This window comes from Rutidosis leptorrhynchoides, chromosome 1 (genome assembly GCF_046630445.1).
Source record: "Rutidosis leptorrhynchoides isolate AG116_Rl617_1_P2 chromosome 1, CSIRO_AGI_Rlap_v1, whole genome shotgun sequence".
Taxonomy (NCBI): Eukaryota; Viridiplantae; Streptophyta; class Magnoliopsida; order Asterales; family Asteraceae; genus Rutidosis; species Rutidosis leptorrhynchoides.
In genome coordinates, this window is record NC_092333.1 from 79278756 (window position 1) to 79422934 (window position 144179).

A 144179-nucleotide genomic window follows, 5' to 3' on the forward strand; every position below is an offset into this window, starting at 1 on the left:
TCTCCGGACCCGTAATCTGTCTATCCCCCACTTCACTCCAACAAATCGGAGACCTGCACTTTCTACCATAAAGTGCTTCAAACGGTGCCATCTCAATGCTTGAATGCTAGCTGTTGTTGTAGGAAAATTCTGCTAACGGTAGATGTCGATCCCAACTGTTTCCGAAATCAATAACAGATGCTCGTAGCATGTCTTCAAGCGTTTGTATCATCCTTTTGCTCTGCCCATCAGTTTGTGGATGATAGGCAGTACTCATGTCTAGACGAGTTCCTAATGCTTGCTGTAATGTCTGCTAGAATCTTGAAATAAATCTGCCATCCCTATCAGAGATAATAGAGATTGGTATTCCATGTCTGGAGACGACTTCCTTCAAATACAGTCATGCTAACTTCTCCATCTTGTCATCTTTTCTTATTGGCAGGAAGTGTGCTGATTTGGTGAGACGATCAACTATTACCCAAATAGTATCAAAACCACTTGCAGTCCTTGGCAATTTAGTGATGAAATCCATGGTAATGTTTTCCCATTTCCATTCTGGGATTTCAGGTTGTTGAAGTAGACCTGATGGTTTCTGATGCTCAGCTTTGACCTTAGAACACGTCAAACATTCTCCTACGTATTTAGCAACATCGGCTTTCATACCCGGCCACCAAAAATGTTTCTTGAGATCCTTGTACATCTTCCCCGTTCCAGGATGTATTGAGTATCTGGTTTTATGAGCTTCTCTAAGTACCATTTCTCTCATATCTCCAAATTTTGGTACCCAAATCCTTTCAGCCCTATACCGGGTTCCGTCTTCCCGAATATTAAGATGCTTCTCCGATCCTTTGGGTATTTCATCCTTTAAATTTCCCTCTTTTAAAACTCCTTGTTGCGCCTCCTTTATTTGAGTAGTAAGGTTATTATGAATCATTATATTCATAGATTTTACTCGAATGGGTTCTCTGTCCTTCCTGCTCAAGGCATCGGCTACCACATTTGCCTTCCCCGGGTGGTAACGAATCTCAAAGTCGTAATCATTCAATAATTCAATCCACCTACGCTGCCTCATATTCAGTTGTTTCTGATTAAATATGTGTTGAAGACTTTTGTGGTCGGTATATATTATACTTTTGACCCCATATAAGTAGTGCCTCCAAGTCTTTAATGCAAAAACAACCGCGCCTAATTCCAAATCATGCGTCGTATAATTTTGTTCGTGAATCTTCAATTGTCTAGACGCATAAGCAATCACCTTCGTTCGTTGCATTAATACATAACCGAGACCTTGCTTTGATGCGTCACAATAAATCACAAAATCATCATTCCCTTCAGACAATGACAATATAGGTGCCGTAGTTAGCTTTTTCTTCAATAACTGAAACGCTTTCTCTTGTTCATTATTCCATTCAAATTTCTTCCCTTTATGCGTTAATGCAGTTAAGGGTTTTGCTATTCTGGAAAAGTCTTGGATGAACCTTCTGTAGTAACCGGCTAGTCCTAAAAACTGGCGTATGTGTTTCGGAGTTTTCGGGGTTTCCCACTTTTCAACAGTTTCTATCTTTGCCGGATCCACCTTAATACCTTCTTTGTTCACTATGTGACCGAGGAATTGAACTTCTTCCAACCAAAATGCACACTTTGAAAACTTAGCGTACAATTCTTCCTTCCTCAATACTTCTAACACCTTTCTCAAATGTTCACCGTGTTCTTGGTCATTCTTTGAGTAAATAAGTATGTCATCAATGAAAACAATGACAAACTTGTCAAGGTATGGTCCACACACTCGGTTCATAAGGTCCATGAACACAGCTGGTGCATTAGATAAACCAAACGGCATGACCATAAACTCATAATGACCGTAACGTGTTCTGAAAGCAGTCTTTGGAATATCATCTTCTTTCACCCGCATTTGATGATACCCGGAACGTAAGTCAATCTTTGAATAAACAGACGAGCCTTGTAGTTGATCAAATAAGTCGTCGATTCTCGGTAGTGGGTAGCGGTTCTTGATGGTAAGTTTGTTCAACTCTCGGTAGTCGATACACAACCTGAATGTACCATCTTTCTTCTTGACAAACAAAACAGGAGCTCCCCACGGTGATGTGCTTGGTCGAATGAAACCACGCTCTAAAAGTTCTTGTAATTGGCTTTGCAGTTCTTTCATCTCGCTGGGTGCGAGTCTGTAAGGAGCACGAGCTATTGGTGCAGCTCCTGGTACAAGATCTATTTGAAATTCAACGGATCGATGTGGGGGTAATCCCGGTAATTCTTTCGGAAATACATCGGGAAATTCTTTTGCAATGGGAACATCATTGATGCTCTTTTCTTCAGTTTGTACTTTCTCGACGTGTGCTAGAATAGCATAGCAACCTTTTCTTATTAGTTTTTGTGCCTTCAAATTACTAATAAGATGTAGCTTCGTGTTGCCCTTTTCTCCGTACACCATTAAGGGTTTTCCTTTTTCTCGTATAATGCGAATTGCATTTTTGTAACAAACGATCTCTGCTTTCACTTCTTTCAACCAGTCCATACCGATTATCACATCAAAACTCCCTAACTCTACTGGTATCAAATCAATCTTAAATGTTTCGCTAACCAGTTTAATTTCTCGATTCCGACATATATTATCTGCTGAAATTAATTTACCATTTGCTAATTCGAGTAAAAATTTACTATCCAAAGGCGTCAATGGACAACTTAATTTAGCACAAAAATCTCTACTCATATAGCTTCTATCCGCACCCGAATCAAATAAAACGTAAGCAGATTTATTGTCAATAAGAAACGTACCCGTAACAAGCTCCGGGTCTTCCTGTGCCTCTGCCCCATTAATATTGAAAACTCTTCTGCGGCCTTGTCCATTCGTGTTGTCCTGGTTCGGGCAATTTCTAATGATGTGGCCCGGTTTTCCACATTTATAACAACTACATTGGCATAACTTGCTCCGACACTACTTGCTCCGCCATTACTCGTTCTGACACCATTTGTTCCTTTCGTTCTATTAACCCCTGGTCCGTAGACCTCACACTTCGCTGCGCTATGACCATTTCTTTTACACTTGTTGCAAAATTTGGTGCAGAACCCCGAGTGATACTTTTCACACCTTTGGCATAGCTGCTTCTGATTGTTGTTGTTGTTGCGGTTATTATTATTGTTGGGATGATTGTTGTAGTTGCTGCTGTTGTTGTTGTTGTTGTTGTTGTTGTTGGGCCGTTTGTTGTAGTTGCGATTGATGTTGCGATTGCTGGGATAATTGTTGCGATTATTGTTGTAATTGCTATTGTTGTTGTATTGGTGATTCTTATCACCGTTTTCCTCCCACTTTCTTTTGACTTGCTTCACATTGGTCTCTTCAGCAGTCTGTTCTTTAATTCTTTCCTCAATCTGGTTCACTAGTTTGTGAGCCATTCTACATGTCTGTTGTATGGAGGCGGGCTCGTGTGAACTTATATCTTCTTGGATTCTTTCCGGTAATCCTTTCACAAACGCGTCGATCTTCTCTTCCTCATCTTCGAATGCTCCCGGACACAATAGGCACAATTCTGTGAATCGTCTTTCGTACGTGGTAATATCAAATCCTTGGGTTCGTAACCCTCTAAGTTCTGTCTTGAGCTTATTGACCTCGGTTCTGGGACGGTACTTCTCGTTCATCAAGTGCTTGAATACTGACCACGGTAGTGCGTACGCATCGTCTTGTCCTACTTGCTCTAGATAGGTATTCCACCATGTTAACGCAGAACCTGTGAAGGTATGCGTAGCGTACTTCACTTTGTCCTCTTTAGTACACTTACTTATGGCAAACACCGATTCGACCTTCTCGGTCCACCGTTTCAATCCGATCGGTCCTTCGGTTCCATCAAATTCCAAAGGTTTGCAGGTAGTGAATTCTTTGTAGGTGCATCCTACACGATTTCCTGTACTGCTAGACCCAAGGTTATTGTTGGTATGTAGCGCAGCCTATACTGCGGCTATATTTGAAGCTATAAAAGTACGAAATTCCTCTTCATTCATATTCACGGTGTGTCGAGTAGTCGGTGCCATTTCCTTCAAAATAGTCAAATGGAACAAGTTAATCATACAGAATATTAAGAGTAGTTAATAGTATTTCGTAGCATAATATGAACTCATTTATAAAAGCTTTTTCTTCATATTAGCGTTTTATAAGTTTAAATTCGGGTAGTACCTACCCGTTAAGTTCATACTTATTAGCTAATATACAATTCAACTACTACAATTCTATATGAAAAACTGATTATAATAATATTTCGCGTTCAAACTTTTACACAATATTTTACAAACTTACAATACCGCTTATTTTACATATAGCATGAAATATAGCACACAATAAATTTGATACAAGATGGTTGTGAAGATAATTCTAGCTAGTACACAAGTCGTTCAGCAAAGGCAATAAAGACACGTAATTCATACGTCCAGAAACAAGTCATGCATTCTGGTTTTACTAGGATTACTTCCCATCCTTGGTCTTGTGGAACATAACCGTTATGGCCGTTGATAAGACAGCGTGTTGTAACATCGTCAAAGGGACGAGGGTTACGTAATGTCCAACAGTCCCGTAACAATCTAAAAACCTCATTTCTTACCCCAATTACCGACTCCGTCACTTGTGGGAACGTTTTGTTTAATAGTTGTAGCCCGATGTTCTTGTTCTCACTTTGGTGAGAAGCGAACATTACTAATCCGTAAGCATAACATGCTTCTTTATGTTGCATGTTAGCCGCTTTTTCTAAATCACGAAGTCCAATATTCGGATATATTGAGTCAAAATAATTTCTTAACCCATTGCGTAAAATAGCATTTGGGTTCCCCGCAATATATGCGTCAAAGTAAACACATCGTAACTTATGGATTTCCCAATGTGATATCCCCCATCTTTCGAACGAAAGCCTTTTATAAACCAAGGCATTCTTGGAACGTTCTTCGAATGTCTTACAAACTGATCTCGCCTTAAATAGTTGTGCCGAAGAATTCTGACCGACTCTAGACAAGATTTCATCAATCATGTCTCCGGGTAGGTCTCTTAAAATATTGGGTTGTCTATCCATTTTGTGTTTTTATACTGTAAAATAGACAAGAGTTAGATTCATAAAAAAAATACTTATTAATACAAGCAATTTTTACATATATCATAAAGCATAAGCACACTATATTACATATATTACACCACACGAATACAACTATCTTATTCCGACTCGCTTGTTTCTTCTTCTTCGGTTTTGGTTCGTTTTGCCAAGTTTCTAGGGATATATGATGTTCCCCTAATACGAGCCGTCGTTATCCACATTGGTTTAGAAAAACCTGGTGGTTTAGAGGTTCCCGGGTCATTGTTACAACTTAAGGACTTCGGGGGTTGACGATACATATAAAGTTCATCGGGGTTGGAATTAGATTTCTCTATTTTTATGCCCTTTCCCTTATTATTTTCTTTTGCCTTTTTAAATTCAGTTGGGGTAATTTCTATAACATCATCGGAATTCTCGTCGGAATCCGATTCATCGGAGAATTGGTAATCCTCCCAATATTTTGCTTCCTTGGCGGAAACACCATTGACCATAATTAACCTTGGTCGGTTGGTTGAGGATTTTCTTTTATATAACCGTTTTATTATTTCCCCCACCGGTTCTATTTCTTCATCCTGTTCCGATTCTTCTTCCGGTTCCGATTCTTCTTCCGGTTCCGACTCTTCTACCGGTTCCTCTTCGGGAACTTGTGAATTAGTCCACGAATCATTCCAATTTACATTTGACTCTTCATTATTATTAGGTGAGTCAATGGGACTTGTTCTAGAGGTAGACATCTATCACATAATATCAAACGCGTTAAGAGATTAATATATCACATAATATTCACATGTTAAAAATATATAGTTTCCAACAAAATTTGTTAAGCAATCATTTTTCAAGTAAACACGGTCGAAGTCCAGACTCACTAATGCATCCTAACAAACTCGATAAGACACACTAATGCAAAATTCTGGTTCTCTAAGACCAACGCTCGGATACCAACTGAAATATCCCGTTCTTATTGATTAAAAACGTTCCATATTAATTGATTTCGTTGCGAGGTTTTGACCTCTATATGAGACGTTTTTCAAAGACTGCATTCATTTTAAAACAAACCATAACCTTTATTTCATCAATAAAGGTTTAAAAAGCTTTACGTAGATTATCAAATAATGATAATCTAAAATATCCTGTTTACACACGACCATTACATAATGGTTTACAATACAAATATGTTACAACAAAATAAGTTTATTGAATGCAGTTTTTACACAATATCATACAAGCATGGACTCCAAATCTCGTCCTTATTTAAGTATGCGACAGCGGAAGCTCTTAATAATCACCTGAGAATAAACATGCTTAAAACGTCAACAAAAATGTTGGTGAGTTATAGGTTTAACCTATATATATATATCAAATCGTAACAATAGACCACAAGATTTCATATTTCAATACACATCCCATACATAGAGATAAAAATCATTCATATGGTGAACACCTGGTAACCGACATTAACAAGATGCATATATAAGAATATCCCCATCATTCCGGGACACCCTTCGGATATGATATAAATTTCGAAGTACTAAAGCATCCGGTACTTTGGATGGGGTTTGTTAGGCCCAATAGATCTATTTTTAGGATTCGCGTCAATTAGGGTGTCTGTTCCCTAATTCTTAGATTACCAGACTTAATAAAAAGGGGCATATTCGATTTCGATAATTCAACCATAGAATGTAGTTTCACGTACTTGTGTCTATTTTGTAAATCATTTATAAAACCTGCATGTATTCTCATCCCAAAAATATTAGATTTTAAAAGTGGGACTATAACTCACTTTCACAGATTTTTACTTCGTCGGGAAGTAAGACTTGGCCACTGGTTGATTCACGAACCTATAACAATATATACATATATATCAAAGTATGTTCAAAATATATTTACAACACTTTTAATATATTTTGATGTTTTAAGTTTATTAAGTCAGCTGTCCTCGTTAGTAACCTACAACTAGTTGTCCACAGTTAGATATACAGAAATAAATCGATAAATATTATCTTGAATCAATCCACGAACCAGTGTATACGTATCTCAGTATTGATCACAACTCAAACTATACATATTTTGGAATCAACCTCAACCCTGTATAGCTAACTCCAACATTCACATATAGAGTGTCTATGGTTGTTCCGAAATATATATAGATGTGTCGACATGATAGGTCGAAACATTGTATACGTGTCTATGGTATCTCAAGATTACATAATATACAATACAAGTTGATTAAGTTATGGTTGGAATAGATTTGTTACCAATTTTCACGTAGCTAAAATGAGAAAAATTATCCAATCTTGTTTTACCCATAACTTCTTCATTTTAAATCCGTTTTGAGTGAATCAAATTGCTATGATTTTATATTGAACTCTATTTTATGAATCTAAACAGAAAAAGTATAGGTTTATTGTCGGAAAAATAAGTTACAAGTCGTTTTTGTAAAGGTAGTCATTTCAGTCGAAAGAACAACGTCTAGATGACCATTTTAGAAAACATACTTCCACTTTGAGTTTAACCATAATTTTTGGATATAGTTTCATGTTCATAATAAAAATAATTTTCTCAGAATAACAACTTTTAAATCAAAGTTTATCATAGTTTTTAATTAACTAACCCAAAAACAGCCCGCGGTGTTACTACGACGGCGTAAATCCGGTTTTACGGTGTTTTTCGTGTTTCCAGGTTTTAAATCATTAAGTTAGCATATCATATAGATATAGAACATGTGTTTAGTTGATTTTAAAAGTCAAGTTAGAAGGATTAACTTTTGTTTGCGAACAAGTTTAGAATTAACTAAACTATGTTCTAGTGATTACAAGTTTAAACCTTCGAATAAGATAGCTTTATATGTATGAATTGAATGATGTTATGAACATCATTACTACCTTAAGTTCCTTGGATAAACCTACTGGAAAAGTGAAAAATGGATCTAGCTTCAACGGATCCTTGGATGGCTCGAAGTTCTTGAAGCAGAATCATGACACGAAAACAAGTTCAAGTAAGATCATCACTTGAAATAAGATTGTTATAGTTATAGAAATTGAACCAAAGTTTGAATATGATTATTACCTTGTATTAGAATGATAACCTACTGTAAGAAACAAAGATTTCTTGAGGTTGGATGATCACCTTACAAGATTGGAAGTGAGCTAGCAAACTTGAAAGTATTCTTGATTTTATGTAACTAGAACTTGTAGAATATATGAAGAACACTTAGAACTTGAAGATAGAACTTGAGAGAGATTAATTAGATGAAGAAAATTGAAGAATGAAAGTGTTTGTAGGTATTTTTGGTCGTTGGTCTATGGATTAGATATAAAGGATATGTAATTTTGTTTTCATGTAAATAAGTCATGAATGATTACTCATATTTTTGTAATTTTATGAGATATTTCATGCTAGTTGCCAAATAATGGTTCCCAAATGTGTTAGGTGACTCACATAGGCTGCTAAGAGCTGATCATTGGAGTGTATATACCAATAGTACATACATCTAAAAGCTGTGTATTGTACGAGTACGAATACGGGTGCATACGAGTAGAATTGTTGATGAAACTGAACGAGGATGTAATTGTAAGCATTTTTGTTAAGTAGAAGTATTTTGATAAGTGTATTGAAGTCTTTCAAAAGTGTATAAATACATATTAAAAAACTACATGTATATACATTTTAACTGAGTCGTTAAGTCATCGTTAGTCGTTACATGTAAGTGTTGTTTTGAAACCTTTAGGTTAACGATCTTGTTAAATGTTGTTAACCCAATGTTTATAATATCAAATGAGATTTTAAATTATTATATTATCATGTATGAATATCTCTTAATATGATATATATACATTAAATGTCTTTACAACGATAATCGTTACATATATGTCTCGTTTAAAAATCATTAAGTTAGTAGTCTTGTTTTTACATATGTAGTTCATTGTTAATATACTTAATGATATGTTTACTTATCATATTATCATGTTAACTATATATATATCCATATATATGTCATCATATAGTTTTTACAAGTTTTAACGTTCGTGAATCACCGGTCAACTTGGGTGGTCAATTGTCTATATGAAACATATTTCAATTAATCAAGTCTTAACAAGTTTGATTGCTTAACATGTTGGAAACATTTAATCATGTAAATATCAATCTCAATTAATATATATAAACATGGAAAAGTTCGGGTCACTACATACGCTACCCAAATCCTAATAGAATACAAAAGCAAGATCTTCTAAGCAACCTAGCCAAGATCTCTAATCCCCAAGCTTACCCGAGCTGCCAAGCATGCAAACCTATAAAAATGTAAACAACGAGAGGGTAAGCTAACGCTTAGTGAGTGATAATATACTACATACATATATATGCATAAAATGGACACGCCACAATAATAATCAAATAGCGCATACCGGAGCATCCAAATATAAGGCAAGCTAAACCTAGCATACCGTACGTTCACTAAGCACAAGCCAACAATATCAACAATAGATGAGTTCACAAGCAACGATGTGAACAAAACCAATAAGCTACACCCAGAAGGTTAGCTACATCACGACAAGTACAACATTATACGTATTCAATACATATATATATATATATAACAACGCATAAAACACCCAAGGTTAACCAATCGTACAAGGGAAACGGTAGTCGTAAAAGACCGTCGGAGTTCATAACATCCATTAGTGTTACTTAATCACCGCGTAATCACTAATCCCCTGGGTGATGTCTTAAACACCGCGACTAACTCACCCCCATGACAATGTGGTGTCTTGAACACCGCGACAATTCCACACGTCAATCAAACCAATGAGTGGTGTCTTGAACACCGTGACAATTCCACTCCCATGACAGTGTGGCGTCTTGAACAACGCGACGAATCCACATGCCAATAAGAACAATGAGTGGTGCCTTGAACACCGCAGCATCCACTCCCATGACAATGTGGTGTCTTAACCACCGCGACAATACCACATGTCAATCAAACAATGAGTAGTGTCTTAAACACCGCGACAATACTACTCGTTACTTAGAATGTGGTGTCTTAAACAACGCGACTACCCCACATTCCACCACTACACAAATAAATACATTATATATGCACACGCATAATTATTCCACTCACAATATTAATCCTTCGCCATTGGTGGTTATATAAGTCCACATCCCAATATTAAACCTTCGTCTTCGGGGTTATATAATCCACATCACACGCCCATGTGATAACGTACACACAAAGTGTGCACCTCGTCAAAAGGTGGTCAACCAAAACGCACAACCGTTCCAATTGGACCTATACACAACTCCATCAAATCCACCTATATGTGAAGTGAGCTCTATAACCGAGAACCGCTTCACCCGACCCGCACCCATCCTACACATACATATGCATATAGGATATTAACACTCAACTTATCGCCTTGATGAATGCTTCCAAATAATCCGCAACTCATCAATGGAAAGTACCTATTCCATTATCATAAATGCAACAACACACTTAGAGTGGATTTACAAACCAACCCAAAACAACGCTTAGTGCAATTTCGACCCAAATGCACTTCCAAGCACAAACCATGCCCAAACTAACCAATAATCACTAACACAAGTGAGAATGGTCCTAATATGCCAATTAAACCCAGTCACAAGTGTTAAACACTTATCGTTCTTAAAATCGCCCATAAACCCTAATTTTGACCCATAAAGTCAAAATCTCACCATATACAAGTTTTGACACCAAAACATATTTAACTCGGTTTTATACTTCAACTTAATCCATTTTAAGTTTATAAACATCATCGAATCGACATTCGGGTCATAATCATCAACAAACCCTAATTTTGACTCTAGTCAAAATTAGTCAACCACAAGAACCCTAAAGGTCTCCAAAACATCAATAATCACTAATACTAGTGATTATACACCATTATCAAGTCTTAAACATGGTTAAATCATTAACTAACCCAAAACCCGCCTTTAACACTTATAAACCCGAATCTTGGTGTTAATCTTCAATTAATAACTAAATGGGTTCCATCTATGAATCATACAATCAAAAGCCCCAAATTTGAATGATGAACACAAAAAATGAAATTCGGAGTTAGAGCTTACCACTAGTATCACCGTGTAGCTAAGAACGAGGAGAACAAACTTGTCAACTACGCCAAATATCAAAATCCGCTTCTTCCTTTACAAAATCCCACTTGAATCACTTGAGGAATTTATGTTTTGAGAGGAAAATAGGAAAGAAAAGGAAAAATAAAATAAGGAAATGAAATGAATGGACCAGATTTGAGGCTATAATCTGCCTCACATGTGAAATGACCAAAATGCCCTTATTATCCTTTTAAAATTACAAAAATTCGGAATCAGTTTGCCAGCATGGTCGCGCCGCGAGGATCAACGTGATCTGGTGCCTATTTTTCCAAGCTTTCTGATCCTGATTCCAGTGTGTTGCCGCGCCGCGGCCTTTTATGTCGCGCCGCGGCACAAAGCGTGACCTGACTAAATTTCTCGCACCCATGACTTTAACCCTTGAACATGCCCCGAACCCTTCATACGCCTATCGTATGTACACAATACACCTATAAATCATGTACAGGGAGAAACGGGATGTTACATTTTCAAAAGTAATGAATTATAGTTCCGGTGGTTTGATATGGTGATTCATCACAAAGTACGAATGAGTATAAAATATGGTTCAAGTGTATAGTGATCTTTAGGGAGATAACACATGCTAAAGCTTTACTTGGATTATGATATGTCAAGTTCAGAATATGTAATCGAGTTGTTATGAAATTGGTTGTCCTGATTTTTATGAAAGAATGTATATCGCTGTGAAAGTAGTGAGTATAGTTAATGATTATTGAATCAAAATTGAAGAATGTACAGTGTAACATATTAATGTGAACTTAAGTATTCCTCGGATATTACCTACCCGTTAAAATAAAATTTCACATGTAATAGTTTGTACACATGAATTTTTATTACAATCTTTATGAAAATATATGTATATATATATTTTTCAGATGTAAAATGAATTTAATGAGTTAATATTATATTAAACTCATTTAGATTATGGTTGGAACTAGAAGTGAATAATCCCCAAAACTTTAGAGATTACATAATCACCGCAGAATATTTCTCCAACGTAAATGAAGTTATGAATCAACACTTCATTACTCATTTTTATTGGGATTCCTCGGTGTTTATGGTGCGTGTGATGTTGATGCTTATGGTAAAGATTATGATGTTGCTGATGATGTTGTTGTTGATGGTACCATTGCTGCTGGTGCTACTGGTGCTATTGATGTTGATAGTGGTGCTAGTGCCGATGGTGGTAGTACTAGTGCCGATGGTGGTGGTGCTAATGTAATAGACGTAAGTCTATCCTCCAAATTACGTAACATGCCCTCCAAGGTATCCATTCCCCTCTCCAGACGAGTAATGAGTTCCCTGACTTCTTCCACTAATCCTACTTGATTAGTAATCAGAAGTAGAGGTTGAATTACCAACATAATTTTATGTATACGTTATTCGAGGCGGAATATCCTAGCAAAGAGTGTGAAAACGGTACTGTGAACAGGTTGACTGGTGAGTGCGTCAAGTTCTCCTATGTTAGGAGGCAGATTTGGTTCGTTGTAGGGTTCACTCTTTTCGTTCCTCCATCGAGTGCGAATGTCTCGAACCCACCCCCATCTCCTCCAGAAGGAAATGTAGTCAACCAGTTGGGGCACTTTGGTCACACTGCCTTCAGAGTCTTCAGAATCGCCCTCGGAACTATAGGAACTCGAACTATGTGTAGGATCCATCTTATACAATCAGATATAGGATTTTGATAGGAAATGAGTGTTGGATACAGGATAATATCCTCGTCACATAGGACATATATTTATAGTAAAAATATTTCCATATATTACGGAGGAATTTACGGAAGATGTCAGACAAAGTCTACTGTGACGCGCTGATACCACACGTGACGACCCGCCAAAATCGTTATTGACGCAGTACATTATCTTCGGTTTCATTGCGAGGTATTGACCCCTATATGATACGTTTTACAAACATTGCATTTATTTTTAAAAACAAACTTTCATTACAACGATAGTTTACAATTATGTATACCATTTCAAAATATTTATACATTTCATACAAATGATATTATCATGTTTCCCAAAATATAAATGACTAATTTGTCATTTATTTAATAACAATCTTTTTGAACTCAAATGATTTGAATGCAACGTCTTTGAAAATATGCCATGAACGACTCCATGTAATATCTTTAAAATAAGCAAATGCACAGCGGAAAATTTCTTTAATACCTGAGAATAAACATGCTTAAAAGTGTCAACCAAAAGGTTGGTGAGTTAATAGGTTTATCATAAACAATCATTTTCAATAATTTTAATAGACCACAAGATTTCAGGTTCATAAATATTCATACACTCGCAAGTGTATAAAAGTATTCTATAAGTTGTTGAGCGCTTTGGTAACCATACTTAACAATTAATGTAGCATATTCCCTTTATTATGAAATCTCTCTACATTGTACCAAGTGTAGTAAAAACAAAGTACTATGCAACCGTTTACGATACTAGAGCGACTAGCCCGGTTGGGGTTGTCAAACCCAATAGATCTATCAATAGGATTCGCGCTTACATGGTCTTACAACATGTAAATATTAGTTACCATGCTATTAGGAAAAAATATGCAAAGTGGTACAACTCAATGTAGAATATATTTTAAGTACTTGTGTCCATTTCGTAAAACATTTATAAAAACAGCGCATGTATTCTCAGCTCAAAAATATGTATTGCAACAGCAATTAAAAAGGGAGCTATGAAAACTCACGATAGTAAAAGTATTATTTTTAACAAGTTTTCAACTTATTAAAAAAAATATGGCCGTCGTCCTTGGATTCACGAACCTATAACAATAATAATGTTTCAGAAAATAATACCACATATGATTAAAATAATAATTCAAGTTCATAGAATACTTATTTAATAATTTTTTTTTATCATTTTTATGTTAGTAGTCTTTTGTTAGTAGTCCAAAATAGTCTGAAATGTCCAACAGTCCAATAATCGGTATAGACATATATATAATCTTAGAATTACCCCACGACGTATTGTATATCTATTGTTTTGCATCAATCCAGAGACGTGTTGTATACGTATTCTCTTAGAATTAACCAAAATATATTGTGTACGTATTGTCTTAGGATTTATCAAAACGTATTGTATACGTGTTGTCATAGAACGTACCAAGATTATAATATTATGTATATACAACCTCGGAATCAACCAAGATTATAATATTTTGTTATACTAATGATAACATGTCCAAATATATATAGGATATAGGAAAAGTTAGCAAAGATATGGTTAATATAGTTTTTATAACATGAATTTCGTCCATACAACGTTAATCCTAGCAGATTTTGTTTTGCTTGCCAAATATTCATTACAACTCCGTTTAAAGCGAATCAAATTGATATGGTTTCGTATTGAACTATATTTTACAAAAATAAATGTAAAAGTATATGTTTATAGTCGAAGTTACAGTTTAGATGTCAAATTAAAAGAGGGTGGTCATATACGTCGTAAGAACATCTTGATGACCCTTTTGATAAACATACCTCCACTTTAACTATGGATTTTGGATATGTTATTATATCCATATGAAATAACATTTTTACAGAATATAAACTTTCAATTCAAAGTTTAAGATAGATTTTCAAAATTAAACCTAAAACAGCCCCCGATTTCTCTATGACGGTATATGTTCAGTTTTAAGGTGTTTTTCGTATTTACAAGTTATATATCCTTATGTTAGCATATCATATAGATATATTACATATTTTTAAGTGTTTTAAGAGTCAAGTTAGAAGGATTAACTTTGTTTGCAAACAAGTTTAAAATTAACTAGACTATGTTCTAGTTGTTATAAGTTATAAACTCTTATATAGATAGCTATAAACATATAAATTGAATAAGACTTTGAGCAGTGGCGGAATCAGAATTTTTTTTCACCGGAGGCGAATTTTTTTTTTTAAAAAAACGTAGCAAATTTTGTTGTCAAAATATGTACGCTTTAGGGCAAAATATGAAGATTTTTGGGCAAAATCTGAAGGCTTTTGGGCAAAATCTGAAAGTTTTGGGGACAAAATATGAAGATTTTTGGGCAAAAAAAAATCACCGGGGGCAAAATGAAAAAACCCAAAATTTTTACACTAAAAAATAAAAATCCACCGGGTGCGGCTGCCCCCCCTCTGCGCGTACATATTTTCGCGTATGACTTTGAGTAAGATTAATACCTTGATTTAAGAAAGAAATGGTACTGAGGTTAAAGAGGATTTCTAAAGCTTGAAAGACTTCTTGGATATGTGCTTAAAGAAAACCTAACATGGAAGCAAAACTTGAATCAAAGTATGTGTTTTTGATGGCCCTTATATGATGTTTATGGATTGTTTTTTAGGCTAAAACATGAGGAAAATGCTTGGGGATGATCTAGTATGAAAATGAGAGTATTTTGAGATAGAATTTGGAGAGTATGAATGAGAAAATGAAATGAAAAAATGGGTGTATGCATAAAAACGTTTTTAAGGTGTATATATACAACTTGTATTTTGTTATTTAGTGTAATAATTCTAACTAGTGGCCAAGTTGATTAATCATGCATACTAGAGTACAAAAGTAGGGTTGTAAAGGAGTTGAGTGTATATACTAATAGTAAATACGTGTAGAAGCTGCGTATAATATGTGTATAATTATCGTATAAATACGAGTAGAATTCTTGAGAAAAATGAATGGGAATGCGAGTATAGCTATCCTTTATATGTATTTGTATATTATAATATGTATTCAATACTTTTAATGATGTATTTATACTCATAATACATTATATATAAATACATTTTAACATAAGTTAATTACGTCGTTTAAATAGTAACTATATATATTGTTCGAAAACTCTTATGTTAGTATTATCGAAATGTATATATAATACTTTGTTAAAGTACATAATAAGATATTTAATTATCATATTTTCAAGTTAATATATATATATATATATATATATATATATATATATATATATATATATATATACACACACACACAAATTTATAATTAATACAAGTTATGACGTTCGTGAATCGTCGAACAAAATGGGTGGTCAATTGTTTGTATAAAACCAGGGGCGATTCTAAGGCATGAGGGGTGGGGTCCTATGACCCCACTAGTGTGAAAATTTTTTATACAATGTATGCTTTAAATTGTATAGAACACCACTAAATTTTAGTACGGGACCCCATATATTTTCAAATTTTATAATTTTTTGAAGGTAAATGACCACTAAAGTACCACTAAAGTACACTTCAAATATAATTAGCTTCAAAAAAAATTTTGGGACCCCATAAGGTTTTCATCCTGGAATCGCCACTGTATAAAACTCATTTCAAAAGTTTTAAAAACTTGTCAAAATTCATTGCTTATCATGTCAGAATTATTAAATCATATAGAGAATTTAATTAAAAATAAGTCGAAATTTTTCGGGTCGTGACAATAATTGTCAAAAAAATCCGTGAACCTATATGTTGGTATAGTAATGTAGTGATTTGAAAATTTAGACTTAATTACGTCCTTGGTCCATAAAGTTTTATCTTTTTTTCATCCTAACCCTTAAAGTTATGATATGGTTTCATTTAGGTCCCCAGTTAACGGATTGAGTTAACGACAGTTAACCCTGGGGACCTAAATGAAACCATATCATTTCTTTAAGGGTTAGGATGAAACAAGAATACTTTAAGGACAAGGATGAAACAAGAATACTTAGGGACAAGGATTAAACAAAAATACTTTAGGGACCTAGGGCGTAATTAAATCAAGTGGAAACGATATTTTAGGGAAATAAATAACAATTTACTCCGTACTTACTTATATACGGGGATGTCAACCGTAATGGTGCATGATTGGTATTTGGTCTGTTATGGGTGGTTGGCTCTTTGCTTGCACAACAACTCCCACTTTGCCTGCCTTTTGAGTTCTTTTTGTCAATGTCTTTCGACTCCATTATTTGAGGCAACAGCAATCGTCGATTTATTGGCGACTTGATTGCCGCTTAGAGCTTAGATTGAATCCTAGACAGGCTTAAAAACCCATGAAAATTTGATTCTACCATTTCCATGGCGTCTTGTTTTTGTTTTTATTTTTATTTTATCTTATTTTATTTATTTATTTATATTTATTTTATTGTTTTATTATCATTTTTGACGGAGGTCCTCACGGAAGCAATCTCTATATCCTGAAGTAGAGAGATTGCTTCTGTTAGGACCTCCGGCCAAAAAATAATAAAACAAAATAAATATAAATAAATAAATAAAATAAGATAATATAAATAAAAATAAAAACAAGACGTCATAGAAATGGTAGATTCCATGGGTTTTTGAGCATTACTGAGATTCAATCTAGGCTCTAAGTGGCAGTTAAGTCGACAATAAATTGACGTTTGTTGTTGCCTCAAATAATAGACCGAAAGACATTGACAAAAAGAACTCAAAAGGCATGTCAGGTGGAAGTTGTTGAGCAAGCAAATAGCCAATCACTTGTAACAGATCAAACATCACTCATGCACCTTTACGGTTGACATCCCCGTCTATAAGTACGTACGGAGTAATTGCTATTTATTTCCCTAAAATGTCGTTCCCGCTTGACTTAATTACGCCGTTAGTCTTTAAAGATTTACCTTTTTTCATCGTTGTTCATAAAGTATTTTTGTTTCATCCTTGTCCCTAAAGTATTTTTATTTCATCCTTGTCCCTAAAGTATTTTTATTTCATCCTTGTCCCTAAAGTATTTTTGTTTCATCCTAACCCTTAAAGTAATGATATGGTTTCATTTAGGTCCCCATGGTTAACTGCCGTTAACTCAATCCGTTAACTGAGGACCTAAATGAAACCATATCATAACTTTAAGGGTTAGGATGAATCAAAAATATTTTAGACACATGGATGAAAAAAAGATAAAACTTTAGAAACTAAGGGCATAATTAAGTCGACATTTTATTATATTCCTAATACCATTAGTTAATGGTTTACCGAAGAGTCTCTTAATTAATTTAAGCATTTACTTGATTTCTTTTATCGATATCATCCTTCATGCATTTATAATAAATTAATAATTTCTTTATAATGTAAAAATCACTACGTGTTCCTATTAATTTTCATAGAATTTGAAAGTTTCTACGACTTTCTTAGTTCTAAAACGTAAGTTCCCTGATCGATCTATACATTACAACAGTTTAAACCAACTATGTGTTACTTTGAATTTTTATTTTTTTAGCAAACAAAAGTAAAATTAACTTATGTATTTCCCATTTTATTGTATTGTGATCATAGACATGTGATTTGTAATGTTTTTTATGTCACTTTAAGTAATGTAATGATAATATTTATTTTGTATAAATATTTCACGAACAAGATCCGTGAGAAAATTCGCGACCTGCGAATATCCGTGGGCACGGGTATGGATCTAAAAACAAACCGCCACTAAAGATCCGCGGGCGAATGAGTTGACAAAAAATCCGTGAATATGGATGATGGATCTAGTGGATCCGCGCCCACAATCCGCAGGTGCCATTCCTAAATGGGTAACGTGTTTAATATCGAGACAAGAGGTGGAACTTTTTTCCTTTACATATTTATTATTTATATATTCAAACTATTTATATATGTATTTTTATATTTTAGACTATATATTAGGAATAGATATCAATGAAAAATAAACAAATAAATTAAAAATCTTATTATATAATGTAGTGACATGTGACACTTTTAAAAGTGAAGGAGACATGTGGAAATACTTAATGTGGAGTGACATATCCCAAGCGATTTATATATATACTAGCTTTATGAGCCCGTTAGTTGAACGAAAATTGTAAATATTAGTTTTTTAAAATCGTTATTAGTGATGACAATTACATATGTTATCGATCAAATGTAAATTATAATTAGAAACATGAAAACGTAAATAAAATAGAATTGTTACATGATAATCATCTATGAAAGAGCCCGTGTTTTGCCTGATATTTTAATACTAAATAAAAAATAATTATTAAATCTTATCTTAAATATAATAAGCATGCGGATTTTAAGACTTCAATTCAAAATTGAAATACAATGAACTAATTAAAATTTAATATTTTCTAATTAAGTATATTATTATTATTATTATTATTATTTATTTAAGTAATTTAAAATATAAAATTATTACGTCATTAGATATAGAATAAAAATAATGATAATGATAGGTTTTTTAAGCCCGTAATCATAAGATTATTAGGATGAATATTATATGAATTTTTCTATTTGTAGCCTTAGGGGGTATGCTTAAAGAAAATTTTTATGCATAAACATTTGTATATTTGGGTAGTTATTTGCAAGGAGTGAGTGGTTATAATCAAGGTACAAACATTTTTTGCATGCTAGAATGTCTTAAAGATAGCCCTTAGGACTATCTTTAGATAAATTCATATTATATTAATAATTTAGTAAAAAAATGCTAAATTATATATTTACATACTCCGTAACAATTTTTTTCAAATATATTTTGTGTTGTATAATAATAATTATTTGATACTCCTTATATATTAATCACTAATTCACCATCACAATTTGATTTACTTTACAAATTAAATTCTTAAAATTTTATTCCTAGAAAACTTATACTCCCTCCGTCTCAATTTAATAGGCCAAGTTTCCTTAAATATAGTGTAGAGGATAATTATTATATTTAATTAATAATAAATAAATGTATGGATAAGTTTTGATTGATTTGGAATCTCCTTAAATATAGTGTATATGATAATTAATACCGGGTATAAATTATAAGTTAACCACGAGCCGCCTCATAAGCAAATTTAACCAGAATTAATAACAGACTGACACGTAGGATTATTGGCACACACTTTATAATAATGTATAGAAGATTACAATGAAAAAAACTCTTTATAACTGATAATATCTGTATCGAGACTATTGGTATTGAATAATAACGCATAGATTATGAGCTCGTCCATTTGAACCATTTTAAAACAAATAGTCGATAAAACACCGTGAGCCTGTAACAACTGCAAGATTTTTAATAGATAAAAAATAGGAGATATAATATTATATTATGTCATGTCATATCATAATATTATATTATATTAAATTTATTATTTTGAATTTTATTATTATCTTAAACTAAAAACTACACACCTTTTATTTATGGAGTTATTTTAGAAAGTTATTTTTATTTAATTCAGTTTAATAAAGACAGTTATTTTAGGAAGTTTTATTGTTATTTAATTCAGATTACTTAAGAAAATGACACATATGATTATTTACTTTAAATAAATTAAAAATTAACATGTAGGATTATTATCACACGTTTTATATTCAAGACCCGGATGGTTTTGCTAATAGACTCTGCAACATACGCATAGATGATGTGCCTATCAAAGCTTTCAAGGCCATAAAAGAAAAAGGGCAAAATCCCTACAATTCAGGACACACTAATGTTAGAACTCATTCGGGTTATGGAAAGGCACAAGCTCAAAACACCAGAAATTTTGCAGAAACAAGAAGGGGCTGGCATGATTCGTTCAGAGATGGAAGGGAGTTTAACGTGGTTGTTGGAAGTGCTGTGAAAAAAAACACAACTTTTCCTGCAACAAAAGAAAACCTTAAGGCTACGGAAAAGGGTCATTCTGATGCAAAATTCTTTTATGTACAAAACAACAACTTAAATACTTTACAACTGAAGAACGGTCTAATTGGTGAAACGAAAGACATCGGCATTCTCCATCGACTACAGGAATTATTAGAGGAGGGTGGCCTCAACAACTTCTTCATTAAATATCTGGGTAGTTTAGAAATTATGCTTATGTTTGATTGCAGAAGTCCTGTTGAAAATATCCTAAATGATGATGGTCATTGGTTACGAAGATGGCTCACAAATCTTCGTGAATGGAAGCCCTCATATCAATCTCCGGGTAGACTCACATGGATAAATGTCTATGGGGTGCTGGTATCCTGCTGGAATTCTACCACCTTTAAGCAAATTGCCTATTGGTGGGGACCCATTTTTGACACAAGAAACTGTGAAATCGTAAACCAACACCAAAATCTGATTGCTGGTAGTGTCCTCATCAAAAAAAGAGTCTCAAACTTTATCAATCAGAATATCATGCCGAAAGTGGACACTACAATAATCTATGCACATGTCATAGAGGAAGGAGGAGATGTATTGGAACTTGATTTTTACAATGACGGTAGCAACAGTGATTGGGAATCGTTCTACAAATCTGATTCTGAAATCCCCTCAGATGACGAAGCTCTACCGGAATTTGTAATTCCGACCAATCTCCGGCCAGTGGGTGCTGAAGATGAAGCCTCAAGATGCATGGAACCCTGCAAAAATTTGAAAAAGAATAATCATGACAGCACGAATTCCAAAAGTGACTGTAACGGATGTCAGAAAAGAAATCGGTGCAATAACTCTCCAGGCAACAAAGGTGGACCCCATCACACTGACAAGGTAAACCCTAACCTTAATGTTTCATCCGATAATACATTTGGGCCCAAGAAAACAACAAGCCCAATCCCAACCAATATCTCACATCTAGACAATAGCACTACCCCATCCAAAAATACACCCCCAAAAAATGCTAGGCCCATTTCAATTACTAGCCCAGCTTCCAACCCTAATTCGACTCACCCCAAATCTACACCTTCCAGCCCACTAAATGATCTAAATTTGAACCTGCAACCATCCACTTGTCACATTGGCTGCAAAAATTCAACCCCCAATACCCTTAACCAAAATCATGGTCACTCTCATAGCCCCTCTTATCATCATTCTTTTCCTTCCACCCCCGACAACTCGGTGAATAAACTTGACCCAAATATAAATTCGCCCAACCCTTTTCTCAATTGCTCCCCTAAGATCAACTCCATCTCCAAATCCGACCACATCCACTCTTCCTGCCCACCTTCAAAGAACCATCATTTTCGCACTCAAAACTACCACATCGACTCCTCACCTCGATCCCCCATTTCGATCACTTCTACTCAACACCCTCCCGAAGCCTTCCACGACCAACACTTAGGTAGTTCATCTTCATCTCCTAGCCCTATTCGTGCGTTTAAACTACCAAATTCACCTGCCCAATCGGTCAACCCCCGTTCACAACCTATTGACATCCTGTTTCCTACTCAAACTACCATGGAGCCCTCCACAACTGGATTATCATGTCCTGAAAATCATCATAAACCACATTCCTCTGAACACTTCTCCGTAAATTCCCAACGTTTTTCTAAAGCCTCAGCTACGCCTGTCAATATCCCTAACCCTCCGTACCCCTTTGCACCTTCATCTTCCGTGCCTGTCGACCATACTCTACCTAACCAACCGAGCCTGAAAACCCCTCATGATCATACATCGAAAACTTCCTGCTCTAATTCGCATCAGACTCGTTCCAAGGTAAATCGTGATTACAACCAGAAAGATTATACGTGGAATAACATAATGAGTTGGAAAGCCTCTTCACGAATACTCCATGCTAAACAGAAAGCTCGAATCCCAAAAAAACACTGGAGCAAAAGCAACCATTTGCCAAAGCCAAACAGAAATCTAAGTCCAATTCATTGATATCCGGGGCCAATCCAAAATCCAAATCCTTACTCTCGGGCAAGCAAACTGCCACCTCCAGCAACTATTCAGAAAACAGTGTGGGTCTGAAAGAATTTGGCGAAAAGCTAGGGGTTCGCTGGGCTTCAAAAGCTCAGTAAATCACTCTTTCCTCTTTCGTATGTTTCTTTCTTCAATGAAGATTTTATCATGGAATATACGGAGCTTTGGTGGCGATGAGTCTGCTGCCAGTAGGGTTAATATTTTCAGGAAATTGCGTGTGTCTGAACAGCCGGGTATAGTAGTAATTCAAGAATCCAAATGTGATACTGTTTCAAGCAGGTTCATTGAAATAATTTGAGGGGATTCTAACTTCGACTTTGTGCAAAAACCAAAGGTAGGCAAGTCGGGAGGACTCCTAACCATTTGGGATCCAGGTGTTTTTAAGGTAAATGAATCGGTAATCAATGAGTTTTTCCTGGCCATAAAAGGCCACTGGACAGGTAGGGATATGGAAACGGTTATTGTTAACGTTTATGGACCACACAACGACTCAGATAAGAAGAAAATGTGGGACAGCCTGGAAAAATTAATGAGCTATCGTGATGTGTCATGGGTCGTTTGTGGGGATTTCAACGAAGTTCGGGACATCTCGGAAAGAAAAAATTGTGAAATTAACAGCAGAAGGGCAAAAATGTTCAATGATTTCATCGAAAATATGGAACTCATCGAAATCCCCCTTATTGGTAAAAACTTTACAAGAATAAGTGATGACGGCTCGAAGCTTAGCAAATTAGATCGTTTTCTTGTCTCAGATTCGTTTCTCAATTTATGGGGGGACATTTCTACAATCGCCTTAGATCGAAATACATCCGACCACTGCCCCATTATTCTTAGTGATAAGAATGAAGATTACGGGCCCAAACCATTCAAATTGTTCAACCGGTGGTTCGAAGAAAAAGAGGTAGAGAAACTCATCACCGATGCATGGCAACTTCCTGTATCATCCACGAAAAGGGACTGTATTTTCAGGGACAAATTAAAGAATGTAAAAAACACACTACGCACCTGGAGTAAACAGAGATATGGATCCCTGGATTTAGATATCGAAGCGGCTCATAAATATGTGATGGAATGGGAAAAAATTGCCGATGATCGAACACTCAATTCTTGAGCGTGTTACCTGGATGAAAGCCCGAAAGGACTGGCTAAAGTTGGACCAAACGAAAGCTAAAATGTTAAAAGAAAAGAACAAGTTAAAGTGGGCTGCTGAAGGTGATGATAACACTCGTTTTTTCCACTCTTCCATTCGTCGAAATCTTAACAAAACCAGAATCAGGGGGTTGTACATCGATGGTGTCTGTCAGGAGGATCCTTGTAGAGTAAAAGATGAAATTTTCAACTTCTACAAATCTCTGTTTAGCAACCAATCCAGCGAAATCCCGATTATGGATGGGCTACGTGACCTAAATTTCAACAAGATAAGCCCAACAGAATCCATTAATCTCGAGTGTACCTTCTCCGAAAGTGAAGTATGGAACGCAATTAATGAGTGTGGCGATTCGAAAGCTCCTGGGCCCGACCTAAAATTCTACAAGTTATTTTGGTGGCTCATAAAAGATGATCTCATGGCGGCGATTGATTGGCTCTGGGAAAAAAGTCTATATCGAAGGGTTGCAACGCTTCTTTCCTCACGCTAATCCCAAAAAAAAGTAGTCCAATGGGGTTGGGAGACTATCGCCCAATTAGTTTAATCGGTAGTTTTTATAAGATCATTGCCAAAGTCCTTGCAAATCGGTTGAAAAAGGTGATGCCTAAACTTGTGGGAAGCGAGCAAAGTGCGTTTTCTAAAGGTCGAATTATTTTGGATAGCATCCTTATTGCGAACGAAGTAATTGACAATCTAAAGGCTCGCAAACACAAAAGTTTAGTTTTTAAGGCGGACTTCGAAAAGGCATTTGATAGTGTTAACCGCATTTACCTTCTAGGAATTCTGAGATTGATGGGATTCGGGGAAAGATGGATTGCGTGGATTGATACTTGTATTAGTTCGGCCTCGGTCTCTATTCTTGTCAACGGATCCCCTACCAACGAATTCATGTTAAGCCGAGGGGTTCGTCAAGGTGACCCATTATCTCCATATCTTTTCATTCTAGCCACCGAAGGTCTTAGTCTTCTTCTCAAAAGTGCGATCGAAAAAAATTTGTTCAAAGGGGTTAAGGTTGGGGGTGATGATGTGGTGGTATCTCATCTCCAATACGCGGATGACACCATATTATTTGGGGATTGGAGTCGAAGGAACCTTCTAAATCTTATGAAAATTCTACAATGTTTCGAAAAAATCTCCGGGTTGAAAGTTAATTTTGGAAAAAGTTGCTTATTCGGGGTCGGGGTAGCCTTAACTTCCATCCAAGATCTTGCCTCCCAGGTCGGGTGTAGTGCAGGTACCTTTCCATTAACTTATCTCGGGCTCCCTATTGGTCAACGAATGAAAAAATTAAAAGAATGGGAACCATACTTAAACAAATGTCGGGTAAGATTATTGGATTGGAAAGCGAGGTCAATGTCTTTTGGTGGTTGTCTTACTCTCATAAAATCGGTACTTAATAGTCTCCCGTTGTACGCTTTCTCCCTATTCCGTGCTCCGGCGGGTGTCATCAACATGTTGGAAGGTTTACGCCGTAAGTTTTTTTTTGGGCGGGTCGGATGAAAATTCCAAATTATTGTGGGTCAAATGGGAAACCATTCTCTCATCCTATGAGAAGGGCGGGTTTAATATCGGGTCTCTTAAAGCTAAAAATTTGGCTTTATTGGGAAAATGGTGGTGGCGCTTTCGTGTGGAAGAAAACGCTTTTTGGGTAAAAGTTATCAAAAGCATATATGGGCGGGATGGCGGGTTGGGTTTCACCTCTTCTCGTGTAGATGCAGGAAACAATTCGGTTTGGGGTGCAATAATAGATGTGGAAAAACACTTCACGAAGCTCAATATCAACTTTGCGGCTTCGTTTGTCAGAATCATTGAAAACGGGCAGGGGACTTACTTTTGGAAGGATAGATGGCATGGGTCTGAATTGCTATGCGAAAAATACCCCAGATTATTTCGACTCGATACAAACCAGGATGCAACAGTTGCCGATCGATTATGGCTGGCGGGGTCCGAAAGGAAGCTAATCGAGTCTTGGTCCAGGGAACCCACATGAAGAACAAGCGATGAACTTGCTCTACTTTCTTCTGATTTGAGCAGTTTCAACGGCTTGACCAACGCTCCGGACTCATGGTCGTGGTTGTCTCACAGCAGCGGCATCTTCACAGTTAAAGCCTGTACGGATATCTTAAACAATGTTATTCTGCTCCAACATGTTTCGCCTACTGTCACAATGAGAAATAACCACTTACCTCAAAAATTGAAAATCTTCATATTGAGACTAAAACGAGGTAGATTGCCGGTTCGATTGGAATTGGACAAAAGGGGTATTGACCTCGACTCGGTATTATGTCCCATATGCAAGCACGAACCGGAATCGATTGAACATATGATCCTAAATTGCTCCAAGGTAAGGGATATGTGGTCTAGGATTTTTAGATGGTGTAATTTGGGCAACCTTATGTATTTAAACTTGAACGACATGTTCAACGGAAACGGGTCGAATTCGAATCACATCACCTCTAAAATTTGGCAAGCAATCGAATGGGTGACGGGATACACAATTTGGAAAAAGAGGAACTCGAGAATATTTGAAAACAAGGATTGGAACGTCCCGCTGGTGGCAAACGAGGTTCAAATTTTAAGTTTCTTATGGATATCCTCGAGATGCAAAAGTCTAAATCTGGATAGGAACCAATGGATTGTCAACCCACTAGTTCTCGATGATCATGGCTAATCTTCGTTGGTCGTATTATTACTCTGATTAAAGCTAATCTTCGTTGTCAACCCTCTAGTTTTCGTGATAGTTTTGTTTCCAGTTTTTGATGTTAGCTGTATTTGACTTGTATAGCCTTTATACAAGGTAGGCTCCTGTATTCCTATTTTCTAATGAAATCTTATTTTGCATTTAAAATAAAAAATAATAATGTATATAGATAGATAGATATAGATATAGATTTAAGTACAACCCTTTTAATAAGGGTTGCATCAACATATGCTAATACACACGAAATCCATTTGGGGTTACAATTATTAATAGACGATGGTTGTGACACGTTTTAAATTTTGTTCTTAAAAAATTATGTATAATTTTATACTATATTTAATTAATAATAAATAAATGTATGGATAAGTTTTAATTGATTTGGAATCTCTTTAAATATATTGTATAGAATAATTACTATAAATTATAAGTTAATCACAAGCCGATACATAAACAAATTTAACAAGAATTAATAACAGACTGACACGTAGGATTATTGGCACGCGCTTTATAATATAATATATATATATATATATATATATATATATATATATATATATATATATATATATATATATATATATATATATATATATATATATAGTGAAAGGATCAAGAAAGAACTTGAGTAGGGAGAGAACTCATAGTACTATATTATTTTCATTATAATTGATGGGAGATAATCCTGTCACACTAGGTTTTGATTCATCCACACTAAAATCATGTAAATTGTCCATTTTACCCTTATTTATAAATGAGAAATTGACTTAAGTAATTTAAGGATAAAATAGGATGTTTTTATTTATTTGGCGTGGATGATCAAAATGTAGTGGGAAAGGATCATCTTCCATAATTGATACCTCCATCAGTGCGACCAATTTTTGACTGAAAGGGTATACTCGTCATATCGCATCATATCATAATTCCTACACACAAATTATGGATCATGGATAAAATCATTTTTTTCTTAGATCGCAAACACAAATCAGGGATTGGGGATAAACTAATTCCAGATTTCTTTATAACTATTTTGATCAAAACTGAATATTCATTGGACCATAAGCTCGTTTGTGTTACTAGCGCCGTCTCTTTCCTTAGCATCGCAATTGTTAAACAACTCTTAATCAGAGGTTATTCAGTTCGTATCATCGAAGATAATCAAGGTAAACAAAAATTAATCTGTTAATTACTTTTATACTGTATTTAATTTAATTTTGTGATCTAATACTTGTGTTAATCGATTAAATAGTTGTGGAAGTAATTAATTGTGAAATTGCAGATATATGCACATATTAAGCGAGATTGAAGAAACATTAAGTAACAATTTGTTAGGAATAGTTGTGGCCAAGTTTAACGAACCGCGGAGTTTAATGGAAGCGTTCGATGGATGTTGTACAGTGTTTCTTACAGCTGCTTTTATCGATTCAAGTGGATTTTCAGGTTACTCGGTCAGCTTGCTAGTTGGTTAGTCATACACTCTTATTTTATAAATTGCGTATAATGTGTTCTTCAACAACCTGGCTAGGGCTGTAGGCTACTAATGACTGATGTTATGTTATGATAAATGCGTGATTTATGAATGTTAATTTACTAGATGAAGGTGCATTAACTAGATGAACGTTTAAGTGAATTTACTGGTGAAAATGAATGTGAATTCACTAGATGGACATTTAGATCGACATTTGAATCTGGGGATGGCATCGAGCCGGGTTTGGGTCGGGTTTAGGTAATCCCATACCCGAACCCGCTTAAGAAATGTTGTCCCAAACCCGAACCCATACTCGGAGGGTCTCCATTTACCTTACTTACTGTCGGGTATCGGGTTTTCCCACATGTAATCGGGGACCCCCGTTTACTTACTAAATGATGGATTAACAAGTTTCGTCACGGGTATCAAATATCTTTAAATACTTATTACTGATCCTTAGTCATTTATACTGACCTGTATACATGATTTGGCAGCTGAAAGTATATTATCTGCTCAAATGTTTGGGAAGCCAACTTATTATGGTTAATAAAGTTAGTTCTTTGCTCAGTGATCTGTTAGAAAGACGCAATAAGTCTCATCAACCGTTATCAAAGATAGAAGTTCATATACTTTGTCTTCTACTTGAGGTAATATACTGTAAAATGCTACCTTATTATGCAATACAACTTTCATGTTTTTGTTGAACTAACTATTTTACACTTATATCTTATTAGTGCTGTACGAAGGTTACTTCTGCAGCTGCTTTGATGCAGATTAAGGTTTGCTTTTTTTTTTTTACCCCTTAATCTTTGTGCTTAAGACATTTTTTCTCTTTTTATTTTACTGTGGTCAATTATGTCACGTCTGGATTAATAATCCACCTTTTTTATTTTATTGGGTGGTTTGGGTAAACGGGTAATCCTGTTACAAGTTTGGTTGACCTGAAATATCTACTTTGATGTACTTTTTTTTTTTTTGCAAATGGGGTTGGTTTGGGTGAACGGTAATACTGTTATGCGACGGATTGAATGGAAGTGTACATTTATTTATGTATTTTAACTTTTGCATTATGGGGGTGGTTTGGGTAATTGGGTGAATGGGTAATCCTGTTACATGATGGGTTGACCCATTTTTTTTTCTCGAGTTGAATCCAAATTGGTATTGCTAGTTATTTGGATTCTTGATGAACTTAGTGAATTAAATACACATTTACTTCAAGTGAATTATTTAATGTGTAATATGGGTCAAATTAGATGATTTATCTGCACTGGAATAGACCAAATGGGTTGAACGAGAAGAACGTCGACACAAACCAAAAATTAAATAATTAAAAAATCCATGCTTTACAACCGCCTAAAACATTTTATTTAGAGATATAAATCATTGTTTATAATACACTGTTTTATAATTCCAATTAGAGGGTTACAAGGTGTTACTGCTTCGACCAAACCCACTTTGACCCGTACTTGTAACTAGCATTCTTCAGCTTAATCTGATATGAATCATTAACCAGCCCGCCCATCTTGCCACTTCAAGTTGCAATGACATTCACGACCAGATTAAACAGTAGCTTATGTTTGTAACGGTATACAACATTCTCATCAGATTACATGTTTTTTTTTTTTTTGTTGTAGAGGAAGGACCTTATAGAGGAAGGACTGAGACAATATTGGTACAGATTGACATTTAATTTGCATACAGACTGACCTTCAATCTGCATACAGTTTGAATTTCAATCTGCATACAGATTGACCTTCAATCTTGGTACAGATTGACATTCAATCTGCATACAGACTGACCTTCAATCTGCATACAGATTGACCTTCAATCTGGATAGATACTGACCTTCAGTCTGCGTACAGATTGACCTTCAATCTGGGTACAGATTGATCTTCAATCTGGGTACAGATTGACCTTCAAACTGGGTACATATTGACCTTTAATCTGTACCGGTGAACATTGGTAGTGATGAAATGGTAAGCATGAATGAAATGGCTGAAATTGTGCTCAGTTTTGAGGATAAAAAGCTCCCGATTCACCACATTCCGGGACCCGAAGGTGTACGTGGTAGAAACTCGGACAACACTTTGATCAAAGAGAAGCTTGGGTGGGCCTCTACCATGTGGTTAAAGGTAGTATTTCTTTCTTTTACCTTTGATGCACGGATACTTGTAACATGTACATAAGTACATGATATACATTTAAAACACAGCTCATATAATTCAATAGTTTTTTTACGGAAGATGTATTATCTTAGTTAGAGGTGGAGCATTTACTCAGTTACTTAGATATGGGTCAGTTTTGTTTATGTTTAACGAGTCAATTTGGTTAAAAAAGAAACGTGTCAAATGGGTTGAATAAGATAAAAAGGTAGACCAAGGTGTATTACAGTGCATAAAACCTCTTAATTTTCTAATATTCTATGAACTCTGTATTCACATCTTACACACTAATAATTTATTTACAATCAAATTAATAAAATCGAACAAAAAGGTTTTGGGTCATATACAGCCAACACAACCAACCCTACCTGATTTGTTTCAACTAACAGACAGATCACCATTTGACCTGTTACCTAAATATGCTGATTGACCCACCACTTCAACAACCTCTATTCTCGGCCGTTAGCTCTTACACCATGCTTATGTTTACTATATATGTGTTATTATTATATGTCTTATATGCATGTGAATATCTTTGTCTCCATATTACTATATATGTTTTTTGATTCAGCATCTTGTTAGACCACAATAAGACCACAACCTGTTACATTTGTTACATAGATTTATGATTGATATAGGATGTTTTTGTAGACTTCTGCATGGTTAGAACTGTAAAATTATTGTTTTGACTTTTTACCAAGTCGAATCTCTGTATATATGTGTAAGTTCATTACATCCTCTCATTCACATTCACTGTTAATGAATAATGAATACAGGATGGACTAAGGATCACTTATTTTTGGATCAAGGAACAAATTGAGAAAGAAGCAATGGTTTTGATCTTTCTGTCTACGGGTCGTCTAAGGTTGTTGGGACTCAAGCACCGGTCTAACTATGATCTAAAGGGCCGCTGATGGCAAAGAGTAAAACGTTTAACGTTTCGTGTTCTCTGATGTCTTAATCCGTGACCCTTCATATCTTTTTGTTTATGCATCTATATTTATCTTGATGTGTATGTAATCTTTCTTTCTTTCCGTTACAGACCTCTGCTACTTTTCTGTATTGGTTACTATTATGACCTCTCTTATAGATGAGGTGTTTCTCATGTGATCATTATTATTATGAAAATGAAGAATCTTCAGTGATGATGAATTGTTATAACATACTCATAATTTGATGGTTAAACCGGCTGGATCTAGCAAGATTACGATTCACCGTCATGCTGATTTATATTTTTAAACTATGTTCATGGGTACATTTTTATGATTTTAATGAATATAACTGACTAAATGGTCAGTAAAATCATTTTCTTAAAGCAAACAAGAAGTTGATGGTAAACATATATTATAATAGGTCAGCCAGTCAGGTGATTTTGTAGCAAAACTGATCAAAGTAAGGTAAATATGCAAACTTTTAGTGTAATAAGAGATACTTAAAACTAGTATTATACTGTAACAACTTATTGGGCTTGATAAGATAAATCCATAACTCTTATTAAGTGTTTGTTAGCCCAAATGTACGAGCCCTTCTTCTATTGTGACACATATTACTAGTAATATATTTAGTATTGATTAAACAAAATATCACAACACAAAATGTGTTGACTGACCTTCAATTTACATACAGACTGAGGTACAGATTGACCTTCAATCTGGGTACAGACTGACCTTCAATATAGGGTACAGTCTGAATTCAATCTTGGGTACAGATTGACCTTCAATCTGCACTTTCAGTCTGGGTACAGATTGATCTTCAATCTGGGTCAGATTGACCTTCAATCTGCATACAGAATAGAATGACCTTCATAATAAATTATCCATAAAATACCAAACAAGAATATTATAAATCACTTAAACATGAACACATGATAGATTTATTAAAAAGTAGGGAAACAAACTTCGGTTCAAGTAATAACACAAAAAAAATATAACAGTAAATCATTAAGTACCACACTGACAGTTTATTTTTGTTTTGAAATCTCCACCATGTTGATAGTGATAATCGCGAGACCTCCCAGGAAAGAAGTCAGATCTTCCATGACGTATTCCAGCTTTTGCTGGTGGAGAAATATACACCCGCTCCTGCTGCAGCGGCGGCTGTTTAGGACCCACTCTAGCTGAACCGAGGGTCATGTTTGTAAATTTTATATATCATGTTCAAAACGAGGGAAGCTCGAGCCTAACTAGATCGATTACGAGTGAGAGGTCAAGCTTTCTATCATACTAGGCTCAAACCGAGCCAACCTAAAATTTAATCAAAATCGAATTGGCTCGTTTACACCCATTGTTTAGGGTGAACCAACAAACAAATCTTATTCAACAAAAAGTCAAATATCCAAAATTACACAAATGAACTGATAACCCCTAACTCATTCATTCATTCATTTATTCATAGTAACTTCAAGTCTGATAACAGTATCGGTTCATTTCTTCTTGGTTGCAGGCCTGCAGCCTTGGTGATCTTAGCACCAGTTGGGTCCTTTTTATAAACACTCTTGATCACACCAACAGCAACAGTTTGTCTCATATCCCTAACCGCAAAACGTCCCAACGGACGATACTCAGAAAACGTCTCAACCACCATCGGTTTAGTCGGAACCATCTTAACAATCCCAGCATCACCATTTTTAAGGAACTTAGATTCCTTCTCAATTTCCTTACCAGACCTTCGATCAATCTTGGTCTGCAACTCAGCAAACTTAACAGCAATATGAGAAGTGTGACAATCCAACACTGGTGCATACCCATTTCCAACCTGACCCGGGTGGTTCATGATAATGACTTGTGAAGTAAAGCTAGCTGCACCCTTTGCTGGATCATCTTTCGAGTTTGAAGCAACATAACCACGTTTACGATCCTTCACAGCAACGTTTTTAAAGTTGAACCCAACGTTGTCGCCAGGTCAAGCCTCTTGAAGTGCTTCGTGATGCATTCCGACTGATTTGACTTCTGTGATTAGAGCAGATGGGCCAAAAGTGACAACCATACCAGGTTTGATAACACCGGTTTCAACACGACCGACTGGAACGGTTCCAATTCCACCAATCTTGTAAACGTCTTGTGTGATGACCCGAAAATTTTTGACTTATTTAAACCAATTCTCTATACGATTTATTATTTTAACACGCTAAACAAAGTCTGTTAGATTGAGTCTCAAAATTTTAGAACTGTTTCATATATACAATTACCTTTGATTACTATCGACGATTCATGAACAATTATATGTATGTATATATATATGTACAAGTAAAAACGACTTTCTTACAGTAAAACCCTATTTGCTACAGTAAAAATTACGTCGCTACAGTAAAACACCATTTTCTACAGTGAAACCGTATTTTGCTACAGTGCTACAGTGAAAACACTATTTGCTACAGTAAACACTATTTGCTACAGTGAAATACTATTTGCTACAGTAACCACTATTTGCTACAGTAAACACTATTTGCTACAGTACACTATTTGATGTCGACGAACTAGCAAACAAAAACAGAAAAGGCGGCCATGCGATCGCATGGCAAAAACACTGAAAACTCATGCGATCGCATGAGCTACAGTAAATCGAAAAGTACTATAAAAGGTCAGTTTTGCTCGACGATATTTTTCATAAATATATCTGTAACTTAAGTTTTAATTTATAATTATAATTATAATTTAAGTTTAATAATAATAAAGTATATTCGAGGGTGTTTTAATTCGGTTTTCAAACCGCTTTAAGCTAAGGAAATATTGGGTATTGTTCGGGGTATTGTTCTTAAATCCAAGGCCAACCATACAGTCGTCTACCATCATTACGTCTACGCAATTTGCCAACAATATTGAGTCTCAATATTGAACTGTGAGTTATAGATCCCTTTTTAAATACTTTAAATATTTTTGGGCTGAGAATACATGCAATTTATTTTAAACGCGATAAGACACAAGTACATACTAAATTCTACACCGAGTTAAACCGAAAATCCCTTAGCTTTGGTAACTAGTAGCTGCCAGTACATAGGATATGGACTGGTGGGCGCGAATAATTGTATATGGATCCATAGGGCTTGACATCCCCGTCCGAGCTAGAGCGCTAGCCTTTTAACGGACGTATGTTATTTGAGTTTAAGACACGTTGGTTTGCGTGTATTAAAACGAATGAGGTAATTATCACTATAGCGTTAAGTTTAGTTACCAGGGTGCTTTGTTACGTAGAATCTATTGATAAACTTTTGATGAAATCTTGTGGTCTATCTTTATACATGTTTATGACTCGAGCAATTAAACCTATAACTCACCAACATTCGTGTTGACTTTTTAGCATGTTTTATTCTCAGGTCCTTAGAATGCTTCCGCTGTGATGTGCTTGTTGCCTGCATGGAGTCTCTCATGCTTTGTACAAAGTTTATTGCATTCAAAATAAAACTGCGTTGTGTAATAAATAATTGGACTGTGATGTCCACCTGTAAATTAAAGACTTATGTATTTCGGGGTTTTGCTTATACCTAAGCACTTGCCCACATGTTTATAACTTTCTATGTTTAGAAAGTCACTTATTTTAATGAATGCAATATTTTATCAAAACGTATCATATAGAGGTCAAAACCTTACTGTGGAATCAATGATTAACGTGTCGCGTCAATAGCGATTTTGACGGGTCGTTACAGTTGGTATCAGAGCTTGAGGTCATAGGGAACCAGAAATTACATTAGTGTGTTTAACTGGTAATTGTTAGGATGCATTAGTGAGTCTGGACTATGACCATATTTGTTTTTACTGATTTTTGCTTATCATTTGGTCAAAAATATTATATGTGATATATTTATATGCTAACGTAATTGTTGTTTCAATTATGTGATAGATGACTTCCTCTAATCCTATCATTTTGTAACTCGGAATCGGACACTGAATCTATTCTATCCACAACTGAAAAGGACGTTCCAATACCTATTAAAGAAGAAATTGTGTTAGCCGGGGAATCTCAACTCCCGGTAAACCCAGAGGAGGTTCCAGCTCCACCCAGCTTTAGTTTTCCGGAGCCACAGTATCGTTGGCATGGACCCATGATCCCTGGAGTAAACGAGGATCGTCCATTTCTAAACAAATATGGACATTGGTCCAGATATACCGCCGACGGGCGGGTTGTGCCGATTACGCCTGGCAGATTTCGGTTCATGACCACCGGTACATATTCTTGCAGTTCGTCATCATATTCTCCTACACATGACTCAGACAGTTCATCATCAGACGAGATCAGTAAGGAGGAGGATTTCGCTAATGAAATAAAAGAGATCACTAAGGAGAAATTCCAACTTGCTATAGATAATAAAAACAACCACAATAATAAAATGTCCTTAATTATTAAAAAAGAACAGGACCATTCGATCCGTAACCACCCTTATTATATTAAACCCACTGAGGCAACGGGTACCTCAAAACCCCAACTAAAAATAAAATACACTGCCAGAATGTCTGTCGGACCATGTGCACACAAACAATTGGCAGAGAGAACCAAATGGGAAGAAGTTTCTGATAGTTCTGAATAAACGACCTCGCAACCATAAATCTTCCATGTGCTATTTTATTGCTTATGTGTGCTACTCTATCTTGTTATGTAAAATAAGCATATGTAAAATATCAGTATTGTATGGTATTGTATTATTTTGGTTTATTAATAATAAATGCATGGAATGATTATTTGTATTATTACTACTTCTTATTATTATTACATAATAATGTAGTAACTCGCTATAATTTTTCATAGTGGAATATTATTAGGATATTAGTAGTTAATTCCTTGTACTAGCTATTATGTATGAACTTAACGGGTAGGTAATACCCTAGAAATAATTATAAAACGCTAATAAGAAGAAAAGGCTTTTATAATAATCGGTTCATATTATTAATATGCTACGATTAACTATTGACAACTCATTTTACCTATAATATTCTATATGATTAAATTATATCTGTTGTGTTTATTGAAGAAACATGTCTCAAATGTCGGATGCTGAGTTTGAGCAACTAGTCGAGAAACGTGTGAATGAAAGAATTGCTGCAGCCGAGGCAGTAAAAGCAACAGCCGAAGCAGCAGCCAAAGCAGCAGCCGTAAACACAAACTCACGAAACGGATGCTCATACAAAACTTTTCAAGGATGCAAACCACAGACGTTTAGTGGAACCGAGGGACCAGTCGGTCTAACCCGATGGTTTGAAAAGATGGAGTCCGTTTTCAAAATCAGTAATTGTGCGAACGGAGACAAGTCAAAGTATGCTTCGTGTACGTTGCAAGACAGTGCACTTACTTGGTGGAACAATTATGCTAAAGCAGAAGGAATAGATACGGCATATGATATCTCTTGGGAAGAACTGAAAAAGATGCTAATCGAGGAGTACTGTCCTCGAAACGAGATCAGAAAAATGGAATCTGAGTTACGTAATCTGAAGGTTATCGGCGCGAATCTCAATAACTATGAAAAGCGTTTCACGGAACTAGCCTTGTTGTGTCCCGAATTGGTGCCAAACGAGAAACGAAAGATAGAAATGTATATTGACGGTTTATCGATCAATATCAAAGGAAATGTTACATCGTCCAAACCGAATACGATGCAGGAAGCCATGACAATGGCACACCAACTCATGGACCAGATCACAGAGAGTTCGATTAAGGCACCAATTACCGAAGTCAAGACAACTGAAGGAAAGAGGAAATGGGAAGACTATAAGGGCAAAAGTACTCACCTGAAGAAACAAGAAACTTTTAAAGGTAAACAAGATGGGGCAACTGCAAGTCCAAACTATAAGGGACCCCATCCATTCTGCAAAAGATGTTACACACATCATGCAGGTTATTGTCAAGTGGTCTGTGATAAGTGCAACAAGAAAGGACATGTGGCGAAAGATTGTTATGCCACCGTTTCTGAAGTAAAGACAAAACTGACCGATGTCAAGAAATGTTTTGGATGCGGGAAGTCTGGTCACTTTATAAATCAATGCCCTGATAAGGAGAAGAACAAAGAACCCGCGCGTGGGAGGGCATTTAATGTTAGTGCCAGTAAAGCACGTGAGGATCCTAATCTTGTCACGGGTACGTTTACCGTTAATAATCAACTAGCTTCTATTATGTTTGATACGGGTGCTGATAGAAGTTATATGTGTAAAGACTTTAGTTTTAAACTAAAATGTGCATCATTACCTCTAGACGATAAATATACTATTGAATTAGCTAATGGTAAACTGATAAAAGCCGATAAAATTTGCCATGGTTGCGAAATGAATCTCGCTGGTGAAACCTTCAAAATTGATTTGATACCCGTAGAATTAGGAAGTTTTGATGTAATCGTTGGCATGGACTGGATGTCCAAAACAAGAGCGGAAGTTGTTTGCGCTGAGAAAGCAATCCGCATCCCTCGTAAGGATGAAACGTCATTAATGATTTATGGGGAGAAGAACAACTCAAAACTGAAATTTATCAGCTGTATGAAGGCCCAGAAACTTATAAGAAAAGGTTGTTATGCTATTCTGGCACACGTAAAGAAGATCGATACTGAAGAAAGAAGCATTGATGACATGCCGGTTGTAAGAGAATATCCCGGAGTATTTCCAGAAGAATTACCGGGGCTACCTCCACACAGATGTGTAGAATTCCAGATTGATCTCATACCAGGAGCTGCACCTGTAGTCCGATCTCCATATAGACTTGCACCTTCAGAAATGCAAGAATTACAAAACCAGTTGCAAGAATTATCGGACCGTGGATTTATTCGTCCTAGTTTTTCACCTTGGGGTGCTCCTATTCTGTTCGTCAAGAAGAAGGATGGATCTATGAGAATGTGCATAGATTACCGAGAATTAAATAAATTAACGATCAAGAATCGGTACCCATTACCGAGGATTGATGATTTGTTTGATCAATTGCAAGGATCAAGTGTTTATTCTAAGATTGATCTACGCTCCGGATATCATCAGCTGAGAGTGAAGGAAGAAGATGTTCCTAAAACAGCGTTCAGAACCCGTTACGGTCACTATGAATTTTTAGTCATGCCTTTTGGATTGACTAATGCTCCAGCAGTATTCATGGATCTAATGAATCGCATCTGTAGACCGTATTTAGACAAATTTGTCATTGTTTTTTTCGACGACATATTGATTTACTCGAAGAACAAGGAAGAACATGAGCAACACTTAAGACTGGTACTAGAGATACTCAAGAAAGAAGAATTGTATTCAAAATTTTCGAAGTGTGATTTCTGGTTACAAGAAGTACAATTTTTGGGCCATGTTGTCAGTAAACATGGAATTAAAGTTGACCCCGCCAAGATCGAAGCCATTAGTAAATGGGAAACACCGAAGACTCCAACACAAATCCGCCAATTCTTAGGTCTTGCTGGTTACTACCGAAGATTCATTCAAGATTTCTCTAGAATCGCCAAACCCTTAACTGCATTGACTCAAAAAGAAAAGAAGTATGATTGGTCCACAGAACAGGAATCCTCATTCCAGTTATTAAAGAAGAAGTTAACGTCTGCACCCATTTTGTCATTACCGGAAGGAAATGATGATTTCGTGATCTATTGTGATGCTTCACGCCAAGGTTTAGGATGTGTATTAATGCAGCGCACAAAAGTCATCGCATACGCCTCACGACAACTAAAAATTCATGAAAAGAACTATACGACGCACGATTTGGAACTTGGAGCGGTAGTTTTTGCACTCAAAATATGGAGACACTATCTATATGGCACCAAGTGTACAGTGTACACCGACCATAAGAGTCTTCAGCATATTTTTGATCAAAAACAACTCAATATGAGGCAACGTCGCTGGGTAGAGTTGTTAAACGATTACGATTGTGAAATCCGTTACCACCCTGGAAAGGCTAATGTTGTAGCTGATGCCCTAAGTCGAAAAGAAAGAGTAAAACCTCTTAGGGTCCGAGCTTTGAATATTACAATTCGTACTGATCTCACAAAGCAAATTCAAGCAGCACAGTTAGAGACTTTAAAAGAAGAAAATGAAAAAGGCGAAATGAGCAGAGGGTTAGAAAAACAGCTTGAAGTAAAAGCCGATGGAACCCTGTATTTTGCTGATAGGATATGGGTACCAAAACATGGTAATCTAAGGCAACTAGTACTAGATGAAGCACACAAAACGAGGTACTCAATTCACCCAGGAAACGGGAAAATGTACCACGATCTCAAGAAGTTTTATTGGTGGCCTAATATGAAGACAGAAATTGCTACTTATGTAAGCAAATGTTTGACGTGTGCAAAGGTCAAAGCTGAGCACCAAAAGCCGTCAGGATTACTGCAACAACCAGAAATTCCGCAGTGGAAATGGGAAAGAATAACTATGGATTTCATTACGAAATTGCCAAGGACTGCAAGTAGTCATGATACTATTTGGGTGATAGTTGATCGTTTAACTAAATCAGCTCACTTTCTACCAATAAAGGAGACAGACAGTATGGAGAAATTAGCACGCCTATATTTGAAGGAAGTAGTTTCCAGGCATGGTGTACCCATCTCTATCATATCTGATCGCGACACCCGATTCACATCATGTTTCTGGCAGTCATTACAAAAAGCATTGGGAACTCGATTAGATATGAGCACCGCTTATCACCCACAGACAGATGGTCAAAGTGAAAGAACAATACAAACATTGGAAGACATGTTACGGGCATGCGTAATTGACTTTGGAACCAGTTGGGATCGATGAAATGTCCCGTTCTTATTGATTAAAAACGTTCCATATTAATTGATTTCGTTGCGAGGTTTTGACCTCTATATGAGACGTTTTTCAAAGACTGCATTCATTTTAAAACAAACCATAACCTTTATTTCATCAATAAAGGTTTAAAAAAAAAACTTTACGTAGATTATCAAATAATGATAATCTAAAATATCCTGTTTACACACGACCATTACATAATGGTTTACAATACAAATATGTTACAACAAAATAAGTTTCTTGAATGCAGTTTTTACACAATATCATACAAGTATGGACTCCAAATCTCGTCCTTATTTAAGTATGCGACAACGGAAGCTCTTAATAATCACCTGAGAATAAACATGCTTAAAACGTCAACAAAAATGTTGGTGAGTTATAGGTTTAACCTATATATATCAAATCATAATAATAGACCACAAGATTTCATATTTCAATACACATCCCATACATAGAGATAAAAATCATTCATATGGTGAACACCTGGTAACCGACATTAACAAGATGCATATATAAGAATATCCCCATCATTCCGGGACACCCTTCGGATATGATATAAATTTCGAAGTACTAAAGCATCCGGTACTTTGGATGGGGTTTGTTAGGCCCAATAGATCTATCTTTAGGATTCGCGTCAATTAGGGTGTTTGTTCCCTAATTCTTAGATTACCAGACTTTATAAAAGGGGCATATTCGATTTCGATAATTCAACCATAGAATGTAGTTTCACGTACTTGTGTCTATTTTGTAAATCATTTATAAAACCTGCATGTATTCTCATCCCAAAAATATTAGATTTTAAAAGTGGGACTATAACTCACTTTCACAGATTTTTACTTCGTCGAGAAGTAAGACTTGGCCACTGTTGATTCACGAACCTATAACAATATATACATATATATTAAAGTATGTTCAAAATATATTTACAACACTTTTAATATATTTTGATGTTTTAAGTTTATTAAGTCAGCTGTCCTCGTTAGTAACCTACAACTAGTTGTCCACAGTTAGATGTACAGAAATAAATCAATAAATATTATCTTGAATCAATCCACGACCCAGTGTATACGTATCTCAGTATTGATCACAACTCAAACTATATATATTTTGGAATCAACCTCAACCCTGTATAGCTAACTCCAACATTCACATATAGAGTGTCTATGGTTGTTCCGAAATATATATAGATGTGTCGACATGATAGGTCGAAACATTGTATACGTGTCTATGGTATCTCAAGATTACATAATATACAATACAAGTTGATTAAGTTATGGTTGGAATAGATTTGTTACCAATTTTCACGTAGCTAAAATGAGAAAAATTATCCAATCTTGTTTTACCCATAACTTCTTCATTTTAAATCCGTTTTGAGTGAATCAAATTGCTATGGTTTCATATTGAACCCTATTTTATGAATCTAAACAGAAAAAGTATAGGTTTATAGTCGGAAAAATAAGTTACAAGTCGTTTTTGTAAAGGTAGTCATTTCAGTCGAAAGAACGACGTCTAGATGACCATTTTAGAAAACATACTTCCACTTTGAGTTTAACCATAATTTTTGGATATAGTTTCATGTTCATAATAAAAATCATTTTCTCAGAATAACAACTTTTAAATCAAAGTTTATCATAGTTTTTAATTAACTAACCCAAAACAGCCCGCGGTGTTACTACGACGGCGTAAATCCGGTTTTACGGTGTTTTTCGTGTTTCCAGGTTTTAAATCATTAAGTTAGCATATCATATAGATATAGAACATGTGTTTAGTTTATTTTATAAGTCAAGTTAGAAGGATTAACTTTTGTTTGCGAACAAGTTTAGAATTAACTAAACTATGTTCTAGTGATTACAAGTTTAAACCTTCGAATAAGATAGCTTTATATGTATGAATCGAATGATGTTATGAACATCATTACTACCTTAAGTTCCTTGGATAAACCTACTGGAAAAGAGAAAAATGGATCTAGCTTCAATGGATCCTTGGATGGCTCGAAGTTCTTGAAGCAGAATCATGACACGAAAACAAGTTCAAGTAAGATCATCACTTGAAATAAGATTGTTATAGTTATAGAAATTGAACCAAAGTTTGAATATGATTATTACCTTGTATTAGAATGATAACCTACTGTAAGAAACAAAGATTTCTTGAGGTTGGATGATCACCTTACAAGATTGGAAGTGAGCTAGCAAACTTGAAAGTATTCTTGATTTTATGAAACTAGAACTTTTGGAATTTATGAAGAACACTTAGAACTTGAAGATAGAACTTGAGAGAGATCAATTAGATGAAGAAAATTGAAGAATGAAAGTGTTTGTAGGTGTTTTTGGTCATTGGTGTATGGATTAGATATAAAGGATATGTTATTTTGTTTTCATGTAAATAAGTCATGAATGATTACTCATATTTTTGTAATTTTATGAGATATTTCATGCTAGTTGCCAAATGATGGTTCCCACATGTGTTAGGTGACTCACATGGGCTACTAAGAGCTGATCATTGGAGTGTATATACCAATAGTACATACATCTAAAAGCTGTGTATTGTACGAGTACGAATACGGGTGCATACGAGTAGAATTGTTGATGAAACTGAACGAGGATGTAATTGTAAGCATTTTTGTTAAGTAGAAGTATTTTGATAAGTGTCTTGAAGTCTTTCAAAAGTGTATGAATACATATTAAAACATTACATGTATATACATTTTAACTGAGTCGTTAAGTCATCGTTAGTCGTTACATGTAAATGTTGTTTTGAAACCTTTAGGTTAACGAACTTGTTAAATGTTGTTAACCCAATGTTTATAATATCAAAAGAGATATTAAATTATTATATTATCATGATATTATGATGTACGAATATCTCTTAATATGATATATATACATTAAATGTCGTTACAACGATAATCGTTACATATATGTCTCGTTTCAAAATCATTAAGTTAGTAGTCTTGTTTTTACATATGTAGTTCATTGTTAATATAATTAATGATATGTTTACTTATCATAATATCATGTTAACTATATATATAACCATATATATATGTCATCATATAGTTTTTACAAGTTTTAACGTTCGTGAATCACCGGTCAACTTGAGTGGTCAATTGTCTATATGAAACCTATTTCAATTAATCAAGTCTTAACAAGTTTGATTGCTTAACATGTTGGAAACATTTAATCATGTAAATATCAATCTCAATTAATATATATAAACATGGAAAAGTTCGGGTCACTACAGTACCTACCCGTTAAATAAATTTCGTCCCGAAATTTTAAGCTGTTGAAGGTGTTGACGAATCTTCTGAAAATAGATGCGGGTATTTCTTCTTCATCTGATCTTCACGCTCCCAGGTGAACTCGGGTCCTCTACGAGCATTCCATCGAACCTTAACAATTGGTATCTTGTTTTGCTTAAGTCTTTTAACCTCACGATCCATTATTTCGACGGGTTCTTCGATGAATTGAAGTTTTTCGTTGATTTGGATTTCATCTAACGGAATAGTGAGATCTTCTTTAGCAAAACATTTCTTCAAATTCGAGACGTGGAAAGTGTTATGTACAGCCACGAGTTGTTGAGGTAACTCAAGTCGGTAAGCTACTGGTCCGACACGATCAATAATCTTGAATGGTCCAATATACCTTGGATTTAATTTTCCTCGTTTACCAAATCGAACAACGCCTTTCCAAGGTGCAACTTTAAGCATGACCATCTCTCCAATTTCAAATTCTATATCTTTTCTTTTAATGTCAGCGTAGCTCTTTTGTCGACTTTGGGCGGTTTTCAACCGTTGTTGAATTTGGATGATCTTCTCGGTAGTTTCTTGTATAATCTCCGGACCCGTAATCTGTCTATCCCCCACTTCACTCCAACAAATCGGAGACCTGCACTTTCTACCATAAAGTGCTTCAAACGGCGCCATTTCAATGCTTGAATGGTAGCTGTTGTTGTAGGAAAATTCTGCTAACGGTAGATGTCGATCCCAACTGTTTCCGAAATCAATAACACATGCTCGTAGCATGTCTTCAAGCATTTGTATCGTCCTTTCGCTCTGCCCATCAGTTTGTGGATGATAGGCAGTACTCATGTCTAGACGAGTTCCTAATGCTTGCTGTAATGTCTGCCAGAATCTTGAAATAAATCTGCCATCCCTATCAGAGATAATAGAGATTGGTATTCCATGTCTGGAGATGACTTCCTTCAAGTACAGTCGTGCTAACTTCTCCATCTTGTCATCTTCTCTTATTGGCAGGAAGTGTGCTGATTTGGTGAGACGATCAACTATTACCCAAATAGTATCAAAACCACTTGCAGTCCTTGGCAATTTAGTGATGAAATCCATGGTAATGTTTTCCCATTTCCATTCCGGGATTTCGGGTTGTTGAAGTAGACCTGATGGTTTATGATGCTCAGCTTTGACCTTAGAACACGTCAAACATTCTCCTACGTATTTAGCAACATCGGCTTTCATACCCGGCCACCAAAAATGTTTCTTGAGATCCTTGTACATCTTCCCCGTTCCAGGATGTATTGAGTATCTGGTTTTATGAGCTTCTCTAAGTACCATTTCTCTCATATCTCCAAATTTTGGTACCCAAATCCTTTCAGCCCTATACCGGGTTCCGTCTTCCCGAATATTAAGATGCTTCTCCGATTCTTTGGGTATTTCATCCTTTAAATTTCTCTCTTTTAAAACTCCTTGTTGCGCCTCCTTTATTTGAGTAGTAAGGTTATTATGAATCATTATATTCATAGATTTTACTCGAATGGGTTCTCTGTCCTTCCTGCTCAAGGCATCGGCTACCACATTTGCCTTCCCCGGGTGGTAACGAATCTCAAAGTCGTAATCATTCAATAATTCAATCCACCTACGCTGCCTCATATTCAGTTGTTTCTGATTAAATATGTGTTGAAGACTTTTGTGGTCGGTATATATAATACTTTTAACCCCATATAAGTAGTGCCTCCAAGTCTTTAATGCAAAAACAACTGCGCCTAATTCCAAATCATGCGTCGTATAATTTTGTTCGTGAATCTTCAATTGTCTAGACGCATAAGCAATCACCTTCGTTCGTTGCATTAATACACAACCGAGACCTTGCTTTGATGCATCACAATAAATCACAAAATCATCATTCCCTTCAGGCAATGACAATATAGGTGCCGTAGTTAGCTTTTTCTTCAATAACTGAAACGCTTTCTCTTGTTCATCATTCCATTCAAATTTCTTCCCTTTATGCGTTAATGCAGTCAAGGGTTTTGCTATTCTGGAAAAGTCTTGGATGAATCTTCTGTAGTAACCAGCTAGTCCTAAAAACTGGCGTATGTGTTTCGGAGTTTTCGGGGTTTCCCACTTTTCAACAGTTTCTATCTTTGCCGGATCCACCTTAATACCTTCTTTGTTCACTATGTGACCGAGGAATTGAACTTCTTCCAACCAAAATGCACACTTTGAAAACTTAGCGTACAATTCTTCCTTCCTCAATACTTCTAACACCTTTCTCAAATGTTCACCGTGCTCTTGGTCATTCTTTGAGTAAATAAGTATGTCATCAATGAAAACAATGACAAACTTGTCAAGGTATGGTCCACACACTCGGTTCATAAGGTCCATGAACACAGCTGGTGCATTAGTTAAACCAAATGGCATGACCATAAACTCGTAATGACCGTAACGTGTTCTGAAAGCAGTCTTTGGAATATCATCTTCTTTCACCCGCATTTGATGATACCCGGAACGTAAGTCAATCTTTGAATAAACAGACGAGCCTTGTAGTTGATCAAATAAGTCGTCGATTCTCGGTAGTGGGTAGCGGTTCTTGATGGTAAGTTTGTTCAACTCTCGGTAGTCGATACACAACCTGAATGTACCATCTTTCTTCTTGACAAACAAAACAGGAGCTCCCCACGGTGATGTGCTTGGTCGAATGAAACCACGCTCTAAAAGTTCTTGTAATTGGCTTTGTAGTTCTTTCATCTCGCTGGGTGCGAGTCTGTAAGGAGCACGAGCTATTGGTGCAGCTCCTGGTACAAGATCTATTTGAAATTCAACGGATCGATGTGGGGGTAATCCCGGTAATTCTTTCGGAAATACATCGGGAAATTCTTTTGCAATGGAAACATCATTGATGCTCTTTTCTTCAGTTTGTACTTTCTCGACGTGTGCTAGAACAGCATAGCAACCTTTTCTTATTAGTTTTTGAGCCTTCAAATTACTAATAAGATGTAGCTTCGTGTTGCCCTTTTCTCCGTACACCATTAAGGGTTTTCCTTTTTCTCGTATAATGCGAATTGCATTTTTGTAACAAACGATCTCTGCTTTCACTTCTTTCAACCAGTCCATACCGATTATCACATCAAAACTCCCTAACTCTACTGGTATCAAATCAATCTTAAATGTTTCGCTAACCAGTTTAATTTCTCGATTCCGACATATATTATCTGCTGAAATTAATTTACCATTTGCTAATTCGAGTAAAAATTTACTATCCAAAGGCGTCAATGGACAACTTAATTTAGCACAAAAATCTCTACTCATATAGCTTCTATCCGCACCCGAATCAAATAAAACGTAAGCAGATTTATTGTCAATAAGAAACGTACCCGTAACAAGCTCCGGGTCTTCTTGTGCCTCTGCCGCATTAATATTGAAAACTCTTCCGCGGCCTTGTCCATTCGTGTTCTCCTGGTTCGGGCAATTTCTAATAATGTGGCCCGGTTTTCCACATTTATAACAAACTACATTGGCATAACTTGCTCCGACACTACTTGCTCCGCCATTACTCGTTCCGACACCATTTGTTCCTTTCGTTCTGTTAACCCCTGGTCCGTAGACATCACACTTCGCCGCGCTATGACCATTTCTTTTACACTTGTTGCAAAATTTGGTGCAGAACCCCGAGTGATACTTTTCACACCTTTGGCATAGCGGCTTCTGATTGTTGTTGTTGTTGCGGTTATTATTGTTGTTAAGATGATTGTTGTGGTTGCTGTTGTTGTTGTTGTTGTTGTTGTTGGGCCGTTTGTTGTAGTTGCGATTGATGTTGCGATTGTTAGGATAGTTGTTGCGATTATTGTTATAATTGCTGTTGTTGTTGTATTGGTGATTCTTATCACCGTTTTCCTCCCACTTTCTTTTGACTTGCTTCACATTGGCCTCTTCAGCAGTCTGTTCTTTAATTCTTTCTTCAATCTGGTTCACTAGTTTGTGAGCCATTCTACATGCCTGTTGTATGGAGGCGGGCTCGTGTGAACTTATATCTTCTTGGATTCTTTCCGGTAATCCTTTCACAAACGCGTCGATCTTCTCTTCCTCATCTTCGAATGCTCCCGGACACAATAGGCACAATTCTGTGAATCGTCTTTCGTACGTGGTAATATCAAATCCTTGGGTTCGTAACCCTCTAAGTTCTGTCTTGAGCTTATTGACCTCGGTTCTGGGACGGTACTTCTCGTTCATCAAGTGCTTGAATGCTGACCACGGTAGTTGTAACGACCCGACCAAAACCGTTATCGACGGCGTCGTTAACTTAGGTCCCGTTGCGTGGTCGTAGTCCCTATATGAGACTCGTTTGACCAAAATTATGTCGCGTTCATTTGAAAGGTACAAAGTTTAGTTTAACAAACGGATCGACAATAAGTTTAAGTTTACAAAGTTATAAAGTATGAATGAATAACTTGCGACATAATTAGTTTGAAACCACAGTTGCTATAAATAGCGTAAGTAAGTAGACAAAAGTTTGAATCCAAAAATGCTATCCCTAGCGTATGCATGCATGGTAGACTCCAATCAAGTAATCAAAGAGTGCGGAAGCATGTATCAAATAGCCATGTGAAAACCTGAGAAAACATAGAAGAATCTGTCAACGCAAAAACGTTGGTGAAATCATAGGTTTGAGTAAGTGAGTAAAAGTAAAGTAAGTCGAACCACAAGATTTGCAAAGTTGAAATAATAGTAGTACATTCTAAAAGTTAATATTCACGAGCACCCAATTATCAAAGCTTAACGTTCCGTCCGTTGAATACCCCATCAATTAGTGCTAGAACAACACTGTTCCCGAAAATATATTTCATTCGTAAACGGTAGCGAACCGTTTGAATGAGGGTTTGTCAAACCCATATGGCCATATAACATAAGTTCTCGCTTACACCATCTGATGTAACTAATGATAATCGGATTGAGGATTTTCGTTCTAAACTCGTATGTAGAATGTTTGTTTTCCCGTTCTTGTGTTCACTTAGTTCAAAAGAATCGTTTATGTTTTCTCATCCCAAAAGTAAGTTCAAAAGAGTAAAAAGTGGGACTATGATCTCACCTCGAGTGCACGAGTATAAATGTACTTCAACAAGTAAACGTATGCATGATAGTTGCTTAGCCTTGACCTAAACAAATAAGTTATATCAATTAACCGGTTACGACACAAGGTCGGGTGAAATGTGTTCAATTAGTCCTATGGCTCGTTACGACTCGATTAAGTATAGCATGTGAATCACGTTGTCAAGTTTCATACAAGAAACAAGTATAAAAGCATGTTAGAATGATTGTATAAAAGTTTGGTTAAGTTTGACTAAAAGTCAAACTTGGTCAAAGTCAACGAAAAAGTCAACGCGTTCGGGTTCGGTCCCGAACTATTTTTCTGAGGTTTTTATTCATATATAAGCATATTAGAACAAGTTTCATGTGAATCGGAGGTCGATAGCTAGTCAAACATTTCGCGTGAAATGCGCCAAAGTGAGCAGAATCTGGCCAGGCCAATCCGCGCGCCGCGCGGGGATGGGGCGCGCCGCGCCACTACCTGGCCAGAGAATTCTGGTCAGTTTTCAAAGTATGCACGAACCAAAACACAAACAATCACATTTTATGATCCGCAAACAATTAGAACATGTATTTTATATCATCGGAAAGCTATTTCGACAAGGAATACAACTAACCACATATCATTAATCAGAAACATCATTTACAATAACCGAAAACTCGTCAATTGATCAAGAAATGTTTATTTTCAAAGTTTCAAGTTCGTAAAACGTATTTTATGATTCGGGAATCCAATTTACACATACGATATGCCGTTTCGAAGGTAATTAAGCATACATTACAACTAATCACTAACAATTAACATTCCATGGCATTCAAGCATCAAAAGTTCATGTCAAGAACTATCAAACCCTAGTCAAACATCACAAAATCATTAATCGGGTTTTTGAAGTTTTCTTAATCAACCTACACATCCAAATGTGGCTAATGATACTAGTAACACAATTAAAACATGCACTTTAACAATCTAACAACATTAACTCATCCAAAATCAAGGATTAAGCACACCCATTTCAAGTTCATGCTAGTTACTCCAAAAACAACAAATCGAGCAAACCAAACATATATTCATGTTACACACGAGCCATAGACACTAACTAACACAATTTCAAGTATATAAAACGAATTTAGAGAAATTTAGTGTTTTAGAAATGTTACCCAAAATGGATGAAATTGGTACCAAATCGAAGAGGATGATGAGAGGATCACGAATATGTAATTTGTTTTGAAGTTTGCTTCCCGATCCGAATTTAGATGATGAATTATGTTTGTGTTCTTGAGAGAAAAAAAAAGAAAGAAAGAGAGAGATGGAGGGATGATGGAAATGGTGGAAAAATGGGTTGACTAGTTGACCTAGTCAACTAGTTTGCCCATTTGGCAACTCCGGTCCCTCGAGTTTCAAAGCGGGTGCGGGATTTAACCGATCGAATATTTTTAAAACGCTCGAGTAAACGGGTGATGTCAAAATTAAATAGCGGGAATATAATGAATGTTACTCACGGAAACTATTAATTTAAATACGAAAGATTATGTTTTTAAAAAAAAAGACGGTGTTAAAATTAAATTTAACGGAAAAACACGGGATGTTACATTATCCACACCTCAAAAGAAATTTCGTCCCGAAATTTAGTTGGAAGTAGTAGTTGTTGAATCTTACTCGAGATCTTGCGTTGTAAATTCTACGAATAAGTGAAGGTACGTCCTTGAGTATTTCCACGAATTTTGACGGTCGGGATCATATGTTGTTTTAAGGTTTGGCTTCCATGATTCATGGTTTCAATCGGTCCTCCTAGGAAGTGAGGTTTATCGTCGATAGTGAGTTCATCAAAGGAGATAACAAGTTCTCGTTTCGCAAAACACGTCTTTGAGTTGATACATCGAATGTAGGATAAACGGAGACCCAAAATGAGTCGGAAAAGTCTAAACGGTTAGCGACGGGTCCAAAACACCCCAAGAATTTAAAGGATCAAAATATCGCGGATTTAGCTTCCTACGTTTTCCCGAAACGGATTGCACCTTTCCAAGGTGCGACTCTTAACGTGACGCGGTTTCCCACGTGGAATTTGAAATGTTTACGTCTAACATCGGCGTAGCTCTTGGTGATTACGAGTCGCGTAGGGTTTTTCCTGAATATGAATAAATTTTCTCGGTTGCTCATGAATAACCTCGGCCCCGGTGAATTGATCATCGTTTACTTGGTTCGACAAAAGAGAATGACGTTTCCGGTCACATGTGGTTTCAAAAGGAGTGACGTTAAAACTTGAATGAAAATCATTGTAGTACGAGGGTTCGGTTAAAGGAAAATACTTTTCTCAAGTAAATGTGAAGTTGGTAATACAAACTTGTATTATGGTTTCCAAGGTTTAAATCGCATGTTTGTTCGGTCCGTCGGGTTGTGGATGGTACGCGGTACTCATGTCTAAACGCGGTCCCGAGGCTTTTGTAAGGTACTCCAAAATCTAGAAGTGAAACGAGGATCTCGATCCGAAACGGGGTACATTTCCCTAAGGCATATTGAACAAGTTTGCTAGGAATTGAAAACGTTAGCTAGGACAAATTTCTCAAGAAAATTCGCGTCGCGGAAGATTTAGCGGTTTCCAAAAACGTTCGTCGGGGCAAGTTCTTATCGGGTTCTGAAAGAAAAACGTTTGTCGGAACTATTCACCCTCGAGGTGAATACTAGTATAACGTGGAGAGTCTCTTCCCCCATTGAGAGTTTAGAGTAAAGATTTCCTGAACCGGAAGTACGAGTGTGATGAGAGAGAAGTTTTCGCCTCGGTGCGAGCATAACGAGTAAATCGTAATTAGTCAATAAGACTATGCGAGGACGAGCTAGTATACACGTGTAACATACGGTTGAAGCCGAGAGGAATCGGTAATTCATTCGGAAGCATAAATATAGTTCGACAAAAGTCGAAGGTGTGTCCCCGGTATGGTTGTTATAAATATTCTCGGAGTTTTCGGATGTCCAAACCTGAAAAGATGAAGTCATGTACATGGCACATGGTGGTGTTTAGGTTGATCGAGTCTAACCACCATCACGCGTCACTAGAAATTTGGTATGTCTTACCGTAATATAACCACGTTGATCGAGTGTCGTTATATTACGCTAACTCATACCTCCATTCCCACATCACTCTATAGATTCAAGTTCGTGTCATCGCGAAAATCTAAAATGAACAAAATGTAACGACGTCTCAAACGTGACTCGTATTAAATCGAAATAGTTTCTACAACTCTAAAGAAGCGTTTCCCCACGGGAAATGTATAAACGATTGTTAACGTCAAATCGGTTCGATTCAAACAATATTGTATTTAGGTATGAAAAGAGTAACGAGTCATGATAACGAGTAGTACGCAACCGTAGTGATAAATGTTGATGACGATACTCACCTAGAGTAGTGATGGTAGTAACACCAAAAAGTAGATAGTAAGAAACACCAGTGGGAAACCGATAGTAAGTTGAAACGGTGGCAAATAACAATCCGGGAGACAGAGTTTCCGAACAAGTGTGACTAATGAAGTCGTCGTCATCCATACGTGTATGAATCATGAATTTACGTGTGTTACCAAAAAGTGGCGGAATGCGAGTTCGTATGATGAAAACTTGGTACCATCAAGAAGTTTGCCTAAGAATGATTCAAATATAACGCACAAGTAGTCAAGTAAGTGCTATCTATAGCAAATGTATGTCAGAATGCAATGGCTAACTATCCGGTTGTAGTCTAGACTCACTAATGCGTCCTAACGACTCTGTTAGACACACTAATGCACGTCCTAGTTCCCTACAACCAACGCTCTGATACCACTTGTAACGACCCGACCAAAACCGTTATCGACGGCGTCGTTAACTTAGGTCCCGTTGCGTGGTCGTAGTCCCTATATGAGACTCGTTTGACCAAAATTATGTCGCGTTCATTTGAAAGGTACAAAGTTTAGTTTAACAAACGGATCGACAATAAGTTTAAGTTTACAAAGTTATAAAGTATGAATGAATAACTTGCGACATAATTAGTTTGAAACCACAGTTGCTATAAATAGCGTAAGTAAGTAGACAAAAGTTTGAATCCAAAAATGCTATCCCTAGCGTATGCATGCATGGTAGACTCCAATCAAGTAATCAAAGAGTGCGGAAGCATGTATCAAATAGCCATGTGAAAACCTGAGAAAACATAGAAGAATCTGTCAACGCAAAAACGTTGGTGAAATCATAGGTTTGAGTAAGTGAGTAAAAGTAAAGTAAGTCGAACCACAAGATTTGCAAAGTTGAAATAATAGTAGTACATTCTAAAAGTTAATATTCACGAGCACCCAATTATCAAAGCTTAACGTTCCGTCCGTTGAATACCCCATCAATTAGTGCTAGAACAACACTGTTCCCGAAAATATATTTCATTCGTAAACGGTAGCGAACCGTTTGAATGAGGGTTTGTCAAACCCATATGGCCATATAACATAAGTTCTCGCTTACACCATCTGATGTAACTAATGATAATCGGATTGAGGATTTTCGTTCTAAACTCGTATGTAGAATGTTTGTTTTCCCGTTCTTGTGTTCACTTAGTTCAAAAGAATCGTTTATGTTTTCTCATCCCAAAAGTAAGTTCAAAAGAGTAAAAAGTGGGACTATGATCTCACCTCGAGTGCACGAGTATAAATGTACTTCAACAAGTAAACGTATGCATGATAGTTGCTTAGCCTTGACCTAAACAAATAAGTTATATCAATTAACCGGTTACGACACAAGGTCGGGTGAAATGTGTTCAATTAGTCCTATGGCTCGTTACGACTCGATTAAGTATAGCATGTGAATCACGTTGTCAAGTTTCATACAAGAAACAAGTATAAAAGCATGTTAGAATGATTGTATAAAAGTTTGGTTAAGTTTGACTAAAAGTCAAACTTGGTCAAAGTCAACGAAAAAGTCAACGCGTTCGGGTTCGGTCCCGAACTATTTTTCTGAGGTTTTTATTCATATATAAGCATATTAGAACAAGTTTCATGTGAATCGGAGGTCGATAGCTAGTCAAACATTTCGCGTGAAATGCGCCAAAGTGAGCAGAATCTGGCCAGGCCAATCCGCGCGCCGCGCGGGGATGGGGCGCGCCGCGCCACTACCTGGCCAGAGAATTCTGGTCAGTTTTCAAAGTATGCACGAACCAAAACACAAACAATCACATTTTATGATCCGCAAACAATTAGAACATGTATTTTATATCATCGGAAAGCTATTTCGACAAGGAATACAACTAACCACATATCATTAATCAGAAACATCATTTACAATAACCGAAAACTCGTCAATTGATCAAGAAATGTTTATTTTCAAAGTTTCAAGTTCGTAAAACGTATTTTATGATTCGGGAATCCAATTTACACATACGATATGCCGTTTCGAAGGTAATTAAGCATACATTACAACTAATCACTAACAATTAACATTCCATGGCATTCAAGCATCAAAAGTTCATGTCAAGAACTATCAAACCCTAGTCAAACATCACAAAATCATTAATCGGGTTTTTGAAGTTTTCTTAATCAACCTACACATCCAAATGTGGCTAATGATACTAGTAACACAATTAAAACATGCACTTTAACAATCTAACAACATTAACTCATCCAAAATCAAGGATTAAGCACACCCATTTCAAGTTCATGCTAGTTACTCCAAAAACAACAAATCGAGCAAACCAAACATATATTCATGTTACACACGAGCCATAGACACTAACTAACACAATTTCAAGTATATAAAACGAATTTAGAGAAATTTAGTGTTTTAGAAATGTTACCCAAAATGGATGAAATTGGTACCAAATCGAAGAGGATGATGAGAGGATCACGAATATGTAATTTGTTTTGAAGTTTGCTTCCCGATCCGAATTTAGATGATGAATTATGTTTGTGTTCTTGAGAGAAAAAAAAAGAAAGAAAGAGAGAGATGGAGGGATGATGGAAATGGTGGAAAAATGGGTTGACTAGTTGACCTAGTCAACTAGTTTGCCCATTTGGCAACTCCGGTCCCTCGAGTTTCAAAGCGGGTGCGGGATTTAACCGATCGAATATTTTTAAAACGCTCGAGTAAACGGGTGATGTCAAAATTAAATAGCGGGAATATAATGAACGTTACTCACGGAAACTATTAATTTAAATACGAAAGATTATGTTTTTAAAAAAAAAGACGGTGTTAAAATTAAATTTAACGGAAAAACACGGGATGTTACAGTAGTGCGTACGCATCGTCTTGTCCCACTTGCTCTAGATAGGTATTCCACCATGTTAACGCAGAACCTGTGAAGGTATGCGTAGCGTACTTCACTTTGTCCTCTTCGTACACTTACTTATGGCAAACACCGATTCAACCTTCTCGGTCCACCGTTTCAATCCGATCGGTCCTTCGGTTCCATCAAATTCCAAAGGTTTGCAGGCAGTGAATTCTTTGTAGGTGCATCCTACACGATTTCCTGTACTGCTAGATCCAAGGTTATTGTTGGTATGTAGCGCAGCCTGTACTGCGGCTATGTTTGAAGCTAGAAAAGTACGAAATTCCTCTTCATTCATATTCACGGTGTGTCGAGTAGTCGGTGCCATTTCCTTCAAAATAGTCAAATGAAACAAGTTAATCATACAGAATATTAAGAGTAGTTAATAGTATTTCGTAGCATAATATGAACTCATTTATAAAAGCTTTTTCTTCATATTAGCGTTTTATAAGTTTAAATTCGGGTAGTACCTACCCGTTAAGTTCATACTTAGTAGCTAATATACAATTCAACTACTACAATTCTATATGAAAAACTGATTATAATAATATTTCGCGTTCAAACTTTTATACAATATTTTACAAACTTACAATACCGCTTTTTTTACATAAAGCATGAAATATAGCACACAATAACTTTGATACAAGATAGTTGTGAAGATAATTCTAGCTAGTACACAAGTCGTTCAGCAAAGGCAATAAAGACACGTAATTCATACGTCCAGAAACAAGTCATGCATTCTGGTTTTACTAGGACTACTTCCCATCCTTGGTCTTGTGCAACATAACCGTTATGGCCGTTGATAAGACAGCGTGTTGTAACGTCGTCAAAGGGACGAGGGTTACGTAATGTCCAACAGTCCCGTAACAATCTAAAAACCTCATTTCTTACCCCAATTACCGACTCCGTCACTTGTGGGAACGTTTTGTTTAATAGCTGTAGCCCGATGTTCTTTTTCTCACTTTGGTGAGAAGCGAACATTACTAACCCATAAGCATAGCATGCTTCTTTATGTTGCATGTTAGCCGCTTTTTCTAAATCATGAAGTCCTATATTCGGATACATTGAGTCAAAATAATTTCTTAACCCGTTACGTAAAATAGCATTTGGGTTCCCCGCAATATATGCGTCAAAGTAAACACATCGTAACTTATGGGTTTCCCAATGTGATATCCCCCATCTTTCAAACGAAAGTCTCTTATAAACCAAGACATTCTTGGAACGTTCTTCGAATGTCTTACAAACTGATCTCGCCTTAAATAGTTGTGCCGAGGAATTCTGACCGACTCTAGACAAGATTTCATCAATCATGTCTCCGGGTAGGTCTCTTAAAATATTGGGTTGTCTATCCATTTTGCGTTTTTATACTGTAAAATAGACAAGAGTTAGATTCATAAAAAAAAAATACTTATTAATACAAGCAATTTTTACATATATCATAAAGCATAAGCACACTATATTACATATATTACACCACATGAATACAACTATCTTATTCCGACTCGCTTGTTTCTTCTTCTTCGGTTTTGGTTCGTTTTGCCAAGTTTCTAGGGATATATGATTTTCCCCTAATACGAGCCGTCGTTATCCACATTGGTTTAGAAAAACCTGGTGGTTTAGAGGTTCCCGGGTCATTGTTACAACTTAAGGACTTCGGGGGTTGACGATACATATAAAGTTCATCGGGGTTGGAATTAGATTTCTCTATTTTTATGCCCTTTCCCTTATTATTTTCTTTTGCCTTTTTAAATTCAGTTGGGGTAATTTCTATAACATCATCGGAATTCTCGTCGGAATCCGATTCATCGGAGAATTGGTAATCCTCCCAATATTTTGCTTCCTTGGCGGAAACACCATTGACCATAATTAACCTTGGTCGGTTGGTTGAGGATTTTCTTTTACTTAACCGTTTTATTATTTCCCCCACCGGTTCTATTTCTTTATCCGGTTCCGATTCTTCTTCCGGTTCCGATTCTTCTTCCGGTTCCTCTTCCGGTTCCGACTCTTCTTCCGGTTCTTCTTCGGGAACTTGTGAATCAGTCCACGAATCATTCCAATTTACATTTGACTCTTCATTATTATTAGGTGAGTCAATGGGACTTGTTCTAGAGGTAGACATCTATCACATAATATCAAACGCGTTAAGAGATTAATATATCACATAATATTCACATGTTAAAAATATATAGTTTCCAACAAAATTTGTTAAGCAATCATTTTTCAAGTAAACACGGTCGAAGTCCAGACTCACTAATGCATCCTAACAAACTCGATAAGACACACTAATGCAAAATTCTGGTTCTCTAAGACCAACGCTCTGATACCAACTGAAATGTCCCGTTCTTATTGATTAAAAACGTTCCATATTAATTGATTTCGTTGCGAGGTTTTGACCTCTATATGAGACGTTTTTCAAAGACTGCATTCATTTTAAAACAAACCATAACCTTTATTTCATCAATAAAGGTTTAAAAAAAAACTTTACGTAGATTATCAAATAATGATAATCTAAAATATCCTGTTTACACACGACCATTACATAATGGTTTACAATACAAATATGTTACAACAAAATAAGTTTCTTGAATGCAGTTTTTACACAATATCATACAAGTATGGACTCCAAATCTCGTCCTTATTTAAGTATGCGACAACGGAAGCTCTTAATAATCACCTGAGAATAAACATGCTTAAAACGTCAACAAAAATGTTGGTGAGTTATAGGTTTAACCTATATATATCAAATCATAATAATAGACCACAAGATTTCATATTTCAATACACATCCCATACATAGAGATAAAAATCATTCATATGGTGAACACCTGGTAACCGACATTAACAAGATGCATATATAAGAATATCCCCATCATTCCGGGACACCCTTCGGATATGATATAAATTTCGAAGTACTAAAGCATCCGGTACTTTGGATGGGGTTTGTTAGGCCCAATAGATCTATCTTTAGGATTCGCGTCAATTAGGGTGTCTGTTCCCTAATTCTTAGATTACCAGACTTTATAAAAGGGGCATATTCGATTTCGATAATTCAACCATAGAATGTAGTTTCACGTACTTGTGTCTATTTTGTAAATCATTTATAAAACCTGCATGTATTCTCATCCCAAAAATATTAGATTTTAAAAGTGGGACTATAACTCACTTTCACAGATTTTTACTTCGTCGAGAAGTAAGACTTGGCCACTGTTGATTCACGAACCTATAACAATATATACATATATATTAAAGTATGTTCAAAATATATTTACAACACTTTTAATATATTTTGATGTTTTAAGTTTATTAAGTCAGCTGTCCTCGTTAGTAACCTACAACTAGTTGTCCACAGTTAGATGTACAGAAATAAATCAATAAATATTATCTTGAATCAATTCACGACCCAGTGTATACGTATCTCAGTATTGATCACAACTCAAACTATATATATTTTGGAATCAACCTCAACCCTGTATAGCTAACTCCAACATTCACATATAGAGTGTCTATGGTTGTTCCGAAATATATATAGATGTGTCGACATGATAGGTCGAAACATTGTATACGTGTCTATGGTATCTCAAGATTACATAATATACAATACAAGTTGATTAAGTTATGGTTGGAATAGATTTGTTACCAATTTTCACGTAGCTAAAATGAGAAAAATTATCCAATCTTGTTTTACCCATAACTTCTTCATTTTAAATCCGTTTTGAGTGAATCAAATTGCTATGGTTTCATATTGAACCCTATTTTATGAATCTAAACAGAAAAAGTATAGGTTTATAGTCGGAAAAATAAGTTACAAGTTGTTTTTGTAAAGGTAGTCATTTCAGTCGAAAGAACGACGTCTAGATGACCATTTTAGAAAACATACTTCCACTTTGAGTTTAACCATAATTTTTGGATATAGTTTCATGTTCATAATAAAAATCATTTTCTCAGAATAACAACTTTTAAATCAAAGTTTATCATAGTTTTTAATTAACTAACCCAAAACAGCCCGCGGTGTTACTACGACGGCGTAAATCCGGTTTTACGGTGTTTTTCGTGTTTCCAGGTTTTAAATCATTAAGTTAGCATATCATATAGATATAGAACATGTGTTTAGTTTATTTTAAAAGTCAAGTTAGAAGGATTAACTTTTGTTTGCGAACAAGTTTAGAATTAACTAAACTATGTTCTAGTGATTACAAGTTTAAACCTTCGAATAAGATAGCTTTATATGTATGAATCGAATGATGTTATGAACATCATTACTACCTTAAGTTCCTTGGATAAACCTACTGGAAAAGAGAAAAATGGATCTAGCTTCAATGGATCCTTGGATGGCTCGAAGTTCTTGAAGCAGAATCATGACACGAAAACAAGTTCAAGTAAGATCATCACTTGAAATAAGATTGTTATAGTTATAGAAATTGAACCAAAGTTTGAATATGATTATTACCTTGTATTAGAATGATAACCTACTGTAAGAAACAAAGATTTCTTGAGGTTGGATGATCACCTTACAAGATTGGAAGTGAGCTAGCAAACTTGAAAGTATTCTTGATTTTATGAAACTAGAACTTTTGGAATTTATGAAGAACACTTAGAACTTGAAGATAGAACTTGAGAGAGATCAATTAGATGAAGAAAATTGAAGAATGAAAGTGTTTGTAGGTGTTTTTGGTAGTTGGTGTATGGATTAGATATAAAGGATATGTTATTTTGTTTTCATGTAAATAAGTCATGAATGATTACTCATATTTTTGTAATTTTATGAGATATTTCATGCTAGTTGCCAAATGATGGTTCCCACATGTGTTAGGTGACTCACATGGGCTGCTAAGAGCTGATCATTGGAGTGTATATACCAATAGTACATACATCTAAAAGCTGTGTATTGTACGAGTACGAATACGGGTGCATACGAGTAGAATTGTTGATGAAACTGAACGAGGATGTAATTGTAAGCATTTTTGTTAAGTAGAAGTATTTTGATAATTGTCTTGAAGTCTTTCAAAAGTGTATGAATACATATTAAAACATTACATGTATATACATTTTAACTGAGTCGTTAAGTCATCGTTAGTCGTTACATGTAAATGTTGTTTTGAAACCTTTAGGTTAACGATCTTGTTAAATGTTGTTAACCCAATGTTTATAATATCAAAAGAGATTTTAAATTATTATATTATCATGATATTATGATGTACGAATATCTCTTAATATGATATATATACATTAAATGTCGTTACAACGATAATCGTTACATATATGTCTCGTTTCAAAATCATTAAGTTAGTAGTCTTGTTTTTACATATGTAGTTCATTGTTAATATAATTAATGATATGTTTACTTATCATAATATCATGTTAACTATATATATAACCATATATATGTCATCATATAGTTTTTACAAGTTTTAACGTTCGTGAATCACCGGTCAACTTGAGTGGTCAATTGTCTATATGAAACCTATTTCAATTAATCAAGTCTTAACAAGTTTGATTGCTTAACATGTTGGAAACATTTAATCATGTAAATATCAATCTCAATTAATATATATAAACATGGAAAAGTTCGGGTCACTACAATCGACACTTACCGTTGGCAGAATTTTCATACAATAACAGCTATCATACGAGCATCAACGCAGCGCCATTTGAAGCACTTTACGGTAGAAAGTGCAGATCTCCTATATGTTGGAGTGAAGTAGGAGAAAGACAACTTACTGGACCAGAAATTATTCACGAAACCACCGAAAAGATCATTCAAATACAACAGCGATTGAAAACGGCCATGAGTCGCCAAAAGAGTTATGATGATGTAAGAAGAAAACCGCTAGAATTTCAAGTGGGCGACAAAGTCATGTTGAAAGTGTCACCCTGGAAAGGCGTTGTACGATTCGGTAAACGAGGAAAGCTAAGTCCTAGGTACGTAGGACCCTTTAAAATCACCGAAAGAATTGGAACAGTTGCTTATCGATTAAAGCTACCGCAAGAACTTAGTAGTGTTCACAACACATTTCACGTGTCAAATTTGAAGAAATGTTTAGCTGAAGAGGATGTCGTAATTCCTCTTGATGAAATACGAATCAATGATAAACTCCATTTTATCGAAGAACCTGTTGAAATCATGGACCGTGAGGTCAAACAATTAAAACAAAGCAAAATACCGATAGTTAGGGTTCGTTGGAACGCAAGACGAGGACCCAAGTTTACTTGGGAACGTGAAGATTAGATGAAGCAAAAGTATCCACATTTGTTCACTGATATCGCTCATGAAACAGGTACTACTCAAAATTTCGGGACGAAATTTTCTTTAAGGGGGAGGTACTGTGATGACCCGAAAATTTTGACTTATTTAAACCAATTCTCTATACGATTTATTATTTTAACACGCTAAACAAAGTCTGTTAGATTGAGTCTCAAAATTTTAGAACTGTTTCATATATACAATTACCTTTGATTACTCTCGACGATTCATGAACAATTATATGTATGTATATATATATGTACAAGTAAAAACGACTTTCCTACAGTAAAACTCTATTTGCTACAGTAAAAATTACTTTGCTACAGTAAAACACTATTTGCTACAGTGAAACCGTATTTTACTACAGTGCTACAGTGAAAACACTATTTGCTACAGTGAAACACTATTTGCTACAGTGAAACACTATTTGCTACAGTAACCACTATTTGCTACAGTAAACACTATTTGCTACAGTACACTATTTGATGTCGACGAACTAGCAAACAAAAACAGAAAAGGCGGCCATGCGATCGCATGGCAAAAACACTGAAAACTCATGCGATCGCATGAGCTACAGTAAATCGAAAAGTACTATAAAAGGTCAGTTTTGCTCGACGATATTTTTCATAAATATATCTGTAACTTAAGTTTTAATTTATAATTATAATTATAATTTAAGTTTAATAATAATAAAGTATATTCGAGGGTGTTTTAATTCGGGTTTCAAACCGCTTTAAGCTAAGGAAATATTGGGTATTGTTCGGGGTATTGTTCTTAAATCCAAGGCCAACCATACAGTCGTCTACCATCATTACGTCTACGCAATTTGCCAACAATATTGAGTCTCAATATTGAACTGTGAGTTATAGATCCCTTTTTAAATACTTTAAATATTTTTGGGCTGAGAATACATGCAATTTATTTTAAACGCGATAAGACACAAGTACATACTAAATTCTACACTGAGTTAAACCGAAAATCCCTTAGCTTTGGTAACTAGTAGCTGCCAGTACATAGGATATGGACTGGTGGGCGCGAATAATTGTATATGGATCCATAGGGCTTGACATCCCCGTCCGAGCTAGAGCGCTAGTGTAACGACCCGCACTTTTTCGATCATACTATACTTATAAGATTAATATTTACATAAATTAAACCTTGCCAACATGATAAGCAATCCAAATTGTCGAGATTTATATTTCCGAAAAGAATTTTACACAACGTTTGACCGTCTAGTTTGACCAATGATATCACGAACTATACAATATATGATAATTATACGTTTGTGTATATATATGTATATATACATATTTAACATGATTAATGAATGTTTTAATATCTCATTTTGTATTAATAACAACAAGTTATATGTGTATTTTGAAACTACTAACTTAAGTTTTCAAAACGATAACAATACGTAACGTTATTTGACTTAAATACTTAAGACTATAATGTTTATACATATATTGTATAAGTAATGTATTTAATCACTTTTAAGAACTTAAATACATAAAATCATATAAGTGTATTCCCAAAAGATAGCTATATTTGAATCCTCATTCCATTTTTCACAAAATTTCTATACGTATATTTAGAGTATTTGTACTCGTATCATACCTAGCTCCTATACGTATTTACTAATAGTAAATACACATCAAAATCACCACCTAACCAGCCATTATTCATGCCCTTAGAGCTAGGTAATTACTTTTGGATGATTACTTGACTAATTAACAAAATTACAAACTAAAAATCTTATCATGTATTACATGATACACATTTTTTTTAGGTTATAAGTATCACCATTTCTAGTTCATTTTCTAACCTCATTTTTAGTTAAACACACACTCTTTCACAACCCTTAAAACCCTTAATCAATTCAGCAAAGTTTCCAAGAAGATCTAGCTTCAAAAACCATACTAAAACACCATAAGAAAACCATACAAAAACACTTCAAGAAAACCCTCCAAGAACACCAACTTACTACCAATCTTTCATCCACTTCTATCACCCTTTTGATTCTAGCTTCTTACTTCTCTTTTACAACAAACTTATCCAAGGAACTTGAGGTAGAATCTATGTTCATAACCTTATTCGATTCATATATATATAGCTATCTTATTTTGTGGTACAAAAGTTTAACAACAAGAACATAGTTTGAATGTTTTCAAACTTGTTTGCAAACTAAATAGATCCTTCTAACTTAACTTTTAAAATACTTCAAGACCTGTAATATAACTTATGTATATACTAATTTAACAAGGTAAAACTTGGTTTTTCAAAGTATAAGTATTTTTAGAAAAATGGTCATTAAATGATTTTGTTGTAACAAAAATGTTTAACTTCATATGTTTCACTAATGTTTCACTTATGCCGTATGATTTTGAATACAAACCAAGGTATTTACAGTTCATAGTCTTAAAGAAGAACTCGATCCAAGAAGATGGCAATTTGAATCAACGAAAACGGATTTGTAACGAAGAAACTATGACCGAAACAAAATTGGTTATCCTAGATCATTTCAATTACGGGATCAATTGGAAAAAAATGATATAAATCACATATTTCTAAGATAACATGATATTTTATATATATGTACTTATAATTCAATTTTATATGGTTCAGGATCACCCGTAAACAATACGAGAAGATTAATCATAAGATCCCGTGTTTGTACGCAACACGTCATTTGACAACACCGGTACTTTATGTACGCAACACGTCATTTGACAACACCGGTACCATGGGTCAAGATTAATCTCGACCAATACATATACGATGGGGTTTTATTTATTTCGTTGGGGGTTTTGTTTATTGCGGGTATATTAAACATCTAAAAATGAACCATTAAAAATTGAATTACTAACATCGGAATGCTAACTACGGACTAAGGAAATATTCAAAATATTAAAAGTATAACAAGTATATATATATATAACGTTTGTTTTAAAATGAAAACATATTGATATATTATATATGGATAGGTTCGTGATATCAACCGGAAGACCGAGTCAAATTATTTATATCATCAAGACAAGAGTGAGTATATAGTCCCACTTTTAAACTCTAAATATTTCGGGATGAGAATACATGTATTTTATGTTTTACGATATGGACACAAGTAACTGAAAAATATGTTCTACGTTGAGTTGTACCACTGGCATACTTCCCTGTAGCTTGGTAACTAATATTTACAGCGGTATTGTAAACGCGAATCCTGTTGATAGATCTATCGGGCCTGACAACCCCAACCGGACTGGACGACCAGTATTCAACGGTTGCACAGTACTTCGTTTTGTGACTACACTTGGTACGGTGTAGTAAGATTTCATATTAAAGGGAATATGCGACGTGAAAATGTTAAGTATGGTTACCAAGTGCTCAACCACTTAGAATATTTTTATTGAAATGTTTATATACGAAATCTTGTGGTCTATATATATATATTGCTGCGCACTAAACCTATATCTCACCAACTTTATGTTGACGTTTTTAAACATGTTTATTCTCAGGTGATAATTAAAGCTTCCGCTGCATTATGTTGAATCTAAGCAGGATCATGCGTACTCATATTTGTGTCAAAAATAAAACTGCATATCCGAGGACGTGTGTTGTAAAATATGCTAGAAATCGTGTTGTTATTATCATTTGTAAAGTTTGTAAGTCGAAGATTATCGTTAAACGATAATCATCTTTTTATTGTCTAAAGCTTGTAACAAAAATAATGGTTTGGTTTGTAATGTATAATATATGCAGTTTTCCTTTTTAAAAATGTCGCATATAGAGGTCAATACCTCGCAATGAAATCATACGTTATCTAACACGTTCTTATGGTTAAGGACGGGTTATGACATGTGGTATCAGAGCGGTGGTCTTAGCGAACCAGGTTTGCATTAGTGTGTCTAACTGATAAGTCGTTAGGATACATTAGTAAAGTCTGGACTTTGACCGGGTCTGATTTAAAAAAAAAAAACCATTGCTTATCACTGTTGGTTAAAATTTATATGTAAATATTATATAAGTACTAATGGGTTAGTTGTTGTGTGATAGATGTCGAGCTCAAAAATTGTTATCGCAATCAACGACTCCGAATCAGAATCTTCAGATGGCGTTCCAGTCATTAACCTGTCCGATGACGAAAATGATATCCTTGGGGAAGACTCACAAATTCCGGATGAACCAACTATAAAGAACCCGGAAAGTGAACCCGAGGAGGAAAGTGAACCCGAGGAGGAAAGTGAACCCGAGGAGGAAAGTGAACCCGAGGAGGAAAGTGAACCCGAGGAGGAAAGTGAACCCGAGGAAGAAATACAGGAAATTACAAAAGACGAGTTCGAACTAGGAAAGAAACGAAAGGCTAATGAATTAGAAAATCCAAATCCCGAGTTTAATGAGAATGAAGTGGCACCAATTCCACTCAACACTACCACCCCTATCCCCGCTATTCCTATTCGTTCTGTCCCGGCATCCAGTTCTTCAGTCCCACAGCCAAAATATAGGCAGACAGTTAGGATAAGCGTTAAGCAAATCTTTGTGTCTAAACGTCCTAGAAAATAGATCAAACGATGCGCTGCTGTGTCAAACCATGGAACCGAATAATGTTTTGTATAATATTAATAGTGTGGTTTGCTTAATGTTCGATGTAAGATAAGCATATGTAAAATATTGAAGTATGAAATGCAATAATTTTCCATGGTTAAGTATTATTTAGATTGTAGTAATTGATTCTGTACTAAGCTATTAAGTATGAACATTAACGGGTAGGTACTACCCAAGATATAATTATAAAACGCTAATAAGAAGAAAAGGCTTTTATAATAATACCTAGTTCATATTATTAATAAGCTATAATGTACTATAAATACACACTACATCTATAATAATCCATGTGAATAATTATTTTCTTTCATTAGGAAATGGCGCGATTGAATCGAATGACGGAACAAGAACTCGAGGAACTCATCAACCAGCGAGTGAACGACAGAATGTTATGGGTTGAGGCTGCAAGAGCTGCTGCAGTTAATCCAAATCCTCGTGTAGGATGCTCCTACAAGACGTTCCAAGCTTGCAAGCCATCATCATTCAGTGGAACGGAAGGACCTATCGGTTTAACCCGATGGATAGAAAAGATGGAGACGGTGTTCAAAATCAGCGGTTGTGATGAAAAAGACATGACCAAGTTTGCATCGTGCACTTTACAAGATAGTGCACTCACATGGTGGAAGAATTATGTGAAGGCGGTAGGAGGAGATGTAGCTTATGATACTCCATGGGAAGAATTCAAAGCAATGATAATCACCGAGTATTGTCCAAGGAATGAGGTTATTAAGTTAGAAGATGAGTTACGAAGTTTGAAGGTGGTTGGTACTGAAATCACCAACTACAACCAGCGATTCATGGAATTAGTTTTGCTATGTCCTGAATTGGTTCCAACTGAAGAACGGAAGATTGAAATGTACAAAGCTGGTTTGCCCAAAAAGGTCAAGGCAAATGTTACAGCATCGAAACCTAAGACAATTCATGAAGCTATAACCATGGCGAACGAGCTAATGGATCAGGTCATTTTGGACAAGAAAGCATTCAATACTGAGGTGAAGGTATTGGGAAACAAGAAAAAGTGGAATGGAAGTTATGATCGAGGTAACCAACAACAACCTTATAAGAAACAAGAAACCACAAAAGGTGCGAGTAGTGGTTCAGGTTTTGGTTATAAAGGACAAAGTCCTTTATGCAACCGTTGCCACAAACATCACTTTGGTTACTGTAGTGTGTTATGCACCAAGTGTAATCGACAAGGTCATCTTGCGGAAGATTGTAAGGCTCTCGTTACAAATGGCAACAAGACTCCTGCCACCAACGCAAATAGAACTGCTTTGGCTACCATTACTTGTTTTGGTTGTGGAAAACAAGGTCACTATAAGAGTCAGTGCCCGAATCAGAATGGCGGACCTGCACGTGGAAGAGCGTTTGTTATTAATGCTAGAGAGGCGCGAGAAGACCCGGAGCTTGTTACGGGTACGTTTACCATTAATAACTTATCAGCATCTATTTTATTTGATACTGGCGCCGATAGAAGCTACGTGTGTATAAATTTTTACACTAAATTGAATTGTTCATCATTACCTTTAGATGCTAAGTACTTGATTGAGTTAGCTAATGGTAAACTAATTGAAGCCGATAAAATTTGTCGTGATTGTGAAATAAATTTAGCCGGAGAAACGTTTAAAATCGACTTAATACCCGTAGAATTGGGAGGTTTTGATGTAATAGTCGGCATGGACTGGATGTCCAAAGTAGGAGCGGAAGTTGTTTGTGCCAAGAAGGCAATTCGTATTCCTGGTAAGGATAAAATGCCGGTGATGATTTACGGAGAGAAGGGTGATTCAAAGCTAAAACTCATTAGCTGTTTGAAAGCCAAAAAGTGTTTAGAAAAGGGATGTTACGCTATTTTAGCACATGTTAATAAAGTCGAAAAGGAAGAGAAGTGCATCAATGACGTGCCTGTGGCAAGAGATTTTCCCGAAGTTTTTCCGGAAGAATTGCCGGGATTACCTCCATTTAGATCGGTAGAATTTCAAATAGATTTAGTACCAGGAGCTGCACCAGTGGCTCGTGCGCCATATAGACTTGCACCGTCCGAATTAAAAGAACTTCAAAGTCAGTTAAAAGAATTATTGGACCGTGGATTCATACGACCAAGTACATCACCGTGGGGAGCTCCAATTTTGTTTGTCAAGAAGAAAGACGGATCTTTCCGAATGTGTATAGATTATCGTGAATTAAATAAGTTAACTATCAAGAATCGGTATCCACTACCGAGAATTGATGACTTATTTGATCAATTGCAAGGATCATGTGTTTATTCGAAAATTGACTTAAGATCGGGCTATCATCAACTACGCGTCAAAGAAGAGGACATTCCGAAAACTGCTTTTCGGACACGTTATGGTCATTACGAATTTTTGGTTATGCCGTTTGGATTGACGAATGCGCCAGCTGTATTCATGGACCTCATGAATCGAGTTTGTAGTCCGTATTTAGATAAGTTTGTTATCGTTTTCATTGATGATATTCTTATCTATTCCAAGAGTGAGCAAGAGCATGAAGAGCATTTAAGGTTGATATTAGAATTGTTGAGAAAAGAACAACTATATGCTAAATTTTCTAAGTGTGCTTTCTGGTTGAAAGAAGTACAATTTCTTGGCCACGTTGTTAGTAGCAAAGGAATTCAGGTTGATCCAGCAAAAACTGAAGCTATTGAAAAATGGGAGACTCCTAAGACACCAATGCAGATACGCCAATTTTTGGGTTTAGCCGGTTATTATAGAAGGTTTATTCAAGATTTTTCTCGAATAGCTAAGCCGTTGACAGCATTAACGCAAAAAGGGAAGAAATACGAATGGACCTCGGAGCAGGAGAACGCATTTCAATTATTGAAGAAGAAGTTAACTACGGCGCCTATTTTATCGTTACCAGAAGGGAACGATGATTTTGAAATATATTGTGACGCTTCGCGACAAGGTTTTGGTTGTGTTCTTATGCAACGGAAGAAAGTTATTGCATTCGCATCCCGACAATTGAAGATTCACGAGCGAAATTATACGACGCATGATCTAGAATTGGGAGCAGTCGTGTTTGCATTGAAGATGTGGAGACACTACTTGTATGGGGTTAAATTCACTGTGTTTACTGATCATAAAAGCCTTCAACATATTTTTGATCAGAAACAATTGAACATGAGGCAACGTAGGTGGGTCGAGTTAATAAACGACTATGATTGTGAAATTCGTTATCATCCCGGGAAGGCGAATGTGGTGGCTGATGCTTTAAGCAGAAAAGAACGAGAACCAATTCGAGTTCGAGCAATGAACATAAAAATTCGTATGAATCTCAACTCACAAATCAAAGAAGTTCAACGAGAAGCACTTACTAAAGAAAATATAGGAAATGAAATAATGAAGAAGTATGAGAAGCAACTCGTTGTACGGGAAGATGGAATTCGATATTTTGCGAATCGTATTTGGGTACCGAAGTTGGGTGGATTAAGGAAGTTGATATTGAACGAGGCACATAAGACAAGATATTCGATACATCCTGGAGTTGGAAAGATGTACCAAGATCTTAAGACGCATTATTGGTGGCCTAATTTGAAAACAGACGTTGCAACATATGTTGGGGAGTGTTTAACTTGTTCCAAAGTCAAAGCAGAACACCAGAAGCCGTCAGGGTTACTTCAACAACCAGAAATCCCAGAATGGAAATGGGATGGTATTACCATGGATTTCATCACGAAGTTACCAAAGACTGCCTGGGGATACGACACCATTTGGGTAATTGTTGATCGTCTTACCAAATCTGCACATTTCTTACCTATAAAGGAAACGGATAGAATGGAGAAACTATTACGATTGTATATAAAGGAAGTTGTTTCAAGGCATGGAATACCTATTTCCATTATATCCGATCGTGATAGTAGATTTACCTCAAAATTCTGGCAATCACTACAGGAAGCACTAGGAACTCGGTTGGATATGAGTACCGCATATCATCCACAAACCGATGGACAGAGTGAGAGAACGATTCAGACTCTCGAAGACATGCTCAGGGCATGTGTGATCGATTTTGGAAACGGATGGGATAAATATCTACCGTTAGCAGAATTCTCGTATAATAATAGTTATCATGCGAGCATTGGAGCTGCGCCATTCGAAGCATTGTACGGAAGGAAGTGTAGATCTCCTATCTGTTGGAATGAAGTAGGAGATCGACATTTAACTGGTCCCGAGATCATACACGAAACGACCGAGAAGATAGTACAAATCAAGGAGAGATTGAAAACATCCCGTAGTCGCCAAAAGAGCTACGCCGATGTTCGAAGGAAACCATTAGAGTTTCAGGTCGGGGACATGGTTATGCTAAAGGTGTCACCTTGGAAAGGTGTAATACGTTTCGGCAAAAGGGGTAAACTGAACCCAAGGTACGTAGGTCCGTTCAAGATCATCGAACGCATTGGACCGGTAGCTTATCGACTCGAGTTACCGCAACAACTCGCCGGAGTACATAATACCTTTCACATCTCGAACCTTAAGAAGTGTCTTGCAAAGGAAGACCTCACCATTCCTCTTGAAGAAATCCATGTCGACGAGAAACTACAATTCGTCGAAGAACCAATCGAAATCATGGACCGTGAAGTTAAAAAGCTCAAACAGAGCAATATACCGATTGTTAAGGTTCGTTGGAATGCTAGAAGAGATCCCGAGTTTACTTGGGAACGAGAGGATCAGATGAAACGAAAGTATCCGCATTTGTTTCTCGATGACGCAAAATAGGTACAATTTTAAAATTTCGGGACGAAATTTATTTAACGGGGAGGTAATGTAACGACCCGCACTTTTTCGATCATACTATACTTATAAGATTAATATTTACATAAATTAAACCTTGCCAACATGATAAGCAATCCAAATTGTCGAGATTTATATTTCCGAAAAGAATTTTACACAACGTTTGACCGTCTAGTTTGACCAATGATATCACGAACTATACAATATATGATAATTATACGTTTGTGTATATATATGTATATATACATATTTAACATGATTAATGAATGTTTTAATATCTCATTTTGTATTAATAACAACAAGTTATATGTGTATTTTGAAACTACTAACTTAAGTTTTCAAAACGATAACAATACGTAACGTTATTTGACTTAAATACTTAAGACTATAATGTTTATACATATATTGTATAAGTAATGTATTTAATCACTTTTAAGAACTTAAATACATAAAATCATATAAGTGTATTCCCAAAAGATAGCTATATTTGAATCCTCATTCCATTTTTCACAAAATTTCTATACGTATATTTAGAGTATTTGTACTCGTATCATACCTAGCTCCTATACGTATTTACTAATAGTAAATACACATCAAAATCACCACCTAACCAGCCATTATTCATGCCCTTAGAGCTAGGTAATTACTTTTGGATGATTACTTGACTAATTAACAAAATTACAAACTAAAAATCTTATCATGTATTACATGATACACATTTTTTTTAGGTTATAAGTATCACCATTTCTAGTTCATTTTCTAACCTCATTTTTAGTTAAACACACACTCTTTCACAACCCTTAAAACCCTTAATCAATTCAGCAAAGTTTCCAAGAAGATCTAGCTTCAAAAACCATACTAAAACACCATAAGAAAACCATACAAAAACACTTCAAGAAAACCCTCCAAGAACACCAACTTACTACCAATCTTTCATCCACTTCTATCACCCTTTTGATTCTAGCTTCTTACTTCTCTTTTACAGCAAACTTATCCAAGGAACTTGAGGTAGAATCTATGTTCATAACCTTATTCGATTCATATATATATAGCTATCTTATTTTGTGGTACAAAAGTTTAACAACAAGAACATAGTTTGAATGTTTTCAAACTTGTTTGCAAACTAAATAGATCCTTCTAACTTAACTTTTAAAATACTTCAAGACCTGTAATATAACTTATGTATATACTAATTTAACAAGGTAAAACTTGGTTTTTCAAAGTATAAGTATTTTTAGAAAAATGGTCATTAAATGATTTTGTTGTAACAAAAATGTTTAACTTCATATGTTTCACTAATGTTTCACTTATGCCGTATGATTTTGAATACAAACCAAGGTATTTACAGTTCATAGTCTTAAAGAAGAACTCGATCCAAGAAGATGGCAATTTGAATCAACGAAAACGGATTTGTAACGAAGAAACTATGACCGAAACAAAATTGGTTATCCTAGATCATTTCAATTACGGGATCAATTGGAAAAAAATGATATAAATCACATATTTCTAAGATAACATGATATTTTATATATATGTACTTATAATTCAATTTTATATGGTTCAGGATCACCCGTAAACAATACGAGAAGATTAATCATAAGATCCCGTGTTTGTACGCAACACGTCATTTGACAACACCGGTACTTTATGTACGCAACACGTCATTTGACAACACCGGTACCATGGGTCAAGATTAATCTCGACCAATACATATACGATGGGGTTTTATTTATTTCGTTGGGGGTTTTGTTTATTGCGGGTATATTAAACATCTAAAAATGAACCATTAAAAATTGAATTACTAACATCGGAATGCTAACTACGGACTAAGGAAATATTCAAAATATTAAAAGTATAACAAGTATATATATATATAACGTTTGTTTTAAAATGAAAACATATTGATATATTATATATGGATAGGTTCGTGATATCAACCGGAAGACCGAGTCAAATTATTTATATCATCAAGACAAGAGTGAGTATATAGTCCCACTTTTAAACTCTAAATATTTCGGGATGAGAATACATGTATTTTATGTTTTACGATATGGACACAAGTAACTGAAAAATATGTTCTACGTTGAGTTGTACCACTGGCATACTTCCCTGTAGCTTGGTAACTAATATTTACAGCGGTATTGTAAACGCGAATCCTGTTGATAGATCTATCGGGCCTGACAACCCCAACCGGACTGGACGACCAGTATTCAACGGTTGCACAGTACTTCGTTTTGTGACTACACTTGGTACGGTGTAGTAAGATTTCATATTAAAGGGAATATGCGACGTGAAAATGTTAAGTATGGTTACCAAGTGCTCAACCACTTAGAATATTTTTATTGAAATGTTTATATACGAAATCTTGTGGTCTATATATATATATTGCTGCGCACTAAACCTATATCTCACCAACTTTATGTTGACGTTTTTAAACATGTTTATTCTCAGGTGATAATTAAAGCTTCCGCTGCATTATGTTGAATCTAAGCAGGATCATGCGTACTCATATTTGTGTCAAAAATAAAACTGCATATCCGAGGACGTGTGTTGTAAAATATGCTAGAAATCGTGTTGTTATTATCATTTGTAAAGTTTGTAAGTCGAAGATTATCGTTAAACGATAATCATCTTTTTATTGTCTAAAGCTTGTAACAAAAATAATGGTTTGGTTTGTAATGTATAATATATGCAGTTTTCCTTTTTAAAAATGTCGCATATAGAGGTCAATACCTCGCAATGAAATCATACGTTATCTAACACGTTCTTATGGTTAAGGACGGGTTATGACAGCTAGCCTTTTAACGGACGTATGTTATTTGAGTTTAAGACACGTTGGTTTGCGTGTATTAAAACGAATGGGGTAATTATCACTATAGCGTTAAGTTTAGTTACCAGGGTGCTCTGTTACGTAGAATCTATTGATAAACTTTTGATGAAATCTTGTGGTCTATCTTTATACATGTTTATGACTCGAGCAATTAAACCTATAACTCACCAACATTCGTGTTGACTTTTTAGCATGTTTTATTCTCAGGTCCTTAGAATGCTTCCGCTGTGATGTGCTTGTTGCCTGCATGGAGTCTCTCATGCTTTGTACAAAGTTTATTGCATTCAAAATAAAACTGCGTTGTGTAATAAATAATTGGACTGTGATGTCAACCTATAAATTAAAGACTTATGTATTTCGGGGTTTTGCTTATACCTAAGCACTTGCCCACATGTTTATAACTTTCTATGTTTAGAAAGTCACTTATTTTAATGAATGCAATATTTTATCAAAACGTATCATATAGAGGTCAAAACCTTACTGTGGAATCAATGATTAACGTGTCGCGTCAATAGCGATTTTGACGGGTCGTTACAGTTGGTATCAGAGCTTGAGGTCATAGGGAACCAGAAATTACATTAGTGTGTTTAACTGGTAATTGTTAGGATGCATTAGTGAGTCTGGACTATGACCATATTTGTTTTTACTGATTTTTGCTTATCATTTGGTCAAAAATATTATATGTGATATATTTATATGCTAACGTAATTGTTGTTTCAATTATGTGATAGATGACTTCCTCTAATCCTATCATTTTGTACGACTCGGAATCGGACACTGAATCTATTCTATCCACAACTGAAAAGGACGTTCCAATACCTATTAAAGAAGAAATTGTGTTAGCCGGGGAATCTCAACTCCCGGTAAACCCAGAGGAGGTTCCAGCTCCACCCAGCTTTAGTTTTCCGGAGCCACAGTATCGTTGGCATGGACCCATGATCCCTGGAGTAAACGAGGATCGTCCATTTCTAAACAAATATGGACATTGGTCCAGATATACCGCCGACGGGCGGGTTGTGCCGATTACGCCTGGCAGATTTCGGTTCATGACCACCGGTACATATTCTTGCAGTTCGTCATCATATTCTCCTACACATGACTCAGACAGTTCGTCATCAGACGAGATCAGTAAGGAGGAGGATTTCGCTAATGAAATAAAAGAGATCACTAAGGAGAAATTCCAACTTGCTATAGATAATAAAAACAACCACAATAATAAAATGTCCTTAATTATTAAAAAAGAACAGGACCATTCGATCCGTAACCACCCTTATTGTATTAAACCCACTGAGGCAACGGGTACCTCAAAACCCCAACTAAAAATAAAATACACTGCCAGAATGTCTGTCGGACCATGTGCACACAAACAATTGGCAGAGAGAACCAAATGGGAAGAAGTTTCTGATAGTTCTGAATAAACGACCTCGCAACCATAAATCTTCCATGCGCTATTTTATTGCTTATGTGTGCTACTCTATCTTGTTATGTAAAATAAGCATATGTAAAATATCAGTATTGTATGGTATTGTATTATTTTGGTTTATTAATAATAAATGCATGGAATGATTATTTGTATTATTACTACTTCTTATTATTATTACATAATAATGTAGTAACTCGCTATAATTTTTCATAGTGGAATATTATTAGGATATTAGTAGTTAATTCCTTGTACTAGCTATTATGTATGAACTTAACGGGTAGGTAATACCCTAGAAATAATTATAAAACGCTAATAAGAAGAAAAGGCTTTTATAATAATCGGTTCATATTATTAATATGCTACGATTAACTATTGACAACTCATTTTACCTATAATATTCTATATGATTAAATTATATCTGTTGTGTTTATTGAAGAAACATGTCTCAAATGTCGGATGCTGAGTTTGAGCAACTAGTCGAGAAACGTGTGAATGAAAGAATTGCTGCAGCCGAGGCAGCAAAAGCAACAGCCGAAGCAGCAGCAGCCGTAAACACAAACTCACGAAACGGATGCTCATACAAAACTTTTCAAGGATGCAAACCACAGACGTTTAGTGGAACCGAGGGACCAGTCGGTCTAACCCGATGGTTTGAAAAGATAGAGTCCGTTTTCAAAATCAGTAATTGTGCGAACGGAGACAAGTCAAAGTATGCTTCGTGTACGTTGCAAGACAGTGCACTTACTTGGTGGAACAATTATGCTAAAGCAGAAGGAATAGATACGGCATATGATATCTCTTGGGAAGAACTGAAAAAGATGCTAATCGAGGAGTACTGTCCTCAAAACGAGATCAGAAAAATGGAATCTGAGTTACGTAATCTGAAGGTTATCGGCGCGAATCTCAATAACTATGAAAAGCGTTTCATGGAACTAGCCTTGTTGTGTCCCGAATTGGTGCCAAACGAGAAACGAAAGATAGAAATGTATATTGACGGTTTATCGATCAATATCAAAGGAAATGTTACATCGTCCAAACCGAATACGATGCAGGAAGCCATGACAATGGCACACCAACTCATGGACCAGATCACAGAGAGTTCGATTAAGGCACCAATTACCGAAGTCAAGACAACTGAAGGAAAGAGGAAATGGGAAGACTATAAGGGCAAAAGTACTCACCTGAAGAAACAAGAAACTTTTAAAGGTAAACAAGATGGGGCAACTGCAAGTCCAAACTATAAGGGACCCCATCTGTTCTGCAAAAGATGTTACACACATCATGCAGGTTATTGTCAAGTGGTCTGTGATAAGTGCAACAAGAAAGGACATGTGGCGAAAGATTGTTATGCCACCGTTTCTGAAGTAAAGACAAAATTGACCGATGTCAAGAAATGTTTTGGATGCGGGAAGTCTGGTCACTTTATAAATCAATGCCCTGATAAGGAGAAGAACAAAGAACCCGCGCGTGGGAGGGCATTTAATGTTAGTGCCAGTAAAGCACGTGAGGATCCTAATCTTGTCACGGGTACGTTTACCGTTAATAATCAACTAGCTTCTATTATGTTTGATACGGGTGCTGATAGAAGTTATATGTGTAAAGACTTTAGTTTTAAACTAAAATGTGCATCATTACCTCTAGACGATAAATATACTATTGAATTAGCTAATGGTAAACTGATAAAAGCCGATAAAATTTGCCATGGTTGCGAAATGAATCTCGCTGGTGAAACCTTCAAAATTGATTTGATACCCGTAGAATTAGGAAGTTTTGATGTAATCGTTGGCATGGACTGGATGTCTAAAACAAGAGCGGAAGTTGTTTGCGCTGAGAAAGCAATCCGCATCTCTCGTAAGGATGAAACGTCATTAATGATTTATGGGGAGAAGAACAACTCAAAACTGAACTTTATCAGCTGTATGAAGGCCCAGAAACTTATAAGAAAAGGTTGTTATGCTATTCTGGCACACGTAAAGAAGATCGATACTGAAGAAAGAAGCATTGATGACATGCCGGTTGTAAGAGAATATCCCGGAGTATTTCCAGAAGAATTACCGGGGCTACCTCCACACAGATGTGTAGAATTCCAGATTGATCTCATACCAGGAGCTGCACCTGTAGTCCGATCTCCATATAGACTTGCACCTTCAGAAATGCAAGAATTACAAAACCAGTTGCAAGAATTATCGGACCGTGGATTTATTCGTCCTAGTTTTTCACCTTGGGGTGCTCCTATTCTGTTCGTCAAGAAGAAGGATGGATCTATGAGAATGTGCATAGATTACCGAGAATTAAATAAATTAACGATCAAGAATCGGTACCCATTACCGAGGATTGATGATTTGTTTGATCAATTGCAAGGATCAAGTGTTTATTCTAAGATTGATCTACGCTCCGGATATCATCAGCTGAGAGTGAAGGAAGAAGATGTTCCTAAAACAGCGTTCAGAACCCGTTACGGTCACTATGAATTTTTAGTCATGCCTTTTGGATTGACTAATGCTCCAGCAGTATTCATGGATCTAATGAATCGCATCTGTAGACCGTATTTAGACAAATTTGTCATTGTTTTTATCGACGACATATTGATTTACTCGAAGAACAAGGAAGAACATGAGCAACACTTAAGACTGGTACTAGAGATACTCAAGAAAGAAGAATTGTACGCAAAATTTTCGAAGTGTGATTTCTGGTTACAAGAAGTACAATTTTTGGGCCATGTTGTCAGTAAACATGGAATTAAAGTTGACCCCGCCAAGATCGAAGCCATTAGTAAATGGGAAACACCGAAGACTCCAACATAAATCCGCCAATTCTTAGGTCTTGCTGGTTACTACCGAAGATTCATTCAAGATTTCTCTAGAATTGCCAAACCCTTAACTGCATTGACTCAAAAAGGAAAGAAGTATGATTGGTCCACAGAACAGGAATCCTCATTCCAGTTATTAAAGAAGAAGTTAACGTCTGCACCCATTTTGTCATTACCGGAAGGAAATGATGATTTCGTGATCTATTGTGATGCTTCACGCCAAGGTTTAGGATGTGTATTAATGCAGCGCACAAAAGTCATCGCATACGCCTCACGACAACTAAAAATTCATGAAAAGAACTATACGACGCACGATTTGGAACTTGGAGCGGTAGTTTTTGCACTCAAAATATGGAGACACTATCTATATGGCACCAAGTGTACAGTGTACACCGACCATAAGAGTCTTCAGCATATTTTTGATCAAAAACAACTCAATATGAGGCAACGTCGCTGGGTAGAGTTGTTAAACGATTACGATTGTGAAATCCGTTACCACCCTGGAAAGGCTAATGTTGTAGCTGATGCCCTAAGTCGAAAAGAAAGAGTAAAACCTCTTAGGGTCCGAGCTTTGAATATTACAATTCGTACTGATCTCACAAAGCAAATTCAAGCAGCACAGTTAGAGACTTTAAAAGAAGAAAATGAAAAAGGCGAAATGAGCAGAGGGTTAGAAAAACAGCTTGAAGTAAAAGCCGATGGAACCCTGTATTTTGCTGATAGGATATGGGTACCAAAACATGGTAATCTAAGGCAACTAGTACTAGATGAAGCACACAAAACGAGGTACTCAATTCACCCAGGAAACGGGAAAATGTACCACGATCTCAAGAAGTTTTATTGGTGGCCTAATATGAAGACAGAAATTGCTACTTATGTAAGCAAATGTTTGACGTGTGCAAAGGTCAAAGCTGAGCACCAAAAGCCGTCAGGATTACTGCAACAACCAGAAATTCCGCAGTGGAAATGGGAAAGAATAACTATGGATTTCATTACGAAATTGCCAAGGACTGCAAGTAGTCATGATACTATTTGGGTGATAGTTGATCGTCTAACTAAATCAGCTCACTTTCTACCAATAAAGGAGACAGACAGTATGGAGAAATTAGCACGCCTATATTTGAAGGAAGTAGTTTCCAGGCATGGTGTACCCATCTCTATCATATCTGATCGCGACACCCGATTCACATCACGTTTCTGGCAGTCATTACAAAAAGCATTGGGAACTCGATTAGATATGAGCACCGCTTATCACCCACAGACAGATGGTCAAAGTGAAAGAACAATACAAACATTGGAAGACATGTTACGGGCATGCGTAATTGACTTTGGAACCAGTTGGGATCGACACTTACCGTTGGCAGAATTTTCATACAATAACAGCTATCATACGAGCATCAACGCAGCGCCATTTGAAGCACTTTACGGTAGAAAGTGCAGATCTCCTATATGTTGGAGTGAAGTAGGAGAAAGACAACTTACTGGACCAGAAATTATTCACGAAACCACCGAAAAGATCATTCAAATACAACAGCGATTGAAAACGGCCATGAGTCGCCAAAAGAGTTATGCTGATGTAAGAAGAAAACCGCTAGAATTTCAAGTGGGCGACAAAGTCATGTTGAAAGTGTCACCCTGGAAAGGCGTTGTACGATTCGGTAAACGAGGAAAGCTAAGTCCTAGGTACGTAGGACCCTTTAAAATCACCGAAAGAATTGGAACAGTTGCTTATCGATTAAAGCTACCGCAAGAACTTAGTAGTGTTCACGACACTTTTCACGTGTCAAATTTGAAGAAATGTTTAGCTGAAGAGGATGTCGTAATTCCTCTTGACGAAATACGAATCAATAATAAACTCCATTTTATCGAAGAACCTGTTGAAATCATGGACCGTGAGGTCAAACAATTAAAACAAAGCAAAATACCGATAGTTAGGGTTCGTTGGAACGCAAGACGAGGACCCGAGTTTACTTGGGAACGTGAAGATCAGATGAAGCAAAAGTATCCACATTTGTTCACTGATATCGCTCATGAAACAGGTACTACTCAAAATTTCGGGACGAAATTTTCTTTAAGGGGGAGGTACTGTGATGACCCGAAAATTTTTGACTTATTTAAACCAATTCTCTATACGATTTATTATTTTAACACGCTAAACAAAGTCTGTTAGATTGAGTCTCAAAATTTTAGAACTGTTTCATATATACAATTACCTTTGATTACTCTCGACGATTCATGAACAATTATATGTATGTATATATATATGTACAAGTAAAAACGACTTTCCTACAGTAAAACTCTATTTGCTACAGTAAAAATTACTTTGCTACAGTAAAACACTATTTGCTACAGTGAAACCGTATTTTGCTACAGTGCTACAGTGAAAAACACTATTTGCTACAGTGAAACACTATTTGCTACAGTGAAACACTATTTGCTACAGTAAACACTATTTGCTACATTACCACTATTTGCTACAGTAAACACTATTTGCTACAGTACACTATTTGATGTCGACGAACTAGCAAACAAAAATAGAAAAGGCGGCCATGCGATCGCATGGCAAAAACACTGAAAACTCATGCGATCGCATGAGCTACAGTAAATCGAAAAGTACTATAAAAGGTCAGTTTTGCTCGACGATATTTTTCATAAATATATCTGTAACTTAAGTTTTAATTTATAATTATAATTATAATTTAAGTTTAATAATAATAAAGTATATTCGAGGGTGTTTTAATTCGGGTTTCAAACCGCTTTAAGCTAAGGAAATATTGGGTATTGTTCGGGGTATTGTTCTTGAATCCAAGGCCAACCATACAGTCGTCTACCATCATTACGTCTACGCAATTTGCCAACAATATTGAGTCTCAATATTGAACTGTGAGTTATAGATCCCTTTTTAAATACTTTAAATATTTTTGGGCTGAGAATACATGCAATTTATTTTAAACGCGATAAGACACAAGTACATACTAAATTCTACACTGAGTTAAACCGAAAATCCCTTAGCTTTGGTAACTAGTAGCTGCCAGTACATAGGATATGGACTGGTGGGCGCGAATAATTGTATATGGATCCATAGGGCTTGACATCCCCGTCCGAGCTAGAGCGCTAGCCTTTTAACGGACGTATGTTATTTGAGTTTAAGACACGTTGGTTTGCGTGTATTAAAACGAATGGGGTAATTATCACTATAGCGTTAAGTTTAGTTACCAGGGTGCTCTGTTACGTAGAATCTATTGATAAACTTTTGATGAAATCTTGTGGTCTATCTTTATACATGTTTATGACTCGAGCAATTAAACCTATAACTCACCAACATTCGTGTTGACTTTTTAGCATGTTTTATTCTCAGGTCCTTAGAATGCTTCCGCTGTGATGTGCTTGTTGCCTGCATGGAGTCTCTCATACTTTGTACAAAGTTTATTGCATTCAAAATAAAACTGCGTTGTGTAATAAATAATTGGACTGTGATGTCAACCTGTAAATTAAAGACTTATGTATTTCGGGGTTTTGCTTATACCTAAGCACTTGCCCACATGTTTATAACTTTCTATGTTTAGAAAGTCACTTATTTTAATGAATGCAATATTTTATCAAAACGTATCATATAGAGGTCAAAACCTTACTGTGGAATCAATGATTAACGTGTCGCGTCAATAGCGATTTTGACGGGTCGTTACATCTTGGAGTGCGAGACGTAAAGGCTTGTCTGATGGTCTTTTTGGTTCGCTCACGTTGTCCAACGCTTCAAGAAGAGTTGGGCCTTTGTACCTGCCAAGATTGGTTGACCTTTCGATCATGTTGTCCCCTTCAAAACCGGAAATTGGAACAAATGCGATTTTTTCCGGGTTGTATCCAACCTTCTTAAGATATGATGAAACTTCCTTTACAATTTCATCGTACCTAGACTTGGAGTATTTGGGTATAGTAGCATCCATCTACAAAAATACATAATATTAATATTAATATAAATATAATATAATTAATTAATATATATTATAAGAGGTTAAAAGACCCAAAAACTGATACAAAAATAAGGTGTTTAGGGCTGGATTCTCAACATGTCAACCCAATACACACACTTTCAGGTCAATTTAGGTAAAAAGGTTAACCCATCAAATCAAAATAAGTTTTAGAAGTTATTTATATAATGATTAACATATACCATCCTTACAGACATTTTTTCCCCAAAAACTAACTAGTTTAATTTCAACATGTAAACCCGGCCGGACCCGAATTGTCTACAGACAAACAATTCATGTCGAATTTTAACCTGTTAATCGAAATGGGTCATGGTCGAGTTGGGTACTTTTAGCCCACCAAACTGAATGTACCCAAATTGCCACCCTGTATATATCATCTTAATCTGTAAATATAAAATGCAGTATTGAGTATTTCATGAATAACTTCATACCTTGTTGCAACAACAGATCATTTGTCTGACACCAAGAGTAAAAGCAAGCAAAGCATGTTCACGAGTCTGCCCATCTTTCGAAATATGAAATATAAATTTTATATTTCATATTACTCAAACTATCAGTAACTTGTGCATTGTGTATGCTTACTATTACTAATATACTAGCACCCGAGAACTATATGCCTTAAAACGGATCTCACCACAAATACGCAAAAACAAAACTAAATACTAACTTGGCTCGAGTTCATCTAACCAAAAAAACAAAGTTTATATGTATATCATTATACAGAATCAGTTCTGTTACTCGTGTTGTTTTGTTTTGTTGAAATTTCAGAATTAAACTCATTAGACTCTGAGTTTTTCATGATACGCAACCTCTTAACCGAGCTGAGAAACATCTCGAAATCAGTTAGTAAAACAAATGTCAAACTATATCCAAACAAATTAGATGTCAAAAACGAATGGGTCGGGCAGATTTTAAAATGGGTCTAATGGGTAATTTTGATACATATCAGATTAGTTGGATTGACCTAGAATTGGTTTCGTCCACAAGTCTTGATCTTTACTTTATAAAAACATAATGAGTCCAATATGATTACTAAATTCATATTATTTTCATATACATAAGATGATTTCAGAGGTTTATGCATCGAATATATGTTTTATGTGACTTTATACCCATTTGACCTTCAATCTGGGTCAGATTGACCTTCAATCTGCCTACAGTTTGACTTTCAATCTGGGTACAGATTGACCTTCAATCTGGGTACAGATTGACCTTCAATCTGTGCACAGATTGAATAGTTTGGTTTTAAGTGCTAATGCTTTTAAGTTATTACTTGTAGTGTATTTTCCAGTAGGTTGGTATTTTGGTAGTCTGGCAGCGGTCTTGAATATCTTTTCGTTCACGACTCCAGTCTGAAACCAAAGAAGATGAGTGTATAAGGTCAATGATGAAAATACAATATATACATGAGCCACAGTACCATATTTAGGGACTTTTTAATACATTATTAACAACTATTAATACAATATATATATGATGAGTGTATTTAATTTCTTTAAAAAGACACTTCCATTACAGCCTGTGCACATGTTCTGTAGCAGTTCAATCAATCTTACAGATTTAGGGACTTTTTAATAGAACACAAAATAAATTTTTTTTTTTCAATCACTATAGGACTTCTATAGATTAATAAAACATTATTAACAACTATTAAATGAAATGCAAGCAAGATCAATAAGTATAAATCACTAATATGGAACTAAAAGGGAAGAACAAAAGTGTACCATTTGTGATCCTCACTGCTAAGCCAAAATCTGCAAGCTTTATCTTCCCTGTACTCGTTAAAAGAATATTTTCAGGCTTAACATCATGATGATTGATGAACAACACCCATATCATGACAATACTTAATCACCATCATCAACTCCTTAAAAATATTCGCAGCCCGTTGCTCAGAATATCGACCTTCTTTAGTCATCTGATCAATTAACCTACCACCCGAACACAACTCCATCACTAAATGAAACAACTCAGGTTCTTCATAAACCGCCTTCAACGTTACAACCCCAAAATGCCCCGATAAATGTTGCATAATCTCAACTTCCCTATGAACAGTTTCCTCCCCTTTCACCAACGTTTTACACGCAAACTCCACACCAGTAACCCTACACCTACACAACCAAACAGATCCAAATTTCCCTTTCCCAATTGTATCACCCTTAATATAATCTTCAACAATCTTATTCTTCCGACCCATTTGGATTGCTACATCAATGCACCCAATCTTTCTTTTAATCCTTGTACCCGATAAAACTAATGATGATGTGGCACATGGTGGTGCAGTAGCTGCAATGTAGTGACCCGAACTTTTCCATGTTTATATATATTAATTGAGATTGATATTTACATGATTAAATGTTTCCAACATGTTAAGCAATCAAACTTGTTAAGACTTGATTAATTGAAATATGTTTCATATAGACAATTGACCACCCAAGTTGACCGGCGATTCACGAACGTTAAAACTTGTAAAAATGACATGACGATATATATATGGATATACATATGGTTAACATGAGATTATGATAAGTAAGTATCTCCATAAGTATATTAACAATGAGTTATATACATATAAACAAGACTACTAACTTAAGGATTTCGAAACGAGACATATATGTAACGATTATCGTTGTAACGACATTTAAATGTATATATATCATATTAAGATATATTAATATATCATAATATCATGATAATATAATAATTTAACATCTCATTAGATATAATAATCAATGGGTTAACAACATTAATTGAGATCGTTAACTTAAAGGTTTCAAAACAACACTTACATGTAACGACTAACGATGACTTAACGACTCAGTTAAAATGTATATACATGTAGTGTATTTAGATGTATTAAAATACTTTTGGAAGACTTCAAGATATATATCAAAACACTCATACTTAACGAAAATGGTTACAGTTACTTTCCCATTCTTTTCTTTCATCAAGAATTCTAGTCGTATTCTTACCCGTATTATACACAGCTTCAAAACGTACTTACTATGGGTATATACCAATAGGAACTAGCATGGGATTCCACTCTTGATTATGTCATGTATGACTAATCAATTTTAACTTCTACCATGAGCTAGTCAACTAACTAGAACTCCTTTTAACCCCACTCACCACTCACCAATTACCACTCATCATTCACTCCATTTCACTTCCAATTCTCTTTCTAATTCTCTCTCAACACACCCACACTATTATGAACGTATTTTTCCAGTAGTTAATCATCATCTTCATCAAAAATCACTTCAAGAATCAAGCTATAATCATCATAGGAAGAACACTTCAAGAATACTTCAAAAATCCCTTCAAGTTTACTAATTTACTTCCAAGCTTTCTAATCCATTCCAAGTAATCATCTAAGATCAAGAAACCTTTGTTATATATAGTAGGTTATCTTTCTTATTCAAGGTAATATTCATATTCAAACTTTGATTCAATTTCTATAACTATAAACTATCTTAATTCGAGCAAAAATCTTACTTGAACTTGTTTTTGTGTCATGATCCTACTTCAAGAACTTTCAAGCCATCCAAGATCCTTTGAAGCTAGATCATTTCTTGTCACTTCCAGTAGGTTTACCTACTAAACTTGAGGTAGTAATGATGTTCATAACATCATTCGATTCATATATATAAAACTATCTTATTCGAAGGTTTAAACTCGTAATCACTAGAACATAGTTTAGTTAATTCTAAACTTGTTCGCAAACAAAAGTTAATCCTTCTAACTTGACTTTTAAAATTAACTAAACACATGTTCTATATCTATATGATATGCTAACTTAATTATTTAAAACCTGGAAACACGAAAAACACCGTAAAACCGAATTTACGCCGTCGTAGTAACACCGCGGGCTGTTTTGGGTTAGTTAATTAAAAACTATGATAAACTTTGATTTAAAAGTTGTTATTCTGAGAAAATGATTTTTATTATGAACATGAAACTATATCCAAAAATTATGGTTAAACTCAAAGTGGAAGTATGTTTTCTAAAATAGTCATCTAGACGTCGTTCTTTCGACTGAAATGACTACCTTTACAAAAACGACTTGTAACTTATTTTTCCGACTATAAACCTATACTTTTTCTGTTTAGATTCATAAAATATAGTTCAATATGAAACCATAGCAATTTGATTCATTCAAAACGGATTTAAAATGAAGAAGTTATGGGTAAAACAAGATTGGATAATTTTTCTCATTTTAGCTACGTGAAAATTGGTAACAAATCTATTCCAACCATAACTTAATCAACTTGTATTGTATATTATGTAATCTTGAGATACCATAGACACGTATACAATGTTTCGACCTATCATGTCGACACATCTATATATATTTCGGAACAACCATAGACACTCTATATGTGAATGTTGGAGTTAGCTATACAGGGTTGAGGTTGATTCCAAAATATATATAGTTTGAGTTGTGATCAATACTGAGATACGTATACACTGGGTCGTGGATTGATTCAAGATAATATTTATTGATTTATTTCTGTACATCTAACTGTGGACAACTAGTTGTAGGTTACTAACGAGGACAGCTGACTTAATAAACTTAAAACATCAAAATATATTAAAAGTGTTGTAAATATATTTTGAACATACTTTAATATATATGTATATATTGTTATAGGTTCGTGAATCAACAGTGGCCAAGTCTTACTTCTCGACGAAGTAAAAATCTGTGAAAGTGAGTTATAGTCCCACTTTTAAAATCTAATATTTTTGGGATGAGAATACATGCAGGTTTTATAATTGATTTACAAAATAGACACAAGTACGTGAAACTACATTCTATGGTTGAATTATCGAAATCGAATATGCCCCTTTTTATTAAGTCTGGTAATCTAAGAATTAGGGAACAGACACCCTAATTGACGCGAATCCTAAAGATAGATCTATTGGGCCTAACAAACCCCATCCAAAGTACCGGATGCTTTAGTACTTCGAAATTTATATCATATCCGAAGGGTGTCCCGGAATGATGGGGATATTCTTATATATGCATCTTGTTAATGTTGGTTACCAGGTGTTCACCATATGAATGATTTTTATCTCTATGTATGGGATGTGTATTGAAATATGAAATCTTGTGGTCTATTTTTACGATTTGATATATATAGGTTAAACCTATAACTCACCAACATTTTTGTTGACGTTTAAAGCATGTTTATTCTCAGGTGAATATTAAGAGCTTCCGCTGTTGCATACTAAAATAAGGACAAGATTTGGAGTCCATGTTTATACGATATTGTGTAAAAACTACATTCAAGAAACTGATTTCGATGTAACATATTTGTATTGTAAACCATTATGTAATGGTTGTGTGTAAACATGATATTTTAGATTATCATTATTTGATAATCTACGTAAAACTTTTTAGACCTTTATTTATGAAATAAAGGTTATGGTTTGTTTTAAAAATGAATGCAGTATTTGAAAAACGTCTCATATAGAGGTCAAAACCTCGCAACGAAATCAATTAATATGGAACGTTTTTAATCAATAAGAACGGGACATTTCATGCAATACCAGCACGCCTACTCCTACAAGATCCGTTTTCATCATCACTACTGAAAACCACATCTTCCTTACAACACCTTCTTTTTAACCTAACATAATCTTCTAAAGAGTAATGACACTTAAGATTCGATATCAATGACTCCGAATCACCAGTTGATTCCAACAATTCTTTTTCTTCTTCTTATTATTATTGTTGTTATTGTTATCAGTACCCAATAGGTCACTTCCTTTTCTCTTCTTCCTCATCAAATTTTTTAAAAACTTTAATAAAACCTAAATAACCCAAATTTCACTTGATCCTACAAACCTTAATAAGATAAACATAAACAAAACAATTAGTATTTAGTACTCTGTATAAATTAATAAGAGAAAAGACCTTTACCTCCACAGCTCACAACTCAAAGAACACAAATGACCTTTACCTCCTGTTGCAGCTACACTTCCACAGCTCACTAGTGATGGTTTGATTGCTGCAAAACCAGTTAAACTTTTGGAACGAAAGATAATGAAGAAGGACAATAGAGTTGCTGTGTATGGATTGATTCAATGGCAGAACGGCACAACAGAGGATGCAACTTGGGAATTGTTGGAGGAATTGTTGATTCGATTTCCAGAATTTGAAGCCATTCTTGTCGATTCTTGAGGGCAAGAATCGTTTAAAGGGGGAAGTATTGATATAGATATGAATTAGGGGTGAACGTTAGGTTTAAATCAGAGACACGTGCCTCTCACGTGAGTTGTTTAAATGAAAGGCACGCGCTATACACGTGATTTCATCTCCTTCGTGAAACAGATGGAAGTCAAACGTGAAGTCAACGCTCACTCAATTCTGTTAATTTCTGTTAGTCTGTTCCAAATTGGTTAGGCTGCAAGTTATATGTAGCATAGACGATTAGTTAGAAGATCAGTTTTTTCTGTTGTAACTCTCTTCTTCTCTGTAATCTTTTCTTATTCAATTTCAATGAAAACATGAACTTAACTCCATTGTTCTTTCTATTCAATAGAACTTTCAGGTTAAATTCGATTGTTAACTCCGATTTCGATCCAGGTTAACATATCAATTGGTATCAGAGCTACGATCTTGTAGCAATTTGATTCAAATCAAGATGGTGAATACTCGTATCAATAATGACATCATGCCGGAAGTGGTGTAAACTGCAATTGCACAATTGACTCAGGCGATTCAAGATATGGCTGCAAAATTCAATACTAGAATGGATGCAATGTCTGGATCACTCAATCACAAAGTAGACGACGTGGTTCTACAACAGCAATATTTGACTACAGAAGTCAATAAAATCAAAAATGGGGAAATAAATCATCAAAGGGGTGTAGGACAACAATTAACTCGGTTGACTAAGTTGGATTTTCCCAAATTTGAGGGAGATGACGTTAAAGGATGGTTGTATAAATGTGATCAATACTTTGTAGTTGATCACATTGAAGACGAAGACAAGATCAGGATTGTTTCAATCCACTTGTTGAAAAAGGCTCTTGTTTGGCATCAACAATATGTCAAGAAACATGGACCAGATATCACATGGGTTGATTATCAAGAAGCTGTACTAAAAAGATTTAATGCCAGTGTAGAAGATCCAATGGCTGAAATCAAGAACTTAAGGCACACTAATTCATTGCAAACCTACAATGATGAATTTGAAGTGCTCTTGAACAAGGTGGATATCACTGAGAAGCAATCAATAAGTTGGTATTTGGCAGGGCTACAAAAGGAGATAGAAATGCCAGTGAGAATGTTCAATCCCAAATCCCTGGAAGATGCTATGAGTTTGGCTAGGATGCAAAATGAAGCAATAACAATCATCAAGAAAAGGCATACACCTATCCTATCAACTCCAAAAAACAATGGCAGTGGGTATAACTCTAAACCTTCTTACACTAACAGCTCCTATACTAAACACACTTATGCACCTGCAACTACTGCACCCTTGACCATCACAAATACGCCACATAATCCTGTAAGAACTTCAGGACAAGTAAATGGTAGGAGACAGTTAACCCAAAAAGAAATTGAAGAAAAGAGAGCTAAAAACTTGTGTTTTTACTGTGACCAAAGATATGTACCTGGGCATAAGTGTAGTGGTCAGTTGTTTTCTTTAGAGGTGTTAGAAGATGAAGGTGATTGTACAGAGAATGAAATTGGTGAAGAAATTTTAGTACAGGAAGAAGATGGTGAAGGTGAACCAAGTGTACAATCACAGGATAATGCACCCTACATATCACTTAATGCACTTACTGGGGTTAGTGATTATCAAACTATGAGAGTCACATGTCAAGTTAATAAAACTGTGGTTCAAATCTTGATTGATTCAGGCAGCACTCATAATTTCTTGGACATTAATGTGGCTAAGAAACTTGGTTGCACAATTAAAAAAGGAGATACCATACCAGTCATGGTTCCTGGGGGCAACACAATGTATAATGCTAGTGTATGTGAAGCATTACAATGGCAAATTAGTGGTGAAACATTTGTAAGTGATATGTTAATACTACCAATTGGTGGTTGTGAAATGGTTTTAGGTATACAGTGGCTTAAGTTGTTGAGTGATATAGTATGGAATTTTGACCAACTCAAGATGACATTCAATTATGCTGGGCATAGGGTTGAATTAAGAGGTAAGAGGGCAAAAGTTCAATGGGTTAAGGGTAAACAATTGAAAAAAACTATATCATCACAAGCTCAACTCAATGCTACGGCAGTTTGTGTCTATCCAGCTCAAATGTGGCATATCTCAGCTGAATTATCACAAGAATTTGAAGGTATTACAAAGTTATTAGATGATTACAGTGATATTTTTGATGAACCTAAGGCATTGCCACCTAGAAGGCAGTGTGATCATAGGATTCCATTATTGGAAGGCTCACATCCAGTTAATATTAGGCCCTATAGGCACCCACCATCACAGAAGGATGCTATTGAAATAATGGTAGTTGAGTTATTAGGCAATGGGTTATCAGACATATTCAAAGCCCATTTGATTCACCTATAGTGATGGTTAAGAAAAAAAATGGATCTTGGAGGATGTGTGTGAACTATAGAGAGCTCAATGCTAAGACTGTGAAAGATAGGTTCCCTATACCTATCATTGAAGAGCTTATTGATGAATTAAGTGGTTCTAAGGTATATTCTAAGTTGGATCTGAGGTCAGGGTATCATCAAATAAGGATGTTTGATGATGATATTCCAAAAACAGCCTTTAGAACACATGAAGGACATTATGAATTCCTAGTGATGCCATTTGGGTTAACTAATGCTCCTTCTACATTTCAAGCTTTGATGAATGAAATCTTTAAACCATTCCTGAGAAAATTCACCTTAGTTTTCTTTGATGATATACTGGTTTATAGTAAGTGATGCAGATGGACCAGAGCAGCTATTGGGCATGTGCACTCGAAAGCCCATGACTTTGGCAGATTACATGTGGGGCTTGGATGGCAAAAGCTAACAAAGGAAAGAACTGGAAAAAGGGACTCGGCTAAGGCACAGAAGACTCTTTCTTATGTTTATCTTTATTTCATGTTTATCTAGTTTGTTGCTATTTTCCTGCTAGTAGTTAGACTCTTTTATACTAGCTTTTTGGTTGTGGTTGAACTCAATTTTTGAGATTATTATTTACGTGAAATAACAAGTTGCAGCCAACTTGCGTGCTATTTTAATTTGTGTGTTACGATTGCTTGTTTGGTCACGATCAAGACATTATTTGGTATCCAAAATTCAGGCCTTGACCAAACTATGTATCGTGGTGATCCACATCGAAGAGGAGACTATCGTAGAACCGCCGATCGAGGCAACGAAAGTGACTATCGCAGATACGCAGGACGAGGAAGAGATGGTGATCCGCGTGACGCAGAAATCGAACGTTTAAACAAGCGTATTGCCGAGTTAGAACTTAACCAAAATCAACCTCATTATGATTCAGAAGGGACAGAAGATCAGTGGGATTTTAATCCCTTCGCTGATCAATCAACGGGTTATCGAAGGGACTTTCACGATGATCCTTTACGAAACCTAGGTATGAAAGTTGAGATACCCGAGTTTGAGGGGACGATGCAAAGTTAAAGAAATCCCAGAACACTTGAAAGTTAAACTAGTAGCAATCAATCTACGAAAACATGCCTCACTTTGGTGGGATCATGTTAAGAAAAACCGAGTTGCTGAACGTAAATCAAAAGTTGAAACGTGGGACAAAATGAAACGATTGTTACGGAGGAAATTCTTACCCGATAATTATCACCAACAAGCCTATCTCGACTACCATAACTTGCAACAACATTCATTAAGTGTTGAGGAGTTCATCCATGAATTCGACAAGTTGAGAATGAGGTGTGGTGCCAATGAAGATGATGAGCAGGTTGTGGCGAGATTTTTGGGTAACCTTAACCCCGAAATAGCTAATGTTGTACACCTCCAACATTACCTGTCCTACAAAGATGTTTGTAAGCTTGCACTTAAAGTCGAGAAACAACAAGGGAAGGCTAAGGTGCCTTTCAACAGGACCATGGTTATCCCGAAACCCAAACCTACCCTCCCTGATCGACAAAAATCTGAAACACCACCCAAACCTGCAAACCAAACCAACAACACTCGAGGTATTCGCTGTTTTAAGTGTCAAGGTATTGGACATTACTCTCGTGAGTGTCCAAATCAGCGGGCCGTTACCATTTGGGAAGACAACACACCTCAATATGACACCGATAGTGAACATGAGGACAACGAGCTTGGTCAGGAGGAAAATAATGAATATATTTATCCCGATAAGGGAGAGGCATTAGTTGTTCGTCGAGCACTCAATACCAGTGTTGTTAACTCGCATGATGAATACTCATGGCTTCGCAATAATATTTTTCGTACTAAAGTCACGACAAAGGGCAAGGTGTGTACTATGATCATTGATGGGGGTAGTTGTGAAAATGTTGTGTCCACCGAAATGGTTTCTAAGCTCAGGTTAAAGGCGGTTGAGCATCCTGAGCCATATAAGCTCACGTAGTTACGAAAAGGGAACCACATCACTGTTAATAAACGATGCTTGGTACAATTCTCGATAGGAAAAAAATACAACGACGAAGTATGGTGTGAGGTGATCTGTGATGACCCGAAAAATTTCGACTAATTTAAACCAATTCTCTATACGATTTATTATTTTGGCACGTTAAACAAAGTCTGTTAGATTGAGTCTCAAAATTTTAGAACTGTTTCATATATACAATTACCTTTGACTACTCTCAACGATTCATGAACAATTATATGTATGTATATATATATATATGTACAAGTAAAAACGACTTTCCTACAGTAAAACCCTAGTTGCTACAGTAAAAATTACTTTGCTACAGTAAAACACTATTTGCTACAGTAAAACACTATTTGCTACAGTGAAACCGTATTTTGCTACAGTGCTACAGTGAAAAATAGTATTTGCTACAGTAAAACACTATTTTGCTACAGTAAACACTATTTGCTACAGTAAACACTATTTGCTACAGTAAAACACTATTTGATGTCGACGAACTAGCAAACAAAAACGGAAAAGGCGGCCATGCGATCGCATGGCAAAAACACTGAAAACTCATGCGATCGCATGAGCTACAGTAAATCGAAAAGTACTATAAAAGGTCAGTTTTGCTCGACGATATTTTTCATAAATATATCTGTAACTTAAATTTTAATTTATAATTATAATTATAATTTAAGTTTAATAATAATAAAGTATATTCGAGGGTGTTTTAATTCGGGTTTCAAACCGCTTTAAGCTAAGAAAATATTGGGTATTGTTCGGGGTATTGTTCTTGAATCCAAGGCCAACCATACAGTCATCTACCATCATTACGTCTACGCAATTTGCCTACAATATTGAATCGCAATTTGAAATAAAAGAGATCACTAAGGAGAAATTCCAACTTGCTATAGATAATAAAAACAGCCACAATAATAAAATGTCCTTAATTATTAAAAAAGAACAGGACCATTCGATCCGTAACCACCCTTATTGTATTAAACCCACTGAGGCAACGGGTACCTCAAAACCTCAACTAAAAATAAAATACACTGCCAGAATGTCTGTCGGACCATGTGCACACAAACAATTGGCAGAGAGAACCAAATGGGAAGAAGTTTCTGATAGTTCTGAATAAACGACCTCGCAACCATAAATCTTCCATGCGCTATTTTATTACTTATGTGTGCTACTCTATCTTGTTATGTAAAATAAGCATATGTAAAATATCAGTATTGTATGGTATTGTATTATTTTGGTTTATTAATAATAAATGCATGGAATGATTATTTGTATTATTACTACTTCTTATTATTATTATTACATAATAATGTAGTAACTCGCTATAATTTTTCATAGTGGAATATTATTAGGATATTAGTAGTTAATTCCTTGTACTAGCTATTATGTATGAACTTAACGGGTAGGTAATACTCAAGAAATAATTATAAAATGCTAATAAGAAGAAAAGGCTTTTATAATAATCGGTTCATATTATTAATATGCTACGATTAACTATTGACAACTCATTTTACCTATAATATTCTATATGATTAAATTATATCTGTTGTGTTTATTGAAGAAACATGTCTCAAATGTCGGATGCTGAGTTTGAGCAACTAGTCGAGAAACGTGTGAATGAAAGATTTGCTGCAGCCGAGGCAGCAAAAGCAACAGCCGAAGCAGCAGCCAAAGCAGCAGCCGTAAACACAAACTCACGAAACGGATGCTCATACAAAACTTTTCAAGGATGCAAACCACAGACGTTTAGTGGAACCGAGGGACCAGTCGGTCTAACCCGATGGTTTGAAAAGATGGAGTCCGTTTTCAAAATCAGTAATTGTGCGAACGGAGACAAGTCAAAGTATGCTTCGTGTACGTTGCAAGACGGTGCACTTACTTGGTGGAACAATTATGCTAAAGCAGAAGGAATAGATACGGCATATGATATCTCTTGGGAAGAACTAAAAAAGATGCTAATCGAGGAGTACTGTCCTCGAAACGAGATCAGAAAAATGGAATCTGAGTTACGTAATCTGAAGGTTATCGGCGCGAATCTCAATAACTATGAAAAGCGTTTCATGGAACTAGCCTTGTTGTGTCCCGAATTGGTGCCAAATGAGAAACGAAAGATAGAAATGTATATTGACGGTTTATCGATCAATATTAAAGGAAATGTTACATCGTCCAAACCAAATACGATGCAGGAAGCCATGACAATGGCACACCAACTCATGGACCAGATCACAGAGAGTTCGATTAAGGTACCAATTACCGAAGTCAAGACAACTGAAGGAAAGAGGAAATGGGAAGACTATAAGGGCAAAAGTACTCACCTGAAGAAACAAGAAACTTTTAAAGGTAAACAAGATGGGGCAACTGCAAGTCCAAACTATAAGGGACCTCATCCGTTCTGCAAAAGGTGTTACACACATCATGCAGGCTATTTCCAAGTGGTCTGTGATAAGTGCAACAAGAAAGGACATGTGGCGAAAGATTGTTATGCCACCGTTTCTGAAGTAAAGACAAAATTGACCGATGTCAAGAAATGTTATGGATGCGGGAAGTCTGGTCACTTTATAAATCAATGCCCTGATAAGGAGAAGAACAAAGAACCCGCGTGTGGGAGGGCATTTAATGTTAGTGCCAGTAAAGCACGTGAGGATCCTAATCTTGTCACGGGTACGTTTACCGTTAATAATCAACTAGCTTCTATTATGTTTGATACGGGTGCTGATAGAAGTTATATGTGTAAAGACTTTAGTTTTAAACTAAAATGTGCATCATTACCTCTAGACGATAAATATACTATTGAATTAGCTAATGGTAAACTGATAAAAGCCGATAAAATTTGCCATGGTTGCGAAATGAATCTCGCTGGTGAAACCTTCAAAATTGATTTGATACCCGTAGAATTAGGAATTTTTGATGTAATCGTTGGCATGGACTGGATGTCCAAAACAAGAGCAGAAGTTGTTTGCGCTGAGAAAGCAATCCGCATCCCTCGTAAGGATGAAACGTCATTAATGATTTATGGGGAGAAGAGCAACTCAAAGCTGAACTTTATCAGCTATATGAAGGCCCAGAAACTTATAAGAAAAGGTTGTTATGCTATTCTGGCACATGTAAAGAAGATCGATACTGAATAAAGAAGCATTAATGACATGCCGGTTGTAAGAGAATATCCCGGAGTATTTCCAGAAGAATTACCGGGGCTACCTCCACACAGATGTGTAGAATTCCAGATTGATCTCATACCAGGAGCTGCACCTGTAGCCCGATCTCCATATAGACTTGCACCTTCAGAAATGCAAGAATTACAAGACCAGTTGCAAGAATTATCGGACCGTGGATTTATTCGTCCTAGTTTTTCACCTTGGGGTGCTCCTATTCTGTTCGTCAAGAAGAAGGATGGATCTATGAGAATGTGCATAGATTACCGAGAATTAAATAAATTAACGGTCAAGAATCGGTACCCATTACCGAGGATTGATGATTTGTTTGATCAATTGCAAGGATCAAGTGTTTATTCTAAGATTGATCTACGCTCCGGATATCATCAGCTGAGAGTGAAGGAAGAAGATGTTCCTAAAACAGCGTTCAGAACCCGTTACGGTCACTATGAATTTTTAGTCATGCCTTTTGGATTAACTAATGCTCCAGCAGTATTCATGGATCTAATGAATCGCATCTGTAGACCGTATTTAGACAAATTTGTCATTGTTTTTATCGACGACATATTGATTTACTCGAAGAACAAGGAAGAACATGAGCAACACTTAAGACTGGTACTAGAGATACTCAAGAAAGAAGAATTGTACGCAAAATTTTCGAAGTGTGATTTCTGGTTACAAGAAGTACAATTTTTGGGCCATGTTGTCAGTAAACATGGAATTAAAGTTGACCCCGCCAAGATCGAAGCCATTAGTAAATGGGAAACACCGAAGACTCCAACACAAATTCGCCAATTCTTAGGTCTTGCTGGTTATTACCGAAGATTCATTCAAGATTTCTCTAGAATCGCCAAACCCTTAACTGCATTGACTCAAAAGGGAAAGAAGTATGATTGGTCCACAGAACAGGAATCTTCATTCCAGTTATTAAAGAAGAAGTTAACGTCTGCACCCATTTTGTCATTACCGGAAGGAAGTGATGATTTCGTGATCTATTGTGATGCTTCACGCCAAGGTTTAGGATGTGTACTAATGCAACGCACAAAAGTCATCGCATATGCCTCACGACAACTAAAAATTCATGAAAAGAACTATACGACGCACGATTTAGAACTTGGAGCAGTAGTTTTTGCACTCAAAATATGGAGACACTATCTATATGGCACCAAGTGTACAGTGTACACCGACCATAAGAGTCTTCAGCATATTTTTGATCAAAAACAACTCAATATGAGGCAACGTCGCTGGGTAGAGTTGTTAAACGATTACGATTGTGAAATCCGTTACCACCCCGGAAAGGCTAATGTTGTAGCTGATGCCCTAAGTCAAAAAGAAAGAGTAAAACCTCTTAGGGTCCGAGCTTTGAATATTACAATTCGTACTGATCTCACAAAGCAAATTCAAGCAGCACAGTTAGAGACTTTAAAAGAAGAAAATGAAAAAGGCGAAATGAGCAGAGGGTTAGAAAAACAGCTTGAAGTAAAAGCCGATGGAACCCTGTATTTTGCTGATAGGATATGGGTACCAAAACATGGTAATCTAAGGCAACTAGTACTAGATGAAGCACACAAAACGAGGTACTCAATTCACCCAGGAAACGGGAAAATGTACCACGATCTCAAGAAGTTTTATTGGTGGCCTAATATGAAGACAGAAATTGCTACTTATGTAAGCAAATGTTTGACGTGTGCAAAGGTCAAAGCTGAGCACCAAAAGCCGTCAGGATTACTGCAACAACCAGAAATTCCGCAGTGGAAATGGGAAAGAATAACTATGGATTTCATTACGAAATTGCCAAGGACTGCAAGTAGTCATGATACTATTTGGGTGATAGTTGATCGTCTAACTAAATCAGCTCACTTTCTACCAATAAAGGAGACAGACAGTATGGAGAAATTAGCACGCCTATATTTGAAGGAAGTAGTTTCCAGGCATGGTGTACCCATCTCTATCATATCTGATCGCGACACCCGATTCACATCACGTTTCTGGCAGTCATTACAAAAAGCATTGGGAACTCGATTAGATATGAGCACCGCTTATCACCCACAGACAGATGGTCAAAGTGAAAGAACAATACAAACATTGGAAGACATGTTACGGGCATACGTAATTGACTTTGGAACCAGTTGGGATCGACACTTACCGTTGGCAGAATTTTCATACAATAACAGCTATCATACGAGCATCAACGCAGCGCCATTTGAAGCACTTTACGGTAGAAAGTGCAGATCTCCTATATGTTGGAGTGAAGTAGGAGAAAGACAACTTACTGGACCAGAAATTATTCACGAAACCACCGAAAAGATCATTCAAATACAACAGCGATTGAAAACGGCCATGAGTCGCCAAAAGAGTTATGCTGATGTAAGAAGAAAACCGCTAGAATTTCAAGTGGGCGACAAAGTCATGTTGAAAGTGTCACCCTGGAAAGGCGTTGTACGATTCGGTAAACGAGGAAAGCTAAGTCCTAGGTACGTAGGACCCTTTGAAATCACCGAAAGAATTGGAGCAGTTGCTTATCGATTAAAGCTACCGCAAGAACTTAGTAGTGTTCACGACACTTTTCACGTGTCAAATTTGAAGAAATGTTTAGCTGAAGAGGATGTCGTAATTCCTCTTGACGAAATACGAATTAATGATAAACTCCATTTTGTCGAAGAACCTGTTGAAATCATGGACCGTGAGGTCAAACAATTAAAACAAAGCAAAATACCGATAGTTAGAGTTCGTTGGAACGCAAGACGAGGACCCGAGTTTACTTGGGAACGTGAAGATCAAATGAAGCAAAAGTATCCACATTTGTTCACTGATATCGCTCATGAAACAGGTACTACTCAAAATTTCGGGACGAAATTTTCTTTAACGGGGAGGTACTGTGATGACCCGAAAAATTTCGACTAATTTAAACCAATTCTCTATACGATTTATTATTTTGGCACGTTAAACAAAGTCTGTTAGATTGAGTCTCAAAATTTTAGAACTGTTTCATATATACAATTACCTTTGACTATTCTCAACGATTCATGAACAATTATATGTATGTATATATATATATATGTACAAGTAAAAACGACTTTCCTACAGTAAAACCCTAGTTGCTACAGTAAAAATTACTTTGCTACAGTAAAACACTATTTGCTACAGTAAAACACTATTTGCTACAGTGAAACCGTATTTTGCTACAGTGCTACAGTGAAAACACTATTTGCTACAGTAAAACACTATTTGCTACAGTAACACTATTGCTACAGTAACACTATTTGATGTCGACGAACTAGCAAACAAAAACGGAAAAGGCGGCCATGCGATCGCATGGCAAAAACACTGAAAACTCATGCGATCGCATGAGCTACAGTAAATCGAAAAGTACTATAAAAGGTCAGTTTTGCTCGACGATATTTTTCATAAATATATCTGTAACTTAAATTTTAATTTATAATTATAATTATAATTTAAGTTTAATAATAATAAAGTATATTCGAGGGTGTTTTAATTCGGGTTTCAAACCGCTTTAAGCTAAGGAAATATTGGGTATTGTTCGGGATATTGTTCTTGAATCCAAGGCCAACCATACAGTCATCTACCATCATTACGTCTACGCAATTTGCCTACAATATTGAATCGCAATATTGAACTGTGAGTTTATAGTCTCCCTTTTTAAATACTTTAAATATTTTTGGGCTGAGAGTACATGCAATTTATTTTAAACGCGATAAGACACAAGTACATACTAAATTCTACACTGAGTTAAACCAGAAATCCCTTAGCTTTGGTAACTAGTAGCTGCCAGTACATAGGATATGGACTGGTGGGTGCGAATAATTGTATATGGATCCATAGGGCTTGACATCCCCGTTCGAGCTAGAGAGCTAGCCTTTTAACGGACGTATGTTATTTAAGTTTAAGACACGTTGGTTTGCGTGTATTAAAACGAATGGGGTAATTATCACTATAGCGTTAAGTTTAGTTACCAGGGTGCTCTGTTACGTAGAATCTATTGATAAACTTTTGATGAAATCTTGTGGTCTATCTTTATATATGTTTATGACTCGAGCAATTAAACCTATAACTCACCAACATTCGTGTTGACTTTTTAGCATGTTTTATTCTCAGGTCCTTAGAATGCTTCCGCTGTGATGTGCTTGTTGCCTGCATGGAGTCTCTCATGCTTTGTACAAAGTTTATTGCATTCAAAATAAAACTGCGTTGTGTAATAAATAATTGGACTGTGATGTCAACCTGTAAATTAAAGACTTATGTATTTCGAGGTTTTGCTTATACCTAAGCACTTGCCCACATGTTTATAACTTTCTATGTTTAGAAAGTCACTTATTTTAATGAATGCAATATTTTATTAAAACGTATCATATAGAGGTCAAAACCTCACTGTGGAATCAATGATTAACGTGCCGCGTCAATAGCGATTTTGACGGGTCGTTACATGATCCCTATGGATGCGTGTCACATTTTGTTGGGACGCCCATGGCAATTCGATAGACGAACAAAACATGACGGGTACAAAAACACTTACACTTTTCAAAAAGATGGCGTTAATATCGTGTTAGCTCCACTTGATACTCGACAAACACCACCTACTGAAGAAACACTTTTTTGAGTCGACCAGAATTTATTACAGAAGCTTCTCGCTGCCCGATTGTGTTCGCCTTAATTGTGGAAGAGGTGAATAACATTGTTACTGAAATACCATCTGAAGTGCAGCCCCTGCTACAAGAATTTGCGGATGTCTTCCCTAGTTCAATTCCACATGGCTTACCCTTGATGAGGGACATCCAACATTGTATCGATTTCATTCCCGGGTCCAAAATACCCAACAAACCGGCGTATCGAATGAATCCTACTGAATTCGAGGAACTCCAACGACAAGTTACCGAGTTGTTGGAAAAAGGACTCATCCGCGAGAGCATGAGCCCTTATGCCATTCCTGCGTTGTTGGTACCAAAGCAGGGAGGTTCTTTTCGGATGTGCATTGATAGTCGAGCAGTCAACCGAATCACTATCAAATACCGTTTTCCCATACCTCGCTTTGACGACCTACTTGATCAGTTATATGGCGCCACCCTCTTCTCTAAAATAGATTTACGTAGTGGGTATCATCAAATTGGTATGCGCCCGGGATACGAGTGGAAGACGGCCTTTAAAACACGAGATGGACTTTACGAATGAATGGTGATGCCCTTTGGACTGTCAAACGCCCAGAGCACCTTTATGCGTTTGATGAACCATATATTCAAAGACTTTCTTGGACGATTCGTAGTAGTCTATTTCGATGATATTCTCGTGTATAGCTCATCCTTGGAAGAGTACCTGGAGCACCTTCGTTGTGTGTTTAATGTGTTACGTGCACAACAGTTGTACGCAAATGGAGACAAGTGCCATTTTTTATCCTCAGAAATCACATTCCTGGGTTACATAATCTCGGCTACAGGCATTCGGATGGATCCATCCAAAATTGACGCTATGCTACAGTGGCCGATTCCTACAAATTTACACGAGGTTAGAAGTTTTCATGGTCTCGCATCTTTTTATCGAAGGTTCATAAGAAACTTTAGCACAATCATTGCGCCGGTCACTGAGTGCATTAAAGGGGGGCGATTCGAATGGTCAGAGTTGGCAACAAGTGCTTTCAACGAGTTGAAGCTAAAGGTAACTCAAGCTCCTGTTCTCATTTTACCTAATTTTATCGATGTTTTTCAGGATGAGTGCGACGCCTCCGGGGTTAGGATTGGTGGTGTGTTAAGCCAAAACCGTAAACCAGTTGCTTATTTTAGCGAAAAGCTAAATGATGTGAGGCGTAGGTACTCTACCTATGACCGTGAGTTCTATGCCATTGTGCGTTGTCTAGAACATTAGCGTCACTATTTATTGCCGACTGAATTTGTATTGTTTTTGGACCATGAGTCTCTCAAGTACATTCATGGACAACATAAATTGAGTCCACGACATGCAAGTTGGGTCGAGACATTACAGGCTTACACCTTTGTTATTAAACACAAACCAGGAGCTCAAAATCAGGTTACCGATGCTTTAAGTAGACGCCATAGTCTACTTACAACTATTGGCACTCGTGTTCATGGGTTTGATACGTGGCGTGCCCTATATCAGGATGATCTAGATTTTCAAAAAATATGGCATAAATGTTTGATCAGTCCTTCAGCCAACTACTTTATCCACGACGGGTTTCTTTTTCGTGGTACAAAGTTATGTATTCCGACAAGCTCTTTGAGGGATGCAATCGTGTTAGAAAGTCATGCAGGAGGGTTAGAAGGGCATTTTGGGTTAAATAAAACTTTAGCTTCAATTACAGGTACCTTCTTTTGGCCACGTATGGAACATGATGTCCATCGTGTGGTTGCTCGGTGTCGAATTTGTCATGCGGCTAAAACACATAGTAGCAACTCAGGTTTATACATGCCCTTACCTGTCCCCGAGAGGCCTTGGGAAGATGTGAGCCTCGACTTTGTTTTAGGACTACCACGGACACAAAGGCACAAAGATTCAGTGATGGTCGTTGTGGATCGGTTTTCCAAAATGGCTCATTTTATTCCGTGTACTAAGACATTTGATGCAAGCCAAGTTGCTCGGTTGTTCTTCTCTGAGATTGTGCGTTTACATAGGGTACCTAAGTCGCTTACCTCTGATCGCAATGTTAAGTTTATAAGCCATTTTTGGCGCACCTTGTGGGCACGCGTTGGTTCAAAGTTGCATTTTAGTAGTTCTCATCACCCTCAATCCGACGGTCAAATCAAGGTTGTCAATCGTAGTCTCGGAAATCTTTTGAGGAGTCTAGTTGGTGAGCACCCATGGCAAGGGGATCTTACCTTGGCACAAGCTGAATTTGCTTTTAATCATTCTGTTAACCGCACCACGGGCAAGACTCCGTTTGAAATTGTTTATGGGCACAATCCTCTTACTCCTGTTGACCTCTTACCTCGACCAACACCAACAAATGCCTCCACTGAGGGCCTTGAGCAGGCTGAATTTATGCAACAATTACATCAACAGGTGCATGACAGAATCAATCGCCAAAATCATACTTACCAAGCTTGTGCTAATCTGCGTCGGAAACAGATTGTTTATGAGGTTGGTGACCTTGTTTGGATTCATTTGCGCAAAGAACGTTTTCCTGCGGGTTGTTTTGGTAAGTTGAAACCTCGGGCAGATGGACCGTTTCGTGTATTGGAACGTATCAATGATAACGCTTATAAGATCGAGCTTCCCAGGCACTATAATGTGTCCGCCACCTTTAATGTTTCTGATTTATCCCCGTACCTTGGCGAGAGTGATGATGTTTTAGACTCGAGGTCGAGTCTCCCCAAAGAGGGAGGGGATGATGCAGATGGACCAGAGCAGCTATTGGGCCTGTGCACTCGAAAGCCCATGACTTTGGCAGATTACATGTGGGGCTTGGATGGAAAAAGCTAACAAAGGAAAGAACTGGAAAAGGGGACTCGGCTAAGGCACAGAAGACTCTTTCTTATGTTTATCTTTATTTAATGTTTATCTAGTTTGTTGCTATTTTCCAGCTATTAGTTAGACTCTTTTATACTAGCTTTTTGGTTGTGGTTGAACTCAGTTTTTGAGATTATTATTTACGTGAAATAACAAGCTGCAGCCAACTTGCGTGCTATTTTAATTTGTGTGTTATGATTGCTTGTTTGGTCACGATCAAGACATTATTTTCTATGGAAGAACACATATCACATTTACAGTTGGTACTTAACATGATGAGGTAACACACATTGTTTGCTAAGAAATCAAAATGTGTGTTTGCTACCCAAAAAGTAGAATATTTGGGTCATGTTATCACTGCAGAAGGGGTCTTGATAAGGCTAAAAAGGAACATATATTTCATAGCAATATCCCTCCTAAATAATAGGTTTTCATATGTAATTGTATTATATTTTCATTGTAATTGTTTAAATAAATAAGTGCGAAGACAAAAGGCGAAAACGAAGATTTGAAGACACAAACGTCCAAAAAGCTCAAATGTTCAAGATACAATTCAAAAGGTACAATTTATTGATGAAAAACGTCTAAAAATGACAAGAGTACAAGTTACAAAACGCAAAGTACAAGATATTAAATTGTACGCAAGGACGTTTGAAAATCCGGAACCGGGACATGAGTCAACTATCAACGCCCGACGCAATGGACCAAACATTATGAGTCAACTATGCATAAGAATAAAATATAATATATAAATAATTATATAAATTATTTATATTTTATAAATATATATATAATCATGTCGACAAGCTATGAGACAAAGGATCCTGAGCTGGATTTTCAAACTCCACGACTCGCGGAGTTTGAAGGCCAAAAACTCCACAACTCGCGGAGCTGTCAAAAATCAAAACGCCTATAAAAGGCCATGCATTCTGCCGAGTTTATATATAATAAATAATAATAATAATACTCTGTAATAAATAAATAAATAAATATATATATAATATATATAGTATAGGGTAGTTTTATATTAGATTAGTTCGGGTTATGTAAAAGCTATTTTTACGGGTTTTTGAAGTCGAAATTCTGTCCGTGTAACACTACGCGATAAATACTCAATGTAAGTTATGTTCTCCTTTTTAAATTAATGTCTCGTACTTAAGTTATTATTATGCTTATTTGAGCCAAAGTAATCATGATGTTGGACTAAATATTAAAGACGGGGTAATTGGGCTTTGTACCATAATTGGGGTTTGGACAAAAGAACGACACTTGTGGAAATTAGACTATGGGCTATTAATGGGCTTTATATTTGTTTAACTAAATGATAGTTTGTTAATTTTAATATAAAGATTTACAATTGGACGTACCTATAAATAACCACATACACTCGATCGGACACGATGGGCGGGATATTTATATGTACGAATAATCGTTCATTTAACCGGATACGGGAATGGATTAATAGTCTATGGAATTATTAAAACAGGGGTGAAATTATGTAAAAGGACACTTGGCATAATTGATAACAAAGTATTAAAACCTTGGGTTACACGCAGTCGATAACCTGGTGTAATTATTAAACAAAGTATTAAAACCTTGTTACAGTTTAAGTCCCCAATTAGTTGGAATATTTGACTTCGGGTATAAGGATAATTTGACGAGGACACTCGCACTTTAAATTTATGACCGATGGACTGTTATGGACAAAAACCAGACGGACATATTAAATAATCCAGGACAAAGGACAATTAACCCATGGGCATAAAATTAAAATCAACACGTCAACCATCATGGTTACGGAAGTTTAAATAAGGCTAATATATTTTATTTCATATTTCATCGTACTTTTATTTACTCGCTATTTTATTTAACGTCATTTATTTATTGTCATTTATTTTTTGCTACTTTAATTATCGTCATTTATATTTTGCATTAGGTTTTAATTATAACTTAAAATATAAAATCGACAAACCAGTCATTAAACGGTAAACCCCCTTTTATATATTATCAATATAATATATTTTGTACAAATATAATTGTTTAAAAATATAGTGTGCAATAAGCCCGCTCCCTGTGGAACGAACCGGACTTACTAAAAACTATACTACTCTACGATTAGGTACACTGCCTATAGTGTTGTAGCAAGATTTAGGTATATCCATTTTGTAAATAAATAATTAAAACTTGTGTAATATTTCGTCGTATTTCGTATTTAAATTAATACTATTTCGTACACCCCGCTGCACACATCAAGTTTTTGGCGCCGCTGCCGGGGAATCGGCGAAACGCTATATTTTTAATTTATTTTTGTATAAATATATTTATATATCATTTTAGAAAAACAATATAAAATTTAAAAAAAAAAACCGAAAATGCAAATTCCATGACTCGCGGAGTTTGCAGGCTTAAAACTCCACGACTCGCGGAGCCACCCTGACAGACGCACCCAGAACCCTAATTTGGCATTTATTACGAGTATAATTTAATTATTATTATTAAAACTTAATTAGGTTTATATTTAATATTAATATTTAGTTTTAGTTTTTAAATTAATTTGTATTTTAAATATTAATTAGTATTATTAAATATATATATATATATATATATATATATATATATATATATATATATATAAATTAATACTTTTATAAAATAAATAATATAAAAATAATATTTTTATAAAAATAAATAATTTTTATAACTTTAAGATTATTTTTATTTTTTGTATCTTTTCATTTGTTTTAGCGTAATATTTGTATATTTTTCGTTCGTAGCTAGTTTTAAGGCATAGTTTTTGCCGTAGCTTATTTTTATTTTCTAGATTTTTAGGCTTTGCCGTAAAATCCCTTAAGTGCTTTTTCTTTAGATTAAGATTTAGGCGCTTTGGAATTTTGCGACGCCGTTTTTCGCTTTAGTTTTAAATAGATTTTAGTGCCTTTAAGTAATTGCCGTTTTCTGAATAAAATTGCATTTACCTTTAGACCTTTAGGCGCAACTTTTTAGATATAATTTTTAGACTTTTAAGTTTCGACGTTTTTCTTTCTTATTTTTATTTTTCGACGCGCTCTTTTTCTTTCTTATTTCTCGACATTCTAGTTTTAGGACATAGATTTTTATTCTATTTCTTATCTAAAATTTCTTTAAATTACGAAAATTTATTTTAAGTGGTTAAATTGATAGACATCCAAATTTTCTGCTTCGTAGTAATAGTTGGATTTGTTAGTGGCTGAGTTGTGAGCTTCCGATTTAAAGGGTTCTGGCTCTCTGCTGCATCTATTGGCTATTCGAAACGTGGGCAAAAGCAAAAAAGTCTATTAATTGGACAACTTATATAAGTTTTTCTATTTTTATAACTAATAGGATAATTAAAATTTGGTAATAAGCGCATTATGAAAAGTCTCGAAGATATTTTGGAAACTCTTTATGAAATACGAAATCAATACTCTCAACCGAGTGTTGATGACATTCATTCGGTCAATCTTGGATCACGAATGAGGAAACAATAACTGGTTGTGAAATCTGTGGAGATTATCACTCAACATGGGAATGTTATTATTACGTTCCTATGGAAAATTATGCACCCATGGAACCTGAATGGAACGATTATGAAGAATACAATTCAAATTTGGATTATTCCCAAGAATATTTTCAAACTCAACAACCAGTAGACGAGGAAAATTACGTGTCTGAAAATTTATTAGACAAAATGAAAATCAAACTCGAAGAACCCAATGCTCAAAATGAACAAATGAGAGAGTTTGTAAACCGGCAAGCTGAAACTCTATCAGACTACACACCTGTTGATCTGAGGAGTCGTGTGCAAGAAAATCTCATATCATCGAATTTTGATGAATTCGAGAGCTCCGAAATTACCAACTATCCCGATGATACTTTTTATTCAGTCTTACCAATTTCACAACATATCGACACATTAGCCTCTACCGACGAAATCATCGATCCATCAATGGATAAAGAAGAGGTAAGGGTGACAAATTGGTACTCTTGGGAAAATGATAACGTTGAAAATTTTACCCCCGAGACCAAAATGGTGAGACCAATAAGTACCGTTAATGAAGAAGAATCTACTCCAATCCCGAAATTCACCATTCCACAACCTTCCAACCCAATATTCTCAATAGACGAGTCATCTACCGAAGATGAACTACGAGCTTTAATAGATAATGACACCTCGAATTTCACCCAATTGGGTAATAGAGGTGAAACCTTTGATCCCGAGAATGAACGGAAGAAAATGTTAGGAATTGTCCACCCTATAAAAATAAGTATGTCGGTGTATATCGATCTATTTGACCAAGAACCAGAAAAGAGACATATCCATTTACTAAAAGCTATACTTAAAAAAGAATTAAGTAGTGACGATCGGGTGAGTCTAAACTTTAAACCCATTGATATATTATACACCACCAGAGATGTAAATAACTGGCTCACTATTTTAATTCGTGGAACTTATTCTACCGACTTCACATGTCGTCAGCTAAGTGTGGAGAAGTCTAACCTCACTTAACGTTAAATTCGGGGTTCGGGTTAGTGCATAACTCGTTAATAAACATGCATAATAAATTAGGGTAAAAGACGCATTTTTAAAGATTAGCAAACAGTTCAGAAAAGCAACCGTTTTTGAAGAAAAATATGTGTGATAAAACAAGAAGGAATGAACGATGAGGCGCGTCATCTATCATTTGACGAGCTTTGTAATTACAAACTGGGTATTTTTAATTACTTTTCTACACTAATCATCCTCATGAATTTATAATTATAGTCTGATTTCATGCAAATGAGGGCATTGCATGATCTCAAGTGTAGGGAAGGGTTATAAATTCTCTCGGGTTTGCACTTGATTTATTTGCCAAATTTTGTGAAAATTTGAAAAAATTTCAACTAAATGAAGTCAAAATCATGTTTATACATATTTATGAACGATGAAAACTAGGTGTTAATACCGAAATTATCGTTACCTCGGAAAGGACATAAATGGAGAAACACCCTAAAACGCTTGAATTCATTTAAAATGGAATAAAGGAGAATAAAAAGGCAAAGAAAGAAACTAAGTGTGGGGAGAATGTACCTAGTTATTCAATTAAAAATATCTAGCACATGTTTCTGTAAAGTTTATTGCAGGTGCTTTTGTTTTGGACTAAATTAACTATTTTACCCGATGAAAGAAAAGAAAAGATGGATCTACACGATGAATCAATTCCATCATTAAAAGGAAGTAAAGTCTTTCGAAAAAGACACGCACTTCTTGATTTAGGTCAAGAAGTTGTCGTCCAGACCAGCTGTAGGTTGACAAAAAATCTAGAAAAGTCATCTCTAAAATCAGCAGGAAATCCACGGACCTCAGCATCAAACAGGGTCGCCAAGTGGTCAGATTTATCCTAACCATGAGAAGGATTTATCTCGTACAATGGGGGGCACCGTGCAAATTAGCTTGATAAGACTAATGAATCAGATCCCCAGAAAGGATAATCTCCTTAAAAGATCAAAAATCAGCTTTTAAGACTGATATTACTCAATCCTTGAGATTGACCTTAAAGATTGAGAATTCAAACTCATGGAATTCAATGATATCTAAACTCGAGCTTGAACGAGAAAATATTTTGATCAAAAGTTACAAATCGATTTGTTTTCTGAAAACCTATTTTCAATGCGTTCATTACCATTGAACGTAAAATCCTAGGAATTCACCTGGAATTCATTAGGTCACCTGAACGAAATCGGGTGTCAACCGTAAGAACGGTGGTTGCATAGCATGGTCAAAGACAGGACCTTGTGCCAGACCGAAAAAATTATAGGATGATCTTTACTATTGCTCCTACAAAGGATAGTAATTGCGTCCGACACGTTATAGACCATAATTAAATGCATGTCATTAGACATTGCCTTAACAGTTTCTTGTTCATCGCTTTCCTTTACAACCGGACGGTAGTTTGCCGAAAGGTAATATACGGGACAAGTGAACTGGACGTGTTGAATTTAAAGTTAATGGTCACAGAGTTAAACATTACATACATAGTCCGATGGAAGTCGACAACGAAGTTACTCACAATTTCGACACCACAGCTAACTAAGTGTGGGGAGAATCAAGTCTTTAAAGGATAATATGTATTTCTGTTAGAGTTAGATTGTCTGTTTTCGTGTAGTTCTCGAAAATGGAACACGTATGGTCTTTCCCTAGCAGACCCTAAAGAACTAGTCTTCTCCCCCATTCTGAATTTTTATTTTTTTTAGGTTTTTACAAAATGAAGACTGCCTGTGAACTAAACCATGGTCTAATGCTACACGCTTTGATCACTAAACGTAATAATGACATACTCCCGAGTGAAATAGTATCAGTAATCAGAGGTAGAATGGACGGAGTTAGAAAAGGATCCAGATGCGAAGATAATAAGTTACAATTTGGTAAAGGAAAATCAAAATCCGCAGCGAAAAGAAGAGCACGACACCTAGAAAAATGTCATAAATGCGGAAAATGGTCACATGGAGGTAAATGTTCAAATAATCAAACCTATTCAAATACCGAATTTGTTACTTTATGCAGAGACGGACCGTTCATATGTTTAGAAGAAAAGACAATGAATGCTCGAGGTTACGCTTATGCAGCCATGGAAAACCAATTAAACCGACTATCTTATGAATATAATAGATCATATAACTAAGAAATCTATTTCACAGGTATGTCTGTACAGTTTTTATTTTTATTTATTTTTTAACCTTTTGATAATAAACGCTAATTTGTTCGCTAAAAAGTATTAAATTGGTATTGAATAAAATTAGGTTTGGCGACCGAAATTATTGATATCGTTCAAAAATTTATTACATCACTGCGAAATTTAACGTTTATTCTTAAGGTATAAATATCTTTAAACAATCAAACCAAAATATTTCAAAAATTCGTCATGAGTTAAATTAGGTCTTGGAACCGAAATTACTTTACCGAAAAGAGGGGCGCATATTTTTGATAATATTTGATTGATTAAAGTGGGATAAAAAGAAAAAAAAGATTTTTAATTTTATTATGTTTTTAATCTTAATATTTAAATCTTAAATTAATATTGTAAACTTTGTAAAAACAATATTTTTAAAAATTGTAAATATTTGAAAAATTAATATAAGTTTGGTATGAATTTATGAATTTTTAAATTAAGTTTGGTGTGAATTTTTAATTTTTAAAATATGAAATTTTAATTTTATACATTTTAAATTTTGAGTTTGGTGTGAATTTTTAATTTTAATTTTGAATTTTATATTTAAGTTGTGTGAATTTAAAAACAAAAATTTACTTTATCTCATTAAGTTAAGAATATGATTTTTAAAATTCATCGTAAGTTGAAGACTAGGTCTTTGAACCGAAATTGCTTTACCCGAGGGAGGGACGAGAACTTTTATTATCATTATTTTTAATCTTATTGATTTAAAGTATGCCAAAAACATTAAAAAACCCAAAAATCTTAGCTTTTAAAACAATCGCTACAAAAAGACAAATTTTAAAATTTTGTCGAGGGACGGACTAGGACATCGATCCGAAACGACCTCGTCCTAAATAACAAGGGAAACAAAATTTTAAAATTAATTTCTTAATTGTTTTATAAGTTAAAGATTATAAAAATAAAAAAAAAAAAAAAAAAAAAGGGTAAACTCCGCGACTCGCGGAGTTTGCAGTGCAAACCTCCGCGACTCGCGGAGGGACAAAATTACAGAAAAAAATATAACCAGCTGCACGATCAGTTCACTCACCCACACACATAAACACCCAAATACTGCGAGAAAAGACCCCGAAATACTGCGAAAATCACCCCCAAAAATCTCAATTTTTAACCGTTAATCACCAAATTTTTTGCTAAAATCATGTTGAGAAGGATGATATCTAAGAACTACTCAAGAAAAACGGTAAATTTCTACACCTAAACACCATTTAATTCGAATTTTAGTGTTCTTGAGCTAATTTTTACCCAATTTGATTTTGATGCTTTTAAGTGTAATTAGACTTAAAATGTTTATGTATTATGCTTGTATAACCTAGATTGATGCTGTTTAACATGATTAGAAGCCTTAAACTTCAAATTTTGAATAATCTAGGGTTTGTGTTCTTGAGCAATTTGGGGCTTTTTGATATAAACAGGTTATGGCCGATTTTTGTCATGAATTATTGCTAAATTGAGTAGTGTAACATGTCTAGGTAGTTAAATGATCAAAACTTTGAGCCTAAACATGATTTTGAGAATTAAAGTGGACTTTTTCAAGTCCAAAATTCATGAACTTGATTTTTGAAAGATAATGCCATTTGAGACTTGTTTATTTGCTAGTAATGATTATTTTGACATGTTATTTGAGTTGAATGTTTATGAACTTGGCGAAAATTTTCGTATATGCTTATTTGAAAAAGTGTAGATTTGATAAAAATGTGAAAATAAGCTTAAGTTTGATATAAATTGATAATGTCATTGTGATTATTTTGATTGATGATTTTGCTGACACTAATGCATATTTGGATGCACAAAATTTGTGTTTGATGTGTTTTGCAGAATGAAAGGGGTGAATCTTCATCCCAAGCCCGTCATGCTCCTGCTGAGAACTTGGAACAACAGGAGGTAGATAACTACTACAAGCAGGATGTACCTCATCCAGTCATGACCTTTTCAGATATGCACTTGGAACAGTTGCACCCGAACCTGAGATTTGACAGACTTTGGATAGATTATCCAAAATATCAACGGGGTTTGCATACTCTTCATTCCAAGGTTGTTGAGGTACCAAGGGTCATAGAATGGGGACCCTTGGAAGCTGTAGAATTGGCCGGGCCAATTAGGGAATTACTGGTACAGAGGTATGGTAATTCTTATTTTAATGACTGGATATGTTTATTCACCATACGCAGACCTGTATATAAAGTATGGTGTGAAGAGTTGTTATGTAGTATAGAGTTGAATGATCGGGTAGCTAGTTTAATCGATCGTTCTTTTATTAGATTTTTGTTAGGCGGTTCGATGCGCCACATGTCTTTACTGGACATGGCTCAGGCTTTACGTATATACACGCCTGAGGAATTAGCGTCTGCCGATTGTAGAGGATTGATACTAAACGGTAGGAAAATAGATGAGAATTTTGATACACACGGTGTGTGGAGTCAAATGACAAGCCACCACCGTTTCAAAGGGGGAAACTACTCTTATTTGGATATAGATAGAGCCGAATTAAGAGTAATACATAGGTTTTTAGCTAATTCGATTACACAAAGGGGTAAAAACAAAGAAAAGGTAAATGAACAAGATTTGTTTTACCATATGTGTATTCGAGACCCACACAGCGCTGTAAGTATACCATATTGTGTGGGTTATTATTTATCAGCTATGGTTCGAGGGATGCGTCCACATAGCATAATAGGAGGTGGTATTTTTATTACTTTGATTGGTGAATATCTCGGTGTGGATATAAGTCGGGGGGGATTATTAGTAGAAGAGCCGGAACCCCGCGACACTATAGGTTTAAATGTATACCATGGTGCGAAAGTGTTGAAGCGGCGAAATAACGCCGCAGTACGATACAATGGTAGACATCCACAGGTAGAGAGAAACCAGGAACAAGGTAATGTAGGAGGGGGGAATGAGATGCAAGAAATGCATAGGTTTATAGCTTCTCAGGAATACGAAAATGCTAGACAGAGAGCATTTGAAGATTGGCAAGTTCATCAGAACCAGATCATAGCGCATTGCCAACATATAGGTAGAAACTATATTCCTACACCGAAACCCGTCTTCCCTCCTTGGTCGATAGAGATGCAGCCACCATATCCTACGTATGACCCTGCCGAAGCATTCTATAGCACTTATGGTTATGCGTGGAACCCCTATTGGTACCAATATCATCCTTAGTTTATTTATTATTTTTTTTTATTTTAATTTGTAATTATTGATATGTTTAATACTTTAGTTAATATTGTAATCATTTTTATAATTATCTAACTTTTATTCTTAGATTTTAATAATTTTTGAATGTGGGGTAATAAACCAAACTTCAAAAATATGTATATATGTTTGCAGTTTATCTTATATACACAACAGGGTAAAACAACGCATTTTCAAAGACTGGCATTAAGTTCAGCAAAAGCAAGTAATTTTGACGACAATGATGCAAAATGTATGTGAAATAACAACAAGACGGAATGAACAAATGACGTGCACCATTTATCATTCAGCAAACAAACGCCAATATATTTGGAAACTTTGGTAAAAATTTAATCATTTTCACACAAATCACCCTCAATAATTTAAATTGTTACTGATTTCTTGCAAATGAGGGCATTGCAAGATCTTAAGTGTGGGAAGGGGTTAAATTCTTTCGGATTTTAAAAATTTTTATTAAACACTTGGTTACCATTAAAATACTAGTAAAGCAGTAGTTGTATTAGAATCTAGTGCTCTCTGATAAAAAAGAACAGCCCTAGTCTTATATACTGACTACCCAATTCTAGTAAAATTTTTCAATTAAATGAATTCAAATCATGTTTATACATATTTATGAACGATAAAACTAGGTTTTAACACCGAAATTATTGTTACCTCGGAAAGGACATAAATTGAGAAACAAACTAAAATGTTAAAATTCATTTAAAATGGAATAGAGGACGATAAAAAGAAAAATAAAAAGCCAAGTGTGGGAAAATTTACCAAGTTATTTTAAACATATGTCACATATATTTGTAACAAATAACTGAAAATACTTTTGCTTTGAACTAAACTAAACTGTTTTACCCGATGAAAGAAAAGAAGAGATGAATCTACACGATGAATCAATTCCATCATTAAAAGGAAGTAAAGTCTTCCGAAAAAGACACGCGCTTCTTGATTTAGGTCATGAAGTTGTCGTTCAGACCAGCTGTAGGTTGACGAAAAATCTAGAAAAGTCATCACTAAAATCAGCAGGAAATCCACGGACCTCAGCATTAAACAGGGTCGCCAAGTGGTCAGATTTATCCTAACCATGAGAAGGATTTATCTCGTACAATGGGGAGGCACCGTGCAAATTAGCTGGATAAGACTAATGAATCAGATCCCCAGAAAGGATAATCTCCTTAAAGATTAAAAATCAGCTTTTAAGACTGATATTACTCAATCCTAGAGATTGACCTTAAAGATTGAGAATTCAAACTCATGGAATTCGATGATATCTAAACTCGAGCTTGAACGAGAAAATATTTTGATCAAAAATACAAACCGATTTGTTTTCTGAAAACCCTATTTTCAATGCGTTCATTACCATTGAACGTAAAATCCTAGGAATTCACCTGGAATTCATTAGGTCACCTGAACTAAATCGGGTGTCAACCGTAAGAACGGTGGTTGCATAGCATGGTCAAAGACAGGACCTTGTGCCAGACCGAAAAAAATTATAAGGGTGAGCTTTACTATTGCTCCTACCAAGGATAGTAATTGTGTCCGACACGTTATAGACCATAATCAAAAGCATGTCACGGGACATTGCCTTAACAGTTGCTTGTTCAACGCTTTCCTTTACAACCGGACGGTAGTTTGCCGAAAGGTAATATACGGAACAAGTAAACTGGACGTGTTGCTTTCCAAATACAAGGTTAGCAAGTGGGTGACACAAAACCGCAAGTTTTGAGCTAAAATTTTCAAATCTGAAACCCACCAAACCCACAAAAATATTTTGCAAACACCGGTAAAGGGTTATTCCGAAAAACTTATCTAGGGTAAAAACTAGATTTCAAAAGATCAAATGTTTTCATAAAGATCCAATTTCCTTAATGGATCTAAATTTTTATAGTCATGTGGGACTGTAAACCATATCGTTACTACCATTGTTTATACCGCCATATAGAAATCACTGATGTACAAAGTGTGAAGAATAAAGAAGTGATTCTAGTATTTCAAGACAATATTGCTTGAGGACAAGCAACGCTCAAGTGTGGGAATATTTGATAATGCTAAAAACGAACATATATTTCATAGCATTATTCCTCAAGAAAGACAAGCTTTTAGTTGCAATTGTTCTATTTACAAGTGATATTCGTTTAAATAATAAAAGGTGAAGACAAAAGACAGATTCGACGAATTGAAGACGCAAACGACCAAAAAGCTCAAAAGAACAAAAGACAATCAAAAAGGTTCCAATTATTGATAAGAAACGTCTCGAAATCACAAGAGTACAAGATTCAAAACGCAAAGTACAAGATATTAAATTGTACGCAAGGACGTTCGAAAATCCGGAACCGGGACCAGAGTCAACTCTTAACGCTCGACGCAACGGACTAAAAATTACAAGTTAACTATGTATATAAATATAATATAATATATAATTAATTATATTAATTATATATATATTATATATATATATTAAAAACCGTCGGCAGCCAGAAACTCCAAGGGTGTGAACTGTAAATACCTCTCCGCGACTCGCGGAGTTTTAAGGGTATTTGGCCGCGAGTCGCGGAGCCCCAAATTTCAAGTCTGGCTATAAATCAACCCGAATTCTGATCAAAATCATCATCATTTTTTTTCTTCTCATTCATACGAAGTAATATATATTTATATTTATAATTTATATTTTAATTTTAATTTTAATTATAATAATAAGGGTATGTTAGCGAATGTTGTAAGGGTGTAAGTCGAAATTCTGTCCGTGTAACGCTACGCTATTTTTAATCATTGTAAGTTATGTTCAACCTTTTTATATTAATGTCTCGTAGCTAAGTTATTATTATGCTTGTTTAAAACGAAGTAATCATGATGTTGGGCTAATTACTAAAATTGGGTAATTGGGCTTTGTACCATAATTGGGGTTTGGACAAAAGAACGACACTTGTGGAAACTAGACTATGGGCTATTAATGGGCTTTATATTTGTTTAACTAAATGAAAGTTTGTTAATGTTAATATAAAGATTTACAATTGGGCGTCCCTATAAACTACCATATACACTCGATCGGACACGATGGGCGGGGTATTTATATGTACGAATAATCGTTCATTTAACCGGACACGGGAATGGATTAATAGCCACTAGAATAATTGAAACAGGGGTGAAATTACATTCAAGGGTAATTGGTGTAATTGTTAACAAAGTAGTAAAACCTTGGTTTACACGCAGTCGATAACCTGGTGTATTCATTAAACAAAGTATTAAAACCTTGTTACAATTCGAATCCCCAATTAGTTGGAATATTTATCTTCGGGTATAATAATAATTTGACAAGGACACTTGCAATTTATATTTATGACTGATGGACTGTTATGGACAAAAACCAGACGGACATATTAAATAATCCAGGACAAAGGACAATTAACCCATGGGCATAAAACTAAAATCAACACGTCAAACATCATGATTACGGAAGTTTAAATAAGCATAATTCTTTTATTTCATATTTAATTTCCTTTATTTTATATTTAATTGCACTTCTAATTATCGCACTTTTATTTATTGTTATTTTATTTAATCGAACTTTTAATTATCGTACTTTTAATTATCGCAATTTAATTTTATCGCATTTTTATTATTCGCAATTTCATTATCGTTATTTACTTTACGCTTTAATTTAAGTCTTGTATTTATTTTATATTTTACATTAGGTTTTAACTGCGACTAAAGTTTTAAAATCGACAAACCGGTCATTAAACGGTAAAAAACCCCCCTTTATAATAATAATATTACTTATATATATATTTGTATTTTTATAAAAGTAAACTAATATAGCGTTGAGCTTTGTTTAAAGATTTCCCTGTGGAACGAACCGGACTTACTAAAAACTACACTACTGTACGATTAGGTACACTGCCTATAAGTGTTGTAGCAAGGTTTAAGTATATCCATTCTATAAATAAATAAATATCTTGTGTAAAATTGTATCGTATTTAATAGTATTTCCTAGTAAAATATAAGCTATTTTATATACACCTCGCACTTCATCAAGTATTTTTGGCGCCGCTGCCGGGGAATATCTTAAAAGCCGGAAGCGCAACGCTAATATATAAAAAAAAAAAAATTTTAGTTACTTTTATTAAAAGTCGTTTTTGTAAAAATACGTTTTAATTATTCAAAAATATAAAAAGAAAAACAAAAATATAAGCATTTTTAAGATTTTGTTAAATATTTAAGTTTTATAAGTTTCTTTATTTTTATTTTAGTTTATAAAAATATAAGTTTTAATTTTAATATCTTTTATTTAATTAAAAAAACAGAAAACAAAATAATATATAAAAAAAAAAAATAAAAAGAAAAACGCGTAAAAAGACAAAGCTGTCAACTGAATTCCTGAACCCCGCGACTTGCGGGGTTTTCCTCTTTATTTGCCGCGACTCGCGGAGACCCTCTGACACACGGACAAAAACCCTAATCACGGGTTATTTTTAATTATTATTATTATTAAAACCTAATTACTATTATTATTATTATTAGTTTTAATTTTACTTATACTATTTATTTATATATTTAGTATTAATTAGTTTTATTAAATTGTAAAATTAATAGTTTTATTAAATAAATAATATAAAAATAATATTTTTATAAAAAAATTGTACTTTTTACAACTTTTTGTATATTTTTATATTTTGTACCTTTTTAATCGTTGTAGCGTAACTTTTGTATTTTTTAGCTCATAATTAATTTTAAACTTAGTTTTTGCTATAGTTATTTTTACTCCTATATTTTTAGGCTTTGCCGTAGAATTCCTTAAGTGCTTTTTCTTTAGACTAAGATTTAGGTGCTTTAGAATTTTGCGACGCCTTTTTAAGTTTTAGTTTCTTTTTAAGTTATTTCCATTTGGAATTTAGTTTTTCCTTGTAAGCTTTAATATTTTTAGACCTTTTACTATGTATCAATTATCATTCCAATTAGTAATTTCAATTTGCGATTATAATTTTAAGTTAGTTGTAGTAATAAGGTTAAATTAGTTAAGTATTTTTAAGTTTTGATAAGTTCCTTTTATTTTTCCGTCACCTTTTATTTTTCAACCATATTTTTTTTCTTTTTCGACCTTTTTCGACGAACTCTTTTTCTCTCTTATTTCTCGCCATTCTAGTTTTTAGGACTTAGAATTTTATTCTACTTCTTATCTAAATTTCTTAAAATTACGAAAATTTATTTTAAGTGGTTAAATTAATAGACATCAAAATTTTCTGGTTCGTAGTAATAGTTGGATTTGTACGTGGACCGGGTTATTGGAGCCAAACAGTCCTCAATTATATTGAGACCAAACGAATCCTGCCCCTCTGCTGCATCTTTTGGCTATTCGAAACGTGGGCAAAATCAGAAAAGTCTATTGATTGGATAACTTATTATAATTTTTCTTTCCTTTTTAAAACTAATAGGATATTCAGTGAATGCACCGAGCAAGACGTTCACCACCTTTTGTACGTTCACCACCTGTAACTCGATCAAGACATCGTTTAACAAATATAACCGCCGTTGATTTTTCTTTAGAATCGTCATCCAGTCTACCAAGTACTTCAGTTCAAATTACCGATAATCCATTTTTTGAACCCGACCTCACAATTGAGAATCCAGAAAATATTCAAGAACGGTTCATAGATCCTGAACCACTAAACTTTCCTCCGGAACCACCAATCATTCAAACAGAGATTGTTGAGGAACGAACTATTAAATCAGAATCATCTAGTGATACCGATTCAACAAATTCAATTATGGAGAATCTGGAACCTTTAAGTATGGAAGACCGAATGAGAGCTAAACGCACTGGCCAAGGTCACGCAATTACTCATCCAGACATTAATGCGCCAGATTATGAAATCAAAGGACAAATTTTACACATGGTGACTAATCAATGCCAATTTAGTGGTGCGCCGAAGGAAGATCCAAATGAACATCTACGTACCTTTAATAGAATCTGCACACTATTTAAAATCCGAGAAGTAGAGGATGAACAGATATATCTCATGTTATTTCCCTGGACTTTAAAGGGAGAAGCCAAAGATTGGTTGGAATCATTACCTGAAGGGGCGATTGATACATGGGACGTTTTAATTGACAAATTTCTTAAACAATTCTTTCCTGCATCTAAAGCCGTAAGACTTCAAGCAGAAATTGTTACGTTCACACAGAAGCCAAATGAAACTCTATATGAGGCGTGGACAAGATATGGAAAGTTGTTAAGAGGATGTCCGCAACATGGTTTAGACACCTGTCAAATAGTACAAATATTCTACCGAGGATGCGACATCACTACAAGAAAAGACATAGATATAGCAGCTGGTGGTTCTATTATGAAGAAAACCGAAACTGATGCTTACAAAATTATTGATAATACTGCTTCCCACTCACATGAGTGGCACCAAGAAAAAGACATCATTAGATCATCTAAAGCAGCTAGAGCCGATTCTAGCCATGACTTAGATTCCATTTCCGCAAAGATAGATGCTTTCGAGAGACGAATGGAAAAGATGACTAAAGATATTCATGCTATACGAATTAGTTGTGAGCAGTGTGGAGGACCACATTTGACAAAAGATTGTCTCAGCATTGAATTAACAATGGAACAAAGAGAGAATATTTCATACATAAACCAAAGGCCTGGAAATAATTATCAGAATAATTATCAACCGCCAAGACCGATTTACAATCAAAACCAGAATTATAACCGAAATATTCCATACAACAACCAACAAGGTCCTAGCAATCAACAAGTATCCAATAATACTTATAATCAGCAAAGACCGAATTTTCAAAACAAACCACCACAACAAACCGAAGATAAAAAGCCGAATTTAGAAGATATGATGACAAAGCTAGTTGAAACTCAAACGCAGTTTTTCACATCTCAAAAACAAACCAATGAACAAAATGCTCAAGCATTTAGAAATCAACAAGCTTCTATTCAAAATCTGGAACAAGAAGTAAGTAACCTAGCAAGGTTAATAGGTGAAAGAAAACCGGGAAGTCTACCGAGTGATACAAACGCTAACCCCCGGAATGAAACAGCTAAAGCCATTACCACAAGAAGTGGTACAACACTTAAACCACCTGGAATACCTGTAACTTCTGATGAAACTATTCCTACTCCACAAGAACCACAACCTGATCAAGATAAGGAAAAAGAACCGGTAGTTGAAAAGGTTAATGAAGATAACACAGTTAAGGCTAAACCTTATGTTAAACCATACCAACCACCTCTTCCTTATCCGAGTAAAATGAAGAAGGAAAAACTTGAAGCCGAGCAATCCAAATTCTTGGATATGTTTAAACAGATAAATGTAAATCTTCCTTTCATTGATGTGATTTCAGGAATGCCTAGGTATGCTAAATTCTTGAAAGATCTAATCACGAATAGAAAGAAAATGGAAGAACTCTCGGCTGTTACTATGAATGCTAATTGTTCAGCAGTGCTGTTGAATAAGATACCAGAAAAACTATCTGATCCAGGAAGTTTCACAATTCCATGTTTTCTGGGTAGTCTTAGTTCAATAGAAGCATTGGCAGACTTAGGTGCTAGTATAAATCTAATGCCGTATTCACTATACGCTAAACTAGACCTTGGAGAATTGAAACCAACCAGAATAAGCATACAACTAGCCGATAGATCAATAAAATATCCTAGAGGGATAATGGAAAACATGCTAGTTAAAGTTGGTACTTTAGTATTTCCAGTAGATTTTGTTGTTTTGGACATGGAAGAAGATTCTCAAGTTCCTCTCATATTAGGAAGACCATTCTTAAACACGGCTAAAGCAATGATAGACGTGTTCGGTAAGAAACTGACCCTAAGTATAGAGGATGAGAGTGTTACCTTTTCAGTTGATAGAGCAATGCAACAACCACAATCTGCAGATGATACATGTTATTATATTCAAACTATAGATGCACATGCAGAATTATTAGAAGAATTTCCAGAATTACAAGGAACAGGAGAATGTTCTTTAGGAGAAGGTAATGAACCAATTGATGAAGCCGAAATGTTAGCTACACTTATAGCTAATGGATATGAACCAACAACAGAAGAAATTCAAATGCTAAAAGAAGAAGACAGATATCGATATAAATCATCGATAGAAGAACCTCCGAAATTAGAGTTAAAGCCACTTCCAAACCATTTGGAATACGCTTATTTACATGGTGAATCTGAATTACCTGTAATAATATCGTCTTCTCTTACTGAAAATGAGAAATCACAACTCATTTCTGTGTTGAAAGCTCATAAACCAGCCATTGCATGGAAGATTCATGATATTAAAGGAATAAGTCCTTCGTATTGCACACATAAAATCCTTATGGAAGAAGGTCATAAAACGTATGTGCAACGCCAACGAAGACTAAATCCTAATATGCAAGATGTAGTTAAGAAAGAAATTATTAAACTGCTAGATGCAGGTTTAATATATCCAATTTCTGATAGCCCATGGGTAAGCCCAGTTCAATGCGTGCCGAAGAAGGGTGGCATGACTGTCATTACAAATGAGAAAAATGAGCTTATTCCTACTAGGACTGTAACAGGATGGCGTGTATGTATTGATTATAGAAAATTAAATGACGCCACCAGAAAAGATCACTTTCCCTTACCTTTCATAGATCAAATGTTGGAAAGATTAGCCGGAAATAGTTACTATTGTTTTCTAGATGGATTTTCCGGATATTTTCAAATTCCAATAGCACCCGAAGATCAAGAGAAAACCACATTCACGTGCCCTTATGGTACTTTTGCTTACAAACGCATGCCATTTGGACTTTGTAACGCCCCTGCAACCTTTCAAAGGTGTATGATGGCGATTTTTCATGACATGATAGAAGAATGCATGGAAGTATTCATGGATGACTTTTCAGTCTTCGGTGATACATTTAAATCATGTCTAGTTAATCTGGAACGAATGCTAATTAGATGCGAACAATCCAATCTAGTACTTAATTGGGAAAAATGCCATTTCATGGTTAAAGAAGGCATCGTTCTTGGACATAAAATTTCAAAAGAAGGAATTGAAGTGGATAGAGCTAAAGTAGATGTAATTGCTAAACTTCCACATCCCACCAATGTTAAAGGAGTTAGGAGTTTTCTAGGGCATGCCGGTTTTTACCGACGTTTCATAAAAGATTTTTCTAAAATTGCCACTCCTATGAATAAACTCCTAGAAAAGGATGCGCCATTCATCTTTTCAGATGAGTGTATCAAATCTTTTAATATTCTTAAAGAAAAACTCACTAATGCACCAATCATGATAACACCAAATTGGAATCTACCATTTGAACTAATGTGCGATGCAAGTGATTTTGCAATGGGAGCCGTTTTAGGACAAAGGATTGAAAAACGATTTCAACCTATATATTATGCTAGTAAGACATTACAAGGAGCACAAACGAACTATACAACTACTGAAAAAGAACTCCTTGCTATTGTCTTTGCTTTTGACAAATTTCGATCATATCTCGTTCTAGCAAAAACGGTGGTCTATACCGACCATTCTGCTCTTAGATACCTATTTTCAAAACAAGATGCTAAACCAAGATTAATCCGTTGGATCTTACTCTTACAAGAGTTTGATATTGAAATCCGAGATAAAAAGGGAGCAGAAAATCTCGCCGCTGATCATCTTTCTCGTCTTGAAAATCCCGAATTAGAAGTTCTGAATGAATCGGCCATACAAGACAACTTTCCTGATGAATATCTATTGAAGATAGATTATAAAGAAATCCCATGGTTTGCAGACTATGCAAACTACTTAGTTTGTGGATTCCTTGAAAAAGGATTATCGTACCAAAGACGAAAGAAATTCTTCAGTGATATAAAACACTATTTCTGGGAAGATCCACATCTGTTTAAAAGTTGTCCCGATGGAATAATACGCCGATGTGTATTTGGAGATGAAGCTAGTAAAATATTAAACCATTGTCACACAGGACCAACAGGAGGGCATTATGGGCCTCAACTAACAGCAAGAAAAGTTTATGAAGCTGGATTCTATTGGCCTACAATTTACAAAGACGCACACCTTCTTTGCAAATCCTGTGATGCATGTCAAAGGGCCGGAAAAATAAGTCAACGTGATGAAATGCCACAAAATGTCATCCAAGTATGTGAAGTATTTGACATTTGGGGTATTGACTTTATGGGTCCATTTCCAAAATCTCATAATAATCTATATATACTCGTAGCCATTGATTATGTATCTAAATGGGCGGAAGCACAAGCTCTCCCAACTAACGATGCACGAGTTGTAGTCAACTTTTTGAAACGTCTTTTTGCAAGGTTTGGAACACCGAAAGCTTTAATAAGTGATCGGGGTACTCATTTCTGTAATAATCAACTTGAGAAAATTCTTAAAAGATATGGAGTAACTCATAAAATCTCCACCGCATATCATCCACAAACAAGTGGACAAGTTGAAAATACCAACCGAGCTTTAAAACGTATTCTAGAGAAAACCGTAGGATCAAATCCGAAGGAATGGTCCATTAAATTGGAGGATGCACTCTGGGCTTTTAGAACAGCCTACAAAACTCCAATTGGAACCACACCTTTTAGACTTGTTTATGGAAAAGCATGTCATCTTCCAGTAGAAATTGAACACAAAGCATTTTGGGCTTTGAAGACATGTAATCTTGATTTACATGAAGCCGGACGTCTACGATTAAGTCAACTAAACGAATTAGAAGAATTAAGACATGAAGCATACGAAAATTCGTTAATCTATAAAGAAAGAACGAAGAAATGGCATGATAAAAGAATCAGAAGTTCAAAAGAATTCAAAGAAGGAGACAGAGTTCTTCTTTTCAATTCACGATTCAAGCTATTTCCTGGAAAATTGAAATCAAGATGGTCTGGACCATTCATAGTCAAAAGAATTTTCCCATACGGAACGATAGAATTGATAAATTCAAATGGGATTGAATTTAAAGTTAATGGTCACAGAGTTAAACATTACATACATAGTCCGATGGAAGTCGACAACGAAGTTACTCACAATTTCGACACCACAGCTAACTAAGTGTGGGGAGAATCAAGTCTTTAAAGGATAATATGTATTTCTGTTAGAGTTAGATTGTCTGTTTTCGTGTAGTTCTCGAAAATGGAACACGTATGGTCTTTCCATAGCAGACCCTAAAGAACTAGTCTTCTCCCCCCATTCTGAATTTTTATTTTTTTTAGGTTTTTACAAAATGAAGACTGCCTGTGAACTAAACCATGGTCTAATGCTACACGCTTTGATCACTAAACGTAATAATGACATACTCCCGAGTGAAATAGTATCAGTAATCAGAGGTAGAATGGACGGAGTTAGAAAAGGATCCAGATGCGAAGATAATAAGTTACAATTTGGTAAAGGAAAATCAAAATCCGCAGCGAAAAGAAGAGCACGACACCTAGAAAAATGTCATAAATGCGGAAAATGGTCACATGGAGGTAAATGTTCAAATAATCAAACCTATTCAAATACCGAATTTGTTACTTTATGCAGAGACGGACCGTTCATATGTTTAGAAGAAAAGACAATGAATGCTCGAGGTTACGCTTATGCAGCCATGGAAAACCAATTAAACCGACTATCTTATGAATATAATAGATCATATAACTAAGAAATCTATTTCACAGGTATGTCTGTACAGTTTTTATTTTTATTTATTTTTTAACCTTTTGATAATAAACGCTAATTTGTTCGCTAAAAAGTATTAAATTGGTATTGAATAAAATTAGGTTTGGCGACCGAAATTATTGATATCGTTCAAAAATTTATTACATCACTGCGAAATTTAACGTTTATTCTTAAGGTATAAATATCTTTAAACAATCAAACCAAAATATTTCAAAAATTCGTCATGAGTTAAATTAGGTCTTGGAACCGAAATTACTTTACCGAAAAGAGGGGCGCATATTTTTGATAATATTTGATTGATTAAAGTGGGATAAAAAGAAAAAAAAGATTTTTAATTTTATTATGTTTTTAATCTTAATATTTAAATCTTAAATTAATATTGTAAACTTTGTAAAAACAATATTTTTAAAAATTGTAAATATTTGAAAAATTAATATAAGTTTGGTATGAATTTATGAATTTTTAAATTAAGTTTGGTGTGAATTTTTAATTTTTAAAATATGAAATTTTAATTTTATACATTTTAAATTTTGAGTTTGGTGTGAATTTTTAATTTTAATTTTGAATTTTATATTTAAGTTGTGTGAATTTAAAAACAAAAATTTACTTTATCTCATTAAGTTAAGAATATGATTTTTAAAATTCATCGTAAGTTGAAGACTAGGTCTTTGAACCGAAATTGCTTTACCCGAGGGAGGGACGAGAACTTTTATTATCATTATTTTTAATCTTATTGATTTAAAGTATGCCAAAAACATTAAAAAACCCAAAAATCTTAGCTTTTAAAACAATCGCTACAAAAAGACAAATTTTAAAATTTTGTCGAGGGACGGACTAGGACATCGATCCGAAACGACCTCGTCCTAAATAACAAGGGAAACAAAATTTTAAAATTAATTTCTTAATTGTTTTATAAGTTAAAGATTATAAAAATAAAAAAAAAAAAAAAAAAAAAAAAGGGTAAACTCCGCGACTCGCGGAGTTTGCAGTGCAAACCTCCGCGACTCGCGGAGGGACAAAATTACAGAAAAAAAATATAACCAGCTGCACGATCAGTTCACTCACCCACACACATAAACACCCAAATACTGCGAGAAAAGACCCCGAAATACTGCGAAAATCACCCCCAAAAATCTCAATTTTTAACCGTTAATCACCAAATTTTTTGCTAAAATCATGTTGAGAAGGATGATATCTAAGAACTACTCAAGAAAAACGGTAAATTTCTACACCTAAACACCATTTAATTCGAATTTTAGTGTTCTTGAGCTAATTTTTACCCAATTTGATTTTGATGCTTTTAAGTGTAATTAGACTTAAAATGTTTATGTATTATGCTTGTATAACCTAGATTGATGCTGTTTAACATGATTAGAAGCCTTAAACTTCAAATTTTGAATAATCTAGGGTTTGTGTTCTTGAGCAATTTGGGGCTTTTTGATATAAACAGGTTATGGCCGATTTTTGTCATGAATTATTGCTAAATTGAGTAGTGTAACATGTCTAGGTAGTTAAATGATCAAAACTTTGAGCCTAAACATGATTTTGAGAATTAAAGTGGACTTTTTCAAGTCCAAAATTCATGAACTTGATTTTTGAAAGATAATGCCATTTGAGACTTGTTTATTTGCTAGTAATGATTATTTTGACATGTTATTTGAGTTGAATGTTTATGAACTTGGCGAAAATTTTCGTATATGCTTATTTGAAAAAGTGTAGATTTGATAAAAATGTGAAAATAAGCTTAAGTTTGATATAAATTGATAATGTCATTGTGATTATTTTGATTGATGATTTTGCTGACACTAATGCATATTTGGATGCACAAAATTTGTGTTTGATGTGTTTTGCAGAATGAAAGGGGTGAATCTTCATCCCAAGCCCGTCATGCTCCTGCTGAGAACTTGGAACAACAGGAGGTAGATAACTACTACAAGCAGGATGTACCTCATCCAGTCATGACCTTTTCAGATATGCACTTGGAACAGTTGCACCCGAACCTGAGATTTGACAGACTTTGGATAGATTATCCAAAATATCAACGGGGTTTGCATACTCTTCATTCCAAGGTTGTTGAGGTACCAAGGGTCATAGAATGGGGACCCTTGGAAGCTGTAGAATTGGCCGGGCCAATTAGGGAATTACTGGTACAGAGGTATGGTAATTCTTATTTTAATGACTGGATATGTTTATTCACCATACGCAGACCTGTATATAAAGTATGGTGTGAAGAGTTGTTATGTAGTATAGAGTTGAATGATCGGGTAGCTAGTTTAACCGATCGTTCTTTTATTAGATTTTTGTTAGGCGGTTCGATGCGCCACATGTCTTTACTGGACATGGCTCAGGCTTTACGTATATACACGCCTGAGGAATTAGCGTCTGCCGATTGTAGAGGATTGATACTAAACGGTAGGAAAATAGATGAGAATTTTGATACACACGGTGTGTGGAGTCAAATGACAAGCCACCACCGTTTCAAAGGGGGAAACTACTCTTATTTGGATATAGATAGAGCCGAATTAAGAGTAATACATAGGTTTTTAGCTAATTCGATTACACAAAGGGGTAAAAACAAAGAAAAGGTAAATGAACAAGATTTGTTTTACCATATGTGTATTCGAGACCCACACAGCGCTGTAAGTATACCATATTGTGTGGGTTATTATTTATCAGCTATGGTTCGAGGGATGCGTCCACATAGCATAATAGGAGGTGGTATTTTTATTACTTTGATTGGTGAATATCTCGGTGTGGATATAAGTCGGGGGGGATTATTAGTAGAAGAGCCGGAACCCCGCGACACTATAGGTTTAAATGTATACCATGGTGCGAAAGTGTTGAAGCGGCGAAATAACGCCGCAGTACGATACAATGGTAGACATCCACAGGTAGAGAGAAACCAGGAACAAGGTAATGTAGGAGGGGGGAATGAGATGCAAGAAATGCATAGGTTTATAGCTTCTCAGGAATACGAAAATGCTAGACAGAGAGCATTTGAAGATTGGCAAGTTCATCAGAACCAGATCATAGCGCATTGCCAACATATAGGTAGAAACTATATTCCTACACCGAAACCCGTCTTCCCTCCTTGGTCGATAGAGATGCAGCCACCATATCCTACGTATGACCCTGCCGAAGCATTCTATAGCACTTATGGTTATGCGTGGAACCCCTATTGGTACCAATATCATCCTTAGTTTATTTATTATTTTTTTTTATTTTAATTTGTAATTATTGATATGTTTAATACTTTAGTTAATATTGTAATCATTTTTATAATTATCTAACTTTTATTCTTAGATTTTAATAATTTTTGAATGTGGGGTAATAAACCAAACTTCAAAAATATGTATATATGTTTGCAGTTTATCTTATATACACAACAGGGTAAAACAACGCATTTTCAAAGACTGGCATTAAGTTCAGCAAAAGCAAGTAATTTTGACGACAATGATGCAAAATGTATGTGAAATAACAACAAGACGGAATGAACAAATGACGTGCACCATTTATCATTCAGCAAACAAACGCCAATATATTTGGAAACTTTGGTAAAAATTTAATCATTTTCACACAAATCACCCTCAATAATTTAAATTGTTACTGATTTCTTGCAAATGAGGGCATTGCAAGATCTTAAGTGTGGGAAGGGGTTAAATTCTTTCGGATTTTAAAAATTTTTATTAAACACTTGGTTACCATTAAAATACTAGTAAAGCAGTAGTTGTATTAGAATCTAGTGCTCTCTGATAAAAAAGAACAGCCCTAGTCTTATATACTGACTACCCAATTCTAGTAAAATTTTTCAATTAAATGAATTCAAATCATGTTTATACATATTTATGAACGATAAAACTAGGTTTTAACACCGAAATTATTGTTACCTCGGAAAGGACATAAATTGAGAAACAAACTAAAATGTTAAAATTCATTTAAAATGGAATAGAGGACGATAAAAAGAAAAATAAAAAGCCAAGTGTGGGAAAATTTACCAAGTTATTTTAAACATATGTCACATATATTTGTAACAAATAACTGAAAATACTTTTGCTTTGAACTAAACTAAACTGTTTTACCCGATGAAAGAAAAGAAGAGATGAATCTACACGATGAATCAATTCCATCATTAAAAGGAAGTAAAGTCTTCCGAAAAAGACACGCGCTTCTTGATTTAGGTCATGAAGTTGTCGTTCAGACCAGCTGTAGGTTGACGAAAAATCTAGAAAAGTCATCACTAAAATCAGCAGGAAATCCACGGACCTCAGCATTAAACAGGGTCGCCAAGTGGTCAGATTTATCCTAACCATGAGAAGGATTTATCTCGTACAATGGGGAGGCACCGTGCAAATTAGCTGGATAAGACTAATGAATCAGATCCCCAGAAAGGATAATCTCCTTAAAGATTAAAAATCAGCTTTTAAGACTGATATTACTCAATCCTAGAGATTGACCTTAAAGATTGAGAATTCAAACTCATGGAATTCGATGATATCTAAACTCGAGCTTGAACGAGAAAATATTTTGATCAAAAATACAAACCGATTTGTTTTCTGAAAACCCTATTTTCAATGCGTTCATTACCATTGAACGTAAAATCCTAGGAATTCACCTGGAATTCATTAGGTCACCTGAACTAAATCGGGTGTCAACCGTAAGAACGGTGGTTGCATAGCATGGTCAAAGACAGGACCTTGTGCCAGACCGAAAAAAATTATAAGGGTGAGCTTTACTATTGCTCCTACCAAGGATAGTAATTGCGTCCGACACGTTATAGACCATAATCAAAAGCATGTCACGGGACATTGCCTTAACAGTTGCTTGTTCAACGCTTTCCTTTACAACCGGACGGTAGTTTGCCGAAAGGTAATATACGGAACAAGTAAACTGGACGTGTTGCTTTCCAAATACAAGGTTAGCAAGTGGGTGACACAAAACCGCAAGTTTTGAGCTAAAATTTTCAAATCTGAAACCCACCAAACCCACAAAAATATTTTGCAAACACCGGTAAAGGGTTATTCCGAAAAACTTATCTAGGGTAAAAACTAGATTTCAAAAGATCAAATGTTTTCATAAAGATCCAATTTCCTTAATGGATCTAAATTTTTATAGTCATGTGGGACTGTAAACCATATCGTTACTACCATTGTTTATACCGCCATATAGAAATCACTGATGTACAAAGTGTGAAGAATAAAGAAGTGATTCTAGTATTTCAAGACAATATTGCTTGAGGACAAGCAACGCTCAAGTGTGGGAATATTTGATAATGCTAAAAACGAACATATATTTCATAGCATTATTCCTCAAGAAAGACAAGCTTTTAGTTGCAATTGTTCTATTTACAAGTGATATTCGTTTAAATAATAAAAGGTGAAGACAAAAGACAGATTCGACGAATTGAAGACGCAAACGACCAAAAAGCTCAAAAGAACAAAAGACAATCAAAAAGGTTCCAATTATTGATAAGAAACGTCTCGAAATCACAAGAGTACAAGATTCAAAACGCAAAGTACAAGATATTAAATTGTACGCAAGGACGTTCGAAAATCCGGAACCGGGACCAGAGTCAACTCTTAACGCTCGACGCAACGGACTAAAAATTACAAGTTAACTATGTATATAAATATAATATAATATATAATTAATTATATTAATTATATATATATTATATATATATATTAAAAACCGTCGGCAGCCAGAAACTCCAAGGGTGTGAACTGTAAATACCTCTCCGCGACTCGCGGAGTTTTAAGGGTATTTGGCCGCGAGTCGCGGAGCCCCAAATTTCAAGTCTGGCTATAAATCAACCCGAATTCTGATCAAAATCATCATCATTTTTTTTCTTCTCATTCATACGAAGTAATATATATTTATATTTATAATTTATATTTTAATTTTAATTTTAATTATAATAATAAGGGTATGTTAGCGAATGTTGTAAGGGTGTAAGTCGAAATTCTGTCCGTGTAACGCTACGCTATTTTTAATCATTGTAAGTTATGTTCAACCTTTTTATATTAATGTCTCGTAGCTAAGTTATTATTATGCTTGTTTAAAACGAAGTAATCATGATGTTGGGCTAATTACTAAAATTGGGTAATTGGGCTTTGTACCATAATTGGGGTTTGGACAAAAGAACGACACTTGTGGAAACTAGACTATGGGCTATTAATGGGCTTTATATTTGTTTAACTAAATGAAAGTTTGTTAATGTTAATATAAAGATTTACAATTGGGCGTCCCTATAAACTACCATATACACTCGATCGGACACGATGGGCGGGGTATTTATATGTACGAATAATCGTTCATTTAACCGGACACGGGAATGGATTAATAGCCACTAGAATAATTGAAACAGGGGTGAAATTACATTCAAGGGTAATTGGTGTAATTGTTAACAAAGTAGTAAAACCTTGGTTTACACGCAGTCGATAACCTGGTGTATTCATTAAACAAAGTATTAAAACCTTGTTACAATTCGAATCCCCAATTAGTTGGAATATTTATCTTCGGGTATAATAATAATTTGACAAGGACACTTGCAATTTATATTTATGACTGATGGACTGTTATGGACAAAAACCAGACGGACATATTAAATAATCCAGGACAAAGGACAATTAACCCATGGGCATAAAACTAAAATCAACACGTCAAACATCATGATTACGGAAGTTTAAATAAGCATAATTCTTTTATTTCATATTTAATTTCCTTTATTTTATATTTAATTGCACTTCTAATTATCGCACTTTTATTTATTGTTATTTTATTTAATCGAACTTTTAATTATCGTACTTTTAATTATCGCAATTTAATTTTATCGCATTTTTATTATTCGCAATTTCATTATCGTTATTTACTTTACGCTTTAATTTAAGTCTTGTATTTATTTTATATTTTACATTAGGTTTTAACTGCGACTAAAGTTTTAAAATCGACAAACCGGTCATTAAACGGTAAAAAACCCCCCTTTATAATAATAATATTACTTATATATATATTTGTATTTTTATAAAAGTAAACTAATATAGCGTTGAGCTTTGTTTAAAGATTTCCCTGTGGAACGAACCGGACTTACTAAAAACTACACTACTGTACGATTAGGTACACTGCCTATAAGTGTTGTAGCAAGGTTTAAGTATATCCATTCTATAAATAAATAAATATCTTGTGTAAAATTGTATCGTATTTAATAGTATTTCCTAGTAAAATATAAGCTATTTTATATACACCTCGCACTTCATCAGTCGTTCTTTTGTCCAAACCCCAATTATGGTACAAAGCCCAATTACCCAATTTTAGTAATTAGCCCAACATCATGATTACTTCGTCTTAAATAAGCATAATAATAATTTAGCTACGAGACATTAAATTAAAATGGTTGAACATAACTTACAATGATTAAAAATAGCGTAGCGTTACACGGACGGAATTTCGACTTACACCCTTACAATATTCGCTAACATACCCTTATTATTTGAATTAAAATTAAAATTAAAATTAAAATTAAAATTATAATATATATATATATATATATATATATATATATATATGTATATATATATATATATATAATACGTTTGATGAGAAAAGAAGAAAAAGGATATACAAAACGTTCAGAATGCGCGAGCTTTTATAGGCATTTTTGTCCAGGACAGCTCCGCGAGTCGCGGTATTTTTGCACTACAAACTCCGCAAGTCGCAGAGTTCGTAATCCAGCTCACACAAGTTTGGATCCTAGTCTGCCGACGGTTTTAATATATAAATATAATATATATATAATTTATATAATTAATTATATATTATATTATATTTATATACATAGTTAACTTGTAATTTTTAGTCCGTTGCGTCGAGCGTTGAGAGTTGACTCTGGTCCCGGTTCCGGATTTTTGAACGTCCTTGTGTACTATTTTATATTGTAGTGACCCGAACTTTTCCATGTTTATATATATTAATTGAGATTGATATTTACATGATTAAATGTTTCCAACATATTAAGCAATCAAACTTGTTAAGACTTGATTAATTAAAATACATTTCATATAGACAATTGACCACCCAAGTTGACCGGTGATTCACGAACGTTAAAACTTGTAAAAACTATATGATGACATATATATGGATATATATATATAGTTAACATGATACTATGATAAGTAAACATATCATTAAGTATATTAACAATGAACTACATATGTAAAAAACAAGACTACTAACTTAATGATTTTTAAACGAGACATATATGTAACGATTATCGTTGTAAAGACATTTAATGTATATATATCATATTAAGAGATATTCATACATGATAATATCATGATAATATAATAATTTAAAATCTCATTTGATATTATAAACATTGGGTTAACAACATTTAACAAGATCGTTAACCTAAAGGTTTCAAAACAACACTTACATATAACGACTAACGATGACTTAACGACTCAGTTAAAATGTATATACATGTAGTGTTTTAATATGTATTTATACACTTTTGAAAGACTTCAATACACTTATCAAAATACTTCTACTTAACAAAAATTCTTACAATTACATCCTCGTTCAGTTTCATCAACAATTCTACTCGTATGCACCCGTATTCGTACTCGTACAATACACAGCTTTTAGATGTATGTACTATTGGTATATACACTCCAATGATCAGCTTTTAGCAGCCCATGTGAGTCGCCTAACACATGTGGGAACCATCATTTGGCAACTAGCATGAAATATCTCATAAAATTACAAAAATATGAGTAATCATTCATGACTTATTTACTTGAAAACAAAATTACATATCCTTTATATCTAATCCATACACCAACGACCAAAAACACCTACAAACACTTTCATTCTTCAATTTTCTTCATCTAATTGATCTCTCTCAAGTTCTATCTTCAAGTTCTAAGTGTTCTTCATATATTCTACAAGTTCTAGTTACATAAAATCAAGAATACTTTCAAGTTTGCTAGCTCACTTCCAATCTTGTAAGGTGATCATCCAACCTCAAGAAATCTTTGTTTCTTACAGTAGGTTATCATTCTAATACAAGGTAATAATCATATTCAAACTTTGGTTCAATTTCTATAACTATAACAATCTTATTTCAAGTGATGATCTTACTTGAACTTGTTTTCGTGTCATGATTCTGCTTCAAGAACTTCGAGCCATCCAATGATCCGTTGAAGCTAGATCTATTTTTCTCTTTTCCAGTAGGTTTATCCAAGGAACTTAAGGTAGTAATGATGTTCATAACATCATTCGATTCATATATATAAAGCTATCTTATTCGAAGGTTTAAACTTGTAATCACTAGAACATAGTTTAGTTAATTCTAAACTTATTCGCAAACAAAAGTTAATCCTTCTAACTTGACTTTTAAAATCAACTAAACACATGTTCTATATCTATATGATATGCTAACTTAATGATTTAAAACCTGGAAACACGAAAAACACCGTAAAACCGGATTTACGCCGTCGTAGTAACACCGCGGGCTGTTTTGGGTTAGTTAATTAAAAACTATGATAAACTTTGATTTAAAAGTTGTTATTCTGAGAAAATGATTTTTATTATGAACATGAAACTATATCCAAAAATTATGGTTAAACTCAAAGTGGAAGTATGTTTTCTAAAATGGTCATCTAGACGTCGTTCTTTCGACTGAAATGACTACCTTTACAAAAACGACTTGTAACTTATTTTTCCGATTATAAACCTATACTTTTTCTGTTTAGATTCATAAAATAGAGTTCAATATGAAACCATAGCAATTTGATTCACTCAAAACGGATTTAAAATGAAGAAGTTATGGGTAAAACAAGATTGGATAATTTTTCTCATTTTAGCTACGTGAAAATTGGTAACAAATCTATTCCAACCATAACTTAATCAACTTGTATTGTATATTATGTAATCTTGAGATACCATAGACACGTATACAATGTTTCGACCTATCATGTCGACACATCTATATATATTTCGGAACAACCATAGACACTCTATATGTGAATGTTGGAGTTAGCTATACAGGGTTGAGGTTGATTCCAAAATATATATAGTTTGAGTTGTGATCAATAATGAGATACGTATACACTGGGTCGTGGATTGATTCAAGATAATATTTATCGATTTATTTCTGTACATCTAACTGTGGACAACTAGTTGTAGGTTACTAACGAGGACAGCTGACTTAATAAACTTAAAACATCAAAATATATTAAAAGTGTTGTAAATATATTTTGAACATACTTTGATATATATGTATATATTGTTATAGGTTCGTGAATCAACAGTGGCCAACTCTTACTTCTCGACGAAGTAAAAATCTGTGAAAGTGAGTTATAGTCCCACTTTTAAAATCTAATATTTTTGGGATGAGAATACATGCAGGTTTTATAAATGATTTACAAAATAGACACAAGTACGTGAAACTACATTCTATGGTTGAATTATCGAAATCGAATATGCCCCTTTTTATTAAGTCTGGTAATCTAAGAATTAGGGAACAGACACCCTAATTGACGCGAATCCTAAAGATAGATCTATTGGGCCTAACAAACCCCATCCAAAGTACCGGATGCTTTAGTACTTCGAAATTTATATCATATCCGAAGGGTGTCCCGGAATGATGGGGATATTCTTATATATGCATCTTGTTAATGTCGGTTACCAGGTGTTCACCATATGAATGATTTTTATCTCTATGTATGGGATGTGTTTTGAAATATGAAATCTTGTGGTCTATTGTTATGATTTGATATATATAGGTTAAACCTATAACTCACCAACATTTTTGTTGACGTTTAAAGCATGTTTATTCTTAGGTGAATATTAAGAGCTTCCGCTGTTGCATACTAAAATAAGGACAAGATTTGGAGTCCATGTTTGTATGATATTGTGTAAAAACTGCATTCAAGAAACTGATTTCGATGTAACATATTTGTATTGTAAACCATTATGTAATGGTCGTGTGTAAACAGGATATTTTAGATTATCATTATTTGATAATCTACGTAAAGCTTTTTAAACCTTTATTTATGAAATAAAGGTTATGGTTTGTTTTAAAAATGAATGCAGTCTTTGAAAAACGTCTCATATAGAGGTCAAAACCTCGCAACGAAATCAATTAATATGGAACGTTTTTAATCAATAAGAACGGGACATTTCAGTTGGTATCAGAGCGTTGGTCTTAGAGAACCAGAATTTTGCATTAGTGTGTCTTATTGAGTTTGTTAGGATGCATTAGTGAGTCTGGACTTCGACCGTGTTTACTTGAAAAATGATTGCTTAACAAATTTTGTTGGAAACTATATATTTTTAACATGTGAATATTATGTGATATATTAATCTCTTAACGTGTTTGATATTATGTGATAGATGTCTACCTCTAGAACAAGTCCCATTGACTCACCTAATAATAATGAAGAGTCAAATGTAAATTGGAATAATTCGTGGACTGATTCACAAGTTCCCGAAGAGGAGCCGGAAGAAGAGTCGGAACCGGAAGAAGAATCGAAACCGGAAGAAGAATCGGAACCGGATGAAGAAATAGAACCGGTGGGGAAATAATAAAACGGTTAAGTAAAAGAAAATCCTCAACCAACCGACCAAGGTTAATTATAGTCAATGGTGTTTCCGCCAAGGAAGCAAAATATTGGGAGGATTACCAATTCTCCGATGAATCGGATTCCGACAAGAATTCCGATGATGTTATAGAAATTACCCCAACTGAATTTAAAAAGGCAAAAGAAAATAATAAGGGAAAGGGCATAAAAATAGAGAAATCTAATTCCAACCCCGATGAACTTTATATGTATCGTCAACCCCCGAAGTCCTTAAGTTGTAATAATGACCCCGGAACCTCTAAACCACCAGGTTTTTCTAAACCAATGTGGATAACGACGGCTCGTATTAGGGGAACATCATATATCCCTAGAAACTTGGCAAAACGAACAAAAACCGAAGAAGAAGAAGCAAGCGAGTCGGAATAAGATAGTTGTATTCGTGTGGTGTAATATATGTAATATAGTGTGCTTATGCTTTATGATATATGTAAAATTTGCTTGTATTAATAAGTATTTTTTTTATGAATCTAACTCTTGTCTATTTTACAGTATAAAAACACAAAATGGATAGACAACCCAATATTTTAAGAGACCTACCCGGAGACATGATTGATGGAATCTTGTCTAGAGTCGGTCAGAATTCTTCGGCACAACTATTTAAGGCGAGATCAGTTTGTAAGACATTCGAAGAACGTTCCAAGAATGCCTTGGTTTATAAAAGGCTTTCGTTCGAAAGATGGGGGATATCACATTGGGAAATCCATAAGTTACGATGTGTTTACTTTGACGCATATATTGCGGGGAACCCAAATGCTATTTTACGCAATGGGTTAAGAAATTATTTTGACTCAATATATCCGAATATTGGACTTCGTGATTTAGAAAAAGCGGCTAACATGCAACATAAAGAAGCATGTTATGCTTACGGATTAGTAATGTTCGCTTCTCACCAAAGTGAGAACAAGAACATCGGCCTACAACTATTAAACAAAACGTTCCCACAAGTGATGGAGTCGGTAATTGGGGTAAGAAATGAGGTTTTTAGATTGTTACGGGACTGTTGGACATTACGTAACCCTCGTCCCTTTGACGACGTTACAACACGCTGTCTTATCAACGGCCATAACGGTTATGTTCCACAAGACCAAGGATGGGAAGTAGTCCTAGTAAAACCAGAATGCATGACTTGTTTCTGGACGTATGAATTACGTATCTTTATTGCCTTTGCTGAAAGACTTGTGTACTAGCTAGAATTATCTTCACAACTATCTTGTATCAAAGTTATTGTGTGCTATATTTCATGCATTATGTAAAATAAGCGGTATTGTAAGTTTGTAAAATATTGTATAAAAGTTTGAACGCGAAATATTATTATAATCAGTTTTTCATATAGAATTGTAGTAGTTGAATTGTATATTAGCTACTAAGTATGAACTTAACGGGTAGGTACTACCCGAATTTAAACTTATAAAACGCTAATATGAAGAAAAAGCTTTTATAAATGAGTTCATATTATGCTACGAAATACTATTAACTACTCTTAATATTCTGTATGATTAACTTGTTCCATTTGACTATTTTGAAGGAAATGGCACCGACTACTCGACACACCGTGAATATGAATGAAGAGGAATTCCGTACTTTTCTAGCTTCAAACATAGCTGCAGTGCAGGCTGCGCTACATACCAACAATAACCTTGGATCTAGCAGTACAGGAAATCGTGTAGGATGCACCTACAAAGAATTCACTGCCTGCAAACCTTTGGAATTTGATGGAACCGAAGGACCGATCGGATTGAAACGGTGGACCGAGAAGGTCGAATCGGTGTTTGCCATAAGTAAGTGTACTGAAGAGGACAAAGTGAAGTACGCTACGCATACCTTCACAGGTTCTGCGTTAACATGGTGGAATACCTATCTAGAGCAAGTGGGACAAGACGATGTGTACGCACTACCGTGGTCAGCATTCAAGCACTTGATGAACGAGAAGTACCGTCCTAGAACCGAGGTCAATAAGCTCAAGACAGAACTTAGAGGGTTACGAACCCAAGGATTTGATATTACCACGTACGAAAGACGATTCACAGAATTGTGCCTATTGTGTCCGGGAGCATTCGAAGATGAGGAAGAGAAGATCGACGCGTTTGTGAAAGGATTACCGGAAAGAATCCAAGAAGATATAAGTTCACACGAGCCCGCCTCCATACAACAGGCATGTAGAATGGCTCACAAACTAGTGAACCAGATTGAAGAAAGAATTAAAGAATATACTGCTGAAGAGGCCAATGTGAAGCAAGTCAAAAGAAAGTGGGAGGAAAACGGTGATAAGAATCACCAATACAACAACAACAGCAATTACAACAATAATCGCAACAATTATCCCAACAATCGCAACATCAATCGCAACTACAACAAATGGCCCAACAACAACAACAACAACAACAACAACAACAACAACAACAACAACAATTACAACAATCATCCCAACAACAATAATAACCGCAACAACAACAACAATCAGAAGCAGCTATGCCAAAGGTGTGAAAAGTATCACTCGGGGTTCTGCACCAAATTTTGCAATAAGTGTAAAAGAAATGATCATAGCGCGGCGAAGTGTGAGGTCTACGGACCAGGGGTTAATAGAACGAAAGGAACAAATGGTGTCGGAACGAGTAATGGCGGAGCAAGTAGTGTCGGAGCAAGTTATGCCAATCTAGTTTCTTATAAATGTGGAAAACCGGGCCACATTATTAGAAATTGCCCGAACCAGGCGAACACGAATGGACAAGGCCGCGGAAGAGTTTTCAATATTAATGCGGCAGAGGCACAGGAAGACCCGGAGCTTGTTACGGGTACGTTTCTTATTGACAATAAATCTGCTTACGTTTTATTTGATTCGGGTGCGGATAGAAGCTATATGAGTAGAGATTTTTGTGCTAAATTAAGTTGTCCATTGACGCCTTTGGATAGTAAATTTTTACTCGAATTAGCAAATGGTAAATTAATTTCAGCAGATAATATATGTCGGAATCGAGAAATTAAACTGGTTAGCGAAACATTTAAGATTGACTTGATACCAGTAGAGTTAGGGAGTTTTGATGTGATAATCGGTATGGACTGGTTGAAAGAAGTGAAAGCAGAGATCGTTTGTTACAAAAATGCAATTCGCATTATACGAGAAAAAGGAAAACCTTTAATGGTGTACGGAGAAAAGGGCAACACGAAGCTACATCTTATTAGTAATTTGAAGGCACAAAAACTAATAAGAAAAGGTTGCTATGCTGTTCTAGCACACGTCGAGAAAGTACAAACTGAAGAAAAGAGCATCAATGATGTTCCCGTCGTAAAAGAATTTCCCGATGTATTTCCGAAAGAATTACCGGGATTACCCCCACATCGATCCGTTGAATTTCAAATAGATCTTGTACCAGGAGCTGCACCAATAGCTCGTGCTCCTTACAGACTCGTACCCAGCGAGATGAAAGAACTGCAAAGCCAATTACAAGAACTTTTAGAGCATGGTTTCATTCGACCAAGCACATCACCGTGGGGAGCTCCTGTTTTGTTTGTCAAGAAGAAAGATGGTACATTCAGGTTGTGTATCGACTACCGAGAGTTGAACAAACTTACCATCAAGAACCGCTACCCACTACCGAGAATCGACGACTTATTTGATCAACTACAAGGCTCGTCTGTTTATTCAAAGATTGACTTACGTTCCGGGTATCATCAAATGTGGGTGAAAGAAGATGATATTCCAAATACTGCTTTCAGAACACGTTACGGTCATTACGAGTTTATGGTCATGCCATTTGGTTTAACTAATGCACCAGCTGTGTTCATGGACCTTATGAACCGAGTGTGTGGACCATACCTTGACAAGTTTGTCATTGTTTTCATTGATGACATACTTATTTACTCAAAGAATGACCAAGAACACGGTGAACATTTGAGAAAGGTGTTAGAAGTATTGAGGAAGGAAGAATTGTACGCTAAATTTTCAAAGTGTGTATTTTGGTTGGAAGAAGTTCAATTCCTCGGTCACATAGTGAACAAAAAAGGTATTAAGGTGGATCCGGCAAAGATAGAAACTCTTGAAAAGTGGGAAACCCCGAAAACTCCGAAACACATACGCCAGTTTTTAGGACTAGCTGTTACTACAGAAGGTTCATCCAAGACTTTTCCAGAATAGCAAAACCCTTGACTGCATTAACGCATAAAGGGAAGAAATTTGAATGGAATGATGAACAAGAGAAAGCGTTTCAGTTATTGAAGAAAAAGCTAACTACGGCACCTATATTGTCATTGCCTGAAAGGAATGATGATTTAGTGATTTATTGTGATGCATCAAAGCAAGGTCTCGGTTGTGTATTAATGCAATGAACGAAGGTGATTGCTTATGCGTCTAGACAATTGAAGATTCACGAGCAAAATTATACGACGCATGATTTGGAATTAGGCGCGGTTGTTTTTGCATTAAAGACTTGGAGGCACTACTTATATGGGGTCAAAAGTATTATATATACCGACCAAAAAAGTCTTCAACACATATTTAATCAGAAAGAACTGAATATGAGGCAGTGTAGGTGGATTGAATTGTTGAATGATTACGACTTTGAGATTCGTTACCACCCGGGGAAGGCAAATGTGGTAGCCGATGCCTTGAGCAGGAAGGACAGAGAACCCATTCGAGTAAAATCTATGAATATAATGATTCATAATAACCTTACTACTCAAATAAAGGAGGCGCAACAAGGAGTTTTAAAAGAAGGAAATTTAAAGGATGAAATACCCAAAGGATCGGAGCAGCATCTTAATATTCGAGAAGACGGAACCCGGTATAGGGCTGAAAGGATTTGGGTACCAAAATTTGGAGATATGAGAGAAATGGTACTTAGAGATGCTCATAAAACCAGATACTCAATACATCCTGGAACGGGGAAGATGTACAAGGATCTCAAGAAACATTTTGTTTGACGTGTTCTAAGGTCAAAGCTGAGCATCAGAAACCATCAGGTCTACTTCAACAACCCGAAATCCCAAAATGGAAATGGGAAAACATTACCATGGATTTCATCACTAAATTGCCAAGGACTGCAAGTGGTTTTGATACTATTTGGGTAATAGTTGATCGTGTAGTGACCCGAACTTTTCCATGTTTATATATATTAATTGAGATTGATATTTACATGATTAAATGTTTCCAACATGTTAAGCAATCAAACTTGTTAAGACTTGATTAATTGAAATATGTTTCATATAGACAATTGACCACCCAAGTTGACCGGCGATTCACGAACGTTAAAACTTGTAAAAACGACATGACGATATATATATGGATATACATATGGTTAACATGAGATTATGATAAGTAAGTATCTCCATAAGTATATTAACAATGAGTTATATACATATAAACAAGACTACTAACTTAAGGATTTCGAAACGAGACATATATGTAACGATTATCGTTGTAACGACATTTAAATGTATACATATCATATTAAGATATATTAATATATCATAATATCATGATAATATAATAATTTAACATCTCATTAGATATAATAAACAATGGGTTAACAACATTAATTGAGATCGTTAACTTAAAGGTTTCAAAACAACACTTACATGTAACGACTAACGATGACTTAACGACTCAGTTAAAATGTATATACATGTAGTGTATTTAGATGTATTAAAATACTTTTGGAAGACTTGAAGACATATAACAAAACACTCATACTTAACAAAAATGGTTACAGTTACTTTCCCATTCTTTTCTTTCATCAAGAATTCTAGTCGTATTCTTACCCGTATTATACACAGCTTCAAAACGTACTTACTATGGGTATATACCAATAGGAACTAGCATGGGATTCCACTCTTGATTATGTCATGTATGACTAATCAATTTTAACTTCTACCATGAGCTAGTCAACTAACTAGAACTCCTTTTAACCCCACTCACCACTCACCAATTACCACTCATCATTCACTCCATTTCACTTCCAATTCTCTTTCTAATTCTCTCTCAACACACCCACACTATTATGAACGTATTTTTCCAGTAGTTAATCATCATCTTCATCAAAAATCACTTCAAGAATCAAGCTATAATCATCATAGGAAGAACACTTCAAGAACACTTCAAAAATCCCTTCAAGTTTACTAATTTACTTCCAAGCTTTCTAATCCATTCCAAGTAATCATCTAAGATCAAGAAACCTTTGTTATATACAGTAGGTTATCTTTCTTATTCAAGGTAATATTCATATTCAAACTTTGATTCAATTTCTATAACTACAAACTATCTTAATTCGAGTAAAAATCTTACTTGAACTTGTTTTTGTGTCATGATCCTACTTCAAGAACTTTCAAGCCATCCAAGATCCTTTGAAGCTAGATCATTTCTTGTCACTTCTAGTAGGTTTACCTACTAAACTTGAGGTAGTAATGATGTTCATAACATCATTCGATTCATATATATAAAACTATCTTATTCGAAGGTTTAAACTCGTAATCACTAGAACATAGTTTAGTTAATTCTAAACTTGTTCGCAAACAAAAGTTAATCCTTCTAACTTGACTTTTAAAATTAACTAAACACATGTTCTATATCTATATGATATGCTAACTTAATGATTTAAAACCTGGAAACACGAAAAACACCGTAAAACCAGATTTACGCCGTCGTAGTAACACCGCGGGCTGTTTTGGGTTAGTTAATTAAAAACTATGATAAAATTTGATTTAAAAGTTGTTATTCTGAGAAAATAATTTTTATTATGAACATGAAACTATATCCAAAAATTATGGTTAAACTCAAAGTGGAAGTATGTTTTCTAAAATGGTCATCTAGACGTCGTTCTTTCGACTGAAATGACTACCTTTACAAAAACGACTTGTAACTTATTTTTCTCACTATAAACCTATACTTTTTCTGTTTAGATTCATAAAATAGAGTTCAATATGAAACCATAGCAATTTGATTCACTCAAAACGGATTTAAAATGAAGAAGTTATGGGTAAAACAAGATTGGATAATTTTTCTCATTTTAGCTACGTGAAAATTGGTAACAAATCTATTCCAACCATAACTTAATCAACTTGTATTGTATATTATGTAATCTTGAGATACCATAGACACGTATACAATGTTTCGACCTATCATGTCGACACATCTATATATATTTCGGAACAACCATAGACACTCTATATGTGAATGTTGGAGTTAGCTATACAGGGTTGAGGTTGATTCCAAAATATATATAGTTTGAGTTGTGATCAATACTGAGATACGTATACACTGGGTCGTGGATTGATTCAAGATAATATTTATCGATTTATTTCTGTACATCTAACTGTGGACAACTAGTTGTAGGTTACTAACGAGGACAGCTGACTTAATAAACTTAAAACATCAAAATATATTAAAAGTGTTGTAAATATATTTTTAGCATACTTTAATATATATGTATATATTGTTATAGGTTCGTGAATCAACAGTGGCCAAGTCTTACTTCTCGACGAAGTAAAAATCTGTGAAAGTGAGTTATAGTCCCACTTTTAAAATCTAATATTTTTGGGATGAGAATACATGCAGGTTTTATAAATGATTTACAAAATAGACACAAGTACGTGAAACTACATTCTATGGTTGAATTATCGAAATCGAATATGCCCCTTTTTATTAAGTCTGGTAATCTAAGAATTAGGGAACAGACACCCTAATTGACGCGAATCCTAAAGATAGATCTATTGGGCCTAACAAACCCCATCCAAAGTACCGGATGCTTTAGTACTTCAAAATTTATATCATATCCGAAGGGTGTCCCGGAATGATGGGGATATTCTTATATATGCATCTTGTTAATGTCGGTTACCAGGTGTTCACCATATGAATGATTTTTATCTCTATGTATGGGATGTGTATTGAAATATGAAATCTTGTGGTCTATTGTTACGATTTGATATATATAGGTTAAACCTATAACTCACCAACATTTTTGTTGACGTTTTAAGCATGTTTATTCTCAGGTGATTATTAAGAGCTTCCGCTGTCGCATACTTAAATAAGGACGAGATTTGGAGTCCATGCTTGTATGATATTGTGTAAAAACTGCATTCAAGAAACTTATTTTGTTGTAACATATTTGTATTGTAAACCATTATGTAATGGTCGTGTGTAAACAGGATATTTTAGATTATCATTATTTGATAATCTACGTAAAGCTTTTTAAACCTTTATTGATGAAATAAAGGTTATGGTTTGTTTTAAAATGAATGCAGTCTTTGAAAAACGTCTCATATAGAGGTCAAAACCTCGAGACGAAATCAATTAATATGGAACGTTTCTAATCAATAAGAACGGGACATTTCAGATCGTCTCACCAAATCAGCACACTTCCTGCCAATAAGAGAAGATGACAAGATGGAGAAGTTAGCACGACTGTATTTGAAGGAAGTCGTCTCCAGATGAAATGTCCCGTTCTTATTGATTAAAAACGTTCCATATTAATTGATTTCGTTGCGAGGTTTTGACCTCTATATGAGACGTTTTTCAAAGACTGCATTCATTTTTAAAACAAACCATAACCTTTATTTCATAAATAAAGGTTTAAAAAGCTTTACGTAGAT

The 144179-nt window shown here is 35.3% G+C and overlaps 3 protein-coding genes and 2 pseudogenes across 4 annotated transcripts; 3 read left to right on the forward strand and 2 right to left on the reverse strand.

Annotated features, from left to right (window-relative positions):
• Positions 1-24452: 24452 nt before the first annotated feature.
• LOC139885859 (uncharacterized) lies at positions 24453-25932 on the forward strand. The gene is made up of 2 exons (XM_071869619.1): positions 24453-25176; positions 25343-25932. The coding sequence occupies exons 1-2, from the start codon at positions 24453-24455 to the stop codon at positions 25930-25932; spliced, it is 1314 nt and encodes a 437-aa protein (XP_071725720.1).
• Positions 25933-27630: 1698 nt separating this feature from the next.
• Positions 27631-31407, forward strand: LOC139861966 (uncharacterized). Of its 2 annotated transcripts, XM_071850508.1 has the most exons (7): positions 27631-27803; positions 27920-28104; positions 28603-28755; positions 28843-28887; positions 29743-29780; positions 30075-30240; positions 31047-31407. In XM_071850508.1, exons 3-7 carry the CDS (start codon positions 28648-28650, stop codon positions 31182-31184), a joined length of 495 nt encoding a protein of 164 aa, XP_071706609.1. In that variant the 5' UTR covers positions 27631-27803; positions 27920-28104; positions 28603-28647; the 3' UTR covers positions 31185-31407. The 2 variants fall into 2 exon arrangements, with proteins under 2 accessions (XP_071706609.1, XP_071706601.1); XM_071850500.1 differs by lacking the exons at positions 27631-27803; positions 27920-28104 and having other exon boundaries at positions 28497-28755.
• Positions 31408-32658: 1251 nt separating this feature from the next.
• On the reverse strand, positions 32659-81702 carry LOC139885870 (elongation factor 1-alpha-like; annotated as a pseudogene).
• Positions 81703-82864: 1162 nt separating this feature from the next.
• LOC139885879 (serine/threonine-protein kinase PEPKR2-like) lies at positions 82865-86980 on the reverse strand (annotated as a pseudogene).
• Positions 86981-87924: 944 nt separating this feature from the next.
• LOC139885888 (uncharacterized) lies at positions 87925-89742 on the forward strand. The gene has a single exon (XM_071869647.1). The coding sequence runs from the start codon at positions 87925-87927 to the stop codon at positions 89740-89742; it is 1818 nt and encodes a 605-aa protein (XP_071725748.1).
• The last annotated feature ends 54437 nt before the right edge of the window (positions 89743-144179 follow it).

Coding starts and splice junctions, on each gene's coding strand:
- LOC139885859 (XM_071869619.1), top strand. CDS start 24,453: ATGGGGTTGGGAGACTATCGCCCAATTAGTTTAATCGGTAGTTTTTAT. Junction 25,177..25,342: donor CCAGGTCGGGTGTAGTGCAG/GTACCTTTCCAT, acceptor GGTACTTAATAG/TCTCCCGTTGTACGCTTTCT.
- LOC139861966 (XM_071850500.1), top strand. CDS start 28,591: ATGATTTGGCAGCTGAAAGTATATTATCTGCTCAAATGTTTGGGAAGC. Junction 28,756..28,842: donor TACTTTGTCTTCTACTTGAG/GTAATATACTGT, acceptor ATATCTTATTAG/TGCTGTACGAAGGTTACTTC. Junction 29,781..30,074: donor GAAGGACTGAGACAATATTG/GTACAGATTGAC, acceptor GAACATTGGTAG/TGATGAAATGGTAAGCATGA.
- LOC139885888 (XM_071869647.1), top strand. CDS start 87,925: ATGGCTGCAAAATTCAATACTAGAATGGATGCAATGTCTGGATCACTC.